General features: G+C 45.2%; 2 protein-coding genes across 3 annotated transcripts in view; one reads left to right on the top strand and one right to left on the bottom strand.

Annotated features, from left to right (window-relative positions):
• The window catches only part of CRHR2 (corticotropin releasing hormone receptor 2), a 45,090-nt gene extending 1,508 nt beyond the window's left edge, over window positions 1-43,582 (top strand). The window contains exons 2-13 of one of the 2 annotated variants that reach the window (XM_018047111.1): window positions 8,330-8,420; window positions 14,831-14,956; window positions 27,961-28,046; window positions 29,643-29,752; window positions 30,090-30,207; window positions 32,349-32,502; window positions 33,025-33,085; window positions 34,477-34,549; window positions 39,809-39,894; window positions 40,094-40,229; window positions 40,635-40,676; window positions 41,821-43,582. In XM_018047111.1, the coding sequence (XP_017902600.1) occupies window positions 8,330-8,420; window positions 14,831-14,956; window positions 27,961-28,046; window positions 29,643-29,752; window positions 30,090-30,207; window positions 32,349-32,502; window positions 33,025-33,085; window positions 34,477-34,549; window positions 39,809-39,894; window positions 40,094-40,229; window positions 40,635-40,676; window positions 41,821-41,961 (1,224 nt within the window). In that variant the 3' untranslated portion in view covers window positions 41,962-43,582. Of the gene's footprint in view, window positions 1-8,329; window positions 8,421-14,331; window positions 14,670-14,830; window positions 14,957-27,960; window positions 28,047-29,642; window positions 29,753-30,089; window positions 30,208-32,348; window positions 32,503-33,024; window positions 33,086-34,476; window positions 34,550-39,808; window positions 39,895-40,093; window positions 40,230-40,634; window positions 40,677-41,820 lie in introns of those variants that run through there. The other variant, XM_018047110.1, reaches the window with a different exon arrangement.
• Window positions 54,763-126,892, bottom strand: GARS (glycyl-tRNA synthetase). Its single transcript, XM_018047109.1, has 17 exons — window positions 126,496-126,892; window positions 112,377-112,478; window positions 111,394-111,496; window positions 110,231-110,372; window positions 108,699-108,787; window positions 108,228-108,304; window positions 101,801-101,946; window positions 99,242-99,391; window positions 74,496-74,658; window positions 72,896-73,060; window positions 66,680-66,787; window positions 65,764-65,909; window positions 61,780-61,865; window positions 60,106-60,215; window positions 57,399-57,492; window positions 56,654-56,844; window positions 54,763-55,066 (listed from the first exon to the last, which is right to left on the bottom strand). Exons 1-17 carry the CDS (start codon window positions 126,715-126,717, stop codon window positions 54,941-54,943), a joined length of 2,220 nt encoding a protein of 739 aa, XP_017902598.1. The 5' UTR covers window positions 126,718-126,892; the 3' UTR covers window positions 54,763-54,940.

Genomic DNA, 144,179 nt, shown 5'->3' with positions numbered 1-144,179 from the left:
GGAGTAGATTCACTACCACCCACAACCTCTTTCCTACTCCTGATGTCTTCTCTGAGCTCTTTTGCCCCCTAGCACTTGTTCCCTGGGTGGGTGCCTTCCAAGAGAGCTGGTGTTAGGACCAGGGTGGCCCTTTGGCCCTGCCCCTCTGGGAGCCATGATGCCAACTGCCCAAGCTGGTTAGATGGAGAGGGTTGCTGGTTGCTGCCCCAGACTCCAGCGCGGGTGGAAGAGTCTGTGGGAGGTTACCCTGGGTCCCAGGGATGTCAGGACCGGGAACCTCAGAGGCAAGAGTCTGCTCTCCCCTTAGAGTCCACCCAGGCCCTGCCCCTAGCCCCCTGGATGGCCCAAGATTAGAGACTAGTTAACCACCCAAAGGTATCATTGCATAACTGCCAAAGAGCACTGTGGTCTCTCTAGCCCCAAAGAGCAGTCTTCTTTGCTCTTGGTCTTCGTGGTAATGCTATTTATTTCTGGATCCTTTTCCAACTATTCTGAGATTTCTGTTGTCTATGAAAATAGAGTAAGTGACCTGGAGCAGGTGGTGGAGAAATAAGAGAACCCAGGAGGGACCTGGCCTCCAGCCCTCTCATTTATTCAGTAATACTTTGTTCAACCAGTATTTAAGGAGGATTATGTGTGGTAAAGACACAAGGGTGAAAACATCAGCCTTTACCCTATGAAGTTGATAGCCTAGAGCAGACATGAGCAGGAAGAAAATAATGGTGAAGAATTAATTGTGTATTTACTAGCTGGTCATGAGAACTGATGGCTCAGCGAGTAAAGAATCACCTGCAATGCAGAACGAACATGGGTTGGTTCCCTGGCTCAGGAAGATCCCCTGGAGGAGGAAATGGCAACCCACCCCAGTACTCTTGCCTGGAGAATCCCATGGACAGAGGAGCCTGCTGGGCAACAGTCCAAAGGGTCTTAAAGAGTCTGATAGGACTGAGAGACTAAGCACACACATGGGAGCTAAGAACAAGTGTGTGCAGATGTAAGAGCCTCTGCCAGAATTGGGAGGAGATCTAGTGGGAGGTGGGCAGGATGGCGGGGTGGAGATGCGGTGCTCCTGGATAGGGACTGAGAAAAGAGCAAGCTAGAGGGAAGGCTCCAGGGTTCCAACCCTGAGAAGAGATGGTATGAGGCTCCAGGGAGCATGGTGGTCCTGGTGGGACCTGATTTCTATCCCTGGGGAACTCAGGGCTCACTGACCTGGGGAGGTGCCTGATCTCACAATTGCAATTGTGAAAGTTCCAGCAGGCAGTTGAATAGTGAGGATACCCTGGGCCAGCCCCCACTGCAAGGGCCTGGAGGAGCCAAGCCTTCACTCTGGTGCTACTGGCTGCCCTCTGAGCCCTTGAGAAGCTACTTTGAAAGCAGTGTTGAAATCATACAGCCTTCTTGGGCACCAGGCGCCATGCCAAGCCCTTTGCTAAAACAGTGGGAAGGTGGGGACATTTATTTACAGACGGAAATGGAGGGCAAGTAAGGCTAAGGAATATGGCGCTGGATTCCAAAATCCTTGATTAAAATCGCCTCACCCTCTGTGACACACTGGTAAAGAATCTGCCTGCCAATGAGGGAGACACAGGTTCAATCCCTGGGTCAGGAAGAATCCCTGAAGAAGGAAATGACAACCCACTCCAGTATTCCTGCTTAGAGAATCCCATGAATAGAAGAGCCTGCCAGGCTACAATCCACGGGGTCACAAAAAGTCGGGCACGACTTAGCGACTAAACATCAACAACATCACCCTCTGTGAAGACCCCAAGAGTCCTATCTGGGTCCAGGTCCTCAGATTTCCGGGCAACAAGACACTCCCTCAGGACCTCAAAACAACTTTTCTTGCTTCCCAAGAAGGCTCAGCAAACAGGAAAAACACAGAGTCCAGAAGCCTGGACCCTCCCTAACCTGCACAGCCCCTCCCCAATACCAAGGCCAGGGCCCTGCACACCCCCGCCCGCCCCCCATACCCAGGGTCTACAGGGTGGGGGTGGGGAAACTCAGGGGCCATTTACCAGAAGCTAATTCATCTAATAACTCTTCCCCCAAATTCAAATACTCTCTGAGTGTTTTCTAACTTAATCAGCTAATTTGGTCTCTCCATTTTTGCCATTTTGTTGATGTTTTAGGATGTTTTTTAAAAAACCAATTTGTCTGAGGGCAATGCCCATTTAATTTCATATTCCTAGTCAGTCTCAGATTTGCAGCACTTTATGAATTACGGGACTATTCTGTATTCTCTTAACTGTCATTTTCTACTTTATCTAATTTTAAGCATTTTTAGGCCTCCTCAGTCAGTTTGTCTCAGGTCATTGTATCCAAAATGTTATTTTTATAAGATGTCATTTCAAATCTTCCAGAGGGAGGGGTATATTATTCCATAAGCTTATTTTGTTTATTCTCTTTAGCATCTGCACCAGGCTTACCACATGCTTGATACTGTTCTAAGCCCTGACACACATTACTGCTTTTAAGCTTCGCAACCACCCTGGGGCATAAGACCATCATTTACCCCCATTTGACAGATGAGAAAGCTGAGGCAAGTTCACGTGGTCAGTCATCTACTGGTAGTAGGGACAGGATTCAAAGAAGATAGACTGACTGCAGATTCAGTTCTGTTAATGAAAATGTAAGATATTCAGATACCAACACAATCAGAAAAAGGTGACTCTTAGGCAAACTGACATTAGATGAGTTGATCATTAAGAGATCATTTTAGGCCTCGTGACCTGTTATGAGACCTCTTCTGCAGTTTCTGCCTTCCCTCCCTCTCCCCACCCTCTTTATTCCTCCCTGCTGGTCCCTCAGACGTCTGTGTGCAGAGATCAGGGCATGACACAGGACAGGGAAGAGGGACAGAGGTGAGAGGGCACCACGGGCTTTCAGAGACGAGGGAGAGCACTTGGCAAGGGGAGGTCTGGAAGTTTCTCCAGGCAAGCTGGCAGACTGGATGGGAGAGTGGGACATCTTGGGCAGAGGGACCTGCTGGAACATGCGAGGAAGGGAGATCTGGCTGGAAGGCTGCTGTGGACTCCTGGGCTCTTCACTCAGAGATCTGGGCAGCTGATTTTTTAGAACAGAGCACCTTCCAGAAAGCCTGTCCAGATACTCCAGAAAATCATCACCTACTTCCTTTGTGTGACTGCCAGTCCCTCAGCCTCTGCCTCGGCTAGCCTCAGCTCCCGTATGGCCTCCGCTGTGTCTGCTCAGGGCCCAGGCTCAGCCTCCTCTCCCTCACCTTTCTTCCCCCTCTTCTGCCTCTCTGTCTCCCTCTAGTCTTCCTCTTCTCCTCTCCCCTTTCTTCCCTCTCTCCTCTTTCCTTCCTTCCCTGTCCTCCAGTGCCCTCATCTCCTCCTCCTTCCCCGGGACAGGGCCTGAGTTCCTCCTGCCTCTATTCCTAGCTCAGGCTCAATGAAACCAGTGAATGAAAGAGAACCCTGGGGAGGACTCCCCCCCCCCCCAAAGGAGTCCTCTCTGACCTTGGGCAGAGTGGGAGGAGGCAGGGAGCTTACCCCATTCCCCTCCAGTTACTGGCAGCCTGGCTTCAGGACCTGTGGTCCCAAATCTCCCAGGCTTAGACCAGTGGCTAATTTTAGAGGAAGCCTTGTCACCAAGCCAGGAGGGAGCACTAGGCTGGGCCAGACCCCCTGGCTCCAGGGAGATGGCACCTTTCAAGCCCGCCTGTCCCCTGGGGCACAGGTTCTGCTTGGACAGGGCCCAAGGGTGGAGAAAGAGCAGCTGGCATCTTGGCTTCAACCCACTGCCTCCTCCCCCTGTCAGGGCAACTCCCTTGCCCTCGTCTAAGGTGAGAGCTTCTGATTCCAGACACACCGAGGCTGGAACTAGGACCCCAGCCATTCTCAAAGGGAGAATTCAGAAAGAAGGCTGCCTGGCAAGCTGGAAAACCCCAGAGCCTGAGTTCCCAGAGCTGGGGGTCAGGGTGCCACTCTACCTGGTGGAGGGGGCCATGGTCTCATCCACACAGACATTTATTGAGCATCTGCTGTGTGCCAGGCTCTGGACTGGGAACTGTGACCTGGATGTGAATCAAACAGACATGGGCCCTGAGGTCCGGCAGCCTGTAGCTTCGTGGGGCAGGACTGAGGCGTAAGGACAGCTCTCTGTTGCTGTAACAGCCAAGAGCTAATCAGTACAGAAGCCCAAGGTGTCTGCCACACAAGGTAAAGGGGTCTTCAGGGGGCTCAGAGTCAGTTCCAGAAGCCAGACTTCTTGTGTCTCTTGAGCACAGCCCTGCCCAACTGACTGGGTCTGCTTCCTCTCCTGCCATGACCTAGCTCTCTGCCTGAAGCCCCCCACTCCAGTGGTGAGAGCAGCTTCTTACTCACCCTGTTTGGAGCCAGGGTCCTCCCAGCATCCATGGACCACAGGCCTTCACCTTCTTACTCAGCTCGTCCGTGTGTATCTGACCAACTCTTAACCTACTAGACTATCTGTCCAATCGTGCCTCTGCCCCTTACTCACTCATTGTGTGGCCTTGAGCGGTGACTTCACCACTCTGGGCCTCAGTTGCCTCACCTGTAAAATGGGATCATTACAGAGACCTCAGTGGCAGTTGTGAAGATTAAATGGGCTTTGCTGAAGTATTCAGAGCTTCATCTAGGACGCAGGAAATGCTGACTACACATCAAAGAAGCCTCTTTCCAACCGGTGAGCACAGGCTAGTCTCTTGTTGATCTGTGCTGGCTTCTCATCGCGGCGGCTTCTCTTGTTGCAGAGCATGGGTGTCTAGGACAGGCAGGCTTCAGTAGTTGTGGCTTGTGGGCCTAAATGCCCCGTAGCTTGTGGAATCTTCCTGGGCCAGGGATCGAACCTATGTCCCCTGCATCGGCAGGTGGATTCGTAACCGCCAGACCACCAGGGAAGTCCCACCCTCTTAATAGCATCCCTAGACCAGAAGCTCGCTGCTTCCTGTGCAGGCCCTGTGCTTCCCTGCCTCTCAGCCTTTGCTTGCCCAACTCCCGCCCCTAGAATTTCTTTCTGCTCCTCTTACCCTTCCTCCTCCCTTGGACTCAGCTTCCATGCCCAGTTTCCTCGCCCAGCATCCACTGAGCACTGCTGAGCAGTGAGCCCGGTGAGGGAGGTGCAGATGTACTTTCAGGGGCCACTGTCTGTAGAAGGGGGGCTGCTGAGGGCTGAGGGGGAGCTGCACTGGCTGGAGAGTTTGGAAGGTGGAACACAGGGTTTCCAGGAGGTTTTTCTAGAGGAGAAGGGCTTGATCCAGGCCACGGGACTCCCTCTAATGGGGTTGGAACCCTCTATCTCTGAACTCTCTAACTAGAGCCTTCCTAGAGTCCATGGCGACATGGACACATGGAACATGTGCCTTCTATGTGCCAGCTCTTGACATTCAGTAATTTGTGTGATGCACACCAAATCCCAGGGGCCTGTATTATCCTCATTTCAAAGGAGGAGGGCAGGACTCAAGGAAGTTGAATAACTTGGCCAAGGCCACAGCGCTGAGGAGCAGCAACCCCAGAGCCCTGAATGTGGGCGGGTTCGCGTCTGCCGCCTCGGAGAGCTCATCACCCAGCCCTTGGGGGTATTCATTCGTGGCTGTGTCTCTGCTCTCCCTGGCCCACCGTGTGCTTTCTGAGGGCACCAGTCTCTTCTTCCTCCTGCCTGCCCACCTACCGCTCACCACCACCCACAGCAGCGGCTGTGTCCAAAATAGGCACCTCCAGAGTATGCCGCAGGTTTGAGCGGAGTCAGATCCAGCCAGCCGGCCCCTTGAAGAGAATGAATGTCTTTAACAGCTTATTGGACCAGCGAAGAAGGAGAGGGAGCCCAGATCTGGGAGTTATTCCAAACCCTTTCTGATCTGCTCGCCATTTTGCCCACGCTTGAGCAGCACACATCGATACTGAGCACAGTGGCTGTGCCCCCTGCTTTACTCAGCCAGAAGACTCAGCTGTGGCCTCAGATCACAGCGACTGATACAAGGACAGCCCCACCATGCCTGAGTCCCACTGGAGGATGTCCTGTGTCCCTATCCGTGAGCTTAGCACACATGTTCAGACTCCCACCTAAAGCTGAACACGAGATGCCTGGTAACTGGGCCATAGTGTGGCCTCTGGGGGCTTTGAGAGAAGGGGCTTGCATCTAAGATGCAAACTCTGGTCGGTCAGAGTCCACCATCAATGCCGAGCACCTCTGCATTGAGCATTGCTCCTCCAGTGACCTCCAGAGGCTGGGGGCTTCCTAGGAACTCACCCCATCCCCCAAACAAACTGCTACCGGCTGCTTCTCAAACAAAGAGAAGGGGGCTGGAAAGGGGTAATGGGTCAGGCCTAGGACCCGCACTTTCCCCAGACCAGCTGAGGGTGGGACACCAGAATTCTTCTTGGAGGATCTTGGGACCCAGAGTGTCCCTCCCCAGCCCACCTCACCCCTGGCAGGTGGCTCTCTGGGCAGCTGGGCTTTCCTGATGCCCAAGAAGCTGACACTGGGTAGCTCCTGGCATCCCTGGGATATGTGAACAACAAGACCATGGCCCCCAGTATCTGTCCTGCAAGCCAAATGGCCAGAGCTCCTGGCTGATGGCTCAGGAAGCTCCTTATAGTGCACACACACTATATGCATATTAGCCACATACACAAGCACACACCCTACACAGACATATACATGCCCCGCACATATACCCCTTATGCACACTAACCTCACACACAGGACTTCGGCTCCCCAGAAGTTCCTTCTGCCCTTAGCCCCGTGGAGACAGTTGACAGAACCCAGGAGCAATGAGTGCTTGTGGGTTCTGGCCGTGCCGCTCTTGCTCTTCCATCTGACCAAGCGGGGTCATTAATTAGGAGCTCCAGGCCAGTGTGGTGAGGGTGAGCGTGTAGCCTCCAGCCCTGGCACAGGAAATGGACTAAGCCTGATGTGAGGAACGTGATGTTTGAGGGCTGTCCGGCTCTGGTCCTGGGAATATTGTAGGACAAACATTGACCAGCTGCCAGGGAGGGAGCATCCGGCAGGCAGGAGAAAGGGGAGGGGCTGCCCACTACAGGGGCAGTCCTTTCTAGAATCAGGAATATCAGTGTTGGGGTGGTGCAAAAGTCATCTCATATGCACACATGCAAGTGCACACACTCACACACACTGGTCATAGGATAAAAACAGTGGTGGTCTTGGAAGGAATGGGAGACGATGGCTAGAATTGTAGAGGGCATTGCTTTTGTTCAGTCTCACACCATGCATTTCCCAGCCTCTCTGTTTTTGGCACATGTGTTGTCTATCTATGACACCACCCTTACCCTTATGACACCACCTCTATCCCAGCACTACCCTATGACACCGCCTCTATCCCAGCACTACCCTATGACACCGCCTCTATCCCAGCACTACCCTATGACACCGCCTCTATCCCAGCACGTCCCTTATCAACTGGGCAAACTCCTACTCAACCTTCAAAGCCCACACCAGTCTGACTTCCTCTGTAATGCTACCCCATTCCTTCTAAGCAAATTATAGACCCTGTAACAAGTTGGTTATCCATCCATCTTTCCCACCAAAAGATGGTCCCCTCGAGGACAGACAACCACATCTACTTTATCCCTCCATATTTAGCATTCCCTCATGACTTTTTCAGATGTGATCCTGGGTGATTTCTCTTTTGGATGGGATTGCCATTGTTACAACAACCATATTTGTTCCCAGGCAAGTCTCTACATTGGCACCATGGTCCCTTCCTTTTCCCCTACTTGTTTTCTGGCTGCCCCTAACATGCCACCTCTTCCAGGAAGCCTCCCCTGTCTTCCCAAGTTCAAGTTAGGAGTCTCTTCCACATATTAACCTTTGTAATTTTCTCGTTACCTGTGTGATAGGGAAACAAACTATCCACTCTTCTCCCATCTCTTCTGAGCCTCCAAGTCTAGGGGGTCCCTACCTGACCTGGGACTACTTTGAAGATGCCACTGTGTCCCCCAGCCTGACACACAGTCGGGGTTGTACAGTGTTTGCTAGGGGATTAAAGGGCTGGTGGACACCCCCACTCCAGCTTTGCCAACTGAAGAGCACAGGGCACATCCCATCCTGGGGAGGAAACCTTTAGGGGCTGAGGGATGGACAGAGCATGTTCTTCCCTGGGGCACCAAGCCTCACTAGACCACCTCTAAGGCCTTTTCAGGGTTCCAGGCCTGGCCAGGCTGCTGGTCTGCTGTGTGGGGCCTTGAACTTTCCCTCCTCTTTTTTCCTCTGTACAATATAGAGGAGTAAGGGACAGGACAGGGCGGGGCAGGGAGCAGGGAGGGGTAGACATATGCTGTCACTGTCTAGCCAGAGCCTGACCTTCATCCCTCTCGTCCTCTAGGTGGGGTCCAGCCAGGCACCCAGAGACCAGCCCGTGTGGGCACTGCTGGAACAGTACTGCCACTCCATCAAGACCTTTGCCAACCTCTCAGGTATGCCAGCCCCTTGCCACCACCTGCAGCAGACCCTGGGAAATGAGGGCGAGCCTCTGGGCCTGGGGGAGAAGCGGGCCAAGTCAGGCTTAGCAGGTGGTAGATAGAGACTGGCTTCCAGGCCTGGGCCTTGGGTCTGTCCTTGGGCAGCCTCCTTCCCCACTGGGGGCACAGGTCACTGATGAAGAAGGGCTCGGCCGGGAGTCCTCCTCCAGCTCCCGGCTCCCTATGTCTGTGCCTAAGGAAGTGGCTGGGCTGGCATTCAGGTGCCCAAGAAGGGGGTACCACTCTGCTTCAAACTCCAGCAGAAGGTGTAAAATACATTCCCCGTTGCCGTGGCTACAGGTGTCACCTCCTGGTAAGAACCTGTGAAGTAGCAGCTCGGTCCCTGAGTTCTGACCCCTTAGAGTTTCCTGGCAGCTGATTCAGAGTCATGGGGCAGCCACTGCAGAGCTCAGAAGAGCCCTGGGTCTTCACGGGCTCTGGAAAGACGTCCCCAAGGCTCCATCCAATGTCCCAGCCTTCTCAGGGCTGCAGCCACAGAGGCAGCAAGGAAGGAGGAGGGCTGCAGTGTCCCTGGGATCTGGAGCTACTGCCAGAGCAGAAGGAGACAAGAGTGCTGGCAAGAGCTGGGACCCGGCACCAAACGCAGCTTGAGTTGCGCACCAGAGAGGAAAACCCTGCCGTCTGCCCTCCTTACAATGGGGTGGTCAAGAGCCCAGGTGCTTGGGTCAGACAGACCCGATCCCAGATCTGGATCCCAGCTCCTCCACCTGACAGCTGCATGACCCTGAACAAGTCACCCGACCCATCATATTAATTTGCTTGTTAGTCACTCAGTCGTGTTCAACATTTTGCGTCCCCACAGACTATAGCCCACCAGGCTCCTCTGTCCATGGAATTCTCCAGACAAGAATACTGGAGTGGTTGCCATTTCCTCCTGCAAGGGATCTTCCCCATCCAGGGATCAAAATCCCAGTCTCCTGCACTGCAGGCAGATTCTTTAGCGTCTGAACCACCAGGGAAGCCCATTAATTTGCTTGGGCTGCTGTAAAATACCACAGACTGGTTAGTTTAAACAACACAATCACAAGGCCTCCCCTGGTTGACTTGTAATATCATTCATCCATTTCATAAATGGAATATGTAATATATGTATATATTTAATTTGGAAAAAGATATTTTAAAAAATCGAAGAAGACTATTAATGCTCATTATCCCACAACCCAGGAATTTTTTAATGTTTCTATCTGCCAGAAGTTTATCACACCATAGAATTTCATGTTGTTTTCTTTTTTCTTTTTCCACAAAACCAGGATGATCCTGTGTCTACAGTTCTGTAACCTGCTTTTTCTTCTTGTAACTCAGAGTGAACATTTCCCTGTGTCATTAATTATTCATCCACCACATTGCTGGTGGTGCTGCCTAGCAGCCACGGTGGGGACGCATCATCCCTCATTAACCATGCCTCTGCAGTGGGCGGTACTGGCTGTTAGGATGCCCTTGAACTTCAGGAATAGTTTCTCTTGTCCCCACATGATAGGTATCTCCTTTTAGGTGTCCACCAATTGAGAAAATGCATGTTGACTAACCTAAAGCTCAGAAACAAGTAAAACAACCTATTGTTTAGATATATGTACGTGTGATAAAACTGAAAAAATTAAGAGCAAAGGAAAGATAAATGCAACATTCAAAGAATGTTCCCTCTGAGGAAGGAGTGTATAGATAAATTTGTAAGTGATTGGTAATGATCTAGTTTTGGATTGGGCAATAGATCATTATATGTGCTACTACATACAAACTTTCATAACAGAAAAGACTCAAATGAAATAAAGTTGGGCCATGTATAGGCTAATGATGACAAAGGGCCATGAATCAAAGATTATGATTCATTAAATTGCATGACCCTAAGGTCCAAATAAAGGAAGAAAAACCCCACGTAATCACAAGAGACTTCAGGCAGGCTTTAAGTGGATTGTTTCTATTTTATTCATCACAGAGGAATCTAATAGAGCATATACTGTAAGTTGTAAGGCATATTATTTTTTCAGTCCATAGGCAATGTAAGAGTCCAAATGGAACCAAGGATCCCTTGGAAATAACTCCCTAATCTAACACGCACACACACACATTCACACACACATACACACACACACACACACACACACACACACACCAGGACTGGTCATATGTGAAGAGACCCTTGGATCTCAGGAGACAGGGCTTCTGCCAAAGCATTCATTCCTCCAGTGTTGATTTGCTGAGCACAAGCGTGAAGCACTCTGATGGGTGCTGGGGACTGGTTAGTGAACATGACCAGCCCTGCCTTCCACAATAGAAAAACTAATAACCTTGCTGTGATATAGACTAGCCCCCAGCAGACTGAGGCATGGAGAAGAGCCACCCACCCTAGATGAGACACAGGAGGTGGGGGCTAAGCTGAGCATTAGAAGGGCGGATGGGAGTCAGCTGGGGTAACTGCAATAGAGTGGTAAGGGCGTTCCCGGCAGAGGGGACAGCACATGCGAAGGTGTGGAGGCAGAGAATGTTCCAAGGGAATGGTGAGTGGACCCACAGGGCATCTCAAGTTCAGCAAGAGGAGAGGATGGGGAACAGGCAGACATGAAGAGCGCTGTTTGCGATGCTGAAGAGCTGGGCTTCGTCCCAAGGGCAGTGGAGAGCTGCTCTTGCGAGAAGTCACACAATCATAGAAAAATCACTTCCTCTGCCCAGTGGAGGAGGCAAGGAGCCCAGTCTGGCTGCTGTGGAGAGGAGGATGGCCTGGGAGGGGTTGGAGGGGGAAATTCCTTTTCTTCCTCTGGGCCTCCATTTGGCTATCTGTAAATGACAGTGTGGAGTTGGACAGTTGCCAGGAGCCCTTCCTGCTCCACAGCCTGGTCCCTGGCTCCACTTGAAGACACCAGGCCATCTCCACTGTGCCACGGTGAAGTGAGATGGGATGAGGAAGGAGTGTCTGGTCTGGCCTGGGGCACCATCCCCCGTGCCACAGGGCAAGAGTGGGGCACCTTCTGGCCTCTCCCAAGCCTTCCATGCCCTCAGCAGCCCCATTGTAACCACAGTGAACCCCACAGCCTGTCCCAGTTCTGTATACTCTTCAGCCTGACTGAGCACAGCCGCTCAGACATGCAAAGGCTGTCCCCTTAAATCCTGTTTTCTAGTGGATATCCGATGGGTGGTGGGATGAGTGAGAGAAAGTGGGTACTGTGCAGACCTGCGACTATGTGAGATGCTGTGTGTGTTTCCACTATGCTCTGCACGCCTGTCCAGTGTTCAGCTGAACCCTGGAGCACCTGGACTGCCACTGCAGCTGCCATCAGAGGTGGGCCAGAGGTACCTGCCCCCACGAAGCCCAAGACACACAGGTGTCCCCCCCAGCACCTGTCACACTGCCCTACAGCTTATTTGCTACCTCTCCCACCAGCCTAGGGGCATACAGACTGTCCTGAATACCTCTGCCCCAGTGCCTGGCCTGGGAGCTCACCTCCATCCCAGGGACCTCCCACCCACCTCTGCTTCCTTAGCTAGCAAAAAGGCCCAAACTTTAAGGGTAGTTGGAGTTCATCTAGGTGAGGAAAGTTTTTGCTCTTTACAATTTCTTCCTCATTTACTTATTTGCAAACACTAAAATGAGCTGTAAAATGCATTTGTTCCAAAGCTGCTCCTTTTTCCATTTTCCTCTCTGTCACACCTAGAATAGCAGACAATCGTGCTGGTGATAATAAACTCCACGATGAAATGGCACTGCATTCTGGAGGCCAGGGGGCCTTGGGTATCTGGGCCTGTGCTCAGGTCCCGACTGTCCTGTCAGGATGCAGAATGGTCTTTAGCTCTGCCCCTGAAATGGTCACTTCCCAGAGGAACCTTTATCACATGTGCTCTCCAGTTAAGAGCAGTCCAGGTCACCCAGGCCAGCCTTCCATCCTGCATGTGAGACGTTAAGTCCTTGGCCTCTGGTCACTGGGCACTCACCTCCCCCTGAGACAGCTGCTTTTCCTGTGCGGTGGCTCTGGTGACGAACAGGTTAATAACTTTAGCTTGGGCTCTCCTTTCCCTCTGTGCTGGGAGCAGTGTGTGGAGCATGAATGAGACTACTTCCCAATGAAGAAATGGGCTGATTCTGCCAGCCACAGTCTAGCCTGTGGGGGATAAGCCCTGTGCAGCAGGGCTTGGTCTGGGACTCGGCCCGAGTCTCAGCCTGGCACTGGCGGCAGGACTCTGCCTAGGGTTGGGGTTGGGACCCAACTGATCCTCGCCTGCTCCTGGCACTGGTTATTAGGGACAGTCAGGGACCTCTGCCGCTGCAGCTGCCCAGAGCTGAGCCAAGGGCTCTGTCCATTTAAAAGGCAGAGGATAGACCTGGCTGGCTGGTCTGCACCTCGTACCTGCCAATCAGCTGGCCCCAGAGAGATTCCCGTGCTTGCTCTCTGGCTCTGCCTGGGCAATGAGAGCAGCATTAATATGGAGGCTGGTGAGACTGGAGCACACAAACACAGCCCAGTGTGCCTCTCCCCTTTCCCTGCTCAAGAAATAACGCTGGCTCAGGATGCTCTCAGCCTTCCCTTGCAGCTTTGTTCCCAGTGAAAGATGGCAAGAAGGACTAGGACTAGCCACCCTGGGGCTTCCAGCCCAGCTGGGACTGGGTCCCAGCTCTCCCTGCCCTCTAAAGATAAAAGCACACACATACACATTCACACACATGTACATCTCCCTCAGTCTTTGAGCATCTCATAACTCAGGACCAGAGTCTCAGGGCTGGGAAGGGCCTTTGAGAACGTTTCACTGATGGAGAAACTGCCGCAGAAGAGAGGGTGAGAATTGGGGTAACATGCAGGGAGAGCAGAGACAAAGGCAGGCCTGAATCCAGCCTGAGTTGAGGTGAGCCACATCCCAGGCCCTGTATCTTGAGCCCAGATCCACCCCCACCCCCCTCAGTAGACCTGAGCAGTGGATCTGTCCTCACACTCAGAATGGAGCCACAGGGAATTAAGGAGCAGGCAGTCCTGAGGGGCCTGGGCAAATTCCAGATAAAGGTTTTCAGCTCCTCCACACTTGCTGTGGGGTCTGATCTCCCCTCCACGCTTACTTAAACACACACACACACACCCGGCTGTACAAACCAGTTTCAGGTTGCCCTGCCCAAGCCAAGAGGAAAAGAGATTCTCACTTCTCCTTTTATTCCCTCTGAAACCCAGGGCAGTAAGACCTGGGTGTTTGAGGTTCTCCAGATAATTTCAGCCAGTTTCTCCCCTGGACTTCTCCATCTCAGTGAATGGCAACGCTACTCCTGCCCCCAGTCACCCAAGCGGGAGACCTGGCATTACCCCTGCCTCCTGGCTCCTGTTGGAAGCCACCCAGCCACCCCTCTCTCCAGTCCTGCCTCACCAGGGCTGGTTTTCCCGGAAATCCCTCTCCACCCTAGCGCCCATGGGCTGATACAGGTCTGCATCTATTCAAGCCTCTTGATCTCGCCAGCCTCTTTCGTGGCTCCCTTGATTCCCTCGACGCCCTTCCAATCCACTCCTTTCCCAGAGGCCACGGAGCCTTTTCTAGAGTGCAGATCTGCTCGTGGGCTCTCCACTCCCTGTCATCCCCTCCAGTGTCCTCGCTCAAGGAGAAGAAACAAATGGCGAGACACCGAAGGAGAAGAAACATGAGGCGAGCTTCTCGGGCGGGCGGGCGCGCTTTCCTGCCCCCTGCAGCCCCCAGAACTCGACCCTCGGGCAGGTCATTCCGCGACCCAAGGCGCACACTGTCCGTCCCCGCCGCCCTCCTCCGGACCTGGTGTGAGCCGGAGAAGGCGGACTCCGGGTTGGGCTGGTGGGCCGAGGGCGGGAGCCTGGGCCTGGCAGAGAGGAGCCGCCCGGCCCCGCCTCCTGGTGCAGCCATTGGCCGCGACCGAGCGGGTGGACCCGCAGCCGGGTGCGTTCTGCGGCTCCTCTCCGCTAAGGTCCAGACTTGGCGGTCCCCGACGTTCGAGCGCAGCGCCGGGAGGCTGTTGGCAGGTCGGGGCTGGACGAGAGAAGCCAAGACTGCGCTCTCTCGGCCGCTCACTCTCGAACCCAGCCCCTGGCAGCCACGCTGGGCGCGCAGTCACACTCCCTCTCCGCGCGCGGCTCCGGGGCGCAATGGACGCGGCACTGCTCCACAGCCTGCTGGAGGCCAACTGCAGCCTGGAGCTGGCCGAAGAGCTGGTTTTGGACGGCTGGGGGCTACCACTGCACTCCGAGGGTAGGCGGGAGCCGAGCAGACCCGGGCGGCGCGGACTCCTTGCCTGGCGCGTTGGGTGCGCCCAGGTCCCCGCGCTCGAGCGCCTCGCGCCCTGCGTCCTGCGGCGCCCTGCGGGCCCCAGCAGCCTCTCTGATCCCCGCTCCGCTCTCTCCCATCACCAGGTCCCTACTCCTACTGCAACACGACCTTGGACCAGATCGGGACGTGCTGGCCCCGGAGCGCGGCCGGAGCCCTGGTGGAGAGGCCGTGCCCCGAGTACTTCAACGGAGTCAAGTACAACACGACCCGTGAGTGTCCCTGGGACCCTCCGCCGCGGGCTCAACACCTGGCTCCCAGCAGGGCGGTTTAGAGGGTAGCGAGGGCTCCGAAGCCAGCGTCGAAGACCTGAGAGCCACGGCACGGTCATAGCGCCGGCATTAAAGACATAATGTTAGGGGCACTCCCTCTGCCCGTACCTCGGTAAGACAGTAATTTGCCCACGATTCCCGTGCTCCATGCGCTGAGAACCCAGAAAGAGAAGGAAATCCTTCCTTTTGAAGACAAATCTCTCTCCCACATTATATGCTCTGGTGCCTGAAGTTTCTCCGTTAGGGCTTCTCTTTGTTTAGCCTATTTCCGCCCCGCATCTCCCTGGGGCGGTGGGGAGGGATGGGGCGCCTAGGATATGTTCCCAACCCCTAGAGTGAGTGCGGTGGTCAGAATCTACTGTGGGAGACGGGGAGAGCAGGAGGCAGGAAGGATGGGGTGAGGCTTATGTTGGGGCTGGGCATGCGAAGTGTAGCTGTTTCTGGACCAGAGTGTGGGGTGTAGTCTCTTCCCTACCTGGATGTCCTGGGACTGGCTTTCTGGGCTGTGAGTCGGGGCAGTGGTCAGCATTACTCCTGCCACCCAGCGTCGTGTCTGAATCAGGCCCACCCCCACCTCCTGGGGAGAACAGCCTGTGCCCCTCTTCCTCCTGGCAAATCACTGGCTAGCTTGCCACTCTGTGGAGGACAGCAGCAGATGCTCCAGGAGTCACACAGCACCCAGGTGGGGTGGTTCCGTATGTGCTCTGGGAGGGGAAGGGGGTGCCTGAGTCTATGCCCTCTGGAAGGTCCAATGGGAGCCAAGTGGCAGTGTCTTGTGAGGCGTGGGACGCAACATCACTAGCCCACCCTGAAGGGCCACTCACATCTCCAGCCCCACCCACACCAGCAAAGAGCCTTCTGAGATGCTAGGCAGCAGTGGAGGACACCTGTTTGTCTGAAGCCCCTCATCCTGAAAACATAGCAACCTCTGTGTGTCTGAATAGTGGCATAGCTCCCCCATCAGCTCACTCATGCATGCTGTCTCGCACGCACACACACACACACACACACACACACACACACACACACACAAACATGTATGTCTGTCCACACTCATACCTTCACCCAGAGAGATGGTTAGTGGGCTAGACCGCAGTCTCTGCATCTAATGCTAAGCAGCATTGCCCTGTCTGCACCAGCGGAGGGCTCTCGTGGGCCCAGAGAGCAGCTTGCTTGGAGGAGTCCAATGGCAGTGGTGCTCCTAATGGAAGTGGGTGGGAGACCTAGTGGAGCTGCTGAGGAAGATTTCTGCGTCATCTGACCACGCTTCCTACCCATGATTAAGGTAGACCTTCCAGGGAGGAGGTGAGGTCCCCGATCCAGGAGGTGCGCAAGCAGAAGGAATGGCTTCCATGCTCCTTGCCAGTCCTGAGATTATAAAACTGTGTATTTAGGATCCTGTGTGCTCTGTGGGGTGGGGCAGTGGAGATCAGGGTCCCTGATTCAGTCTGAGCCAGAGATAAACGCTAAGTGAGGTGATGTGGCTCTTCTCCCCTCTGCCTGTGGACCTGGGGCAGCCCTGCTCTGGTTCCCACCCCTGCCTGGGCTGTCCCCTTTCTCCCCAACCCACCTGGAGCCCCCGAGGACAGGGCCTGGGTCTCTTCTCTTCAAACAGTTTATTAAACAGCTACTATGTGCCAGCCACTGCACTGGCATTGAGGCCCTCACTCACAATTGCAACAGACAAAGGGATACAGAGTTAAGAAATGCCATGATGGGGGAGTGCAAGGGGACTGTGGATGAGGAGGAAGGTGGGAGGGGAGACGGGGAAGGCTTCCCAAAGGGGGTGTTGCAGCACCTCCCACACCACTCACACCACGTCAGGTGAGAAGGCAAGAAAAGGTCAGGGCGCCACCAAGGTTGGCACATGTAGTGCCAATTAGCCCCTGGTACTAATGAACCACTGTCTTCATTTGGACCAAAGTACTGCCCACAGTCTGACTCCTGGTGAAGGGGAGAAGCATGGGGGCAGAAGGAGCATTGCTATTAATCAGTGTGACAGCTGAGGTGTGAAGAGCCGAGGCAGCTAATGTCAATGGCAATGATTGATTTCTCTCCTCCCCTGCCTCCTGGCCACTGCTTCCTTCTGCTCTGTTTGCCTTTTCAGTGGGATCTTTCCTGGACAAAGAAGGACACAGGAGGAAAACAGGTCCCATGAGAAGCCTGGGGGAAGAGGTGCAAGGGTCCTGGCTCTCTTCTTGCCCAATTTTGTTATGCTGCAGCCAGATCCCCGCTGCAGCCTCATTGTTTAGAGGGCAGGCATTGTCCAGGTGGGACAGCAGCTTAGGCATTAGTCCTGGTGAACTTTCACCCACTCAGCTGAGCACAGAGAATCGGCGACCAAACTCCCAAATGTGGACCATGGTCCAGGTGCCAGCTACCACTGAGAGAGCTTGGCATACATGACCTCCCACTTTCCCACCTCCCTAAGGCCCCCTGAGGTATGTACTGCTCTTGTGCCCATATTGCAGATGAGAAAGCTGAGGCTCAGAGATGTGAATGGGATTTTAGCAGGTGAAAAAGTCATAGGTCTAGGGGAAGAGGTAGGAGCATGCTTTGTGCCTCGGGACTGGCTGGTGTTATATGGAGTACAGATAGTAGGAGAAAGAAGCAAAGGAGAGCAGATGGATGGGTGATGGTCAAGTGATGTAGGGCATCGCATAGGACTTCACCTTTGGTGTGGCAGGGAGCCTGGGGCCGCTTGTACAGGGAGGAGTTCAGCTTCAGGGCTCAGAGTCTCTTGGCCACAAGAGGAGGGGTTAGGAGCCACTGTAACTGATCTAGGTCAAGGGGAGGCTGCGGATGCAAAGGACACATCTGTAACTGACAAGACTAGCGGGACAGGAAGGGGGCGGACTCAGGGACCACACCAGGAAATCAACGAGCACAGATGAGTGTATGTGGGCTCTGGGGAGCTGGAGGGACTTCTGAATGAAGATGGAGCGGAGAAGGCAATTGGCTGGATGGGGAAGCCCAGGCAAGCGCCTTGGGCTGGAGACAAGGTATTCGAGAGTTCTTATGTGGTTAGTGAACAGCCACAGGAGGGAGTGTGGAAGGCTTGATCAGAGCCTTGTCATTCTTACCCAGAGACTATTTCTGGATGCAGCAATGGCCAAGGGAAGAGAAGAGACTTGTTCAAGGCCACTTATGCTGGTCTGTGGCAGAGCCGAGTTAAGTGTCCGTGTGTCTGAGTCCCCTCCAGTGTTCTCCCCACCTCCACGTCACTGCTTCAGTGGTTCTGTGTGTCTGTACTGCTGTTTGACCTATGTTAACACGTTGATCTTTACAATCACCCAATGATAGAGACATAGTATTATGCTCATATTACACATGAGGAAGCTGAGGCACTGAGGGGTGACTTTGCCAAAGTCACACAACTTATAACAGGACAAGGATTCTAGCCAAGGCTCTGCTGCCTCCGAGGAAGCAACTCTGACTGACTAAGCAGAGAAGGGATTTGTTGAAAGGATATCGGGAAGTTTATGTAATTATTGGATAGGATGGAGAATCAGATATGGAGTACCCAGCCAAGCACTGAGAGCAGAGCTGGCCTAGCGAGGGAACCCCCACTCTCTCTGAGTGGGCCTTGACAATGCCGTGAGCCCTGATCACCAGATGGGCCTCAGCCCTGCCATCATCACTCCCTTAGGATCTCAAGCTTCCTGCAGTGGTCCTCAGGAAGCCTTCTCCCCATCTCCGTTTTGTGGGCTCCCAGCTCACTGATTACCTTGGTGCCAGAGCATCTGAGGAAGTGGGGGAAGGGGGGACTAGGGTTCCCCAGTCCAGCTCTGGCTACAGGGGAGCCTAGAAGGGGAGGGCCTTTCATTTCAGCTCGATGGCAGGAGGTGCTCTCTGCCCCCCACCCCGCCCCAGGTTTCCCTGTGCCCATAGGGGAAGCAGGTTCGAATTCTGGGCCACCTGAAACTAACATAATGTCCATATACAGTAGAACCTGGAGCAAGTCCCACCCGCTTCTCGGGCCCCAGTGCCCCTGTCCCAGGGAGAGGGGAAGTGGTTGAGCTCAGCGGTGGTTTGGCCGGAGGTGGGCACTGTGTTCCATTTCCTCCCACCTCTCACCTGTGTTCACTCTGGTGCCCGTCTCTGTGCGCGAGTCCCTGTGTCTCTCTCTTTGTCTCCAGGACTCTATCTCTGGTTCTGTTTCTATGTTTGGTTCTGTCTCGGTCTCTGGGAGTATTTTCTCAATGTCTCTTTCTGTGTGTATGTCTCTGTGTATTTCTCAGTCTCTCTTTTGTTTTCTATCTGTGTGGTTCTCCCACCTTAGCTCCATCTTCCCTCTTTGTACTCCCCTCCATCTCCCCAAATCCTCTGTCTCTCTCTCCTCCCATTGCTCACTCTGTCTGCCCTGCTCTGACACCTCCTCTTGGCTGTCACTGTGGTCCTCTGGGCTGCAAAGGAGGGTCCTGCAACCACACAGGCAGGGTCATTTTCCTCCTGTGGAATCTCTAAGCCCAGCCTGGCTCAGCCTCAGCTCCTTGACCTCAGGCTCCCACCAGGTCCTGTTGAGAATGGCAGGCCCATCAATACTGAAGGATCTGCCAGGGTGGTGAAGAGACATCCCACCTAATTCAACCCCATGAGGAGGACTGGGGTCCCCACCTCCCAGAACCCCGCTCTAGAGACACGCTGAAGACCTGGTTGTATTAAAATGGAAACACATTAGATGGTCTCCAGCCGCAGGGGTCTTCCCCCGGGTCTGCCTGCTTGTACTTGGGAACCAGGGATGATGAAAAAAAGGCTAAGCCCTGTCCTCAGAGAGCCCCAGGGTGCTTGAAGACCAATCTCACCCAAATCAGCCATAAGGGATTGGAAAGATAAGCTTGGTGGGCACTGGAGCATTCCTAGAAGGCTTCCAGGGGGGTTGGCAGGACTGGTTCTTGAGATCTTGAAGCAGTGGGGACATCACATTTTTTTGAGGACAGGTCTGGTGCCAGGGTGGAGCCTCAGCTCCACAGTCCCAGGAAGATGGCCCTCTGCATTGAGAAATAGAAGCTGTGACTCCAGGAACTCATGTCTGCATTCCTAGTCCCCAGTGAGACCCAGCCACACCCTGAGCCCTGAAGCCCAAGGGTCAGCAGTCACCCTTTTGAGAACTGTCCCCTGCTGGGAGAGAGGGAAAGTTGGATGCCTATCACTGAGGGTTTGGCTGAGGGAAGGAGGAGGAAAGAAAGATAGCAGAAAAGGACACCTCTCTGGCCATAAACACCTGAGAACTTCTGTGCTGAGTCTGGCATTCCCCTCCCTTGCTGCTTAAGACTGGGAGATGCTTGGTCCATAGAGTAAAAGATACTTACCCAGGGTTCCACAGAAAGCCAGGGCCCTGAACAGTCTCTGCTGGCTCTGAGAGCTCTTGGCCCACACCCCGCATCTGCATGCATGGGGCCTGGACCACTGAGAAACATTAGCAGTGGACTCCTAGCTGTCCCTTTGCCTAAGCACCCTTCATCTCAGGCAAGACCAATGCGGCCTCCCGTGACTCCCTCACCCCCTCACCAGGAATCCTCCACTTAATATCCCTTCATTGGGCTTATATGTTTCCCTTTCTCCACTAGAAACAAGCTCTTCAAAGAGGCATAAGACCCAAATCAGCCTTCCAGGGTCTCCTGTGTTAGAGAGAGAGATGTTTAAAGAGAACTGTTTGGTATTTGCTCTTCAGTGAAATAGCACAGCCAAGGCTGTAGGAATACATGGAAGAAAGTTGATTCCAAAAAAGAAAGGAAAGCAAGTTGGGAAGACTTCATGGAGCAAGTGCTATGGAGCACACCCTGGATAATTGGGCCAGTGATGTGTCAGGTGGAAGGGAGAGTGGGAACAGCGGGAGAGGGGGAACAGGGCCAGATCATGGAGGCCTTGAATGCCAGGGCATGGGCTTCAGTTCTGCTCACACTACTCAGACCCCAGATGCTCATCCACGGCATCGTGAGGCAGGACTGGAACACTCCCGAAGGGTGCTGCTTGATGTTCAGGATGTACCTTCTAAATATGAATCCAGATTGGCTGAGACCTCTGAACTTGTCCCTCTCCCTCTCCTCCCTTCCCTCCTGCTGTTAAGTCAGAACCTGCAGCGTCCTTCGCTGTCTACTCTCCCTCCACCCTGGCAACCCCAGCAGGATCGGGAACCGCCACAGCAAATTCCACCCCCGGTGCCTCTCAGGGACCACACCAAAGGACCCTAAAGGCAACCCACCCACCTCAAACCAGGTGCTCCGGAGTCTGGCTGGAATTTCCCTTTGCAGCACCTGCAGGGGTGGGGCTGGGGATGAGGAAGAGCAGGAGGGACCCAGACTCAGCTTCAGGGGAGCCCACCTAAGTCCTGGCTGTGCTGGGATTCACTGAGTGAATGGGGTAGGGGATCCACCCCATCTGAGTCTCAGTTTCCTTATCTATGTGAAGGACACAGGAAACATACTGACTTCATGGGCCCCCGTCACAGTCAAGAGACAGCAGTGCCTGGGACTCCCTGTGCACAGTAGGCTGTTTCAGCAAGGGGAGTAGAGTGTGGCTTAGGGTCTGGAGGGAGGAGCAATCGTGTCCTTGAGGGTCCCGCTCACACTAAGGATGGTTGTCCTCCTGCTGGGGTGGTGTGGCCTTCTGTTGACCTTGAGAGGCACCAAGCTGTGTGGTCTCTGGATGGTGTCTTGGGGCGCCAAGAGGGGGCAGTCTGTCTACACTAAGAGGATCTGATCCCCAAAGGTCTCCAGAGAGAAGTGACCCCCTGGCCCCCAGAGACCCCTGTGTTAACAGGAGAACAAGAGACTGCCAGCCAGAGATGCCCTGCCCCACCCCCCATCAGTTCACAGAAACGATGGTTGGGAGCCAGTTCTAATTCTACTCATCTCACCTTTGGGCAGGTTTTTCTCCTCTTTGAGCCTCACTTTCTCTGTATGAGGTGGGTGGGGAGCTGGATGCATTCTCGGGGCCCCCTTCCCCTGACATCCTCCTCTCTACAGCAGCCTCTGCCTCGAGGGTCCTTCTCCCAGCCTCCCTGTGCTGGCCGGTGTCATGGCGACAAGCCGATGGAGCGTTGCTAAGCATGACTGGAAGGAGGGAGCCTGCACAATAGTGGCCCGAACGAGGGTAGGCGCCTCCTCCCACTTGCCCCTTCCCTGGAGAGGCCAGTGATCTCACACAGTGAGCTGGATTCTACTCACACCTCTTCCCTTCATCATGGACCCAGTGGGGTCTGCACTGTGCCTTCCCGACTCAGTTTCCCCACTCTCTGCTGTAGGTGTGGACATTTACCCCTCCCATACCTACTCAAGGACAGAAGGGCAGAAATAGAGAGCTGGGGGTTTGGGGAGGTCCAGAGTGATGGTGGGGTCTGGAGAGCAGTGTCCACACAACACTGAAAAAAATGGGAAAGAAGTTCCCTTCCCCTCTGTCACAAGCAGATGGCCCTGAGGAGGCCCTTTCTAACCTGATGACTGGCTTGATGATGGCAGATTCTCAGTCTCTCAGTGCGGCAGGTGGGTTCCGAGTTTGGGTCAACATCACCAGCTGCCCCCACCTCTACCCCCCGCAACGTGCAGTAATCAAATAAGACAGGAAATGTGCAGGCTTAACTCAGGGAGACGCACATTGTTTGGGTAGCTCCAGGAAACTGCTGTTGGCACAGGGCTGAAGGTGAATGTGGGACAGGGGTGGGCTGCTTAGGGTTAGATCTTAGGAGCTCTGCAGTTCACTGAAGCTGCATCCACAGGGAGTGGTAGCATTCTGCTATCCGTGGTACTGAAAGTTTCAGTCCTGCACAATGACCTTATTCCTTCAGTAAATATTGCTTCTGGCCCTTCCCGTCTCCCTGTCAGCACCTTTCCACCCTCACTTCTTGTCATTTTCTTTCCAGACAGCCAATGACCACATTGCTGCTCCTCCACCACAGTCTCACTCATCCCCACACCCCACCTGACTCTTCACTCTGTTTCATAACTACCACTAAAAAAATGGTCCCTCATGGCCCCCGTCTCCCATACACTGTTGGTTCAACTATCAGAGATAGAAGTGCCAACCTCAGGAGTGCTTAAAAGTGACATATGGATATCTGAGGTTGTTACAAGGGCTTGAGGGTACTACTGGCCATTTAGCAGATTGAAAAGTCCCATGTAGCAAATGCTTGACCCCCCCTCCGCCCCAAAATGCTAATATAACATCACTGAGAAGCAGTTTACATTACTTTTCACGAGTGGGGAAGCTGAGGCCGAAAGGGGTAGGACTTAACCAAAATCACTTAATCAGCCAGAGACAAAACTACAGCTAGAATGTAGGCTTCCATCTTCTCCCAGCCAGGCTCCTGGACCACTCAGGTGACTGCCCAAACCAGAAACTCTCATCAAAGTGTCAGCCTCTGGAAGGGAGAGAGCGTATTGTAATGGGGGCTTTCAACTGGCCAGGGCCGCTCTGGGGGCAGAGTCCTGTCATGCTGCCAGGGTGAGAGTCTGGGCTTCCCAGACCACAGAGCCCTAGAAGAGAAAACCTTGCCTGCATCATACTGACCCTGGTGCCCCTGGAAGACTACACTGCACAGCATTGGCATTGACCTTTGGTGGGGGCACCTGTGTTGCTGTGGTAACAGGCACCCGCCTTGCCGCCTCCATCCCCACAATTCTGGCCTGACCACCTTCCCTGAGACTCTCCATGCCCGTCTTCCTCTGGCTCCCAGGAGGGACTCTTCCAGTCTTCCTTTCTTCTGTCCGAGGCTGTGCCTGAGAGCTTAGTGTCCTCATTAGCCAACTCTCCCGAAGTGCTGGGAGCATCTGTCTTCCAGCCTCCTGGTACTCAGTGTGTATAACCAGAGCCTTATTCCCAGGCATGACTGGGTCCCCAGAGGGGAAGCCCCCCTCCCACCATTGCATCCCACACCTCAGACCCTGCTTTCCCAGGTTTTGCCAGATTTGAGTTAATTTGATTCAGCCCACGTGTACTCAATGGCTCACTCCAGAGGCAGGATCTGTTGACTCCAACATGGTTTCTGCCTACTTGTCTGTCCCCAGGGAGCTTAAGTTCGGTAGCAAAGAAAAGAAGGATCAGTTCTAAAGAGATGAAGCCCATAGTGATGAGGTCAGATGCTCTAGAAGATTTTTCTTTTTCAAACTGTGTTGTTCTATAGCAGATTGTGAAGTAAATTTAGGGGGTCATGACTAGCACTTGGGTATAAAATACATATAATTCATTAGAAAAGAATAGAAAGAAACTATTATAGCTGTGGTAAGATAAAATTTGCTTTGTGAAACTGGATTCAGTCATGTGACGGATATGTGTGTGTGCGCTGGACTATGATATGAAATGGATGTGCTGCTGTAGTTCAAGGGCAGTAATTGAGTGTGAAGACCTATGTTTCAAGAAATGGGAAGACATAAAGGAGGTGTTTAGAGGGAAAAGGAAGAGATTAGTACCCTGGGTACTGGGGAAGCCTCCAGGAGGAGGTGGCATTAGAGCTGGGGGTTAAAAGAGAGATGGGAGTTTGTCAGTGAGTATTGGGTGAGAGTCTCAAGGGGTGGTGTGTGCCAGGCCTGCTGGTGCAAATATCACCAGCCACGTGGAGAGGTAGTGAAGGACCAGGCAAGTTCTACTGGGGCCTGAGTGTCAAGAGCCTTGATTAGCACACCTGGAAATTTGGACTTTATTCTCCAGAGCAGTAAAAAGCTGTTGATGGCCTTTATTGGGCTTCCCAGGTAGCTCAGTGGTAAAGAATCTGCTTGCCAATTCAGGAGATGTAGGAGATATGGGTTCGATCCCTGGGTTGGGAAGATCCCCTGGAGAAGGAAATGGCAACCCACTCCAGTATTCTTGCCTGGAGAATCCCCATGGTCTGAGGATCCTGGTGGGCTACAGTCCATGGGGTCTCAAAGAGTTGACATGACTGAGCATGCAGCAGCAGCAGCAGCAGATGGCTTTTATTTAGATGCCGACATGAAATGGGGGTAAAGGACAGAGGGTCGAGGGGGACAAACGATGAAGCAGGGAGGCAAGAGAGGAGGCTGCTGTACCAGTCCAGGCGAGATGACCAGAGAGGAGGTGGGTAGAGGGACAGGAGAGGGGTGGACTCCGGGGGGGTGGGGAATAAAGGAGGAGACAGAATTCCATAGAGCTTGGTACCCCAAGGGCATTGATGTAAGGGACCAGAAAGGTCTCAGATCTGCAGCCTCTCTAGCCTGACCCCTCCTATCCTCAAGCCCACCCATGGTCAGTACCACCACAAGATACCGTACTTGGGAGATGAGTGTTCTCAGCTCAGGGGTAGGAATTGATGCCTCGAACTGTGGTCCTGGAGAAGGTTCCTGAGAGTCCCTTGGACAGCAAGGAAATTAAACCAGTCAATCTTAAGGGAAATCAACCCTGAATATTCGTTGGAAAGACTGATGCTGAAGCTGAAACTTCAGTATTTTGGTCATCTGATGTGAACAGCCGACTCATTGGAAAAGTCCCTGATGCTAGGAAAGATTGAGAGAAGAAGAAGAAGGCATCAAAGGATAAGATGGCTGGATGGCATCACTGATGCAATGGACATGAACTTGGGCAAACTGTGGGAGATGGTGAGGGACAGGGAGGCCTGGCATGCTTCAGTCCACAGGGTCACAGAGAATCAGACATGACTGGGCAACTGAACAACAACATCCTCAGGGAGCCCCACACTGATCTGAGACACCAGACTCATGCACCCGAACAGCTCAGGTCCAGGTCATATGCAGGAGCTTAAGTGTGGGGCTCAGGCTGTCAGGACGAAGAGCATGGAGGTATTGGGAGACTCAGGAGAAAGAGACTGTTTAGATGGAAGCAATCAAAAAGGCCTTCCTGGAGGAAGTAGCTTAGCACTGAACTTCTGGAAGGCTGGATAATGTCTAATAACACAGCCATAGAAGATAAAATTTTCTGCCTTTTGGACTCTAGCCAGAATCAGAGTCTGTCTCATCTCACCCAGGCCTGTTGAGAGGGACTCTAAACCCCTATAGAGAGGGACTGTTCATTTAATAAAAGCACCCACCCTCCCAAAATGCCTTTACGTTGGCTTCACCCTTTACTCTTCCTTAGTTCAGTGACATCACTGAGCCTATGCATCACATTCTCTTCACATACAACTTTTCTGTGTATAACCTGTAGGGGAAGAGACCCCACTGGGGCTGGATGCCATGGTGAGGAGCAAGGAGCTGGTGTCTTTGCCCTGGGTCAGAGTCGGTGTCGGACCAACACTGGCCTAACTGACTCACACCCCGGCCGGGGACCTCGCTGACAGGTGACAGGCCCAGGAGTCAGCAGTGGGCCAGTAACAACCCCAAATTTGAAAAACCTATGAGCTCAAATTAAAAAACAATTAGGCTAATAGAATCTCCGCCATTGTTTCTGCTCTTCAGCAAGTATGCCTTCGTAATTTCATTGCTTTTAACTCACTGTTAGCTCAGCGGAAGTGGATTTTTAAAGTAACTTAATTATTTCAGAATGCATTGCTTCCAAAAACAATCAAAGGTTCCCCCCTCCAGCTCTGTGACTCTGTGCTCTGTGAACCATTTATTTTAATTAGCTGTGTATTGTGATTCAAACGTAAGCGCAAAAGAAAAATCCACAGACAACTGCCCATTAGCCAGAGAGCAGAACCCTGGTACAAATTACCGATAAACAATGGGTGGTTTAGAGTTTCTGAGTAAGCGGGGGAGGTAAGGTACAGAAAACAGCAAAATGCCGAGCAGAGGCCGCAGAGGGCTTTGGAGTTATCAGATATGAGAGGTTCTTCCTGGCTGGAGGGGACAGTGGGTTACCCGGAGAGGGTGGCTTGGGAGCTAGATCTTGACAGTCAAGCTAGGATTTAGAGAAAATAGGAGCATTCTTTGAACTTTGTACATCCCCCTTCAATATACCCCTCCCTTCTCTATATCAGACACAGACGTTCTGAAATGTCTTTTTTGCACATCACACTCCGACTTGAACACAGAGGCGAGTTCTCAAGCATTTAGAGAGCACGTGGTGGCCTCCGAGGCAGCTGCAGCTCAGGGTCAGCCGCACAGTCTGGTTGCCCTACGTTGCCGTCATTCCTATGCCAGTGGCTTAGCGGTTCGGAACAGAAGCCCTGACCTGGACCTTCTGGGTTGGAATCTTCTTATCTTTGTCTCCTTGGCAAGCTGCTCGATTGCCTTGTGCCTCACTTTTCTCATCTGTAAAATGGGTTAATCTTAGTGCTTCCTTCATCAGGTTGCTGTGAGGATGGAATGGGCAAGTGTAAATGAAGCAGTTAGAAGAGGAGCTGGCACGGGGCAGACACCTGCTGTGTAAATAGTGACTGGGCTGCACATGGAAGTGCTGGTGCTGATGGGAAAAGTATGGATCTCGGGAGCATAAAATGACTGTGATAAGTTTGGAAGCCATTCATCGTGCTAAAAGTAGTGAATCTTCAGCCACATCCCAGGGCTCACAATGGCGTTCAATCTTTTTTTTTTTTTAATGTTTATTTACTGCGCCGGGTCTTAGCTGCAGCACACAGGATCTTCAATCTTCACTGAAGCATGTGGGATCTCTAGTAGTGCCACGCAGAATTTTTAGCTGTGGTGTGCAAATTCTTAGTTTCCATGTGTGGGCTCTAGTTCCCCGACCAGAATCGAACCTGGGCCCACTGCACTGGGAGCGTGGAGGCTTAGTCCTTGAACCACCAGGGAAGTCCCTGGGGTTCAGTTTTGAACAAAATTAAAGGAAATGTACAAATTGCTAGTCAAAGATTGTATCAGAAATGGGTTTTAATCATGCCTTTTAGCTACCCTGGGTGGTAAGCCTTCTATGCACTTTTCACATTAATGACTTTCACGTGAATGTCAGACGTGTTGTGTTTGCAGGTCTAGAGAGACTGAAACGTAGGGACCTTAACCTGTGGGTACCAGGGAGCCAGAGAGAGTTCTTGAGGAGAGAAGTGACCCCCACCCCTGCTTGGCGCTTGGCATCTTTTGTAGGGAATGCCTACCGAGAGTGCTTGGAGAATGGGACATGGGCCTCGCGGATCAACTACTCACAGTGTGAACCCATTTTGGATGATAAGGTGAGTGTACCCACCTGCCCCACCCTCGGTCCTTGTATAAGCAGTACGACTCAGACTGAGCACAGAGGATTCCAAGGGGGGCAGAACCAGTCCTTGTGGCAACCACCCACCCCTTTTTGCACCTCTTGTCTCTGCCCTATGTCCTGTCCTGTGCTCAGTGACACTGTGGTGCGGTAGAGAAGGGGACATAAGGCCCCACCTTCGGGAGAGCTCGGCTGGTGAGCGACACAAGCAAGGTGGCACGCCACACAAGCAGGAAATGACCGTGTGACCCGTGTCCCCACATCTGACAGGCTGTGTGACTCCCGTCCTCTGGGCCTGTTTCCCCATCTGGCATTCTGACTGTGCGACTCCATGTGGAAACAGGCGCAGTGCTCAGAGGGCTATTCCCTGCAGGTAGCTGGGTCCCCTTCAGACTTCACCCCTCCCCTTGCTCTGGAACTGGATTCTGTACTGTCTGTGGTGCCAACCTCCTCCCCTTTGAAGCTACTTCTCACTCCTGACTCCAAAAGATACATCCCACCTCCATCTTCCTCCTCATTCACCCATTACAGCCCCCAGTGAGGCTGTAACTTTTCCCCAAAAGAAGTCCAAGCTCAGAGGAAAAACATTTGTCTACCCTGAGAAAGTGATTCTACAAACTGTGAGCCAAAGGAAATCTATAGTGAGGCCACAAGAGAGGCAAGCAGGACGGTCATAAAGGAGGGAAAGTGGTCCCCTCCAGCCCTCCGCCTTCACTCTCCATCTCACAGTGCTTGAGATGTGAACACTGGTAAACCAAAGTAAGGATGGGGTGTCAGGACAATCTGCCCTGACAGGAAGGACTGTCTTAATCATTGCCTCTGGTTAGAATTGCCAGCAAGTGGTGATAAATCAGACTGACTTTTATTTGGCCTTGATACTGTTCTTAAAATTTCTACAGACAAGACACCCCCTCACAGCTGTACCCAGAGCAGACCGGTCCCAAGGGAACCCCAGACTTGCCATACATAGTTCACGGCTTCAGAGACCGGAGGGCAGGTTGATTACACAGATGTCAAAACTGAGTCCCAGAGGTGGAGGTCAATGCACTCTGAGGTGCATCCCACTAGGGTGTGAGCTGAGACAAAACACTCAAAGTTTGGTGTAGCTACACTAAAAAATGGTGTAGCTACTTCCATTCCAGAATTAAAAATAAAATAGAAGGGATGGGGTGGGGAGGGAGGTGGGAGTGGGCTTCAGGATGGGGGGACACATGTATACCCGTGGCTGATTCATGTCGATATACGGCAAAAACCACCACAATATTGTAAAGTAATTAGCCTCCAATTAAGATAAATTAATTACAACAATAAAAGTCTACATCCCTGCACCTCTGGCCTAGCTCAGGATACATTGTGTTCAGATCTGCCCCAAAGTGCATGTCGGGACTCCTGACCACAGCCATTTATACCAAGAGCCACGCAGGGCCGACAGGAGAGAGCTGTGGGAGGCAGGTGTGCTGGCGACACCTGGAGCCTCTTCTGCCCCCGAGGTCAGGACGCACTGGGTGGCCATCGCTAGAGCAGCCGCATGCCCCAGGCCTCCAGCTGCCTGTGTGTCTATCTGTCTGTCCAGCAGAGGAAGTATGACCTGCACTACCGAATCGCACTCATCGTCAACTACCTGGGCCACTGCGTGTCCGTGGCAGCCCTCGTGGGTGCCTTCCTGCTTTTCCTGGCCCTGCGGTGAGCCACCCCACCCCTGCTTCTTCTCCGCCCTCCCCGCCGTGGCATCCCCTTCACCCATCCCAGACATGCTCACCTCCACTCCGGCGACCCTGGGGCCAATGGACAAAAGGGGCCTGGGGAGACACCAGAGCACTGACCACTAGCAGGTATGCAGAATGCAAAAGGGGTGCTGGCTCTGGAGGACTGCCTTGCCTTCATCCCAAGCTAAGCCTCTCCCTCACCTCTGGTCAGAGGGAGGGGCACAGGCCCAGCTGACCCCTGTCCCCTGCCCCAGCTGAGCTCTGAGCCCAGGTGCAGCCTGTCCCGGCTGACAGCTGTCCTGGGTCTTGCACAGGAGCATTCGCTGTCTGCGGAACGTGATTCACTGGAATCTCATCACCACCTTTATCCTGCGGAATGTCATGTGGTTCCTGCTGCAGCTCATCGACCACGAAGTGCACGAGAACAATGAGGTCGTGGGTGGAGGTTTGGGGCTGGGCCCGGGGGGCTCTGGGGGCTCCCACCTCTCTCACCCCATCTTCACATGAGGACCTGAACCTGAGCTCACCTCTACCACATCATTGTCCCTCCAGAGCTGGGGGTCGGGGAATGGGGCTCCAGATGGGGTCTTGAGAGCAGCTCAGACCAGACACCAGACTTTGGTTTATCCTGTTCCACTCCCCGTCTTGTGCATTCGGCACCTCCCTAAGGTCCCTTAGAGGAAAGGGGGCTGAAATTAACCTCTATTGAGCTTTAGCTCACTTGATTCCAATCAGAGAGTTGTAGGAATTTTCCTATGTGGAATTTTCCAGACATGGAAACCAAGGCTCAGAAAGGTTAGATGACATTGTTATGATGCCTCTGCAACTGGGCCATCAGGCCATTGAGCAGAACAGCACATTAGCTGCCCACCCTGGATTTGTGTCAGCCGCTGTTATACAGCATCCAGGTTGTGAAACAGAGCCATGCACAGAGCTCTTCTGTCCACTATTAGAGACTGCTCAACACATTGTCTTTGGATGGCTAGTCCTGAGCACACACCCAGCCTGGTTTGCCTTTTGACTTGGCACCTTGTCGAGCCTTGCCTTGGCATCAATGGGATTCAATCAGTTTGGGGTGTCGTGCAGCCCACTGTTGGCTTGTATTGACAAGGCATTGTTAAGCTTTGGGGGAAAAGCAGGATTTGGAGGAGAGGATCTTTGGAGTCCCTCCTCAGCAGGACTTTCTCAGAACAGGGAAAACAGACAGCCACGTGGAGCCTAAGACTGGGGCTGGGATCATGAGGGGAAGCCACAGAGGCTGAGATCAGCTCAGCTGATGCTCTGACAGCCAAGGCTATTGGGCTGAGCCGTCCACAATCCACTTCCCACACTCCCCACGCTCTCAGGTCCGAGGGTGCCCTGGGGACAAATCCCCAGGAAAGATGGCCAGGTAGGGTCCATTGAGAAGAGGTCTGGCCTGAAGCCAGACCTGGCCATGGCACACGGTGGCTCTGGGCAGGCTTGTCCTCTGAGGGAGTGGTAGTAACTCTGCTCAGAGGGACGAGGACAAATTCCCCTTGACTAAGGAGGCACGTGGCAATGGCATTCATTTCATGGTGCCTGCCTTTGCCACCTCCATCTCCTGGAACCAGCCTGTAAGATGGCATTGTCTTTTTCTCTACAATGCAGTGAGATTCAGAGAGGTATGGCCACTTGCTAGAGGCCCCAGCATTAGCGAGTCTCCCTCAGTAGACCGCTGCTGCTGCTAAGTCGCTTCAGTCATGTCCCCATAGACAGCAGCCTACGAGGCTCTCCCTCCTGGGATTCTCCAGGCAAGAAGACTGGAGTGGGTTGCTATTTCCTTCTCCATTCCAGAGACAGCTGCTATCATGCTAAGCCCAGAATTTCCTAAACCCAGGAATCTGGGAGGATCACCTCCAGAGCTGTGGCTCACCTTCACAGACCCTGTACTATTTCAGTAGCAGTTTTCTTTTAATTGACTCACTATTTTTTTTCTGCATGAAATTTCATAGTCCGTCCCTAAATGGAAACCAGGCTGATTTGCTGTGAACTGAAGGTGATCCTCGAAAAAATAGGCTTCCCAGGTGGCTCAGTCGTAAAGAATCCGCCTGCTGAGACAGGAGACATGGGTTCAATCGATCCCTGGGTCAGGAAGATCCCCCAGAGGAGGAAATGACAACCTGCTCCAGTCTCCTTGCTGGCAAAATCCCATGCAGAAAGGAGCCTGGCAGGCTACAGTCTATGGGGTCACGTTACTGGGCTACTGAGCCCAATACATGTGCTGGAGAAAATGACAGTGATACACAGCAGTGCTGTTCAGTTCTAGCCTCTCCCTGCAGAAAGCTCAGAGCCAGACTCCCACTTTCTTTTATGAAGAAGGAGATTAGAAATCACCAGGGAGAAGTCAGACACCCTGGTTCCAGGGGAGCCTGGCCCCTTAATCTGAAAAACTGAAAGAGAAATGATGAAGGGTGAAGTTTCCCCGAATGAGACTCGAGAGTGTCTAATTCTGTGTCCGTGACCTAACTCAACGACTCCCCTCTGTCAGCGCTCAAGCTGTGCACTGGGGGGCTTGGCTCCAGGCACCTGCTGACTGCCACGTGCCCGTGCAGGTCTGGTGTCGCTGCGTCACCACCGTCTTCAACTACTTCGTGGTGACCAACTTCTTCTGGATGTTCGTAGAGGGCTGCTACCTGCACACGGCCATTGTCATGACCTACTCCACCGAGCGCCTGCGCAAGTGGCTCTTCCTCTTCATTGGATGGTGTGAGGGTCCCGGGGGGCCTGCAGGGTCGAGTGGGGAGAGGATTCTGCTGACAGGGTCACCTCCTTTCATCTTGGGTCCAAGGACGGGACCACATTGCTGTCTACCATCCCCAGGACAGCCTGAGGAGGCAGGCACTCTCCTCCATATAGACGAGGGAAAAGTAAATGGTCCCTCCAAGAGCACAGTCCACAAATGGTCCTCCTCTTCTTGCTTGGAATGGCTGATCCAAAGACCTTTGTGTCTCGCCTCAAAAGAGAAGCTGGCCGGCTCCACTTCTGTATCAAAAATCTCAGGAAATCACACTGTCCTCTCATCTCTCTGACCTGCTTGGAGGGGATAGCTGAGAGTAGGGGAGGGGTGGGGCAGGGGTCTAGGAATAGGGGCCCCCAAGGTCCTAGATGGCCTGCAGTTGAATGATTGGAAACAATGTCCTAGCCCCATGTGGTCCCCCGACTCTGCTCTTCAAGAGGGTGTCCTGACCATCTCTCTGTCCACTGCAGCAGTGTCTGTCCTTCTTTCAGGTGTCCCCTGCCCCATCGTCATTGCCTGGGCCATTGGCAAGCTCTACTACGAGAATGAACAGTAAGTAGGACTGGCCAGCCGTGAGCAGGTAGGAAGTGCAGCCATGCCAGGACAGATTCACTTTTCCGTTGTTTTAAAATAGAAAAACTTTCCCCAGCACCCAGAGGTACTCATGTGATAGGTGTCAAGTCAACTTTGTGGAACTGAGTTGGCGTCCAATGCATGACCCCCTTGGCCTTTGGTAAGCCCTCCTCCTGGAGTTGGGTGTGGCGAGCCTGGCCTGGGCCGTATGGAGGAGGCCAAGGGCTCCCAGGTTTCAGGTCAGAGCACATCCAAGATTGTGGCATTGAGCCTCTCACAGATGCCCCGGGTCAGGCCAGTGGACACTTGTTTCCGTCTGCATCCCAGTCTCTGCCTGGGCTGCAGTGTTTCACACTGGGGCCCTCTGCACCAGAGACTTTGAAATAGCCTCAGCACAGATGGCGGCAACAGGTCAGCCAGGGAATGGTGGGGAAGTTGGGGGCCACCAGCTGAGAGAAGAGAGGACAAGGAACGTCAGTCTCTATGTTCAGATCTTCTAGCAGTCTCCAAGGCTGGAGAGAACAGATGAATTTAGGGGTGGGGACAGGAATGGGTAGGTTCCAGGCTCCTAGCAATAAAAGCTGCCCAAGAGTGAGAGGGCTGCCTTGAGACGTAGTGAGCTTCCCGTTGTGGGGGCATTTAAGCAAAGAAAAAAATCCCTGTGCTAGGAGGGCAGCAGTGAGCGCACACACACCTAGGCAGTGTGCACTGGTGGCCTCCAGGGTGTGGAAGACATAGAACTTCCTTAAGTCTGCAGGGCCCTTTCTGAGGTCCACTAAGAGTTGCTGACAGCCGAACTGGGTCCTGGGCTAAACCTGCCCAGACCCTGAAGCTTCTCCACTCCTGGCATCCCCAGAGAATAACCAACCAGCGTAGAAGCAGGCTTCCTCCCCCGAGTGAATGAGGCTGGGGATCCACTGGGAGAAGGCTCCTGCTTCCACACCTGCGGCTTTGTGTGGCTAAGTGCCTGGCCCAGGAGCGGCGTGTTCCAAGCAATGCGGGAACAGGTGGTACGGGCAGTTGGGCTTTGGGCCAGCGAGAGGGAACCCGGCTCTGCATTCATGAGTCTCTTGTGGGTCTAGCCCTGGGCCCAGCAGTCTGGGATGGGGGTGGGGGAGTGGGGGGAAGGAGACCCATACCCTCCCTCAGTCTACCTGAGGAGACCAGACCCTCCACATAGGACAAAAGGCAGCTCAGGAGTGAGCCAAGGAGGTCAGTGGGTCTGGAGCTGTCCATCCAGGCTTTAGGGGGAGGAGCAGCCAAGGAGATGGGGTCTCAGAAAGGATCAAGCCAGAGGACCCTGGCTCCAAGGCTGCAGTGGCCCCAGGCTCTGGTTCAGCAGGCCACTTACAGCCACCCCATCTTTGCAGGTGCTGGTTTGGCAAGGAGCCCGGAGACCTGGTGGACTACATCTACCAGGGCCCCATCATCCTCGTGCTCCTGGTAGGTCCTCAGTGGGAACTGGGATGGGGCTGGGCACCCGGAGGACTGCAGAGGACCCACCGCAGAGATGCTGGGGAAGGACGTGGCCTGGAGCAGCCCCTCCCCCCGCCCCCACACACACTCTGTACACAGTACCGCGCTGCTTGGCACTCTGTTCTCTCTTTTCCAACACTCTGATGCAGCCCCCTTCCCCTCTCTGGCCCTTGGGTTCTTTCTCTGGGCAGAGAGTGAGTCTGACTGGCAGATTTCTAGTGCCTCTGACATCTGACATCCCCTTGCCAGGTTCAGTGTCAAGACAGCCAGGCAAGGGGGAGAGGGGCCAACTGGTGACGAGAGAAGGGTCTGCAGGATTCGATTCAGCCCAGACCTACCTCTCCCTCCACCTGCAGAGACCTCCTCCAGGGCTCAGCCCACCGCCCCCAGCCTGGAGCAGTGGGACCGAATGAAGCGGAGCATAATGAGCAATTGTTCCTTACCCAGCTCCCCGCCCTTTGCCAAAAGTATTCACAGCTAAGATATAATTGCCGTCATGTCTCTAAACTACAGCGAGCTTTAATTAAGGTAGAGTTTAAGTAGAAGCTGCATTCTGCAAAAAAAAATGAACCCATTATATATCATACATTGAAAAAAAAAAAGGAACATACAAAAGAGCCCCATAAGAAACTGGCATTTACGTAAGACTTATTTCAGGCTTGGTAATTTCAGGCTCCTGTATGTACCAGCTTCCTTAAAGGGCCACTCGCTCCCTGTGGGAAGCTTGAGAGGGAACGGCCACGCCCCTCTCACACACAGCAGGTGCCTAATGGGGGTTTCTTTGGTCTACCTTGGAGACAATGACTGTTTATCTCTTTTTATCTCCTTACTCTCCACCGTTTTGTAGCTTCCTCCAGGATTCATTTGACCCCTTTCTGGAGTGTCCTTGATATATATGACTAAGAAGGTTTTTCACCCACTGCCTGAAACTCTGCCATCAGGGTTCCATTCATTTCAGAAATGGAGGCCGTTCGTTGTCAGCAGTCAGAGGGGGGGATCATTGTCCTTGGATTCCCAGCTGCAATGAGTCACGGATCCCCACCCCCTCCACAGTGTGAATGGAAACCCCATGAGACCCATTCCTTCCCCACCAGCAGCTGAGAGCCCATTCTGGAGGGAGAAGGCTTCTGATGAGCCTGAGAACCAGCCAAGGAAGGCTGACCTGGGTGGGGTGCAAGCCCCCTCTGCAAAGATGCCGGACAGCAGTGAGGAAATGCACAGAGAAGGGGGACAGGCTTGGAAGGCCGTGTGTGTGTGTGTGTGTGTGTGTGTGTGTGTGTGTGTGTGTCTGTGTGTGTGTGTCTGTCTGTCTGTCTCTGTGTGTGTGTGTGTCTGTGTGTGTGTTAGTCACTCAGTCATGTTAGACTCTGCCACACTATCGACTGTGGCCTGCCAGGCTCCTCTGCCCGTGGAATTCCCCAAGCAAGAACACTGGGATGGGTTGCTGCGCCCCTCTCCCGGGGAATCTTTCCCAGGGAAAGAACCTGGGCCTCCTGCATTAGCAGGCAGATTCTTTACCTTCTGAGCCACCAGGGAAGCCAGGAAGGCCCAATGCAAGACCCGATTCCCGCCTCCTGTCCATGCCCCCTTCTTTGGTTCCACCCTTACTAAGAGCCCTGTGCTTGTCTTTCCCCATGGACCCAGCCCACACTCTGCTATGTGCATGGACAGGGCTTCCAGGTTCTACGTTCAACCCTTCCAGAAGCTCTATCTTCATTCCCGGTCCTCACATCCTTGAAGCCTGGAGGTAGGGATAATGCTCCCGTTTCACAGATGAAGAACCTGAGAGATGAAATGACTATACAGGGTTACCACTCATAGCTAGCTGAGCTGAGACCCAAGGGGCGGGTCACCCACCACATCTCGTTGTCCTTTCCATTGGATGCGAACTCAGTGCCCCTGCCGCTGCTGCTCTCCCCTGGCAGTTCACAACTGTCCGAGAGACCCGTGCTCGTTTCTGGGTCCTGGGAAGGGAGTTGGCTTGGTTGGGTTTGCAGGAGGCTGTTGTCACTGGAGTCGGAGTGGGAAAAGCACAAGCTCAGTGCTCTCTGTGAATATTTGAACGTGACCTTCCCAGACAGGCTCGGTGGCAATCCCTGCTAGATCGGCAAGGAAGCAGAAGCTCAGAAAGGTTAATTAAGCAATTTGCCCAAGGCCACGCAGATTCTAGTTGGAATAGCTGAAATTAGAGCCAGGTGTGTTCACGTGGGAGGTGGTCCCCAGAAGTAGCATGAGAGTGAAAGCAGAAGACGAGGAAGGAAACCAACAGAGGTGAAGTGATGAGCAGGCTTCCCCGGGGCAACAAGCGGAAGAGTCTCAGAACTGACCCTCGGTTGCGAAGCCAGGTTACTTACCCACACGCTTTATGTCCCATCAGTGGAGGATGCCCTGGGGACCTGGAATCCCCACATTTCCAGGCCCCTCCCTGTTTCTGGCTGAGCTAGCTCCCCTGGCACCAGAGAAAGCCCCAGCCTGGAAACTGCCCTCTGCAGGTATAGGAGAATGGTAGATGGCACGTGAGGTCTGTCTGGTGAAAGACTCGGCTCTTTGTTCCATGGATGGTGTCTTCCCCAGCAGCATCTCAGCTTCCCCTGTCCCAGATGCAAGTTCCAGGGCCCTCATCTGCCCCTGGGAATCTCTGGGGTAGGTCCAGGGTCTGTATTGGGAGTAAGCACCTTTGATGTGCATACTCTAGTTGAAGAACTGTAATGTGTCCAGCGGCCTTGTGGTCAGGGATGTGAGTTGTCTGGGCTTTCTCCATGGCCCAGACAGGACCCTGCGTGTAGTTGGATTCAGGACCTGGGCCTCTGAGATGCTCTAGATCCAGGCAAGACTAGCAGGCTGGCTATGTTGCTTGAGCCAGTGAATGTGCATGACAAGCTGAGGCTGGGAGAGGTGTGAAGAGGGAGCAGAGATGTGATGGCAGCACCCCAATACCCAGAGCTGAAGGGATGCGGAGGACACCCCCAAGGGCTGGGGCTTCCTCTCCAGGCCTGGGTTTAAAGGACAGGAGGAATCATGTCTGAAGCCAAGAAGGAAGAGATGTCAGGCCTCCTCCCTCCCTGCCTGACTCTGCACATGCTCAGACAGGGAAGGTTTGGGAAGGTGGGGGCGGGGGTGGGGGTGGGGAGGGCGGTGTCAGCACCTCCCTGGGGCAGGGAAGAAGGTGCCTGCAGTTAAATGAGGTGGAGAAGATGTTGTAAACGAGAGGCTGGGAGCCAAACTCAAAAGGAAAGAGTGACTTTGGGGCTGCACAGACCAGGCTGAGATGGGGTGGGAACAGTGTCACCAACTCCTGCCTGGTATGAGGAGAGGGGATAAGGCCTTGTCTTCCAGACCCTCCACACCAGCCCCTGTCCTGCTCTTGCCTCACAGAAGAGGCCCTGTAACTCAGAGGTGCACAGCAACTGCTTATTGGGTAGATGGGTGGATGGGTAGGTGGTTATTGAATCTGTGTATGTTACCTGTTAAGTGAGTGAGAGGGTAGATAAATTGATGAATAGGATGTTGAATAGATATTTAGATGGATGGATGGGTGGTTGGATGGATGGGTAGATGAATATCACACTTTAAATAAGTGGGTAGTTGGGTAGAGAAGTTAATAAATGGATGGTCAAGTAATATTTGGATGGATGGATTAAAGGAATGATGGATAAAAGCGAGTGGATAATTGAATTGGTTAAAGGGTTTATGGATGAATATTGAATAAGGTTTAAAATGCAGGGAAATATGGAAGAAATGAGAATATGTTTTGATTCCTATAAGCTCTATTCTCAGAGAAGTTAGGAAGAATCAGAAAAGGTCAAGTGTTTTGTATCACTTGTATGAGAAAATTAGGATCTACCTATGTGTCAAAGTGACCTCATGATCCAGGAGAATATAACAGAAACCCAGGAGCTAGAGCTTAGATGAGCCTCAAGAGGAAGCAAGGTGCATTAGGGCATGGCAGCCCTGGCTGAAAGCTTCCACCGGCCCTCACCCTGGGTTCACTGGGCTGGGCCACTACAGTTCAAGAGCAGCAGGCTGAGACTGAGAAGGGACCCCCACCCCCACCCCAGGCCCCTGGAGCACCCTCAAGCTTAGGGGTGATCCAGAGGCCACAGGGATGTCTGTGTCCCCAAACTCCCTGTCTGGGGTCCGGAACTTAGGAGACTTCAGAAATGACAGAGTCTCAGGCCTGGGACAGGAGGGGTGTGTGTGTGTGTGCACACATCCTCAGACGTGTGTACACACATGACCCAGCAGACACCCCTCGGCTAATGTGTATCTCCCTCTTTCCTGGGAGAGATTCCTGGGGTGTCAGGCCTACAGTGCTCACTTTCTTGTCTGCTTGTACTTGGAGATGGATGAAGAGAGACACAGGCATGTCCGTGTCCCCAGATACACATTCACATGTGAGCACACTCCCAGGCAAACATCCCAGCACAGAGCACAGGCCCACATGGAACATTGAGAGGGCAGCACACGGACAGACACACAGACACACAGACGAGCCGACACTTGCGTGCCCGCAGAGACCACGCACAGCCTGAAGCTGCCCCCGGAGGCTACTTGGGCAGGTCCTGGGGAGAGGCTGGGTGTGGCAGGCTCCGATGCTAAGGGAAGGCTCAGAATGAAGATAAATGAGGCCCTTCTAGGAGCCTCGGAGTCAGCCCAGGGGCCTGTTCATCCCCATGGCCTCAGAGGTGTCTGTGAATATTTTAGCGTTTTCCTCTATAAAATGAATGGTGAGAGATTAATCAATCCTCCCAGCAACTGAGTTATTAATTGCTCCATCTGGCTGGATCTGCTCCACCAGGGCAGGGCCATGCTCTGTCCAAAGGACGTCCAGGAGCACCTCAGTTGACACGTGGGGGCCTTGCAGCAGGGGAGTGTGGGCAGAGGGCCAAGCAGGGCCCTGGGTTCCTTTGGCATCCCTGGAGAGGGCACGGATTTGGGGACTCTGAGGAATTGTGCCTCCAAGTCTGTGTTTCCTCCCCAACCTGGGGGTGGAGTAGCAGGCTTTGGAACCCTCGGGTGACGGGGGGCTGAGCAAATGGGGTACCTGCCTGCCCTTAGAAGGGAGGAGCAGAGGCCTTGGGACCCCACGCAGGTGCCGGGTTAACAGGTGGAACGGGAGTGTGCATGGGACATGGATTTTCAGGGGGCTGCAGGGGAGAAGGCTGTCTCTCAGCTCGTCCCCACCTCATAGCTCTTCCTTTTTCCTTCCTGCTCTTCTCCCTCCAGATCAACTTTATATTTCTGTTCAACATTGTCAGGATCTTAATGACAAAGTTACGAGCATCCACCACATCAGAGACAATCCAGTACAGGTAAGTGATGGGTCCCTCGACCCTCAGCAGGGAAGGAATGAGGAGGCCATCTGGGCCATCCCCCTGCCTCTGGGCAGGACCCTCCGAGTTTCACCTGGGGGCCTCACTCAGGCTCCCAGAAGAAACACCAGCCAGTGAGGACCCACCTGCAGTGTGGGCTCAGATGGGTCTTGTCACCTTTTCCCCTGCCACCCCCCAGGAAGGCGGTGAAGGCCACCCTGGTTCTCCTGCCCCTTCTGGGCATCACCTACATGCTCTTCTTTGTCAACCCCGGGGAGGACGAGCTGTCGCAGATCGTGTTCATCTATTTCAACTCCTTCCTGCAGTCATTCCAGGTGGGCCGCACGGCGGGATGGGGCTGCAGTGAGCCTCCCTGACCTGGCATGCTCAGGCACCCCTGCCCTCACAGAGCACTTCAGTGGGGCTGGCGCCCACGGGGTTCACTTCATACACACTGAAGTACAAGTGTGTGCACACCCAGGGTCAGGTGGGCCCACCCCTGACTGGATCAGGGTCACCCTCGTCTGCACCTACTGCAGGCCCCAGCCCCTGCTCCGAGGCTATGGCTCACAGTGAACCCCAGTAAGCCTGCTCCATGATGGGGGTGCCCACCCGGCTCTGAGCCTCTGGGGGCCCGAGTCAGAGTGTTCCCCCAGCCACCCCATCCCTGCTCCAACCCCCACCCCCCAGGCAGAGCGGCTTCCGAAGCAGGCCACTGACCTCTCCCTCTTCCTCTCCAGGGTTTCTTTGTGTCTGTCTTCTACTGCTTCTTCAATGGCGAGGTATGACACCCGTCCCAGGGAGGCCTGGGCTCTGAGGTCCTCAGACCCCACTCCAGGGCAATTTGAGGGGAGTCCCTGACTCTGGAAAAGGGAGGGCCAGAGAAACCACTCAACTTTTGGGGAGACAGGAATCCTGTCTCAGGGACTCCAACCAGTTTAGAAGGTCAACTCTTCAGGCAGAAACAATACACCAGCTCTCCACAATGCACCCGGAAAGCTGGGTGGGCAGCTGCCCAGGCCGCAGGGGCTCATGGAAGAGGGAAGCCAGAACATGGCTGATGACAGGAGAGTGCATCCTGAGATGTGCTCAGGATGTGAGCTGTGCATCCAGGCTTTTATGGTCCAGGGAGCAGAAAGACACCAGTGCACCCTTCCATCTCCCTACTGCTTGAGGGACAACAGGCCTCCAGGTGGTTTCAGAGAGCCAGGCTCCAATGAAACCTGGTGAGCTTTACAAAGCCCAGAATCCTAGCAGAGCACATTTGCAGGAGAGAGGTTCACTCAGGCCTGTGATGGGTGAGGACCCATCGTAGGTGCTGGGGCAGGAAGCAGATACCCTCCCAGGGCTCGAGAGTTTCCACACACCCCAGAGGAATTCCAGTGACGGCCTGAGGCCCCTTCACCTGCCCATGCACAGGGTGATAGTGGGGTCTGCATGTTGGGGTCTCTGTCAGTTAAAGTAGACCCCAGGTATGAGAGTCCACAGTGGAGACCAGGATGGGCTGCTAAAGGGTAGAGAGAGGAGGAGCCACAAAAGCAAGCAAACAGTGAATGCTTGCGGAGCATTTATTCTGTTTAGCCATGTGGCAGGCCAGCATGTGGGGGACATGATCCATTTTGCAGAAAATTCTTCCGTTGCAATGCAGGTGAGAATAGAGTGGCACCAGTGACAGTCAGGTCTTGAAATGAGTAGTGCTCCATCTCAGCTGCATGCTGGGGTAAGCAGGGCGTATCTTGCAGGGGCATAGAGATCAGGGCTACAGAGGAAGTGAGAAGGACCCTGCTTTTGGAACCAGCCTGTCCCTGGGTGTGAGGGTGGCAGTCAGGTGGGCCACCTCAGCCTCCCGTGATGGCCCAGCAAGAGGCAGGGGGCAGGGGAGAGGACTGGCTGGGACCTCAGGATCGTCCTCCCCCTCCCCCGCAGGTACGCTCAGCTGTTAGGAAGAGGTGGCACCGCTGGCAGGACCATCACTCCCTCCGAGTCCCTGTGGCCCGGGCCATGTCCATCCCCACATCGCCCACGAGGATCAGCTTCCACAGCGTCAAGCAGACAGCTGCTGTATGACCTCTGAGTGCCCCCTTCTCGCCCATCACTTGACCACCAGGACAGCATCCCCATTTTCCTTAGCACCTTTCTCTGGGTTCTTCCAGCCATGCAGGCCCTGGTGGGGGCAGAGAGAAGGGAAGCACAAGGGGGTCTCAGGAACCAGGGCCGGCGGGGCCCCAAGGCTCAGTGCAAGAGGGAGCCGAGCTGAGAAGTCACAGGAACCCCCAGAGAAGAGCAGGTCACAGATCTTCAGGCATTGCCCACACGGGTCTCTGGCTGGATCCTTACTGTCACCCTGTTATAAGATGAAGAACTGAGGCCCAGAGCCAGGAAGGGCTTTCATGACAGACCAGGGGCTCCTCTGCCCCCACTCACAGCTAAGGGTCTTCCCACCAGCAGCAGAGTGATGGCTGGCCCCTCCAAGCCTTCTGCCTCTGTGTTCAGTGGCGCCCCCTGCAGTTGGAGGGAGGCATAGCAGCTGAAGAGATGACTTCCACCGGCTTCATCCCGGAACTCTCAACCTAGAAAAGCCTCACCTAGCCCCGACCCCTGACCCCATCCTCCTGCCCCTCGGGCTCTTAGAAGGATATGCTGCCTCCTTTACTGAGGGGCCTCTTCTCATCCTGGTCCACAGATTCAGAGCCTGGGGAGGGGCAGGTGAGGAGGAAGATGCTGCCAGGACGGCACATACTCCTAGACCAACCAGATACATAGTACAGGACAAAACGGGGAGGAGAAGAAGCCTGGAGGGTGCGTTGGGAGAAGGAGTAGGGTAGAAAGAGCAGAAACCAAAGTTTGACTTTGGTGACTGGAACTAATCCCTCAGCCCCGACCTGAGGCTGGGCTTCAGTCTCCCCTTCAGAAACATCTGTGCTATCTGAGAAATAAACCATGCCTTTGTGGAAACGCAGCCTCCCCTCAGGGGAAGGGGTGCTGTGGGCCAAGGATGGTGGGCCAGGTCCACCCTCGTTTGCAGAGACTCTCGCCCTGGCCTGGGGCCGGTTCCCCCTCTCCACCAATGCCTACGGGTCTGTCCCTTATGTTCACCAGGCCAGTGTCTGCCCTTCCTGCTAATGCAAAGGCAGTTTAATTCAGCATGAAGGAGAGGCGCACCCCAGCAGGCTGCGGTCTGTTCCTGTTTCCTGTTCTGGAGTCTCGAGGGAGGTATAGAGCTGGCCCCTGCAGTCTCCATGGGTGATAACCGGGGCTGGCTCCATCTTGGCCTCCATCTGCCCTTCCCTCCAGGAGAGGGTGGGAGTCAAAGGGCAGGGAGAGCCATCAGGCCAGGGTTTGAAAGAGCTTTTGCTCTTGTTATACTGCCCCCACCCCATTTTTTAAAAATTATGTATCTCATCTTGCACATTTTTAAGTTGGCATCTAATATTTTTCACATAAATTTTAAAACTTGTGAAAAATGTGATTTCTGGCATTTGGTATTTACATTTTAAAAATAAAACTGCCACAGTGCTTTACAATACATCATATAAAATCCAAACAGTGGTGATTTAACTCTCATCTATTTAAAACAAAAATGCAACCTGCTCTTCCTTAACAGCTGGAAATTTTAGGATGTTCCTTTTCTCTTGGGACTTGTACTTCCATTCCATTCCCCCTACAGAATTTCTTAGTAATGCAGCATTTTTTAAGGTTAAAAGTTTATTTCTTACCTTATCATACTTCTCTGCCACAAATAAACATTTAGAAATTAGAACTGAAATAACTTCCTATGACAAAACATTCTAAGGGTTTTTTTTTTTTTTTAGTCTTCTGGATTGAGTTATTACAACTGATTTTTTGACATAAAATATAATGTACAAGTGATTAAAACAATATAGATGTCTAAAATTTTTTATAAGTAATTGCTGAACCTAGAAAGGAAAATATTGAAAACACATCTTAGTGAAACAAATAAGAAATTATTTGTGAATCTGTGGATGCATCAGGACCCAGCCTCTTCATTTCCTTCCATTTTTATAGCTCTACATGCTGAGAAGCCTTTCACACAAATAAGTATAATAGATGTCACCCAATTCTCTGAACTCTTTTTGACATGTGTGCCAAAAATTGCGCAGTGATTTATCATCAAAGATGATCTGTCAACTGGCCACATGATTAAGTCCTCTGTAAATGAGGCTGCAAATTTTCATTTTTCGAACAACCTCAGACTTGTCAAGGACTTTGCTGTGTGGAGAATATGCTTTTTGGGTGGTCCCAGAGCACCAGAGCACCTGGACTTCCTCCAGCGCTGGGGCTGGGAGGGGTGGGGTTAAGCCCTGGGAGGTGCTTGAATGAGGTGCAGGAGGGGGATGCTCTGCTTCACACCTGTGCAGCAGAGAGAGGTGGGGCCCCTGACTCCCAGGTGCAGAGCCCTTGCAGGTCTTGGAAAGTCTCCCTGCGCCCTCAGAGGCGTCACAATGGCTGCTTCCATTAGCATCATCGTGGGCCGTTGTAGAGCAAGGGGCAGCAAATGACTCAGGCCCAAGAGGCCGCTGGAGAGCCCCGCTGCTGGACGAGCTGAGTGTTGGTCAGAGCAGCGTGGAGAACTCGGGCAGCTGCAGAGGCTCAGTGCCATGTCCCAGCCACTCCTTATCCCACCAGCCTGCTCCCTGGAGGGCCTGCCCTGGAGCACCCCTGAAGTCGCTATCACTTGCGCAGCAAAGTTAGCCAGAGGGACCGTTTGACTCAGCTCCCTCTGCAGTTTGGAGAGGCCCCTCCTCGGTCCTGTGCTGACCCTGCAGCCCCTCATTACTGGGGCTCCTGGTCATGGCTCCAGTGAGCTCTGGCTTGAAATGCCACCAGAGCCATTAGGCCCTGTCTCTGGGTCCTCCGTTCATTAACCTCGTTCAGCCCCTGTTCGTCACAGCCAAGCCCATCCTTGTTAGCATCTGCTTTAGTGTAGACAGCCCCTTGTCTGCTGGCCTTCCTGGAAAGGGGCTTCATTAGCAGACTCACATTTTGAGCAGGCAAGTTCCCAGACCCCTGTGCCCTTAGGCTCTCCTGTTTAACCCTTTCACCTCCCCTGATTTATAAAGCTAGGAAAGACTTGAGACTACAATGGTAGTCCTCACACCAGGCTTCTGGCTTCCCTGCCTGTCAGAGACCACAAACAGAGCCCTGTCCCCAGCACGTCTGCTACCTCCTGGCTCATCATCACAGTGAGGTCACAAAGTGCCTGCTGGGGTATGAGCCAGTAATGACACATGTCAGCAATTGTGGCAGGTGATGGTGGTAAGTGAAAGGCAGGTCTGACATTTCCCTCCTGGGAGGGTCTGTTTAGAAGCCTCCAGACCCCTGGTTTCCAGTGGAGGACAGTAACTAGCAGGACAACAGAAAAGGGACTTAAGATGCAGAAAGTGAGTGCCAGCAGGTGGACTTACATAGAGCTGGAACACACACAGAAGCTCACAGACGTGGAAGCAGACACCACTGAGGCCACAAAGGGAGGCCTGGATGGACAGAGAAACACCTAGGGATGTGCAGGGGAGGACCCAGACACTAGACACACGTGTCCATCAGTCAGTCATTCCCCATTTACTACCCAGTATGGAAGTAACAATAAATTAGACAAGGTTCCCATTTCAAACAGCTCCCGAACAGTACAGAGAGTAAAATCAGGAAAAAGGATTGGTGCTCTGCATCATGTTTGTCTGAGTATATGGTAGGAGCCACAGGGCTGCTTGGATAAATGAGTAAGAGCCAGATGTACAGAAACTTCCAAGTGTTAACCACTGCACTTTGAAAAAAGAGCCCGAGGAGGAGGAACCTCTGAGGCTGCATCCAAGTCTAGTTTGGGTATCTGCTTGTTGGACAGACCCATGAGCGGGGCAAGGAGGGAGGTGCTGATCTAACTCCAGAAGATAATCAGCATTCAGCCTCTGCAGTGAATAAAACAAAGTAATTAATTGTGATTCTTAATTAGCTCTGCAGGGCACTGAGTAAGGCCCCCTCTGGTTCCTGGAGGCCTGACAGCGATTAACAGTCTGGATCATGGATCCCCATGGAGGCTCCTTTGCCCACGCAGGCAGAGAAATTCAAAGACCTGTCACTTCTCCCTGCCTCCTCCGGTTCCGGCCTCTTGTTCTCTGGGGAAGATTAGTGGCAGGCCCACAAGCAACCCTGCAGCTGCCTCCTCGCTTTCTTATTCTTTCAGCTCAGCCCAAGTACCTCGTCCTTCCAGGGTTTCCAAAGGGTGCACTATGGGGTCTGTGTCACTAGTTCCTGAGCAAATGAACTTCTCCAGCCCTGGGTCTCCAGACCCATCTCATTCCTCCATATGACAGATTCTGGGCTCTCCTCGTACCATCAACATGCAGAGTTGAATGTTAAAGTCTGCACCTGAAGGAATGAGGAGAAAGTCCTCCTTGGAAATGTGATGGATTCTTTTCCCTAGAAAAAACACAAATGTATAACACACAAACATGTAGTGTATTCAATAGCGCATGTCTATACAAATGCTCACAGGAACCATGGATCCAAGTTTAAAAGCCCCTGACCTCAGGATAAAATTACAGTGCTCTAATTTAGCTAGTGGGCTTCCCAGGTGGTTCAGTGGTAAATAATCTGCCTGCCAATATAAGAGACTCAGGAGACGTAGGTTCAATCCCTGGATGGGGAAGATTCCCCTGGAAGGGGAAATGGCAACCCATTCCAGGGTTCTTGCCTGGAGAATCCCATGGACAGAGAAGCCTAGTGGGCTACAGTCCATAGGGTCACAAAGTCGGACATGACTGACCACACACACACAGCGGCATGCACAATTAAGCTAAAAAAGAAGTCCCTGCGTTGATGGTGTGGGTCAGAAGCACAAGGGCATTTAAAGTCACACAGGTTTCTGAGCCCACTCCAGAACTCCCAAAATATGGAGAGTGGAAATTCACACTTTATAACAACCACCCTCACATAGGAGAACCCTGGGAGCCACGAGCATACAAAGCCATTCTTGGCTGTATCTCCCACTGTGCCGGCCTCTTCAGGCAGCGGGCAACTCCTCACTCACAGGTCCCTCCTTGGTGTCAGGTTGGGTCATGAGGGGTGTGAGGGCAGGGCCTTGTCTGTCCCAGCCCTGGATTGTCATTACCCAAGGAAATGTCAGGGTTTCAAGAGAGATTTCATTTGAACTAAGGACTCCAAAAGGATGAATCTGAAAACCACTGAATTTGCAAAATTTTAGCAATGGCAACCCACTCCAGTACTCTTGCCTAGAAAATCCCATGGACAGAGGAACCTGGTAGGCTTCAGTCCATGGAGTCGCAAAGAGTCGGACACGACTGAGCGACTTCACTTTCACTTTTCACTTTCATGCATTGGAGAAGGAAATGGCAACCCACTCCAGTGTTCTTGCCTGGAGAATCCCAGGGACGGGGGAGCCTGGTGGGCTGCCGTCTATGGGGTCACACAGAGTCGGACACGACTGAAGTGACTTAGCAGCAGCAGCAATGTTATGGTAGTAATGTAATTTAAGCCTAGACTTAAGTTATATATGTATCTCTGGGCTAGTCATTTCAAAGGAAGACAGTTTTTACACCAAAATACTGAATGTGGCAGCTTCCCTGGAGAAGATGCTTTCAGAAGTCATTCAAATATTTCTTGAGCACCTACTGAGGGCTAGGCACTTCTCTGGGCACAACAGAGGATATAGACTTAAATGAGGCCGACTCAAATTCTTGTCCTCATGGAATTGTTGGCTTAAAAAAATGCACACTGTGACAGTTGTGAGTCAAGTTTTACTTAGGGCAAAATGGACTATAGCCCAGGAGATAGCTCTGAGAAACTGCTTCGAAGAGGAAGGTCAGTATATACATGTAATTCTGGTGAAGGGGGAGCACATGCAATCAGGCACATATTTTTTGCAGAAGTTTCTGCTAGTCATGTGAAGGTTACTGCTAATCACAAGGAACACACATCACCATAAGTGATTTTAATAGTTTTCTAGATATGAGGAGATACAAGAATTGGGCTCATAAAACTGGCTCCTGAAGACATCTAACTATCTGAAGCCTTGTCCTGCCAGTTCTCCCCGGAGCACAGTGTGCCTCATTTCTGCTCTCTCCCCTGAATTCCTTCAGGGGGTGTTGAAAACCAGCAGCTGCAGCAGCACATGATCTACTCCTTGTAGAAGCAGGTGCCAATTTGTAGTTGATAAAAGTTTATATTCCAGTGGGGACCCTGAAAATTAAACAGACAAAGAAGCAAAATATATTATCAAGTGTTAACCACTAAAGAGAAAAAGAGAACAAGGAAGAGAGTATGAAATGCGTATGGATCTGAATGTTCTGAGTAGGGAAGCAGGGTGTTGCTCAGTGTTGAAACTGTAGGTGAAATGGCTGGGGGAGGGCTCATGGGGGTGACGGCTGAACAAGGTCTTGAAGGAGGTGAGGGAGAAGATGTGAGGACTGAGATGAAAAGCACTGCAGGCAGTTGAACAGCAAGGGCCAAGGGACCGCTTCTAGGTGTGCTGGGGCAGCAGGACAGCGGGGTGTGTATGTATGTGTGCCCGGTGGGGAGGGGGCAGAGGGGCTTCACACGGGTGTTATTTAGTGAGAAGAAAAGCCACTGAGTTTTTAGAACGAATGGGATCACTTTGACTGCTGCTGCTGCTCTGTGCGACCGCATAGACGGCAGCCCACCAGGCTCCCCCATCCCTGGGATTCTCCAGGCAAGAACACTGGAGCGGGTTGCCATTGCCTTCTCCAATGCATGAAAGTGAAAAGTGAAAGTGAAGTCGCTCAGTCATGTCCGACTCTTAGCAACCCCATGGACTGCAGCCCACCAGGCTCCTCTTTGACTACTGGGTGTAAATAGATCGTGATGGGGTACAGGTACAGCAAAGAGTTCATGGAAGAGTCCAGTAGACCAGGTGGGAGATGGCTTGGTGCCTTGGACCAGGGTGGTGGCCCGATTCTAATATCTACTGAAGGTGGACTTGATGGCCTCGATGTGTCATGGATGAGAAAGAGAAGTCAAGACTGGCATCCATTGTTACTAATCCAGAGGACAGGTTAATGGAGTGGACCAGTTTGCAAGCCTGCTTCAGAATTCTTTTCAGCAAGATAGAAGGGCCTCAATTTTAAAATGAATGTTCATAAAGATTTTTAAAAGCTTGTTAGTGCTTTTTTTTTTTCCTGTAACCTCGTGCTTAATCTCACTATCAATTAACTCACCCTCAGATGCAGAACAGTGGGTTTTGATGAGCCAAAAAAGGTTTCAATTAGTCTAAATGGTTTCAGTTAGCATAACTGCTTCTGCACTAATTGTTGGTGATTGAGTTTTAAGATCCAGCAAATGTAGACACTGCCTGGAAAAATGCTCCTGGGGCTCATGTCTGCTCCAAGTCCTCAAAGTTGAAAGAGGAGGGCAGAAAGCTTTGGCTCCCAAAGAGGAAGGGCTCTCTCTTCCCAGCCCCAAGGTCCAGAAACTTCCATGAGGTTCAGGTTCAGGCTGTGGCCTGGGATGGAGGTATGACAGTTAGAGCAAGGCTGGCATTGCTAGATTCTCAGAGTCAGGACCAGAGTCCACTTTACTTGGCTTCCAGCACAAAACTCACAGCTGCAGCCACCCTCATTCAGCAAGATCACGGCTCCTGAATTAAGGTCACCTGGGAAAACTGAAGTCCATTCATTGCTCATTTCCCCACCCCACACCTGCTTGTCTGATTGTCTTACTGGATACAAGGTTCTTCTAAACACATACTCTGAAAGGGAAGCCCTTTTCAGGAGAGCAAGCAGTCCAGCATTTCATATGGCTGAGAAAGTGCACAGTGGTGCAAAAGTAGGGAAACACTACAAGGAACAAAAGCAATGACAGCGCCTTTGAGGGATCCCCCAGGGCTCACCTTGACTACATTGTCCCTGACCCCCAACACACACAATCCACAGAGTCTGGGCCCCCACGGGGCAGAGAGCCAGTGCCCATTTGCTCTTGCAAACCGGCCCCCTTCTCTGCAAACCCAACAGCACGTGACCCAGGACTAGATTTCTCCATCCAGCATTCACAACAGTAGTTCTGCCTTCTTCTTTCTAGCCAAGCTGGAGTGGATTTAGATTTTGAAAATAAAAAAATCAAGCTTTTTTCATTTAACACAGAGCCACACCATACCCTACCCCCAACCCCCCAGGCCCAGCACAGATTCATCTGCCTAAAGTTCTACTGATGGAGGATTTTTTTCTTATTTGTTTTCAGATGAGGACATAGCTTCTTTAGTAGTAAAGGACTGTCAGCTCTGGGTTAGACATGTTGCCCACCACAACACTGCCTGTGTGTCTGAGTCCATTTCCTGTGCACATGTCTGCCTCCAGAGTCAATGCTTTACTATGATAATATCTCACCTGCAGGAAATGACATTGAACAGGTAAACGAGAATGGTCGCAGATTCTGAACCCAAGTATCAACCAGCACAGAGAAGTCAGGCCAAGGACAGACGCCTCCCACTCAACCACCTCTGCTGGTGACTCCGAGGAGTAAAGGAGAAAGCTTTTACTTAGTCATTTACGGACCAACCTACTAAAATCTGAATCATTCTGTTCAACCAGGTTTCAGAAAAGGAAATGAACTCTCAAGGAGAGCAGAAAAAGAACTGATTCAGGTGACAGCTCTCCCCTCTCTAAGCTAGAGCCTCTTATGTTTCCTGCGTAATAACTCTCTTAGCCCTCCTCACAGCCCCAGACAGCAAACAGCTATGCGTACTTCGTGCTCTAGCTGCTGGACCGATAGCCCAGTTCTGATCCACGTCCTAACCTGAGCAAAGAATCTTAAATGGCTACACAGATGATGTCCAAAGGGTTTTGGTAAATCTACATATTGAGGTACACAGGAATGCTGTGAATCTCCCGATGCTAAGTAAGAATTGTGTTTTGTGGTAAATACCCCAAATGGGAAAATGTTGAACAGTGGACAAGAGATTAAAGTAGAAAGATGAGCAAGGGAAAGAGAAACAGAATGGGAAGGGGGAGTGGAGGAAAATTTGAGCTTGATAGGGTATTAAGCAAAATTGGTGGTTGAGGACAGAAATGGGTTTGTGGAGACAGACAAAAATCAGTGCTGTAGTCTACCAGAGCCTGGGAGCAGTTTTCATGCCTCTTCCTCCCCTCGTTGTCATCTCTAGTGCTGGCAACACCCTCCTCAAACACAGGTCTGCAGGCACAGCTTCTCATGAAGCTAAGTCATGGCTGAGAAGCCTAGACTTCCTAACCTGGCTGAGAATCTGCATTCACAAACTCCAAAGTGTGGGACAAGAAGGAAAGGTCCTGAGCTGTAGGGCGAGGGTTATGTACAAGCAAGCATTTCCTGACAGCAACAGACTGTTTGGAACTGTGTTAATAAGTAACCGAGTGCTCAGATGGTAAAGAATCCGCCTGCAATGCAGGAGACCTGGGTTCGATCCCTGGGTCGGGAAATCCCCTGGAGAAGAAAATGGGAACCCACTCCAGTATTCTTGCCTGGAGAATCCCATGGACTAAGGACCCTGGCGGGCTACAGTCTGTGGGGTTCCAAAGGGTCGGACGTGACTGAGCAACTAACACTTTCACTTTTTCTTCTTTTTTAAAGGACAGTAATATTTAAATTACCTTAAGGGTGAAAAGAGAGAACACAAAGGACCTCTCTTAGAATAGAGCCTGGCACGTGATAGGCACCCAGCAAACGTGCTATTTTCCCTGGAAACACTGAGCTCCAACCACTGAAATCCTGAAGGGCAGGTGGGCAGAGGAGAGGCCTGAACCCCCTACACTGGACAAGGGAGGCAGGCTATGAGCTGTGGAGGGTTCACGAGAGCACGTTTACGGACACTTCACCAGAGCAACATAAAACAATGCCTGCTAAATTCATCTTTTCTGAAACTTTGGTATTTTTAATGACAACTTTTAACCTGTTGTCAGTAAAAATTTTGTTCAGAAGATGCTTCCCCACTCGAGTGGGGCGGGAGTGGGGAGGGCTCAGCCTTTTTATGGCTTGAGCCAAAATATCTGTTTCAGCAAAGACTTTCCTAAGGGGGCTTTCAAAACTTTGCTGTTTGAACATCAAATCTCAGTAAACTGGCTTGAAGGGTGCACATACATAAGCATTTTTCAAAGTTCCAGTGATTCAGTGTGCAGGCAGGGTTGAGAACTACTGTCCTAACTCTCACTGCTGCAAAGGTTTAAAAAGATGTATCCTTAATCATGCAAGAAAGGTCTACCCTCACAGCTGGGAGAACAGAAGTCACCAGCACCAGAAAAGCTCCTGGCAAGAGGTCAGGGCCATAGGCTCCAGCTCTCAGGTATTTCCTGGTGATGCTCCCAAATAATAACCAATTTCCAGGAGAGCCATTAATCCCTTCCACATGATCCTAACACAATTACTGCTTAGACGCAACCCAATAACCGAGATTTATTGAAGAGACAGGCGAATTCTGAGGCACAATAAAATTATTCATCCATTCATATGCTGAATCTTCAACTAAACTTCTTTGGGGTGCACAAATGCCAAGCAAACAAAACCTGCCTTACACATAGTCAGACTATCAGCAAAGATGCTGGTGCAAGGCTCTTTAACGTGATTGATGCTATCCAAACCTCTTCATCCTAGCCCCTCCCAAGAGATACAGATTAATAGTTATTCCTGGTGATAGGAGGTTAAGTGCAGCTGCATCCAGAGATAATTTGGATTTATTTCTGGTTTATTTGGTTCTCTTGTGAATAGACTCCACTAGACAAGACAGTCACTATTATTAGCCTACGTTTATATTGGTTAAGGGATTAATAAATAAGAGTCTAGAATCAAGGGATTTGACAAAATGATTTTCAAATTGTTATCACAAAGACCTTTGAACATCTGACATCTCTAGTACTATCTCACCTGACTAGTAGGATCATTTACTTATATGACTTCACAATGAATTCTGGAGCACTCTGTATTCAGTATTTTATTATGAGCCATTAAGCAGTATTAAGGTTCTGGACTCCTGCAGAACTCAGGCACCAACCACCTCTCTAGACACAGCTCCTACTTGTCTGAATGTCCTGAATTCAACCTGTTTTCAAGAAACTACTGTTTTCTTAATGTACATTGCATGGGAATCAGATTGTCACCCTTCTTCCTATTTTTGAGAATAATGGAGAACAGCTGTGACAGTGCTACTGTCTGGGACAGTGCTACTTAGCCAGCTCCCAAGATAGCCCAGTTTGATACAAATGCATAAATGATGGGCTGCATAGCACATCAAGCCAGAAAGTCCCTGGCTCACACACTGGACTTGAACAGAAGAGAGGAGTTGTACACACAACTCTTTAGTGCGTAGAGCCTCTTTAGAAAACAGCTCTTCCCCTGCTTGCTTAGAAGCAAGCATATGACAGACAGAACCATTGGCTATTGACCCAGCTTCCCCATGCAGGTAATCAATCACTTGATAGGCAGTAGGGGCTCTTTGGGGAGAAATCGTGCATTGCACCTAGAGGAAAGACCAGAGAAAGCAGGGCTTATAGAATTCATATCCACCATCTAACACATGACAAATGTGTTTGCCAATGAAAAGTGAAGAGAGGTTTGGTTCCAATCCTTTTATGATCCAAAGTAGATAAATCTACGTGTTTAATATATTTTTCCTATTAAGCAGCTCTTAACAATGCCTGAGGTTGGGGTGATTGACTAGGGAGGTGCTCACTGTGAAAAGTTAAATAAATGTTAAGTAGTAAAGACAACTGCCCCCTTATACTCTGTCCCAGCCCCAATGTGAGAATACTAGAATATACACCAAGTGAAGAGCTATATTATAAGGGGTGAAAAAATTACCTAGAAAATAAAAACTCAAGTTTATTTAAAAGCTAGTTTCTTCTAATTTAATAATGAATACTTTAAAAAGCATAGGTCAGAGGAGAAATAAGCATCAGTGAAATGATTTATACCCCAGGGATTTGTTCAAAATCAAGACTCATGCAAAGTCTATTTACTGACTACATACTGTGTACAGCACTGTGGTAGGCACTATTGCAGAAGAGATAAAGATGAGAGAATGCGCTTCATTCTCAAGACAAGGAAAACATTCTAGATATGGCACCCCACCCCCCCTACTGTCTGAGAGGACGATGGGATGCTAGACAGTCTTAACACAGCTGGTCAAACTCACACATCCTGAATTTCTTCCTAACAAATGAACACATGTGTTCTGACTCTACACAAAAACATCATAGCAGTGAAGTCCCTCAAAAGCGGAGCCAAAAACTACTAGGCTAAAATCAAAGACACTGTGACAGTTGAGAAGCGCTACGTCAAGACACGGCAGATGGGGCTCCTCTAGCATCAGGAGTTCAGCGATTTCCAGGGCCATCTGGGAAGCCAAGCACACCTTAGAATTAAAATAGACGGTTTCTGTTGATGCACCCACCTGGACACTCTGAAGAGCAGAGTGTCATCAGGATACTGGGGTGAGCAGCCCTGACCCCCACCCCAGCAAGTCTTTTCCTTCTCCACTGCTTCTGCAGCCTCCTCCACACCGCAGCACCTCCCAGACGCCAGTCCCCCTACTCAGAGACTGCTGCCTCTTCAGCACAATGCATTAGCTCAGAAAAGGAGAACAGAAAAGGCAAATCCATAGAGACAGAAAACAGTAAGTGGGTGCTTGGGCCTGGAACGCGCATGAGATTTCTTTTAGGAGCGACGGAAATGTTCTAAAATTGGATGGTGGTGGCAGTTGCACAACTCTGTAAATACACTACATGTCATCAGCTTGTTCAGGTGAGTTTTATGGTCTTATGACTAAAGTTAAGTTTAAGGTGTATTCACTGTTTCACATTAAGTCGTGAGTGTCTACCCAAGGTCGGAAAAATAGCAGAAACAAGAGCATGTAGGTTACAAGTCTGTTCAGAATTCCTTCCACTTTAATTGTGGGAGTAAGATCAGGCAGCCACTGAGGATAAAATGTAGTCCTGGGGAGGAACTGAGATGCTGTTTTGTTTTTTTGTAAAGTAGACATGATAAGAGTTATTCTTTTATTAAAGCAAATGGTCAGAAGTTGCCAAAACTGTTCTCATTCTTCAACTGCCTCTTTTTTCCCAGTTTCTTGACCTTCGAAGACAGGATATCTGGCCTCCACATCTGCCCACATGATGCTGCCATTGGCCAGATCGCGGACAACACCGGGCAGTTCAGAAACCTGGGGTAAAAGAAAAGAGAAGTCCCAGAATCAACCAACTGGATCAGGCTGTCAGAACAAGAGGATTCACCCTGAACTCAGGAAACGACATAGTCAAGTCTGTGTCTACACAGTGACAGGATCCCTCCAAAAACTGGTCCCTACGGTGTGTTTCTAAGTGACTCACACCGAAGCCTCTTTACCTAGTTATGCTTACCTCCCTCCCAGGCTGGGATCCTGCTCTTCCTCCAGCCCAGAAGCCCTGCCAGCTCCCTTGGGTACCCCAATTCCCCACAGAGCCTTTCCTAGTCATTCCAAGCCTCCAGGCTACCTGAAGTCACTTCATCCATATTAATTCAACTCTTAGAACCACAGTCAGTCAAGTAACAGGAGTGAAGGGAGTCAGGAAACTGAAAAGGCCCTAAGGAAGGGGCCAGCTGTTCATCAGCCAGAACCAATGGTGGCCACCACACAGCAGGGGTTCTCAAACCTGAGTGACCAACCATAGGAATCATCTGGGAGGCTTGTTTCTTTTTTTAAAGTTTTTTTTTTTTTGGATGTGGACCACTTTTGATGTTTTTATTGAATTTGTTATAATGTCATTTCTGTTTTCTGTTTTTGGCATTTTGGCCGTGAGGCATGTGGGATCTTAGCTTTCTGACCAGGGATCAAACCTGCACCTCTGCATTGGAAGCACAGGGTTTTCACCACTGGGCTGCCAGGCAAGTCCCTGGGGGGCTTGTTGGAACAGTTCTGCCCACCCTCTCTCCCTCTCCAAACCCCAGCTCCATCCCAGTTTCTGACTTAGCCGGTCTGGGGTGGAGATTTCTCTTCTCTAACAAGTTCCCAGGTGATGCAGATGCTACTGGTCCAGGGACCACACTCTGAGAACCCCTGCCTGACAGGAATACAGGTTCAGAGTAGCCAGATCTGGTATTGTAAAAAGATGAGCCAGAAATCTGTGACCTCTAAGGTAGACTGAAAATTCCTTTGGGAAAAAAGCAGCCTTTCACTCCTGTTTTCCCTATTACAAACTCTTAGTAATAAGCAAAGCAAATGAAAGGTATTCAAAATACAAACTTGCTCAACATAAACTGGTCAGGCAGCTGTCAAAGTGGCCACTCTTTTCTTTCCCTCCTGTACTTTTCCCATCTCCATGGTTCCCTTCCGATCAAGTACAATTACTGAAATATTATTCACTGTTTTGAAATTGATTAGCATGGAGAAGTTTATACATACTCGTGTGTATACTTATATGGAAATATGAAGATAAAACTGTCTAAGCCCCCCAAAGCCTGCCAATAAAACTATGGCAACAACCACTTGCGATCATATTTCTCTTGCTCAGATAAACAATCATAAATGCAAACTGTCAGAGAATGAGCCCAGAGTGATACAAACGGCTGTAAAATATTAGAGAAGTGTTAATGAATATTTTCATAATTAAGCCTAGGGGATTTGGGAAATCTGTGTTCTGTCTGATCCAAACTTACGATTAAAATGAAAAAGACAAAAACAAGAAGGGAAGCATAAACACAACAAAATCCATCTCAGCTTGGAAGCAACCAGCATTTTTGAGACTACAAATGCCAAAGCGAAGGCAGCCACCTCTGCTCTGATCTGCCGCATGGAGTCTCGGTCCCGCAATGTGGCCGTGTGAGGGGTCTTGTTCACTGTATCGAAGTCAATGGTTATGCCGAAAGCCACACCAATCTCATCAGTCCTGGCGTAGCGTCTTCCGATGGATCCCGAGGAATCATCTACTTTGTGAGAGATGCCGTGCCTGGTCAAGGCCTCCGCTATCCAAAATAAATTCAGTAAATTAAAAATGTCATATGAGCTCAGGAAACTTATAACAGGAGCTAACACAAAAGAGCAAGAAGTTGCAGCTGCAAGAGACAGAAACATTCCCAAAGTTTAAGCCCTTGCTGGAGCCCAAACCCTTACTCATCCGTGCACCTCATTCGGCTATAGGGGCATGAGCAGCCAAGGTAAGGAGACTGGTGTGGCCCCAAGCAGCTCAGTGGATGCCTCCCATCTCCCAACTCTGAAATGTGTGGCCACACCAGACGGCCGCAAAGATCCCTTTCAGTGCTATGAGTCCAGCGGCTGCAGATCTGCAGGGTTGTCACCCTCCATTCGGTGTCCCCTGATGAAGTGACCGGCAGGGTCAGCAGGAGAAGCAATATACAATCTGACTCTTCGGGTCTATCCCAACTCATTCAAACGCTAGGAGAGAACATCCCGAGCAAGCATACTCTTTATTCAATACTTTTTTTTTTAAGAGACATTTCCTAAAATTCAGTCTGCCTGACAGTATTCCCATGGAGATTAACCAACTGGATTTACTTACATAATTCTTTGACGAATGGCATGAACTCTTGGTTCTGGCTCAATGGAAGGACGGAACATTTGAATGGAGCTACTACAGCAGGGAAACTGAAGAACTAGACGATTTAAAAAGACATCCAAATGCGTTAGTGTATAAAGATCTAAACATTAACGTCCAAATTTCACTATCAAAATACCGGAAACTAGGACGTTAAAAAGCAGTGTGATAAAACAGACAGTGCGAACCAGAGTTAGAATCACAAAGATCTGGTTTTCAGTTCAGAATCTGGACCAACTCAGTGGACTCTACCTCTCTGGATCTTAGCTTCTCTGTCTAAAACGTAGGTCTCTGCTATCTGCTCTGCCTACTTTGCAGGTCAATCATGAAAATATTAAATGATGTAAAGTATTTTGAAAACTGACATCTAAGATGGTAATTATTTGGTACTACTTAAAAGCCTTACTTCTTTCTGTGGAGATCCCTAAGAACCTCCCCCCAAATCATCAAAAAAGTAGTGTCAACAGACAAAATTCCATTCTGTCCTTTAAGAGATTCAACAGAGTTGAAGGATGAATGAGTCTTAGTGACTAAGTAAAACAGAACAGTTTAATTAGCTTACAAATGCATGTCCCAAATAAACAGTAGGAAGAAAACAAACAAAAAGCCCAAAATGAGGTTCTGTATACCCAGAGAGAAATACAGCCCTCCTAAACTGCTCCTGAAACAGATTTCAGAGTTACTCAGAAATAAAAGAAAGCAAAAATATTTGGCAGAAGGCGAACAATTCTACCATTTTGGGTTGGAAATGAGAGCTGAAGATAGTTCTTAAATAGGATCTGTACAAAAGGTTCACTTGAAGACAAGAATATGGGACTCAGAATGAATAGGTCCCATAAAAATAATGAATGGCATGGGGTCCAGTTTGGCCCCCCAAAAGCCTAATTAATCTTAAAATGTCAAGCAATGGTGAATATTCCACTGTAAGTAAACCCTAGACTGCACCAATATGGCACATGAATTGTGGAACACTCCTAATTCCACTCCTCTCCTCCTCTTATGATAATTCCATTTAATGTGAGAGAAAAGTGGGGAACTGACTTTATAGAAAAATGGTGTGGTTTTTTTTTTTGTTATCTAACCAGCAATGCTTTTATACCAAATTTATAGGAAAATGGATCGAGGGACTATGTGCTAGTAATTTAGAAACATTTTTCGCTTCTTACAGCCTAATCAAATTTCTTTTCATGGTGAAATCTCTATGTAATTCATAAAACACTATAACTTATTCTTGCCTAGCCTTTAAGAAATTTCTATTACAACTTCAGTTGTATCATGATAGAGTCAAAGGAATAGCTGAAAGCTTTTTAAAAAAAAACTCTTAATTAGAAAAATAACCAGGAAAAGTTTGAAGCAAACTTGGTCTCTAAAAAAGGGCACATTCAGTAAAGTATGGTGTCATTCCTCAGGAAGAACCATCCCTTATGTCTTATCTCTGGGGTCCAGGCTCAGGTTCCTGCTATCTGTTAATGAATGAAAAGCCACTCCTTAAACGTCAGGAAATGAAGATGTGACTTTAGGGCACAGAATAAAAGAGTAGCTTTATTAGCTGTACATTATCAATAGTTATGTCAAACTTTTAAAAATATTGGTGCCAAGAACTCATCAGTTCAGTTCAGTTCAACTGCTTAGTCATGTCCGACTCTTTGCAACCCCATGGACTGCAGCACGCCAGGCTTCCCTGTCCATCACCAACAGCGGGAGCTTTCTCAAAAGTCATGTCCCTCAAATCAGTGATGCCATCCAACCAAGAACTAATCAGTTCATCTTTAAGGCTAAACGGCCTAGGATAAACTACAGAGCTGATGTCCAGCATTGTGTACACACTCAGCTTTAGCTGGTCACACAGGTAAGAATGCTTCTTTCAGTTACTTTGACCTGTACAACCTTTCCTCTCTAGCATTCTTCTTCTGAGTGATCTTCCTGGAAACCTGTAGTTATACATCAAAGGAGTATAATTTCCACAACCGGAGGTTAGGTGACGAAGGTGAAATAAGCCATAATGAAGAGCTATGTGGAAGACATGGAGCAGCAATTCAAAAGCACTGGAGCCGAAAGAAAGCTTGGTGGATGAAGACTTCTTAAAAACATGCAGCGTTAGCTAGGTTTGAATGCTGGGAAAGCCTACATGTCACATACTTCTGCTCAATTTATAATATGTCAATCTCCCACAATGGAATCATCTGGGTTTCTTATAAACACACATACACACACAAACCTGGATCCTGGGGTCTCAGACCTAGTGAATCTGTATCTCTGGACTAAAACCTAGGAATTTACATCTTTACCCTCAAAATACCTCAGACAATTACATGCAGTTTGAAAAGGTTCCTTTTAATGCTTTACCAAAGTATAAACACAGTTTTTAAGTTTGTCCAAATTCTATAAATCATCACCTTCTTCCCTTGATGCAATACAGACAGCTCTCCCAAATATGTTGTCTCGGAACTCAGAAGCCAACTAAACCAATGGTATCTGGAATAACCTACACATTTGAAAGCACAAATGAGATAAGGAAGTGCTTTGCTTCGTAAACAGTTAAGCAAAGGTGTTAATATTCCAGTAAATAATAACTGATTGTTTCAGAGTTGTCTTAACATCACTCAGGAGATGTCATTCTCTGACACTGTAAGACAACAAACAGTACACTTTGCATGGCATGGCAACTCACCGTCCTCTGTTCATCTCCCTCGCGAACCTGGAATGTATGTTCAAATACTGTATACATGATCCTGCCCAGGCCAAAAGAGGGTTCGATTACACTTGGAATAACTTCTTCCACTGCATGAGAGACAGAAATTCAGTAAGACTCTCTTAAACCCCACATGATGCACTTCGGGTCCTCTCGAAACAATTCTAACTGGCCCTAAAAATCTCTATTCTAGATGGATTGTGATTGATCCTGTACAGCAGGACAAAAAAAAAAAAAAATCAGAACATTCCTAAAAACCATTTCCTGGTAGAAAGCATGATGCCTTTAAAGAGAAAACAGGAGAGAAAAACTTTTTTTTCCACCAAATTTAATTGTTTACATACCATAAAAAATAAAACAAGATACCAGTGTATTCCTTCACCAAGTTGGTAAGCTATGAGCAATGCCTTCTGCCTCACCTATGCAGAAAGCATTGAAACTCTAGAGCTTCTGTAAGACTTTGCTAGAATTAAAAATCCACTACCGCAGCTGGCAAATTTAATGAAAACAACTCCTACATACAAGTATCATGTGATTTGTGCTTTACTCTTTATCTTACTATCTGGATGAGAACTCCTTAAGACAGTCAGGTTACTGCTATTGTATTTCCAAGATTCTGGGGTCAGGAGTCCGTTAGAGAAGAGCTTGCTCAGGTACCAGAAGTCAATCAAAGACCAGGAAACCCACAGCTCTTCCCATGGGTGCAGTTATACTTGTGGTATACATAGGAATTGCCTTCATTATCACTTATTATTCAGAAAGGAACCATGGCTAAGCACCATCCACATCTAACTAAACTGACCCTCACCTTGAGAGCTTGTTTCAAGAGAAATGAGATAGCTGGAACCCAAAGCTCGCACATGCGAGTAACATTTGAGAAATGACCAAGGCATTTTCTGCCCATAAGGTGGCATCTTGAAGGACAGCTCTAAGCCAGCTGCCAGGTTGCGGCTAAAAGGCCTCAGAGCATGAAGAAGGGCTCCCCTGCTCTCTCCTATCACTGCTCTGACTGCTTTAACAGCTCCATGCGGCCTAGCAACAACGAGGCAAGCCAAAAACAAATAGAAACGGAGGCCAGCTCACTCCATGGGCAGTAGTGTCTCAAATACCCACTACTCGCAGTTTCCAGGAGCATCAATTCAACCAAGAATCCTTCATACCTTCTCCAAAATATTCACTTACCAACTCACAGAATTTGTCCTACAAAACGATCATCATCTCCTTAGCTTTTAAAAAGCACGAACGACCACTAGCCTAAATGACTTTTAATAAGTTAATCTGCCAGAAAAGACACTGTGGATAAGTTCTCTCTTTTGCTTAAAAAATAAAAGAATTTTTCCTTAAAGTGAGGGAAAAAAGAAAAGATGCTTTTAATCAAAGAGATACTCTTCATATGTGCCTTGGTCACAGAACATATAAAGATGGCATTATAAGTTATTTTTAAGTATGAGTACAATTATGTTTTTTTTCTTTTTTAAAAAACAAGGTAATGTCTTGAACATATTCATCAAATTTAGGGCTATAACATTAAGGATTCATTTTCTTCTTCAAATTTTCCATAAAATAGTTATGCCATGAAACTTAAAAAAAAAAAAAAATGCCGTTAAGGAGTAATGATTTTTGTCTGCTTGTTCCTTATTTTTACAAATTTACCATGTAGTGTTTTCTGGAATCTCTTCACATTGACCATATCTTTTGTCAACTGAAATGTTTTCCCTTCAGTTTCAACAGTAAATTCCCTACAATGAAACAAAGCACATATTAGTGAAAACGTATATGCCCATGCCTTAATTTAAAGGAGTTTTACAGACTGCTAAACCTCTTTTCATTTTAAGTGTAATACAACTTGGTCAACAATCCAGATATAACAACTGAAGTCAAATTTAAATTTTTCATAAGGAGTACCAAATTAAGTATTATTCTAACAACAGCACCAAACAGTATTTTGGAAGGCACCCAAATATGTGGCTAGTCTTATAAAATTCCACAAGTGACTTAGTGACCAACTCCTTGATTCTGAGATCAAGATAAAACTAAAGAAAAAAATTTTTTAAACTCAGTTATAGAATAATTACATTGTCAGAAACAGGTCTGCTGGCAAAAAGACCACTGTTCTCATTACTATCCCAACAAATGTAAAAATGACCAACTTGTCATCTTACAGAAAGAATTTTTAAAATTCCCACACTTTTTCCAAACTAAAGTTTTATACTTATGCTGATGAAGATCAGCTTAAAAGAAGTTTAAAGATTCTGCTTGATATGTCAATATAAAATACTATCCCCCCCCAAATCACTGACTGCTTCATGTTTATATCCTGAGATATGCCCATTCCATTTCAGGTTATAAGAATTCACCTTTATAAAGCACTTCATGTAATACCTGTATTTTAGCTTATGAGGCATTCCATTACATTATGATCAGTTTAGATGTGTCTGGTCTCACGAGCAGCTTGGTGCTGGGAAGAGAGCCCTCAGGTGGTTGTCCTTGGAGCTGTATGGCTGCTACATGGTGCACTGCGTTCTGCTAGTTTCTAGCACTGATAATCTCGTGCAGCATATGAATGATTTTCATTGATTTCTTCCAATTTTACTATTCTGGAGTTTGTGCATGCATGTATTAAAGACTCCACATAGACAGTATCATATATATTTTCTCTGTGAGCACAGTCTAAGTGTACCGGTATGCAACAATTATAAAAAAGCTGAAATTAGCAAGGAGACAGTTACTATTTGAGAATAATTTTTAAACAGCTGTCTTGTTTGTATATAAATCTGTTAGTAACCTATGTTAACTTTAATGGGATATGAGGTTATTCTAGCATAAACAGACATTAATTCTAGGAGACCAGAAATGTTTTAAAATTTTCCTATTGAAATAGATAATTTTATTTTCAACTTCGAAGTGTTCATCTTGCAATAGCTGACAAATACATATACATACGCACCCACTATGGCCCCGAAAGTTCCCCTGGGTCCCTTCTCTTTTGATCCCCTCCGTTCTCACTCAACCATTGATGTGCTTTCTATTACTCTAAACTAGGTTTGTCTTTCCTAGAGTCTGGCATATAATCTTTTGTGTAAAGCTTCTTTCACTTAGCCTCATGTCTATGACAAGGTTTGGCAAACTTTCTGTATAGGGCTAATCATGAAATATTCAGTTATAAAATTTGCTGGGTTTGGAGACCATAAGCAGACTCCCATACTGCGTTTTTTAAAAAACAACCCTTGGAAAATGCCAAGTCATTCTTTGCATTGTGATACAAAAAATATGAAAGATGTTCCAAATGTACTTAAAAGTATATACTCCAGTTATTAGGTATTCTACAAACAACAAGTAGGTTGATAAATAGTGTTTATACCTTCAAACTCCTACCAATTCTTTTCTGTCTACCAACCACTGAGAGGGGTATAAAAATCTCTAACTGTAACTGTGAATTTGTCTAATTTCCTGTTCAGTTCTGTCAAGTTTGCTTTACATATCTTGAGGTGATTTTTGGTGGCACACATGGCTAGAAGTGATGTATGTTCTCGATGAATTGATGATCCCTTTATCATTATGAAATACAACCTGATAATTTTTCTTGTTCTTAAGTTTCCTTTGATGTTAATAAGGCACTCCACCTTCTTGATTAATGTTTTTATGGGAAATCTTTTTAAAATTCTTTTCCCTTTAAACCTGAAATTTGAGTAGAGGCATACCTTGCTTTCTTGTGCTTCACAAGAAGCACGAGCGTTGCATTTTTTCGGCAAATTGGAAGGCTTGTGGCCACCCAGCGTTTGCACGTCTATCAGCGCTGCTTCTCCAACAGCATTTGCTCACTTCATGTCTCTGAGTCACATTTTGGTAACTTTCACAATATTTCAAACTTTTTCATTATTATTATACTTGTTATAGTGATCTATAATCAGTGAAAGACTTTGATGTTACTAAAGATTTCCACTTGCTGAAGGCTCAGATAGTGGTTAGCATTTTTCTGCAATGAAATATTTCTAAACTAAGGTACATACACTGTTGTTAAAAATATAATGCTATTGCACACTTAACAGAGTACATTATAGTGTAAACATAACTTTTACATGCACTGTGAAACCAAAAAAACTTGTGTCACTCACTTTATTGCGACAAATTTATTACAGTGGTCTGGAACCAAACCCACAATATCTCCAAAGTATGTCTATATTAAAATTACAGTTGGTTTCCTGTAAGCAATATTTAACTGGGTCTCGAATTTTTTAACCAGTCTGACATGGCTATTAATTTGAGTGTTTTGATCATTATATTTAAAATAACTATCAATACTGTTGAGTTGAAGTCTACCACTTCCTGAGTTGTTTTCTATTTGTCTCATCTGTTCTTTGTTCATTTTTCTTCTCCTATCTTTTTCTAGAGCATTTTTTATTATTCCATTTTAGCGCCCTTATCGGTTTATTAGTTACATCCCTTTGGTTTCTCCGTGTATTATCCAGGCAATTATCTAAAGTTGACTACATGTCCCTTTTTATTAAACTTAGCATATGTAACATGTGCACCTTACAGAAGTATACATATTCTTACATATTCCCAATACTTGGCTCCCATCCTTTGGGCTGATGACACAAATGCTATTTCTACACATTACAAATTTCACAATACACTTAATATTTTTCTCTAAACAACCCGTTATCTTTTAAAGAAATTTAGAGATGTCATTTTAAATCAATGAAAGAAAATGTCACTCATATCACCCACACAGCCATCATTTCTAGAGCTCTTAGTTTCTTTGGGTAGATCTAAGTTTCCACACTTCTGCCTGAAGAACTCCTTTAACATTTCCTGTAGTGTAACTCTGGCTGACAATGTATCCTCCAAGTTTTCTGTCTGAAAATATTATCTCTTCTTTTTCCTCAAGTATTTTTTTTGAAAAGACATTTTCAGAGGGTATAGGCTTTTGTCTGTAAGAACCTGAGAAGATTTCATTAGACTGTATTGTGGCTACATACACACAATTACATTTGTGATATCACCTCTATTGAGATGTTCCATTTGGTTTCTTAAAATATGTACTTTTCCGTTTTCCACCTCATATGTTCATGGTTTCTCTTATGACCCTGAGCACATGAACACGGTTTTAACATCCTTCTGTATTATTTCCATGATGCTTGTCACTTCTGGGCATTTCTTTTGATTGATTTTTCTCCTTATTTTGGGTCTTTTCATGCTTTTTCATATGGCTAGAGATTTTTTTATTATTTGCCAGACATGGTAAATTCTACATTGTTTAATGAATTTTGCTGAATTCCTTTAAAGATTCTTCTCTATGGTTTTTCATTTATACTTACAACAATTATGCTCAGGACTCCAAAACTCAGAAAAAGGGTATTGACTTGAGAGATAGATGGAGTTTCTAATTACCGTGGGTAAGTCTCCTCCTTTAAGAAGGTTATTGGGAGGAAGAAAGGTCTTTGTAGTCCATTTCAAGCCTACTTCCAGGCCTCAATGCCAAAATCTCAACAAACAGTCCCTCAAAAGTAGCCAAGAGATGGTACTCACTTGTAAAAATTTCTAAAGAAACTAATGTCCCCTTAATTTTCAAAACATGGCAAAGAGAACATGGCTGACTGGAGCCCATGTTAAAGTACACATCTTAAAACTTACCCTTTTTCATTCAGCAGTTTCTCCATTTCTGTAATGTAACACTCATCACAAATGGCAAGGTATTCCATCACCAGCTTTGCATCCTTCTTATACGCCTTACCAATTGCTCCCTTATTGGGTTCAAACTGAACAACACTGACTGTTTTGTATGAAGGGGTCAAGGAATAAAAGCTACAGAACTGCCCCAGTACTTCCAGAAATGATCCTGAGGACCAGCCTTCATTGACTTAAAACAACTACCAGTTCCCAAGATCCTCTTTATGCTGATTTCAAGTACAAGACAAAACAACTACTCATAAAATCATTCAGATAAACCCCACTCAAAATAAGTGAACATCATCAAAAAAGACTTTTCCAAAGTTACAATGAGATAAAGGGACATTATCTAATCATCAATAAACCCAATATATAGCATAATGAACTCTGATAACAATTCATTTGTTTCTTTATGTCAGCACAATAGGATCTACTTCCTGTCACCACTCTAGCCCTTAGATAAACTTACAATCTCATTGTCTGGTAAAGGAAGGAAATTTCTCCTTTGCTGATCTACAGATCAAATGAGATATATTATTTCATCATAAAAGGGCATTCATCTTTTAACAGAGAAAACATTCACCAAGCACCCTTTATCTAAAGAGCATGTACGCAGACACAGGTGTTTGAAACGGCTGAGAAAAACTGGTCAGCATCCTGAGAAATACAGAGCATTTTTCTCTCAAGGACCAAACACTGAGTGGGCACATGTTAGACTATAGGTAAAGAGAACAAGAAAGGAACAGTGAGATGCATAAAATGACTGGTTTAAATAAAGTGCCAAAACATCTCAGTTTATCCACAGATCAAGGTACAGTCTTGAACTTATCCATTTTCAAGATGTTTACTCCTGACTTGCAGAAGTGACCAGAAAGGATATGGGCTCTTTCAAAGGTTTCTCAGCTACGAGTGGGACTTTGGTTGCCCTCGCATGACAAGACAGGTCATAACAGGAACGGTCAGCACATCCAACAATCTCGATCCAGCCCTAAGAAGACATAATAAACATCTGTAACTCACACAAGGTTCATTCACAAATGCATGCAGATTATACGTACTCATGAATAATTCAATTACAGAATTTCCACTCAACTTTTACAAATGTTTGAAATGGGTACAGTTTTATACACCAAGCAGTAGCAATCTTATAAAATATAATCCACACATGTACACAAAATAGTCTTTTTATTTTCTGGACAGAATTATTTTGCCATATTGTGAATGTGGGGTAAACTAGTATTTGCTGGGATTTAGCTACGGAAATAAAATGTGAACCTAAACAAAACTTGTATATCTCTATCAAATTTTTGACCAGAAGTCAAAATGAATCTGGTAGAAACCACTAGCACAACACTCTGTTCCATAAAACACTTTAGCATAGATGGATTTTGGCATCCACAAGAAGTCACTGATAACTGGACATGAACTTGGGCAAACTGGGAGATGGTGAGGGACAAGGAGGACTGGCATGCTGCAGTCCACAACTGGGAAACCAAACAAGAGCAACAACAACAAGGGGTCTTAGAACCAATGCCCCATGGATTTCAAAGGACGACTGCAATGGTTCCCTCCTGCCCGTTCAACTGTATTGTTAAAACTTTGGCTCAAATCAAAGAATTTCCACCTACAAAGTCATTACTCTCTGTGCACTTTAAAGAACTGCCAAAGAGAAGGGCATGGCTAGTTCAGAAGAGCTCTACACCAGCAAGTAAATCACAGTCCTGGCCAGAAGTCGACCTCCCGAATTCCACAGGACACACACAACAGCACACTCCCAGATACTTCCTGTTGCCGCTCACGTGGAGGACCCAGGGGTCAACCAAGCTCCCTTTTGTGAGTCAGCGCAGAACATATGCATCCACAAATCTAAATGTGGTGCTCACCTCAAAAAAAAGTTTGTGGAGAAGGAAAACAACTTTCATAATCTTTTAAAAGCATGGAAGACAGTCAAGAGGAGGAACGGTTTTACCAGTCTTTACCACGGAAAACAACAGTCAAGGGTGAGTGACCCAATTAGCCCCTTGAAAATCTCTTGTGGGTTCAGAGACCAACACAGGTGATGAAAAATAAGGTCAATAATAGCTCTGCAGGCAGGAAGGCAGGGATTCACCAAAGGCATTGGTAAGCTGGGAGGAGGAGACACTACCACAGACATCATGGCATTACAGCAGAAGAGCAGCAGAAAGAACATGCTGTTAGGGTGCTGTGGCGATGGCCACTCTGAACGCAAGTGACAAAGATACGACAGTAACACCTGTGGGGGGAAATCCACTGGGAGTTAAGTTATATCACAGCATCCCCTGCACCTACAGTCTCGCTTGTAACTCTTCACTGGAAGATATTTATGAGAAATTATAAGGAAAATAATACAGCATGTATACATTTATCTGAATCATTCAAAAAGAAAGAAAAAGAAAAATAACGAGACTACACTGGAGGAGGAAATGAACAGAGTGCTAATGCATCACATCAGCCTTGATGGCCACACAGAATGGACATATGCCAAAACCAGGACTCAGAGATCAAGGGAAAACCTAAGAACTAAGAGGAATGTCAAAATGCTGGCCTAACAATGATGGTGATACCAAAGTCACACTCGATTTTTGTATACTGGAAAGACGTTATTAAACTGGAACACAAATATATGAAATGTCATCTATTTCCTCTTCTTTTTAATCTGTTAATTTAAGTGGGTAAACTCTGTGTAAGTACTCACCACACGGAAAGGTCAAAGAAGAAACCATACAAATGTAAACTTAGCTCAGAGAGGACAGATGGACAAAGAGGACAAAGGAACTTTATCCATGTTGTTACTTCATTGTTTTATTGGCCTTTTCCCTCTAAAAAGGTTTTGAAAAACTGTAAGTAGATTCTGAAGGGTATATTTAAGTGTTAACACCCAGCAATACAGCCAGTCCTCTGTATCTGTGGCTTCTACATCTGCAGATTCAACTGTGAATCGAAAGTATTTAAAAAAAAATGTTCAGAAAGTTACAAAAACTTAAACTTTGCTGCAAACCTGGCAACTATTTGCAAAGCATTTACAGTATGTTTGGTATCATAAGTAACCTAGCTAATTTAAAGTGTATGGGAGGATGTGCATAGGGTCTGCATAGATACTAAGCCTTTTTACGTAAGAGACTGGAGCATCCCAGGATTTTGGTGTCGGTGGGGGTCCTGGAACAACACCCCAGCAGCCACTGAGGGATGACTGCATTCTCTTTGTACGAAGTGTCTACTGCCCTCAAAACTTGGCATCAGATGACTGTACTAACACACATCTCAGCTGGCCACAAATGTGGGCGTCTGTACTCAATCCAGTTTCCTACCCAACAAAAGAAAACTCAGTAAAGAACAGGTACTGTTTAGATCACAGAATAAAACTTAATAACAGCATTACTATCACAGCAGTGGCAGGTTCCATTTCTTGTTATTGCCCAAGTCACTTTTCAAAAGCACAATCTAAAGTGTTTTCAAAGACTCTTAAGAACCTGTTATTTGAGTAAGAACCAAAGAGGCAAAAGGCTTATTAGTTCAGCAGATGTCTAGTTAGTCCTTCTCATAAATACTTATTTTTGCCTTTGATCCAGAGTTTGGGAAAATTCAACCATAACACCTAATAAGCTTTCCAAGCACATATTACCACATGGGGTGTTTCAAACAAAGAGGCAAAAATAAAACTAATATAAGCACAGAAACCCCAGCACATAAAAACAACAAAACAGGAATTAAGGGGGACAAAAAAAAGCTAAAAACATGTAACTTGATCATCTGAGTCACTAAAGATGCCAACTAGTATATCTATGTTCTTAAACATATACTTACTCATTATCATTTACTAAAGATATTGATGAAGATATTTATGTACTAAACGGTGAAACTACAAAAATATGCCTGAGAATGGTAGACAACAATTTTGAAATCATGGTGACCCCTTAGGAGGGAGAAGAAAAGGTTAGAGCATTAACTGTATCAGTAACTTTTTTATTAAAAAAAATACAATATGAAGCACACAAAAGAAAATATTCAAGTCTCTAACAGCATTTCCCCTCTCCTTAAATGTTTATTACTTCAGAGCTTTTGGTTAGGTGTTGGAGAAGACTCTTGAGAGTCCCTTGGACTGCAAGGAGATCCAACCAGTCCATCCTAAAGGAGATCAGTCCTGGGTGTTCATTGGAAGGACTGATGCTAAAGCTGAAACTCCAGTCCTTTGGCCACCTCATGTGAAGAGCTGACTCATTTGAAAAGACCCTGAATCTGGTAAAGATTGAGGGCGGGAGGAGAAGGGGACGACAGAGGATGAGATGGTTGGATGGCATCACTGACTTGATGGACATGAGTCTGAGTGAACTCTGGGAGTTGGTGATGGTCAGGGAGGCCTGGCGTGCTGCAATTCATGGGGTCGCAAAGAGTCAGACACAACCGAGCGACTGAACTGAGTCCAGTCTTCTTATGATCTTACACAAAATGTGAGGCCTAATCTCAAAGCTAGGCCCACATTTTCTTTTTAATTTTTTCTTTAATTCTTTTAAATTTAGATATAATTGACATACACAATGATATTAGTTTCAGGTGTATAATGTAACAATTTGTTATTTGTATATATTGCTAAATGATCACCACAATAAGTCTAGGTTACATCCATCACCACACACAGTTATAATCACGTGTCTGTGTGTGTGATGGGATCTTTTACAATCTACTGTCTAAGCAATTTTCAAATACACAATACAGTACTATTAACTATAGTCACCATGCTGTATATTCCATCCTCAGGACTTCTCAGACCCACATGTTCTAACTTCCCATCCTTGAGGGTTTGGCCACAGCTCACAGTGACACTCAGAAAGGATGAGCAGGAGTGCAGTAGGGTTTATGAAATCAGTGTAGCACCATGGTTAAGGGCAGGGGCCTGGAGTCAGACAGCCCTGGTTCACATCCCCACTCCACCACTCCCTTGCTGAGACTTGGGCAAATCAACTAACTTCTCAGCGCTTCAGTCTCCTGAGAAATAGAACCAATGAATGGAATTACTGTGAGGATTACATAGGCTGATACACTTAGAATGGTATATAGCCCTTAGCAATTACAAATACCGAATGATCAAGCAAATGAAATGCCATTCAGGCAGGATTCAGAATCTAAATTGGAAACAGCAAGAATCTGGGTCTGGTTTAGCTTGAAATCTTCTCACACAAAACACTTTATTGGTTTAACTTGAAAATAAAGAGAGATTTCAGAATATCTAGTACATATAAAGAAACTAATGATCACCTATAATCCAAAACTAATTACCACTATCATTTAAGCAAACATATGTCAAGTAAGTTTGTGAATGAAGTTAACATAACAAGAAAAACCTAACAGATTCTTTCCTAACTCAATAAAGTTAAGGGTATATGCTAAAAACAATATCAATAATAGTCACTACAGATATATGCATATATCATTATGCATATACACATGCATATTTTCAAAACATTTTATTTTTTAATTAGTGAGAAATTGCTTTATAATTTTGTGTTGGTTTCTACCATACCTCATAGTTTTGATTTGCATTTCTCTAATAATGAGCGATGTTGAGCATCTTTTCAAGTGTTTATTGGCTATCTGTCACTTATATATATGTTTTTAAAGCATATAAAATTACTTTGAATAGGGGTTGACAAATCAAGGGTCATGGAACTAAGAATAGTTTTTATGTTTTTAAAGGGTTGTTAAAAAAAGAAAAAAACAAAAAACAGAAGAGAGCCACAGAGATCCACAAAGCCTAAAACACTTACTGTGTTTACTACGGAAAATGTTTGTTGAGCCCTGACTGAGAAAACAGACATGGAATACTCTTGGGGAGCACAGTTGGAAGTTTCACTTTTTATATAACACACTTGAATTATTTTTCACTTTCCGTTTTACAAAAAAAGGTTGCCATTTTTTAAATGACTTTTTTTTTTTTTAACTGGAGGATAACTACTTTACAACGCTGTGTTAGCTCCTACTGTACAACAATGTGAATCAGCCCTCAGTATATACATATCCCCTCCCTTGTGAGCCCCCCTCCCACTGCCCTCGCCCCAGCCCTCTAGGACATCACAGAGCACCCAGCTGAGCTCCTTGTGCTCTGCAGCAGCTTCCCACTAGCTGTCTATTTCACACACGGTGGTGTAGATGCGTTAACGCTCCTCTCTCCTTCCTACCCTGTGCCCACATGTCTGTCCTCTGCATGTGCAGCTCTATTCCTGCTCTGCAAAGAGATGTTTCAGTACCATTAAAAAAAATTTTTTTTAATTAAAATAAAAAGAACCTATTTTCTCAAAGAAAGGCACTTTTAAATTTTTACTTTTTAAGAGAAACCAAGGGCATGTGAGAATCAAGGACCCTGAGTTAAGTCTCTGTATGGGTGACAAGTCTCTCCAATACCAAATAAAGGAAATGCAGAAGACTCTGGGGCCCGCTTCTCGTGGCTGCTGCCCTGTTCCCACTGCTACCAATGCTAAAGCACCTCCTATATCTAAATGCCTTTTAATCCTAGACTTTAGTACTAATGTTCACGTCTGGGGGGTGGAGGGGGGGAAGGAACAGTGAAGAGGTAACCTGGAGGTCTTCTCTGAATTATTATTAAATACACAGAATTTGAGAAAAGGTAGTTCGTAAATAAGAGATCAGAATCTCCTAGTCTATCCCCCAAATTTACCAAACAGCTCTCCAAACGAAGAGCACTATGGGCTTCTTTACTCAGCCTGGCCACCACTTCCAGTAGCTGCGGGGGTCAGGAAGGTGGCCACTCCATCTTAGTTGCGTTCAGGCATGTTACCAATCACACTGCCCACACCAGCAAAGGACATGCCAGGAACACACTGTCACCAGCCTTCTCTCTCTCTGTAAAAGCCATCCATATCTACAAAGGGATCCTGGGACATAAGGGTAGCCCCCTCTTATGAGAGCACACAGGGGCAACTACTTTTTCCATTTTGCTCAGGAAGAGATCTCTTTCCTTTTTGTTCCACTCTGACAAGAAGCACATAAAAGGCAGCTTTGACATCTATGCATCTAAGTTAACGTGAAAATCGCATGGTTAGAGCCACTGCATTCTACTCACATAGGATGTTTTGGACTCAGCGTCCCAACAGTCACAGGCATAATGGGCCATCTCATTCTCCATGTGCTGCCGGAAGCGGAGCTTCTCCGGAGAGACTCCAACCTTCACGAGGTAGAGGTAGATGCGGCCAATGAAATAGCCCAACACCGAGTTGTTAATCACACCCTAAAATAAATGAATAAACAAACTCATAGATAAGTAGGCAAGCAACATGCAAACAAGCACAGAGGAATTTTAAAAAATCACAAACATTAAGGCTTCTGAAGGCCAAGGTGCCATTTTCCATTGAGTCATTTATCATCTACTGAAAAATCTTTGAAACACAAAGCAAGCTAATGTATACAGCTTTCAGAATGATCTGAAACACCCAAAAATGTGATTAGGGCTATTTTCAAAAGTTTACCTGTCAAGATTAACAAGCAGATAATAATGAATGATGTCATTCAAAATCTTTCCACCATACTCGCTGGGTCAGCAAAAATTCAGCCTATTACCTCATACCTTCTAAATCTACAGTACTAAAAATGACATTCACAGTAATGACCCTAAGGAATGGCATATATTCCTTCTGAATTAACAAAAGTCATAAGACATGCTGAGAGGACTTTAATGTATTCTTATCCACTAAAATTTGTGAACCCCATATAGTATAAATCCCCTTACAACTTTAGTACAGAAGGGTTTTAGAAATCGTCTAGCCCCATCTCCTCCCACCTGCAGGGTTCTTCTCTGCAAAATGGCTGACAAATTATCACTCAGCCTCCACCTGAATTTTTCAGACAGGAAGCTCACTGTTCCCAGGGCAATTCATTCCATTATTAGGCAGCAACTACTGTTACCAAGTTTTTACTCACTCATTTCTCTAGGCAAATAATCATAGAGAAATTCTATTATATGCAAGCCCTTATCCCAATTGTTACGGGTAATACAAAGGAGTTTAAAATAAAGGGCTTGCTTCCTGTGAGTCAAAATGTCTCCCCCAAAGCAGTCCATATTGTTAAAAGTCAGATTGATGGGGGACTTCCCTGGTAGTCCAGTGGTTAGAATCTGCCTGCCAATGCAGGGGACACGCATTCGATCCTTAGGCTGGGAAGACTCCAGCTATTGTGGGGCAACTAAGCTGGTGTGCCACAACTACTGAGTCTGAGCCCTACAGTCTGCAAGCTGCAACTACTGAGCCCACACACCACAACTACACAAGCCTAAGAGCCTAGAGCTCGTGCTCCACAGCTCGAGAAGCCACCACAATGAGAAGCCCACACCGCAACTAGAGAAAGTCTGCATGTAGCAATGAAGACGAGTGTGGCCAAAAAAAAAAAAAAAACTGATGCGGTACAACTCAAACCAACAAAGTTTTTCCACATGCCCTACTAAATTTTTTTCATGTTAGTCCCAATGGCCCACACATTGGCATATTCAGGTAATTCCCTCCCACTATAAAAACAGTGTGTAATAAATACTGTAAAAAAAAAAAAAAACCACATACTACATCAAAATAAAGTGACTGTCAAAACATTTTATCATCCAGTACACAGAATCTGCTAAGTGCTGAACTCCAGGAAGAAGTATGCTCTAAATTAAGTTATCTATGGAATCTTACCTGCTCAACAGCATCTCCCAGGCGCATTTTCCGAGCAGACTGTCCGCTGACCTGGGCTTTCGCTGAATACAAATAAAGGTAAATGTCTGCCACATTCTGGAACTTGGGATGGTCTTTCTCACTGGGATCTACAAAATGCTCAATTTCTGCCATTGTGAATTCTCTGAAAGCAAAAATACAAAGGATAAAAGTGGCACACTTAAAAAAAATGAACAAAGCCCTTATTTTAAACTTCATTTTACAATAACACAGAATGATATGGAAAATAGTTGTTAAAGAACAGATTGATAACAGTTTTTTCTAAATTAGGAAAACCCAGGAACTTCCCTGGTGATCCCATGGTTAAGACTTTGCTTTTCAATGCAGGGATGTGGGTTCACTCCCTGGTTGGGAGTGATCTTGATCTTGATCCCACATGCCTCCTGGCCGAAAAACCAGAACATAAAACTGAAACAATAATATAACAAATTCAATAAAGGCTTTAAAAATGGTCCACATCAAAAAACAATCTTTAAAAAATAAAATTTAAGAGAATCTGAGCAAATGTCAGACACACACAAAAAATGAGTTACTGAATAGTGCTTTCCAAATAAAACCATTTTCCTTAAAGCACTGTCAAGTCTTTACTAATGCACACTAAATGAAGTGCCTGATATTTACTTCTCAAAGAATGGCAATTAAAAGTGAATTTAGCTTTTATAACAGTCTGATTTCTTCCTTTTTATTGCTCTGAACAAGTAAATGACTGATGATGGCACCATACAGTTGGTGTCTTTAGAGTAACAGCTTCCTAAATGATGTGTTATTCAAGGCAGAGGACGTAAAGCATGAATTGAACAAGCTAACATCAAACGAACTGCATAATGATGAGATAAATATGCACATAGTAATGGTTTCCCAAAAAGATTTCCCTGAATGGCAATTTAGTAGCTATTGGGGGGGGGGGGAATGTTTTAAGTTAATTTTATGAGTCAAAATCAAATCTCTCTTCTTTTAAAACACACATACATAATTTACTAGGGCACTTCCATGATTATCTCAGATGTTTTAGAAGTAACGAAAAATTGCTTAAATGGGTCCTAAAAATACATGAAATGCACTGCAAAAGAGCTTTGATTTTTTTTTTTTACTTTTACTTTTTAATGTCATCTCTTGTTCAGTCCAGCAGCACCTATATCTTAATTGCCTTTCAAAAGCTATCAAACATCTTCTGCAAGCATAGCAATGAGAGACAGACAAGAGAAGCTTGATGTCTGTCCTCACAAAGCTTCCAACCAGGACGACAGCAAGAGAACACCTAAAATGAAGGGCAGATCAAAATAAAGACCCTGCCCAGAATCCCCAGATAATCAGCTGCCAAAGTCCTGTCAATTAATCCAAGCTCACAGACAGGAGACGGAGATCATCACAAGCACTGACTGTATCAGCTGTCTCTCGTCTTTGAGTTCAGAGACTCTACCTGAACTGTGGAGACAAAATAGTCATCAGACTAGAAGACAGAGCCAGACAATCAAAATGAAATTTAATTTTAAAAAATTTCATATGGACAACTGATACTCCCCACCTAAACGAAAGGGATCACAGCTATACAAAGACTTACCACCTGCCAACTCTAAGTCAAGAAGAAGCTGAAACATTAAACAAGTCCTAGCCCTGCTGCTGTGGCTGCTGCTAAGTCACTTCAGTTGTGTCCAACTCTTGTGCGACCCCATAGACGGCAGCCCACCAGGCTCCCCCATCCCTGGGATTCTCCAGGCAAGAATACTGGAGCGGGGTGCCATTGCCTTCTCCGTCCTAGCCCTACCATGGAATAAAAACCATGGAGATACTGACTTGTGAAGGATGAATGGATTTCCACCAGGATTCTGCAGAGGCACATGACAAAATCAACCAAAATCCAGAAGACCAGGAAATAAAATGGCAGGAAGCCCCAGTGGACTTTCCCCCATAAACTCCTGGGACCGTTTCTCTGTTCTAAACTGCTTTCCCTGCTTATCACTTTTTATTCCACAGGCCCCAAGTTTTGCCTTAATTCATGGTCCTTTATAATCACTCAATGGTTACTCTCTTTGATGTAAACCCTCTCCAAAACACTGGCTTTAGACAAGCTCAGTCTCAGACAGCTATTCTGAAAGCACGCTTGCAGACATTTTCTTTTCCAAAAGCAAAAGGAAAAAAGACATGGAGAAACCCAGAGACTGAGAAATAAGACAAATTCAAGTCTGACAAGTTTGTCAATGTTATAATACCCAGTTAAAATTTAGCACTATTTTTCATTTTGCAGCAAGGCTCAGCAGGTCCTCCCCATTCCACTTCTCTAAGTTGTACAAGCTCCTTCCTCGTGAACTCTCCCTTTCCTAGACCATTCAGCTGAAGGGACTACAGGCCTGAAGATAAAGTCTGGTGAGAACATAGGAGCATCTCCTCAGAGGGTGTCACCAGGACTCATAAGATTAGGCAGGGGCTTTGCATGCTCTGATAGTTATAGGAGGGATATGCGATGCCTGATGCTTGTAATTTCAGCAAGTAAGATCCATAGTTCAGTTGGTAAAGAATCTGCTTGCGATGCAGGAGATCCCAGTTCGATTCCTGGGTTAGGAAGATCCCTTAGAGGAGGGCATGGCAACCCACTCCAGTATTCTTGCCTGGAGAATCCCCACGGACAGAGGAGCCTGGCGGGCTACACTCCATGGGGTCACAAAGAGTCGGACACGACTGGGAGACTAAGCACAGCATGACAAGAAGAGAACAAAGGAAGTGGGTGGGCTGCTGGGGCTGTGGAAAATACTCTGGAGTCTAAGAAAAAGAAAGTGAAGTTTACCAACACAGCCCATTTTATATGAAATTTATTACCTTAAAATATCACTAAGAAAATGTACAGAAATTGCAAAAAACCTAAGTCATAAATAGCTAACTCATAATGAGAAAAACATAACTCAGCAGGGCCAAGACGCCTTCCTGCACATTCCTGGATACATCTGACAAAGGGAGGTTATTAGAATAGGGACAAGAGACTGTCTGAACTAGAGCAGACAGAAGCAGGCTTGCTAGCTGGACTTTCTGTCATAAAGGTGCCCCAAATATGTGGAGGAATACCAGCTGGCTACTGAAACACCCTCACCCCAACACCGGCAACACTGTCTGCCCTGGATGCCTAGGATGGCCCTCCTGCCATAACCCTCACCTCCTTCTAAATCACCCTACTCTCATCTCCACCACCACTTCCAGGAAATGCCTACGTTGACAATCAAGATCTTGCCATCCTCAAAACAGAACATGAACAAGGGGAAAAGATCATTTTGGAGCAGATGTGAAACGTCAGCTATTCACCCCTTCCCTTCAAACCACACAGTCACTCCAAACCGCCCATCATCCCAGAGACTACAACTGAAGGTAACAAACATGAAACAAACTTTTTTGGAGGATAAAAATAAAGATATGATCATGTAAGAAAGGACTTCCCTGGTGGTACAGTGGATAAGAATCTGCCTGCCAATGCAGTGGACACAGGTTTGAGCCCTGGTCAGGGAAGATGCCAAGCGGCGGGCAACAACTAAGCCTGGGCACTACAACTACTGAGCATGCGCCCTAGAGCCAGCGCTCTGCCACAGGAGAAGCCGCCCCAGTGAGAAGTCTGTGCACCGCAACAAAGAGCAGTCCATGCTTGCGGCAACTAGAGAAAGCCCGTGAGCAGCAACGAAGACCCAGTGCAACCAAAAAGAAATAAGTTTAAAAATGAGGGTAAGCAAGAAGAAAGCTGTTTCAAATCAGCAAGCCTTTGTTTCCACTTCAATGCAAAAGTCACTCACTAATTTCACCAGCAGAACACCATGGGTGGTACCTGACTCTGATCAGTCCAGATCGAGGGGAGATCTCATTTCTGAAAGAATTTCCAATCTGGGCAGCAGCAAAAGGCAACTTTCCTTGGTTGAATTCCAAAAGCCGTTTGAAATTCAGGAAAATCCCCTGTGCAGTTTCTGGTCTCAAATATCTATAAATTTAAACAAACCAGTCTGTTACAAAGGAAGAAATCATGTTTTCCAATAAATCTGAAATTCTAAATACATATCCTAAAAGTCCTAAATATACTATTCACACAAAGCTGTATGGGCCCTAAAAATGTTTTAGAAATAGATATTTTCCTCAGTAGCAAACATTCTCACACAGGTAACAGAGAAGGTATCAGGTGATTGGTATGGAAATACCAGTTAGAAATGTCATTTTATTTCATCACTCCAGTGAATCAAAGATGACTTCTCTCATGATGTCTCTAAAACTTCAGATATTCTCCTGATTAATCACTTACTTTGGAGGCAGATGACAGTTTTAGATCCTTTTAAAAATAAAGTTAAGCATCCCTCTGCTGTTAACCCACATCAAAGCATAACCGTGGAACTATTAATAAAAAGAAGCCAGTACAGGCTGACAATTAACATCAGAACTCACTCAACAAAACCATTACATCACAGCAGGCAATTTTCAAGGCTTTCCATATAATTTTCTTCTTTGTACCCAGAGACACAAAGAAATAGGGAAATCCAGAATGATCAAATCTTTGTGGTATTTTGTATTTTCAGCCCAAGGCTGCTTCTGATTTTCTCCACATTTTAAAAAGACATAGTCACTCAAATATACCATTATAGCCATTGTTTTCTTTTCAATTTCACAGAAAATATTCTGTGCAAAATATCACACAAGAAAGCACTCTCAAGAACTTACTTCAAAAGAAACGTTTTATGGAAAAAAATTTTTAAACAAAAAATAAAATTTTACCGTCTTCTCACTCTAATATATCAATTCTTTTTATTTTTTGGTTTTTATCCAAATATAAGCATAGTTACAGTTACTATGCATATTTATTAAGTAGAATGTACTAAATTATTAATTCTTTCTTTTATGCTTTTCCATTTTATAAAAAAACAGTAAAATTTTCTTATTAACAGTTGCAGAGTATTCTACTAAAATAAACTACTATCATTTATTTAGCAGTCCTCAAATTACTGGATGAATAGGTTATTTTTACTTTCAATTTATATACTCTATTTTTTTTTTTTTTTGGCAAAGTAGTCACATTTGTTTTCACATCCATAATAAAATCCCATTATGTTACTGCTTAAAGACATAGAGCAAGAATTAGATGTTATAAACCACTTTCAGAGCACAGGTTATCTTGAATTATCTTTTAAAATCCTCTTTTAAAGTAGGAATAGTTAAAGACATATTAAAATTAGCTGTTTTTCATTTTTTCCCCAAGAACTTTACTGAACAACATTTTTGCTGTTTTGTTCCACTATCTTCTATCATTAATTAATATACTCTTGATAAGTATACCTTCCTTTCCTTTTGAATTCTTTCCTTAGATAAATTCACAGCAGTGGGAAGGCAGGTCACAGGTCATGGCCCATTTTATGACTCTCTGTATTAACAAAATGAAAGGCTCATCCTTTGCCTCTTTCCACAAAATATCCTAAACCAGCCCACTGTCTTACTCCAATAATACACGGTCACAATTCGTGTTTGTTATTCTTCACTCGCTACTCCAGGAAGCATGATCTAGTTTTATCTAGCAAAACCTATCCTGTCTTACCCTAAAATGAGACCATGAGAAAAATATCTGAGGCTATGAAATGGAATACTTTGACTAACTTTGCTAACAATGAACAAAGAATCTGAACATATAAATTCTGGATCATACTGCAAACTGTTACAGGTTTTCTACTCTATCTGCAAAAACCACCTTTTAATGAATCAACAAGCTAAATGTATCCGGTCCAACAGGGTAGGCCACTAGTCACATGTCTAGCGATTAAGATCTGTTTCCAGCACAGGGGCCACAGGTTCCATTGCTGGTCGGGGAACTAAGATCCCACATGCCATGTGGCATGGCCAAAAAATAAATAAATAAGTTTAGAAATTCCGTTCCCCAGAAGCACTAGCCCCATTTCAAATGCTCAACAGCCACATGGCAGTGGCTAGTGGCTACCATATTGGACAGCAACAGCTTATAGACTATTTCCAACACTGCAGAAAGTTCCAGTGGGCAGTGTGATCTACACTAAATGGTTTCTAAAGTCTCCCGCAACAATGGGTTCAATATCCTTCAAAATCATTCTTCAACTCTCTCTCCTGCCCTATGCAGGAATAACTATAAGAAGTGATGATTACAGACTTCTGTATTTATGCCCTCCCCCAAATGACAATATATAATAAAAAAAATTATACTCAGAAAGAATTAGAAGAAATAAAATTTTAGAATATATCTATCATTATTTCTCCTTAATATATTTGTGTGTACTTCGTACAAATCATTTTTCAAACATTTTCCTTCATGGTTGCTACTAATGTTTACCTTTTATTACAAGTAGTTATAACAAACTACATAAACAATAAGTGATACATACCCAGGCATGTTTCCTCCAGGCCCAATGAAGGTCTTAAACATTAAGTTAAAAGGCACTGGAGGGGAAAGATCATTTCCAGTAGTGGGAGATTTTACATTATAGTTTACAAAAAGATCTGCAAGTTCTTGCTGTCCATAGTTATCGAGCTGAAGAATACATCAAGAAAATGATTAGTGTAAGAGACTGAGAAAAAACAAGGCATACCAATAAAATATTATATATAAAACCCCACCCACCATTAAAATTCACCCAAAATAAAAAATATCACATTAACCTAATCTTCAAGATGTCTATATTAAAACCATAGCCAATTTACATAGCTTACATTCACCAACAGAGACATGGAGTGTCTTTGTAGGACCGACCTAAAATTCACACGTGTACCATTTCACAATGAAAGATAGGGCAAAATATCTCTTGTTCAATTATAATAGCTACTGGTTGGCAAGAATCATGCAGATAAGTCTACACAATGAATTTTACTATTCTGTATACTTAAGAGTCAGGTGCGCTTCCCTGTCTATTAATTAAATGTGCATGTAACTTTCCTCTCCCATTAGATACCATGGGAGAAGCTTGAAGGCAGAAGCTGTGTCTTATCCACTTCCGCATTTCCCAGTGCACTGCACATCCTATACACTGATGATCAATGCCAAACCCTCTAAAATGATATAGGATCTCCCATTCAAGAACCTCGAATGACGATGACAAACCATCTAATAGTAAAGAATATTTAAACTTAAAAAATGTCTAATAAAAAAATAATTTAAAAAAATGTCTAATAAAAATAATTAGATAAATCAACTAATGATTTATGGCCATTCGGGATCAGAAAATCCTGGGTAAATTGCCCAACTCCACCACAGATGGGTTGTGTGATTCAGGATCAAGTTCCTTCCTAACCTCTCTGAGCCTGTTTGCTTATCTGCAAAATGGGGAGAACAGATTCTGGCCTCGTTTCTTAGCCACAGAGGGTGAATCAATGCCTTTTAGATAAACTATTAATATCATGCTTCATCAAGCTGAGAAGGAATCACAAGCATTAACAGATGCAAAAAATGCTATTATATGCTGAAGCAACAGATGGGCCTCTGCCCAGGAAATCCTTTGGAGCCATTTCAGCATCAGGCCACTTCCATGGGTTTCTAACACTTCACTGAAGATTAAATTGACAAGAATACAGAACCGACCCTTGAACAATACGTGTAACCTACAGCCAGCCCTGTCTATCCACAGTTATTCTGTATCTGCAGATTCAACCACCTAAAAACTGTGTAGTACTATAGAGTTTACTACTGAAACTCATCACAGTGTAAGTGGACTCGCAAAGTTCAAACCATGTTGTTCAAGGGTCGACTGTGTGTGTGTGTGTATGAGATATCACAGATATATATGATATGGCAATCAAAATCAAAATCCAAAACTGTTCTCCTGGAACATATACCTGATGAAACAGAAAGTCAGTGCTCAAACTATAAATTAGGACTTAACGAAACAACTAACTACTTCCTGTTTCTGACAATTTATTTGGAAATGAACGAAGCTGTTAAGATCAAAGACACATACATACAAAATCCCTAATAAATCTACAATTCTGAATGTGAAAGAGAATAATTTAGGTGTAATCTGGGGTTCTTTTCATGTCTTCTTTCTACTAAGGGTCATGTCTTTCAGAAAGGAAAGAAATGAGAAATGAGGGTGTGGCCCTAACAGTATTAAAGTATAAGAATTCATTTTCTAAGCCATAAGCAACAACGTGGAAGAAATGAGTTTCAAAAAGGGAACAGAATATACTTCATATGGCCCAAAATAAATTGGCAGATGAGTCAACAGCCAGATTAAGAACTTTTTCAATTTAAATGACAAAGGAGAAAATTTCTCAGCTAATGTTGGGAAAGCCAGACATTGCAGAGGAAAATCAGCAGGTTTAAAAAAATCAAGGCAACAGTGGAGAAGTGTCCAGTAATTTCCATCAGAGGAAAGCAGTGTCAGGGAGTCCTCAGTTTAGTTGCTCAGTCATGTCCGACTCTTTGCAACCCCATGGACTGCAGCACACCAGGCTTCCCTGTAAATCACCAACTCCGGGAGCTTACTCAAACTCATGTCCATCAAGTCAATGTTGCCATCCAGCCATCTCATCCTCTGTCATGCCCTTCTCCTCCCGCCTTCAATCTTTCCCAGAGTCAGGGTCTTTTCTAGTGAGTCAGTTCTTTGCATCAGGTGGCCAAAGTATTGGGAGTTTCAGCTTCACCATGAGTCCTTCCAATGAATATTCATGACTGGATTCCAACATTCCACTGAATATTCATGACTATGATTGACTGGCTGGATTTCCTTGCAGTCCAAGGGACTCTCAAGAGTCTTCTCCAACAATACAGTTCAAAAGCATCAATTCTTTGGCACTCAGCTTTCTTTATAGTCCAACTCCCACATCCATACATGACTACTGGAAAAACCATAGCTTTGACTAGATGGATCTTTGTTGGCCAAAGTAATGTCTCTGCCTTTTAATATGCTGCCTAGGTTGATCATAGCTTTTCTTCCAAGGAACAAGCATCTTTTAATTTCATAGCTGCAATCACCATCTGCAGTGATTTTGGAGCCCAAGAAAACAAAGTCTGTCACTGTTTCCACTCTTTCCCCATCTATTTGCCATAAAGTGATGGGACCAGGTGCCATGATTTTTTTTTCTGAATGTTGAGTTTTAAGCCAACTTTTTCACTCTCCTCTTTCACTTTCATCAAGAGGCTCTTTAGTTCTTCTTCACTTTCTGCCATAAGGGTCGTGTCATCTGCATGTCTGAGGTTATTGATATTTCTCTTGGCAATCCTGATTCCAGTTTGTGCTTCATCCAGCCCAGCATTTGGCATGATGTACTCTGCATATAAGTTAAATAAGCAGGGGTGACAATATATAGCCTTCATGTACTCCTTTCCTGATTTGCAACCAGTCTGTTGTTCCATGTTCAGTTGTAACTGTGCTTCTTGACCTGCATACAGATTTCTCAGGAGGCAGGTCAGGTGGTCAGGTATTCCCACCTCTTGTAATTTTCCAGAGTTTGTTGTGGTCCACACAATCAAAGGCTTTGGCATAATCAATAAAGCAGATGTTTTCCTGGAACTCGCTTGCTTTTTCGATGATCCAACAGATGTTGGATATTTGATCTCTGGTTCCTCTGCCTTTTCTAAATCCAGCTTGAACATCTGGAAGTTCATGGTTCACATATTGTTGAAGCCTGGCTTGAAGAATTTTAAGCATTACTTTACTAGTGTGTGAGATGAGTGCAGTTGTGCAGTAGTTTGAGCATTCTTTGGTATTGCCTTTCTTTGAGATTAGGAATGAAAACTGACCTTTTCCAGTCCTATGGCCACTGCTGAGTTTTCCAAATTTGCTGCAGCACTTTCACAGCATCATCTTTTAGGATATGAAATACTTCAACTGAAATTCCATCACCTCCACTAGCTCTGTTCGTAGTGATGCCTCCTAAGACCCACTTGACTTCGCATTCCAGGACGTCTGGCTCTAGCTGAGGCGGTCACACCTTCGTGGTTATCTGGGTCATGAAGATCTTTTGTGTACAGTTCTTCCGTGCATTCTTGCCACCTCTTCTTAATATCTTCTGCTTTCTGTTAGGTTCATACCATTTCTGTCCTTTATTGTGCCCATCTTTGCATGAAATGTTTCCTCGGTATCTTTAATTTCTTGAAGAGATCTCTGCTGCTGCTGCTAAGTCGCTTCAGTAGTGTCCGACTCTGTGCAAAACCTATGGACAGCAGCCCACCAGGCTCCTCTGTACATGGGATTCTCTCGGCAAGAATATTGCAGTGGGTTGCCATTTCCCTTCTCCAGAAGAGATCTCTAGTCTTTCCCATTCTATTGTTTTCCTCTATTTCTTTGCACTGATCACTGGGGAAGGTTTTCTTATCTTTCCTTGCTATTCTTTGGAATTCTGCATTCAAATGGGTCTATCTTTCCTTTTCTCCTTTGCCTTTTACTTCTCTTCTTTTCTCAGCTATCTGTAAGGCCTCCTCATACAACCATTTTGCCTTTTTGCATTGCTTTTCCCTGGGTATGGTCTTGATCCCTGTCTCCTAATACAGTGTCACAAACCTCCATCCATAGTTCATCAGGCACTCTGTCTATCAGATCTAATCCCTTGATATCTATTTGTCACTTCCACTGTATAATCATTAAGGGATTTGATTTAGGTCATACCACTGGTTCCAAATAGGAAAAGGAGTACGTCAAGGCTATATATTGTCACCCTGATTATTTAACTTATATGCAGAGTACATCAAGAGAAACGCTGGGCTGGAAGAAGCACAAGCTGGAATCAAGATTGCCGGGAGAAATATCAATAACCTCAGATATGCAGATGACACCACCCCTTATGGCAGAAAGTGAAGAGGAACTAAAAGCCTCTTGATGAAAGTGAAAGAGGAGAGTGAAAAAGTTGGCTTAAAGCTCAACATTCAGAAAACGAAGATCATGGCATCTGGTCCCATCACTTCATGGGAAATAGATGGGGAAACAGTGGAAACAGTGTCAGACTTTATTTTTGGGGCTCCAAAATCACTGCAGATGGTGATTGCAGCCATGAAATTAAAAGACGCTTACTCCTCCAACCTAGACATATTCTGAAACCAACCTTATGCAGAGACATTACTTTGCCAAGGTCCATCTAGTCAAGGCTATGGTTTTTTCCAGTGTCATGTATGGATGTGAGAGTTGGACTGTGAAGAAAGCTGAGCACCAAAAGAATTGATGCTTTTGAACTGTGGTGTTGGAGAAGACTCTTGAGAGTCCCTTGGACTGCAAGGAGATCCAACCAGTCCATTCTAAGGAGATCAGTCCTGGGTGTTCTTTGGAAGGAATGATGCTGAAGCTGAAACTCCAGTACTTTGGCCACCTCATGTGAAGAGTGACTCATTGGAAAAGACTCTGATGCTGGGAGGGATTGAGGGCAGGAGGAGAAGGGGATGACAGAGGATGAGATGGCTGGATGGGCTCCAGCAGCACCCTAATATCTTAATTGCCTTCTCAAAAGCTATCAAACATCTTCTGCAAGCATAGCCAATGAAGAGACAAAGACAAGAAGAAGCTGGATGTCTGTCCTCACAAAGCTGTCACCAGGACGACAAGCAAGAGAACACCTAAAATGAAGGGGCAAGATCAAAATAAAGACGCCTGCCCAGAATCCCCAGATAATCAGCTGCAAAAGCTCCTGTCAATTAATACCCAAGCTCAGCGACAGGCAGACGGCAATGCATCACAAGCACTGACTGTATTCAGCTGTCTCTCGTCTTTGAGTTCAGAGACTCTACCTGAACTGTGGAGACAAAATAGTCATCAGACTAGAAGACTAGAGCAAGACAATCAAAATGAAATTGAATTTTAAAAAATTTCATATCGGACAACTGAACTCCCCACCTAAACGAAAAAGGGATCACACAGCTATACAAAGACTTACCACACTGCCAAATCTAATCAAGAATAGCTTGAAACATTAAACAAGTCCTAGCCCTGCTGCTTGTCGCTTGCCTTGCCCTAAGTCACTTCAGTTGTGTCCAACTCTTGTGCGACTCCCGATAGACGCAGGCAGCCCACCAGGCTCCCCCATGCCCTGGGCTTCTCGCACGCGCAAGAATACTGGAGCGGGGTGCCACTTGCCTTCTCCGTCCTAGCCCTACCATGGAATAAAAACCATTGGAGATACTGGACTTGTGAAGATGAATGGATTTTCCACCAGAGATTCTGCAGAGGGCACATGACAAAATCAAGCCAAAATGCCAGAAAGACCAGCGTAAATAAAATGGCGCAGAAGCCCCGCAGTTGGACTTTCCCCCCATATAACCCTGACACGTTTCTCTGTTCTAAAACTGCTTTTCCCTGCTTTTATCAAAACTTCTTTTTTTATTCGCACAGCCCCCAAGTTTGCTTAATTCATGGTCCTTTATAATCACTCAATGCGTTACTCTCTTTGATGTAAACCCTCATCCAAAAACACCTGGCTTTAGACAAGCTCAGTCTCAGACAGCTATTCTGAAAGCACGCTTGCAGACATTTTCTTTTCAAAAGCAAAACGAAAAAAAGACATACGGAGAAAACCTCAGAGACTGAGAAATAAGACAAATTCAAGTCTGACAAGTTGTCACATGTTATAATACCCAGCTTAAAATTAGTAAGCCAGCTATTTTCATGTTTGCAGGCAAGGCTCAAGCCAGGTCCTCCCCATTCCACTTCTACTAAGTTGTACAAGCTCCTTCCTCCGTGAACTCTCCCTTTCCTAGACCCATCAGCTGAAGGACTACATGCCTGAAGATAAAAGTCTCCTGAGAACATAGGAGGCATCTCCTCAGAGGGTGTCACCAGAACCATAAGATTAGGCAGCAGGGCTTTGCATGTCTCTGATAGTTATAGGAGGGATATGCGATGCCTGATGCTTGTAATTTCAAGCAAGTAAGATCCATAGTTCAGGTTCGGTAAAGAACTGCTTGCGATGCAGGAGATCCAGTTCGATTCGGGTAGGAAGATCCCTTAGAGGAGGGCATGGCAACCCACTTCCAGTATCTCTTGGCTAGCGAGAATCCCACGGACAGACGAGCCTGGCAGGGCTACACTCCAATGGGGTCACAAAGAGTCGGACACGACTGGGTAGACTAAGCATCGCCCATGACAAGAAGAGAACAAAGGAAGTGGTGGGCCTGCTGGGGCTGTGGAAATACTCTGGATCTAAGAAAAAGAATAGTGAAGTTACCAACACAGCCCATTTTATATGAATTTATTACCTTAAAAATATCACTAAGAAAAATGTACAGAAAGTTGCTAAAAAACCTAAGTCATAAATAGCTAACTCATAATGAGAAAAAACATAACTCAGCACGGCCAAGACGCCTTCCTGCACATTCCTGCGAACATCTGACAAAGGGAGGTTATTAGAATAGGGACAAGAGACTGTCTGAACCTAAGACAACAGAAGCAGGCCTTGCTAGTCTGGTACTTGCTGTCATAAAGCGTGCCCCCAAATATGTGCGAGGAATAAACCAGCTGGCTACTGAAACACCCTCACCCCCACCGGCAACACTTGTCTCCCCTGCGATGACTAGGATGGCCCTCCTGCCCATAACCCTCTACCTCCTTCTAAATCACCCTACTCTCATCTCCCACCACCGACTTCCAGGAAAATGCCTACGTTGACAATCAAGATCGTTGCCATCCTCAAAACAGAACATGAAACAAGGGAAAGAGATAATTTGGGAGCAGATGGTGAAACGTCAGCTATTCACCCCTCTCCTTTCAAACCACACTAGTTCACTCCAAAACCCGCCATCATGTCCACAGACTACAACTGAAAGGTAACAAACATGAAACAAAACTTTGTTGGAAGGATAAAATAAAGATATGATTTCATTGTAAAGAAAGGAACTCCGCCTTGGTGGTAACATGTGGATTAAGAATCTGCCCTGTCCAATGCAGTGGACAACAGGTCTTTGAGGCCCTGCGTCAGGGAAGATGCCAAGCGGCCGGGCAATCAACTAAGCTCGGGCACTACAACTACTGGAGACATTGGCGCCCTAGAGCCAGCGCTCTCCCAACAGCGAGAACCGCCCCAGTGAGAAGTCGTTGCACCCAACAAAGAGCAGTCCATGTGCTTGCCTGGCCAACTAGCAGAAAGCCCTCGTGAGCGGTAGCAACGAAGACGGCCAGGCTCCAAAAAAAGAAATAAGTTTAAAATAGGCGTAAGCAAAGAAAGAAAGCTGTTTCAAAATCAGCAAGCCTTTTGTTTCCACTTCAATGGCAAAAGTCACTCACTAATTTCACTCAGCAGACACCATGGCGTGTACCGTGACTCTGATCAGTCTAGATCGAGGGGAATCTCTATTGCTGAAAGAAATTTCTCAATCTGGGCAGCCAGCAAAAAGCGCCAACTTCCTTGGTTGAATGCCAAAAGCCGTTTGAAATTCCAGGAAAAATCCCCTGCGGCAGTTCTGGTCCTCAAATATCTAATAAATTTAAACAAACCAGTCTGTTTAACAAAGGAAGACAATCATGTTTTCCAATAAAATCTGAAATTCATAAATACATATCCGTAAAAGTCCAAATATACTATTCACCCAAAGCTGTATGGCCCTAAAAATGTTTTAGAAATAGATATTTTCCTCAGTAGGCAAAAACATTCTCAACACAGGTAAACATGAGAAGGTATCAGCGTGATTGGTAATGGGAAATACCATTAGAAATGTCATTTTATGTTCATACGCACTCCAGTGAATCAAAGATGACTTCTCTCTCATGATGTCTCTAAACTTTCAGAATATTCTCCTGATTAATCACTTACTTTGAGGCAGAATGACAGTTTTAGATCCTTTTAAAAATTAATAAAGTTAAGCGCATCCCCTCTGCTGTTAACCCACATTCAAAGCATAACCGTTGGAACTAATTTAATAAAACAGAAACCATACAGGCTTGACAATTAACATCAGAACTCAACTCAACTAAAACGCATTACATCACAGCAGGCAATTTTCAAGCTTTCCATATAATTTCTCTTGGTACCCAGAGACACAAGAAAATAGCGGTAAATCCAAATGATCAATCTTTGTGGTATTTTGTCTATTTTCAGGCCCAAGGCTGCTTCTGATTTCTCCACAGTTTAAAAAGACATAGTCACTCTCAAATATTACCATTATCAGCCATTGTTTCTTTTCAATTTCACAGAAAATATTCTGTGCAAATAATCACAGTCAAGAAAGCACTCTCAAGAACTTCTTCAAAAGAAACGTTTTAGGGTAAAAAAATTTTTAAACAGAAAAACTAAAATTTTAACCGTCTTCTCAACTCTAAATATCAATCTTTTTATTTTTTGGTTTTTATCCATAATATAAGCATAGTCTACAGTTACTATGCGATATTATTCAAAGTAGAATGTACTAAATTACTTAATTCTTTCTTTTATGCTTTTCCATTTATAAAAAAAAAATCAGCTAAAATTTTCTTAATTTAACACAGTTGCAGGCAGTATTCTACCTAAGAAAAACTACTATCATTATTTAGCCGCAGTCGCTCAAATTAACTGGATTGAATAGGTCCTATTTTTACTTTCAAATTTATATACTCTATTTTTTTTTTTTGAAAGGTAGGTCCATTTGTTTTCACACCATCCATAATAAAATCCTCATTATGTATACTGGCTTAAAGAAACATAGAGCAAGAATTACGATAGTTATAAACCACTTTCACGAGCAGCAGGTTATCTTGAATTATCTTTTAAAATCTCTTTTAAGTAGGATAGTAAAGACATATTAAAATTAGCTGTTTTTCATTTTTTCCCCAAAACTTACTGAACAACATTTTTGCTGTTTGTTCCAGCTATCTTCTATCATTAATTAATAACTCTTGATAAGTTATACCTTCCTTTCCTTTGAATTCTTTCCTAGATAAATTCACAGCCAAGTGGGAAGGCAGTCACGAGGCTCATGTGCCCATTTTATGGACCTCTCTGTTATTAACAAAATGAAAGGCTCATCCTTTGCCTCTTTCTCCACAAAAATATCCTAAAACCAGCCGCACTGTCTAACTCCAAATAATACAACGGTCACAATTCGTGTTTTATTCTTCACTCGCTACTCCAGGAAGCAGCATCTAGTTATGTATCTAGCCAAAACCTAATCCGTCTTACCCCTAAATAGACCATGAGAAAAATTATCTGAGGCCTATAGAAATGGAATACTATTGACTAACGTTGCTACACAATGAACAAAGAATCTGAAAGCATATAAATTCTGGAGTCATACTGCAAACTGTTAACAGGTTTTCCTTACTCTATCTGCAAAAACACCTTTTAAATGAATAAACAAGCTAAATGGTATCCCGTCCGAACAGGGTAGGCCACTAGTTACATGTCTAGCGATTAAGATCGTGTTTTCCAGCACAGGTGCACAGGTTCTCATTGCTTGTCGGGAACAAGCATCCACCATGCCATGTGCATGGCCAAAAATAAATAAATAAGTTAGAAATTCCAGTTCCGCCAGAAGCACTAGCCCATGTTCAAATGCTCAACAGCCACATGCAAGTGCGCTAGTGAGCTCATACCATATTGGAACAGCAACAGCTTATAGACTATTTCCAACACTGCCCAGAAATTCCAGCATGCTGATCTACACTAAATGGTTTCTAAAGTTCTCCCGCAACAATTGGTTCCAATATCCTTCAAAATCATTCTTCAAACTCTCTCTCCCTGCCCTATGCAGGAATAACTATAAGAAGTGGATGATTACAAGACTTCTGTATTTATGCCCTCCCCAAATGACAATATTAATAAAAAAAATTATACTCAGAAAGAATTAGAGAGAAAAAATTTAGAATATATCTTATCATTTATTTCTCCTATAATATATTTGTGTGTACTTTCGCTACACAATCATTTTCAAAAACATTTTCCGTTCAATGGTTGCTACTAATGTTTACCTTTTATTACAATGTAGTATTAAACAAACTACATAATACCAATAAGCGATACCATTTAACCCAGGCATGTTTCTCTCCAGGCCCAATGAAGCGTCTTTAAACATTAAGTTAAAAGGCACTGGTGAAGCGGAAAGATCATTTCCAGAGTGCGGGAGATTTTAGCATTATAAGTTTACAAAAAAGCACTGCCCAAGTTCTTGCTGTCCATAGCTTTATGACTGAAGAATACATCAAGAAAATGATTTAGTGCTAGAGAGACTGAAGAAAAAAACAAGCATACCAATAAATATTATTATAGTAAAACCCCACCTCACCATTTAAAAATTCACCCCAAAATAAAAATATCACATTAACCTAATCTTCAAGATGCTATAGTAAAACGATTAAGCCAATTTTACATAGCTTACATTCACCAACAGAGACATGGAGTGTCTTTTAGGAGCTAGGACCGACCTAAAATTCACACGTGCTAGCCATTTCACAATGAAGATAGGGCAAAATACTCTTGCTTCAATTATAAATAGCTTACTGCGTTTGGCAAGAATCCATGCAGATAAGTCTACACAATGAATTTTACTATTTCTGTTACTTAAGATCAGGTGCGTCTTCCCTGTCTAATTAACTAAATCGTGCATGTAACTCCCTCACCATTAGATACCATGGGAGAACTTGAAGGCAGAGTGTGTCTTATCCACTTCCGCATTTCCCAGCTGCCACTGGCACATCCGTATATCACTGAATCGATCAAATGCCCAAACCCTCTAAAATGATATACGGATCATCTCCATTCAAGAACCTCGAATGACGATATGACAAACCATCTAATAGTAAAAAGAATATTTAAACTTTAAAAAAATGTCCTAATAAAAAAATAATTTAAAAAAATGGCTCTAATAAAAATAATTAGATAAAATCAACTAATGATTATGGCATATCCGGATCAGAAATCCTGGTAAATTCCCCAACTACCAACCACAGATGCGGTTGTGCTGATTCAGGAAATCCAATTCCTCCTAACCTCGTCTTGAGCGCTGTTTGCTTATCTGCAAAATGCGGAGAGAACAGATTTCTGCCCTCGTTTCTATAGGCCACAGAGGGTGAATCAATGCCTTTTAGATAAACTATTAATATCATGCTCATCAAGCTGAGAAGGAATCACACCGATTAACAGATGCAAATAAATTGCTATTATATGGCTGAAGCAACACCAGATGGCCTTCTGCCCAGCGAAATCCTTTGGAGCCATTCAGCATCAGCCACTTCCATGGGTTTCTCAACAACTGTCACTAAGCATTTAAATTGACAAGAATACACAACCGACCCTTGAACAATACGTGTAACGCTACAGCCAGCCGCTGTCTATCACAGTTATTTTGTATCTGCGAAGATTTCAACCACCCAAAACTGTTAGTACTATAGGAGTTTACTACTGAAACTCACTCAACAGGTGTAAGTGGACTCGCAAAGTCAAACATGTTGTTCAAGGCGTCGACTTGTGTGTGTGTGTATGAAGAATCACAGATATATTATGATAAGGCAATCAAAATCAAAATCCAAAAGCTGTTCTCCTCCTGGAACATATTACCGATGAAACAGATAATCAGTGCGCAAACTAATAAATTAGGACTTAACTGTAAACAACTAACTAGCTGTCCTGTTTCTGACAATGTTATTTGGAAATGAACGAAGCTGTTAAGATCAAAGACACATTACATTACAAAAAATCCCTAATAAATCTTACAAGTTCGAATGTCTGAAAGAGAATAATTTAGGTGTAATCTGGGGTTCTTTTCATGTCTATTTCTACTTAAGCGGTCATGTCTTTCAGCAAAGGAAAAGAAAATGGAGAATGACAGGGTGTGGCCCTAACCAGCTATTAAGTATAAAGAATGCATTTCTAAGAACATAAGCAACAACGTGGAAGAAATGAGTTCAAAAAAACGGGAAGCAGAATATACTTCATATGGCCCAAAAATAAATTGCAGTGAGTCCACACAGCCCAGATAAGAACTTTTTCATTAAATGACAAAGGAGAAAAGTTTCTGCAGTCTAATGTTGGGAAAGCCAGACATTGCAGAGAAAAATCAGCAGCTGTTTAAAAAAAATCAAGCAACAGCTGAGAAGTCTGTCCGAGTAATTTCACATAGAGGAAAGCAGTGTCAGGGAAGTTCCTCAGTTTTAGTTGGCTCAGTTCCATTCCGACTCTTTGCCAGAACCCCATGGACTGCAGCACACCCAGGCTTGCGCTGTAAATCACGCAACTCCGGCGAGCGCTTACTCAAACTCATGTCCCATCAATCAATGTTGCCAATCCAGGCCATCTCATCTCTGTCTCATGCCCTTCGCCTCCTCCCCCCCTTCGAATCTTTCCCAGAAGTCCAGCGTCCTTTTCTAGCTGTCAGTTCTTTGCATCAGGTGCCAAATATTGGGAGTTTCAGCTTACACATGAGTCCTTCCAATGAATATTCCATGACGTGGATTTCCAACATTCCACTGAATATTCATGGACTATGATTGACTGCTGGATTTCCTTGCAGTCAAGGGACTCTCAATGAGTCTTCTCGCAACAATACATTCAAAAGCATCAATTCTTTGGCACGCAGCTTTCTTTATAGTCCAACTCCCACACCATACATGACTACTGGCAAACCAATAACTTTGACTAGATGACTCCTTGTTGCAAAAGTAATGTCTCGCCTTTTAATATGCTGCCGTAGAGTTGATTTCATTTATCATCTACTGAAAAATCTTTGAAAACACAAAGCAAGCTAATGTATACAGCTTCAGAATGATCTGAAACACCAAAAATGTGATTAGGGCTATTTTCAAAAAGTTTACCTGTCAAGATTAACAAGCAGATAATAATGAATGATGTCATTCAAAAATCTTTCCACCATACTCGCTGGGTCAGCAAAAATTCAGCCTATTACCTCATACCTTCTAAATCTACAGTACTAAAAATGACATTCACAGTAATGACCCTAAGGAATGGCATATATTCCTTCTGAATTAACAAAAGTCATAAGACATGCTGAGAGGACTTTAATGTATTCTTATCCACTAAAATTTGTGAACGCCCATATAGTATAAATCCCCTTACAACTTTAGTACAGAAGGGTTTTAGAAATCGTCTAGCCCCATCTCCCTCCCACCTGCAGGGTTCTTCTCTGCAAAATGGCTGACAAATTATCACTCAGCCTCCACCTGAATTTTTCAGACAGGAAGCTCACTGTTCCCAGGGCAATTCATTCCATTATTAGCAGCAACTACTGTTACCAAGTTTTTACTCACTCATTTCTCTAGGCAAATAATCATAGAGAAATTCTATTATATGCAAGCCCTTATCCCAATTGTTACGGGTAATACAAAGGAGTTTAAAATAAAGGGCTTGCTTCCTGTGAGTCAAAATGTCTCCCCCAAAGCAGTCCATATTGTTAAAAGTCAGATTGATGGGGACTTCCCTGGTAGTCCAGTGGTTAGAATCTGCCTGCCAATGCAGGGACACGCATTCGATCCTTAGGCTGGGAAGACTCCAGCTATTGTGGGCAACTAAGCTGGTGTGCCACAACTACTGAGTCTGAGCCCTACAGTCTGCAAGCTGCAACTACTGAGCCCACACACCACAACTACACAAGCCTAAGAGCCTAGAGCTCGCTGCTCCACAGCTCGAGAAGCCACCACAATGAGAAGCCCACACCGCAACTAGAGAAAGTCTGCATGTAGCAATGAAGACGAGTGTGGCCAAAAAAAAAAAAAAAAACTGATGCGGTACAACTCAAACCAACAAAGTTTTTCCACATGCCCTACTAAATTTTTTTCATGTTAGTCCCAATGGCCCACACATTGGCATATTCAGGTAATTCCCTCCCACTAATAAAAACAGTGTGTAATAAATACTGTAAAAAAAAAAAAAAAACCACATACTACATCAAAATAAAGTGACTGTCAAAACATTTTATCATCCAGTACACAGAATCTGCTAAGTGCTGAACTCCAGGAAGAAGTATGCTCTAAATTAAGTTATCTATGGAATCTTACCTGCTCAACAGCATCTCCCAGGCGCATTTTCCGAGCAGACTGTCCGCTGACCTGGGCTTTCGCTGAATACAAATAAAGGTAAATGTCTGCCACATTCTGGAACTTGGGATGGTCTTTCTCACTGGATCTACAAAATGCTCAATTTCTGCCATTGTGAATTCTCTGAAAGCAAAAATACAAAGGATAAAAGTGCACACTTAAAAAAAATGAACAAAGCCCTTATTTTAAACTTCATTTTACAATAACACAGAATGATATGGAAAATAGTTGTTAAAGAACAGATTGATAACAGTTTTTCTAAATTAGGAAAACCCAGGAACTTCCCTGGTGATCCATGGTTAAGACTTTGCTTTTCAATGCAGGGATGTGGGTTCACTCCCTGGTTGGAGTGATCTTGATCTTGATCCCACATGCCTACCTGGCCGAAAAACCAGAACATAAAACTGAAACAATAATATAACAAATTCAATAAAGGCTTTAAAAATGGTCCACATCAAAAAAACAATCTTTAAAAAATAAATTTAAGAGAATCTGAGCAAATGTCAGACACACACAAAAAATGAGTTACTGAATAGTGCTTTCCAAATAAAACCATTTTCCTTAAAGCACTGTCAAGTCTTTACTAATGCACACTAAATGAAGTGCCTGATATTTACTTCTCAAAGAATGGCAATTAAAAGTGAATTTAGCTTTTATAACAGTCTGATTTCTTCCTTTTTATTGCTCTGAACAAGTAAATGACTGATGATGGCACCATACAGTTGGTGTCTTTAGAGTAACAGCTTCCTAAATGATGTGTTATTCAAGGCAGAGGACGTAAAGCATGAATTGAACAAGCTAACATCAAAACGAACTGCATAATGATGAGATAAATATGCACATAGTAATGGTTTCCCAAAAAGATTTCCCTGAATGGCAATTTAGTAGCTATTGGGGGGGGGGGGGAATGTTTTAAGTTAATTTTATGAGTCAAAATCAAATCTCTCTTCTTTTAAAACACACATACATAATTTACTAGGGCACTTCCATGATTATCTCAGATGTTTTAGAAGTAACGAAAAATTGCTTAAATGGGTCCTAAAAATACATGAAATGCACTGCAAAAGAGCTTTGGATTTTTTTTTTTTACTTTTACTTTTTAATGTCATCTCTTGTTCAGTCCAGCAGCACCTATATCTTAATTGCCTTTCAAAAGCTATCAAAACATCTTCTGCAAGCATAGCAATGAGAGACAGACAAGAGAAGCTTGATGTCTGTCCTCACAAAGCTTCCAACCAGGACGACAGCAAGAGAACACCTAAATGAAGGGCAGATCAAAATAAAGACCCTGCCCAGAATCCCCAGATAATCAGCTGCCAAAGTCCTGTCAATTAATCCAAGCTCACAGACAGGAGACGGAGATCATCACAAGCACTGACTGTATCAGCTGTCTCTCGTCTTTGAGTTCAGAGACTCTACCTGAACTGTGGAGACAAAATAGTCATCAGACTAGAAGACAGAGCCAGACAATCAAAATGAAATTTAATTTTAAAAAATTTCATATGGACAACTGATACTCCCCACCTAAACGAAAGGGATCACAGCTATACAAAGACTTACCACCTGCCAACTCTAAGTCAAGAAGAAGCTGAAACATTAAACAAGTCCTAGCCCTGCTGCTGTGGCTGCTGCTAAGTCACTTCAGTTGTGTCCAACTCTTGTGCGACCCCATAGACGGCAGCCCACCAGGCTCCCCCATCCCTGGGATTCTCCAGGCAAGAATACTGGAGCGGGGTGCCATTGCCTTCTCCGTCCTAGCCCTACCATGGAATAAAAACCATGGAGATACTGACTTGTGAAGGATGAATGGATTTCCACCAGGATTCTGCAGAGGCACATGACAAAATCAACCAAAATCCAGAAGACCAGGAAATAAAATGGCAGGAAGCCCCAGTGGACTTTCCCCCATAAACTCCTGGGACCGTTTCTCTGTTCTAAACTGCTTTCCCTGCTTATCACTTTTTATTCCACAGGCCCCAAGTTTTGCCTTAATTCATGGTCCTTTATAATCACTCAATGGTTACTCTCTTTGATGTAAACCCTCTCCAAAACACTGGCTTTAGACAAGCTCAGTCTCAGACAGCTATTCTGAAAGCACGCTTGCAGACATTTTCTTTTCCAAAAGCAAAAGGAAAAAAGACATGGAGAAACCCAGAGACTGAGAAATAAGACAAATTCAAGTCTGACAAGTTTGTCAATGTTATAATACCCAGTTAAAATTTAGCACTATTTTTCATTTTGCAGCAAGGCTCAGCAGGTCCTCCCCATTCCACTTCTCTAAGTTGTACAAGCTCCTTCCTCGTGAACTCTCCCTTTCCTAGACCATTCAGCTGAAGGGACTACAGGCCTGAAGATAAAGTCTGGTGAGAACATAGGAGCATCTCCTCAGAGGGTGTCACCAGGACTCATAAGATTAGGCAGGGGCTTTGCATGCTCTGATAGTTATAGGAGGGATATGCGATGCCTGATGCTTGTAATTTCAGCAAGTAAGATCCATAGTTCAGTTGGTAAAGAATCTGCTTGCGATGCAGGAGATCCCAGTTCGATTCCTGGGTTAGGAAGATCCCTTAGAGGAGGGCATGGCAACCCACTCCAGTATTCTTGCCTGGAGAATCCCCACGGACAGAGGAGCCTGGCGGGCTACACTCCATGGGGTCACAAAGAGTCGGACACGACTGGGAGACTAAGCACAGCATGACAAGAAGAGAACAAAGGAAGTGGGTGGGCTGCTGGGGCTGTGGAAAATACTCTGGAGTCTAAGAAAAAGAAAGTGAAGTTTACCAAACACAGCCCATTTTATATGAAATTTATTACCTTAAAATATCACTAAGAAAATGTACAGAAATTGCAAAAAACCTAAGTCATAAATAGCTAACTCATAATGAGAAAAACATAACTCAGCAGGGCCAAGACGCCTTCCTGCACATTCCTGGATACATCTGACAAAGGGAGGTTATTAGAATAGGGACAAGAGACTGTCTGAACTAGAGCAGACAGAAGCAGGCTTGCTAGCTGGACTTTCTGTCATAAAGGTGCCCCAAATATGTGGAGGAATACCAGCTGGCTACTGAAACACCCTCACCCCAACACCGGCAACACTGTCTGCCCTGGATGCCTAGGATGGCCCTCCTGCCATAACCCTCACCTCCTTCTAAATCACCCTACTCTCATCTCCACCACCACTTCCAGGAAATGCCTACGTTGACAATCAAGATCTTGCCATCCTCAAAACAGAACATGAACAAGGGGAAAAGATCATTTTGGAGCAGATGTGAAACGTCAGCTATTCACCCCTTCCCTTCAAACCACACAGTCACTCCAAACCGCCCATCATCCCAGAGACTACAACTGAAGGTAACAAACATGAAACAAACTTTTTTGGAGGATAAAAATAAAGATATGATCATGTAAGAAAGGACTTCCCTGGTGGTACAGTGGATAAGAATCTGCCTGCCAATGCAGTGGACACAGGTTTGAGCCCTGGTCAGGGAAGATGCCAAGCGGCGGGCAACAACTAAGCCTGGGCACTACAACTACTGAGCATGCGCCCTAGAGCCAGCGCTCTGCCACAGGAGAAGCCGCCCCAGTGAGAAGTCTGTGCACCGCAACAAAGAGCAGTCCATGCTTGCGGCAACTAGAGAAAGCCCGTGAGCAGCAACGAAGACCCAGTGCAACCAAAAAGAAATAAGTTTAAAAATGAGGTAAGCAAGAAGAAAGCTGTTTCAAATCAGCAAGCCTTTGTTTCCACTTCAATGCAAAAGTCACTCACTAATTTCACCAGCAGAACACCATGGGTGGTACCTGACTCTGATCAGTCCAGATCGAGGGGAGATCTCATTTCTGAAAGAATTTCCAATCTGGGCAGCAGCAAAAGGCAACTTTCCTTGGTTGAATTCCAAAAGCCGTTTGAAATTCAGGAAAATCCCCTGTGCAGTTTCTGGTCTCAAATATCTATAAATTTAAACAAACCAGTCTGTTACAAAGGAAGAAATCATGTTTTCCAATAAATCTGAAATTCTAAATACATATCCTAAAAGTCCTAAATATACTATTCACACAAAGCTGTATGGGCCCTAAAAATGTTTTAGAAATAGATATTTTCCTCAGTAGCAAACATTCTCACACAGGTAACAGAGAAGGTATCAGGTGATTGGTATGGAAATACCAGTTAGAAATGTCATTTTATTTCATCACTCCAGTGAATCAAAGATGACTTCTCTCATGATGTCTCTAAAACTTCAGATATTCTCCTGATTAATCACTTACTTTGGAGGCAGATGACAGTTTTAGATCCTTTTAAAAATAAAGTTAAGCATCCCTCTGCTGTTAACCCACATCAAAGCATAACCGTGGAACTATTAATAAAAAGAAGCCAGTACAGGCTGACAATTAACATCAGAACTCACTCAACAAAACCATTACATCACAGCAGGCAATTTTCAAGGCTTTCCATATAATTTTCTTCTTTGTACCCAGAGACACAAAGAAATAGGGAAATCCAGAATGATCAAATCTTTGTGGTATTTTGTATTTTCAGCCCAAGGCTGCTTCTGATTTTCTCCACATTTTAAAAAGACATAGTCACTCAAATATACCATTATAGCCATTGTTTTCTTTTCAATTTCACAGAAAATATTCTGTGCAAAATATCACACAAGAAAGCACTCTCAAGAACTTACTTCAAAAGAAACGTTTTATGGAAAAAAATTTTTAAACAAAAAATAAAATTTTACCGTCTTCTCACTCTAATATATCAATTCTTTTTATTTTTTGGTTTTTATCCAAATATAAGCATAGTTACAGTTACTATGCATATTTATTAAGTAGAATGTACTAAATTATTAATTCTTTCTTTTATGCTTTTCCATTTTATAAAAAAACAGTAAAATTTTCTTATTAACAGTTGCAGAGTATTCTACTAAAATAAACTACTATCATTTATTTAGCAGTCCTCAAATTACTGGATGAATAGGTTATTTTTACTTTCAATTTATATACTCTATTTTTTTTTTTTTTGGCAAAGTAGTCACATTTGTTTTCACATCCATAATAAAATCCCATTATGTTACTGCTTAAAGACATAGAGCAAGAATTAGATGTTATAAACCACTTTCAGAGCACAGGTTATCTTGAATTATCTTTTAAAATCCTCTTTTAAAGTAGGAATAGTTAAAGACATATTAAAATTAGCTGTTTTTCATTTTTTCCCCAAGAACTTTACTGAACAACATTTTTGCTGTTTTGTTCCACTATCTTCTATCATTAATTAATATACTCTTGATAAGTATACCTTCCTTTCCTTTTGAATTCTTTCCTTAGATAAATTCACAGCAGTGGGAAGGCAGGTCACAGGTCATGGCCCATTTTATGACTCTCTGTATTAACAAAATGAAAGGCTCATCCTTTGCCTCTTTCCACAAAATATCCTAAACCAGCCCACTGTCTTACTCCAATAATACACGGTCACAATTCGTGTTTGTTATTCTTCACTCGCTACTCCAGGAAGCATGATCTAGTTTTATCTAGCAAAACCTATCCTGTCTTACCCTAAAATGAGACCATGAGAAAAATATCTGAGGCTATGAAATGGAATACTTTGACTAACTTTGCTAACAATGAACAAAGAATCTGAACATATAAATTCTGGATCATACTGCAAACTGTTACAGGTTTTCTACTCTATCTGCAAAAACCACCTTTTAATGAATCAACAAGCTAAATGTATCCGGTCCAACAGGGTAGGCCACTAGTCACATGTCTAGCGATTAAGATCTGTTTCCAGCACAGGGGCCACAGGTTCCATTGCTGGTCGGGGAACTAAGATCCCACATGCCATGTGGCATGGCCAAAAAATAAATAAATAAGTTTAGAAATTCCGTTCCCCAGAAGCACTAGCCCCATTTCAAATGCTCAACAGCCACATGGCAGTGGCTAGTGGCTACCATATTGGACAGCAACAGCTTATAGACTATTTCCAACACTGCAGAAAGTTCCAGTGGGCAGTGTGATCTACACTAAATGGTTTCTAAAGTCTCCCGCAACAATGGGTTCAATATCCTTCAAAATCATTCTTCAACTCTCTCTCCTGCCCTATGCAGGAATAACTATAAGAAGTGATGATTACAGACTTCTGTATTTATGCCCTCCCCCAAATGACAATATATAATAAAAAAAATTATACTCAGAAAGAATTAGAAGAAATAAAATTTTAGAATATATCTATCATTATTTCTCCTTAATATATTTGTGTGTACTTCGTACAAATCATTTTTCAAACATTTTCCTTCATGGTTGCTACTAATGTTTACCTTTTATTACAAGTAGTTATAACAAACTACATAAACAATAAGTGATACATACCCAGGCATGTTTCCTCCAGGCCCAATGAAGGTCTTAAACATTAAGTTAAAAGGCACTGGAGGGGAAAGATCATTTCCAGTAGTGGGAGATTTTACATTATAGTTTACAAAAAGATCTGCAAGTTCTTGCTGTCCATAGTTATCGAGCTGAAGAATACATCAAGAAAATGATTAGTGTAAGAGACTGAGAAAAAACAAGGCATACCAATAAAATATTATATATAAAACCCCACCCACCATTAAAATTCACCCAAAATAAAAATATCACATTAACCTAATCTTCAAGATGTCTATATTAAAACCATAGCCAATTTACATAGCTTACATTCACCAACAGAGACATGGAGTGTCTTTGTAGGACCGACCTAAAATTCACACGTGTACCATTTCACAATGAAAGATAGGGCAAAATATCTCTTGTTCAATTATAATAGCTACTGGTTGGCAAGAATCATGCAGATAAGTCTACACAATGAATTTTACTATTCTGTATACTTAAGAGTCAGGTGCGCTTCCCTGTCTATTAATTAAATGTGCATGTAACTTTCCTCTCCCATTAGATACCATGGGAGAAGCTTGAAGGCAGAAGCTGTGTCTTATCCACTTCCGCATTTCCCAGTGCACTGCACATCCTATACACTGATGATCAATGCCAAACCCTCTAAAATGATATAGGATCTCCCATTCAAGAACCTCGAATGACGATGACAAACCATCTAATAGTAAAGAATATTTAAACTTAAAAAATGTCTAATAAAAAAATAATTTAAAAAAATGTCTAATAAAAATAATTAGATAAATCAACTAATGATTTATGGCCATTCGGGATCAGAAAATCCTGGGTAAATTGCCCAACTCCACCACAGATGGGTTGTGTGATTCAGGATCAAGTTCCTTCCTAACCTCTCTGAGCCTGTTTGCTTATCTGCAAAATGGGGAGAACAGATTCTGCCTCGTTTCTTAGCCACAGAGGGTGAATCAATGCCTTTTAGATAAACTATTAATATCATGCTTCATCAAGCTGAGAAGGAATCACAAGCATTAACAGATGCAAAAAATGCTATTATATGCTGAAGCAACAGATGGGCCTCTGCCCAGGAAATCCTTTGGAGCCATTTCAGCATCAGGCCACTTCCATGGGTTTCTAACACTTCACTGAAGATTAAATTGACAAGAATACAGAACCGACCCTTGAACAATACGTGTAACCTACAGCCAGCCCTGTCTATCCACAGTTATTCTGTATCTGCAGATTCAACCACCTAAAAACTGTGTAGTACTATAGAGTTTACTACTGAAACTCATCACAGTGTAAGTGGACTCGCAAAGTTCAAACCATGTTGTTCAAGGGTCGACTGTGTGTGTGTGTGTATGAGATATCACAGATATATATGATATGGCAATCAAAATCAAAATCCAAACTGTTCTCCTGGAACATATACCTGATGAAACAGAAAGTCAGTGCTCAAACTATAAATTAGGACTTAACGAAACAACTAACTACTTCCTGTTTCTGACAATTTATTTGGAAATGAACGAAGCTGTTAAGATCAAAGACACATACATACAAAATCCCTAATAAATCTACAATTCTGAATGTGAAAGAGAATAATTTAGGTGTAATCTGGGGTTCTTTTCATGTCTTCTTTCTACTAAGGGTCATGTCTTTCAGAAAGGAAAGAAATGAGAAATGAGGGTGTGGCCCTAACAGTATTAAAGTATAAGAATTCATTTTCTAAGCCATAAGCAACAACGTGGAAGAAATGAGTTTCAAAAAGGGAACAGAATATACTTCATATGGCCCAAAATAAATTGGCAGATGAGTCAACAGCCAGATTAAGAACTTTTTCAATTTAAATGACAAAGGAGAAAATTTCTCAGCTAATGTTGGGAAAGCCAGACATTGCAGAGGAAAATCAGCAGGTTTAAAAAAATCAAGGCAACAGTGGAGAAGTGTCCAGTAATTTCCATCAGAGGAAAGCAGTGTCAGGGAGTCCTCAGTTTAGTTGCTCAGTCATGTCCGACTCTTTGCAACCCCATGGACTGCAGCACACCAGGCTTCCCTGTAAATCACCAACTCCGGGAGCTTACTCAAACTCATGTCCATCAAGTCAATGTTGCCATCCAGCCATCTCATCCTCTGTCATGCCCTTCTCCTCCCGCCTTCAATCTTTCCCAGAGTCAGGGTCTTTTCTAGTGAGTCAGTTCTTTGCATCAGGTGGCCAAAGTATTGGGAGTTTCAGCTTCACCATGAGTCCTTCCAATGAATATTCATGACTGGATTCCAACATTCCACTGAATATTCATGACTATGATTGACTGGCTGGATTTCCTTGCAGTCCAAGGGACTCTCAAGAGTCTTCTCCAACAATACAGTTCAAAAGCATCAATTCTTTGGCACTCAGCTTTCTTTATAGTCCAACTCCCACATCCATACATGACTACTGGAAAAACCATAGCTTTGACTAGATGGATCTTTGTTGGCAAAGTAATGTCTCTGCCTTTTAATATGCTGCCTAGGTTGATCATAGCTTTTCTTCCAAGGAACAAGCATCTTTTAATTTCATAGCTGCAATCACCATCTGCAGTGATTTTGGAGCCCAAGAAAACAAAGTCTGTCACTGTTTCCACTCTTTCCCCATCTATTTGCCATAAAGTGATGGGACCAGGTGCCATGATTTTTTTTTCTGAATGTTGAGTTTTAAGCCAACTTTTTCACTCTCCTCTTTCACTTTCATCAAGAGGCTCTTTAGTTCTTCTTCACTTTCTGCCATAAGGGTCGTGTCATCTGCATGTCTGAGGTTATTGATATTTCTCTTGGCAATCCTGATTCCAGTTTGTGCTTCATCCAGCCCAGCATTTGGCATGATGTACTCTGCATATAAGTTAAATAAGCAGGGTGACAATATATAGCCTTCATGTACTCCTTTCCTGATTTGCAACCAGTCTGTTGTTCCATGTTCAGTTGTAACTGTGCTTCTTGACCTGCATACAGATTTCTCAGGAGGCAGGTCAGGTGGTCAGGTATTCCCACCTCTTGTAATTTTCCAGAGTTTGTTGTGGTCCACACAATCAAAGGCTTTGGCATAATCAATAAAGCAGATGTTTTCCTGGAACTCGCTTGCTTTTTCGATGATCCAACAGATGTTGGATATTTGATCTCTGGTTCCTCTGCCTTTTCTAAATCCAGCTTGAACATCTGGAAGTTCATGGTTCACATATTGTTGAAGCCTGGCTTGAAGAATTTTAAGCATTACTTTACTAGTGTGTGAGATGAGTGCAGTTGTGCAGTAGTTTGAGCATTCTTTGGTATTGCCTTTCTTTGAGATTGGAATGAAAACTGACCTTTTCCAGTCCTATGGCCACTGCTGAGTTTTCCAAATTTGCTGCAGCACTTTCACAGCATCATCTTTTAGGATATGAAATACTTCAACTGAAATTCCATCACCTCCACTAGCTCTGTTCGTAGTGATGCCTCCTAAGACCCACTTGACTTCGCATTCCAGGACGTCTGGCTCTAGCTGAGCGGTCACACCTTCGTGGTTATCTGGGTCATGAAGATCTTTTGTGTACAGTTCTTCCGTGCATTCTTGCCACCTCTTCTTAATATCTTCTGCTTCTGTTAGGTTCATACCATTTCTGTCCTTTATTGTGCCCATCTTTGCATGAAATGTTTCCTCGGTATCTTTAATTTTCTTGAAGAGATCTCTGCTGCTGCTGCTAAGTCGCTTCAGTAGTGTCCGACTCTGTGCAAACCTATGGACAGCAGCCCACCAGGCTCCTCTGTACATGGGATTCTCTCGGCAAGAATATTGCAGTGGGTTGCCATTTCCTTCTCCAGAAGAGATCTCTAGTCTTTCCCATTCTATTGTTTTCCTCTATTTCTTTGCACTGATCACTGGGGAAGGTTTTCTTATCTTTCCTTGCTATTCTTTGGAATTCTGCATTCAAATGGGTCTATCTTTCCTTTTCTCCTTTGCCTTTTACTTCTCTTCTTTTCTCAGCTATCTGTAAGGCCTCCTCATACAACCATTTTGCCTTTTTGCATTGCTTTTCCCTGGGTATGGTCTTGATCCCTGTCTCCTATACAGTGTCACAAACCTCCATCCATAGTTCATCAGGCACTCTGTCTATCAGATCTAATCCCTTGATATCTATTTGTCACTTCCACTGTATAATCATTAAGGGATTTGATTTAGGTCATACCACTGGTTCCAAATAGGAAAAGGAGTACGTCAAGGCTATATATTGCCACCCTGATTATTTAACTTATATGCAGAGTACATCAAGAGAAACGCTGGGCTGTAAGAAGCACAAGCTGGAATCAAGATTGCTGGGAGAAATATCAATAACCTCAGATATGCATATGACACCACCCTTATGGCAGAAAGTGAAGAGGAACTCAAAAGCCTCTTGATGAAAGTGAAAGAGGAGAGTGAAAAAGTTGGCTTAAAGCTCAACATTCAGAAAACGAAGATCATGGCATCTGGTCCCATCACTTCATGGGAAATAGATGGGGAAACAGTGGAAACAGTGTCAGACTTAATTTTTAGGGGCTCCAAAATTACTGCAGATGGTGATTGCAGCCATGAAATTAAAAGACGCTTACTCCTGGGAAGGAAAGTTATGACCAACCTAGAGAGCATATTCAAAAGCAGAAACATTACTTTGCTTACTCCTGGGAAGGAAAGTTATGACCAACCTAGAGAGCATATTCAAAAGCAGAGACATTACTTTGCCAAGGTCCATCTAGTCAAGGCTATGTTTTTTCCAGTAGTCATGTACGGATGTGAGAGTTGGACTGTGAAGAAAGCTGAGCACCAAAGAATTGATGCTTTTGAACTGTGGTGTTGGAGAAGACTCTTGAGAGCTCCTTGGACTGCAAGGAGATCCAACCAGTCCATTCTAAAGGAGAACACAGTCCTGGGTGTTCTTTGGAAGGAATCATGCTGAAGCTGAAACTCTAGTACTTTGGCCACCTCATGTGAAGAACTGACTCATTGGAAAAGACTCTGATGCTGGGAGGGATTGAGGGCAGGAGGAGAAGGGGATGACAGAGGATGAGATAGCTGGATGGCATCACCGACTCAATGGACATGAGTCTGAGTGAACTCCAGGAGTTGGTGATGGACAGGGAGGCCTGGAGTGCTGCAATTCACAGGGTTGCAAAGAGTCAGACACAATTGAGCAACTAAACTGAACTGAACTGAATGGTCTAGTGGTTTTCCCTACTTTCTTCAATTTAAGTTTGAATTTGGCAATAAGGAGTTCATGATCTGAGCCAGTCAGCTCCCAATCTTGTTTTTGCTGACTGTATAGAGCTCCTCCATCTTTGGCACAAAGAATATAACCAATCTGATTTCAGTATTGGCCATCTGGTGATGTCCACATGTAGAGTCTTCTCTTATGTTGTTGGAAGAGGGTGTTTGCTATGATCAGTGTGTTCTCTTGGCAAAACTCTGTTAGCCTTTGCTCTGCTTCATTTTGCACTCCAAGGCCAAATTTGCTTGTTACTACAGGTATCTTTTGACTTCCTACTTTTGCATTTCAGTCTCCTATAATGAAAAGGACATCTTTTGGGGGTGTTAGTTCTACACTCAGCCTTACTTATTCATACACAAGATAGAGAAAATCTTACTTCTTGGATGAAAAAAAAAAAGCACTGGTTGTTTTTTTTTCATCCAAGGAAGTAAATAAAATTTAAGAGATGAGCTGTGGTGGATTTCATGATCAAATATGGTGCTGGAGAAATACTTTGCTTAAAAAGATAGATGAGGTGAGAAATCAGCAACATTCACATATAGGCATGTGATCCTCCTGGGGCAAAGGTGTGCAGTATTCATCAATTTTTAAAGCAGTTTGTGGCCCCCCAAAAAGAGTAAGAACTACTTCTGATAGAGAAGGTATTTCTGCATTTGGCTAAAAGTTAGAATAGATGATCTCAATGCCTTCCCTAAAACTTGTCAACTTAAATACAAAACTAAAGGTCTACAGGAAAAGCAGGGGCCTGCTCCATCAGGTTCTAAGAACAGCACATAGTCAGGGACAGTCCAATCAGAAATAGATCAAGTGGCTGATGAGAAAGTCTCACACAGATGTCTGCCCCAGATCTCCACACTGAACACTACCCATCCTTAGACACTGTCCTGGTTTTTGCTATTAAATCCAGAAAACTGGTTTCTAAGGAGAGAAAACTAGTTTCATTCCTATTTACACTGACTTGCTAGTTTGACATAAATAAAGGGTTAACCATAAAATGCTGACAGAGAAAATAAAAATGCAAAAACAGATGATACGAAGGAGAGAAGGTAAGCTCTCCTTCTATACTATTGTGACCAGGTCAGCACAATATGGAATTCAAGTCATCAAATGCTGAAGAAAGACAGCACCTACCTGGGTTATCATGATAACATCTCTCAAGTACTTACCTGGGCCAAGACACTTTCCATCTCTGATTTCTTCTCAGCAGAACACTTCTTATCAGACATCAATTTCTGTAAATGAGCTGCAAGAATAGTGTTGTACATGTCAATTTCAATCAGTGGGAAAAAAGGACAATGTACTTTTGAGTTTCAACACTGGACAGGTGAAAAACTGAACCCAAGGATAATATTCTTAATTTATATGAATCCTATGGCTGATTTTACAGAGACAGTCATGATACTCTCTTGATTCTTTCGGTGACTTAGAATTTCTAATTATCTGTATATATGTGTGTATATATTTCTTTTTTTTTCAATAAAGGACTTGTTCTATATACTAAGATCTGTGCACTTTATTCTTTGTATATTATGTCCCAAGAAAAAAAATGTAAAAACTTGAGAGAAAAGTTTAATCCAAACCCTTTGCTTTGATCTATCCTACTTGAAAAGGTGTTTACTTGAGATGAAAAGCCATACCTTTCAACAGATGGTCAGCACGGAAACACTCTCCATTTTTTAAATCTTTCACCATGAAGTCAGCAAATTTGTCTACATGGCCAGAAGTCCTAAGTTAATACCAAGTCAATTAGTCATTTTCATACAGCTTAACACATAAATTTTACCTTTTAAGACAATCTGCCATCTATATATTTATCCATAGCTTACATCTGTGTATCTGACAGATGAAAACTCCCATATCCATTATGGAATATCCCATGGTAGATAAAAATGTATGCCAAAGAAAATTCTTCCTTAAATCTATTCCTACCTGCTTCCCAAGTTCTCCCTTCCCTTAGGAAAAAAAATATTAGCTAGATTATACTTTTTCACAAATTGTCAAGGTCTGTGCTACTTTTCAGGATCAGTTACTCCATGCCTATTCCATTATTATTAGTGATCCAAGCAAAAGCCAAAACCATGGGGAATTTGACTAGCCAAGAATCTGCGAGAACTCAGTATAGACACTGAACCTTAAAGAAAGAGTTTTCTGCCGCTGAAACCTGTAGGGACACTGGTATTATCGCTACGTGGCTCCTATTAGTGGAGCAAGCAGCTAAGAATAGGTTGTCCTGATCTTTTAGATCTATCATCAAGAATTTCAACTTACTTTAATTGCCTGAAATTATTGAGAGAGAGCTTAAAGTATGCAAAAGGCTCCTCTGGTGACTCAGATGGTAAAGAATCTGCCTGCAATGCTGGAGACCTGGGTTCGATCATTGGGCTGGGAAGATGCCATGGAGAAGGGAATGGCTAACCACTCCAGTATTCTTACCTGGAGAATTCCATGGACAGAGGAGCCTAGCAAACTACAGTCCATGGGGTTGCAAAGAGTCAGACACGACTGAGAGACTAACACTTTCACTTTAAAGTATACAAAAAGTGAAAATTAGCTCTTTAACAAGCAATATTAAATGAAATGATGAAAAATAGTAACAATTCCTCTTTCAGTTTCATATCTGAGAAATGCTGACCTGCTTTCAACAATGTTGGTAGGAACAATCTAAATTTCGGCATTGAAACGTCAATACACATAGTAGTATTTAATTTAAAATATGTACATAGTTTTGCCCAGAACTTCTATGAATTTATACTAAAGAAATCACCAGGATATACAAAAAATTCATCTATTAGGATGTTCAACACAATCAAAACTCAGAAACTAAAACTTAAACGCCTATACTAATGCACCAGCTAAGTAAATTATGCCACATCTGTAACACAGAATAGTATTCTGTCATTAAAAATACTCTTGAAGCTTATTGATATAATGTTCACCTATATTAGGTGAAAGAAAGCATTGTGCTACTACTAAACGCCACACTATGCTACTTCTAAACTTAAAAAGAAAGGATAAATACAACATTTTAAACTGGCTATCTGTTGGCAATGAGTATATATTTTGTTTTTATTTTTCAGATTTTCACAATGAACATGGGAATTTTTTTTAATAAAAAAGTTACTTAGGTATATAAATTAAAGAATTTCAGCCTTCAAAGTAGAAATCTTACTTTAAAACTGGCTCAGGGGTAAGCATGGTACAATCAATCTCCAGGATCTGTTCCTCTTGGATAAAATGCTGCCTCCAGGTCTGAATAATATTGTTTTTTAAAGCACATCCAACTGGGCCAAAATCATAAAGACCACTCACACCTGCAAAATGAGAGGAAAACGTACTCTGCCTTATCACTCTGAACAAATCAAAGCAAGAAGACATCAGAAAGCCAAAAGACTCACATATTCCCAAAACAGGTATTCAAGCCAACATTTCAAATCCCCCAATACTAAAGAGTCTTATTTCCAACTAGCCAACAGATGTTTAAACTGAAAACGTCTTACTCTATTTACTATTTCTGTATGTGAAAGCTGAAATTTCAAGTAGGATTAGAAAAACCTAAAAACAAAAAGAAGTTCCTCCTTATGCAAGAAACAAAATGAAAAAGCAGATTATAGTTTTCTGCCATAGAAATGAGAAAATAACTTGCTGCATCAGTGGAATAACAATGATGCCCAATACCCCATTCTCCAATTTATTCTTGGTATTTGAGCCACTATTTAAACCTCAAGAAATAAAACATTTAGAGATCTGCTGGGACTAAAAATCAAATCAAGTTTCGGTGGCAAAGTATTGAAAGTTTAATACTGCTGCAATGATCTCCATTACTTATGAAAATATCAGTGAATTATATTTGTCTATATAAATTCATGTAGTGTTCAGAGGGATGTAGAAATTTATCTGCATAGCTAAGAAGAATGTTTTCACCTGGCAGTTGCCATAATGAGTAACATAGGAACTAGGGTTTATCACTGCCCTGTGGGGAACAGCACAGTGCAGCTGGCCAGTGCTACAGATGGCCGTCTACTACTCCCAAGTATCCACTGGGATTTTAAGAAGAGTCTGATATGTACATGGACATACCAAACACTTAATATCTGCCTACCCCTCCAATTCCCCAGGTCCTAATGGGAAAAAAGCCGTCTTCAGGAATGAGGGTAGAAGGAAATAAGAACTGGTATCATACCAAATGAATGACTAAACAAATAAATGCAAGATATCTATCCTCTGCTTTGCATGACCTGATACAACGAGATATCCATTGGCAAGTTGTGCTTTTCATTTAGGAACCATATTAAAGCCACTAACAACACATTTTTTCATTCATTAATCCCCTACCTCCATAAATAGCAAAAGCTTGATCATAGAAAAACCTCCTCTTCAGAGTATCTTCCATTTTTGCTCTGTCTACAACATCATCTTTGGGCTGTAATGCTAGCTCCTGTAAGAGATTTTTAAAGAGAAAATATGTGACTGAAGGAGTGAGTGGGAATTTCAGTTTACACACCTAAATTTACTTTATTCCTCAGAATTCAATATAAAATTTATCAGACAAGATTTTCATACCCTTAAAACAATAGAAACCTTGGGGGTTTTTCCCTCTGAGTTACAGAAAAGATACCTTTATTTAACTATTTAGGAAAATGTATGACTATTTCCAAGATTATAAAACTAAGCTTACTTAGATGTAGATACTAATAAGCAGTATTTTAGAGTATTTTTTAGAGGATCACTGTAGCGAAATAGTGACTTAAAACTCCAAATGAGGGATTCTCTGGCTTCCCAGTGGTTAGGACTGGACACTTTCACTGCTGGGGCTGAGTTCAACCCCTGGCTGGGGAACTAAGATGCCACAAGCTGTGCAGCTTGGCCAAAAAAAGAAAAAACTCCAAACGATTTCAGTTTAGTGTTGTGAGATAATATGAAAGGTTTGTGAGCAGGTATCAGATGAATAAAACTTTTCCTTAAAAGAAGAGATTTTAAAACAGCATAACCATTATTTGTAAATATAAAAGAATTCCTCAAGAAGAACACAATTGCCTTCTAGGGAAATTAATGGAACACAACCAGTCTAGGGTTTTTGTCTGGTGGGAGAAGGAGTAGGTTAGGGTGAGGAAAAGTTTTGTAGAAAAGCTGACATTTTGAATTACACATTGAAAGGAAGGAGTCCACCAAGTAGAGGAGGAGGAGAAGGCATTCTGGATAAACAGAGATAGAGCAACTTTTAGATTTTTTTCTAGGTCTCTCCCACCCACAGAGACTAAGTAAAGATGAGCAATTCTATATCTACTTACGTTCCTTTCCAAGGATCCAAGACTCACCTTTGCTTCCAGAATCCTCTTTCGGGCTTTGAGCTCACTTACAGCCTTGTCTATATCTACTTGGGGTGCTTTATCTTCTTTGAGTTTTCGTACGAGATCTCCCTAGCCAACAAAGAGAATCTGTAGTCATGATTGGTTTCAGAAGTAGTTAGAAATGTGCTTTTCAGCAGGTCTTTTAAACAATATCTGTGTGAGAATGAGGAAATTCAAAGGTTTATTATGTAAAAGGTCATTATGAATACTGTAGGTCTCTGCTCTCAGCATGTATAATCTAAACATATAGACAGGTACATAAATAACTACTCTTGCACTGTGATTATTACTGGTTTGTTTTCTTTGTAGGGAGGAGATGCACAGAGGGGAGAAAAGCACTGATCAAAAAGTAAAAACCCTGCTGGTATCTACCGGGTAAGAATCTGCCTTGCAGTTCAGGGGGATGAGGGCTTGATTCCTGGTCGGAAAACTAAGATCCCACATGCCGCAGGGCAACTAAGACCACATGCTACAATTAGGCAGTATGCACTCTGCAGCTAGAGAAAGCCTGCTCCCTGCAACAGAGATCCAGCACAGTAAAAAAAAAAAAAGTAAAGAGCAATATAAGCGCTGAGAACTCAGAAGAACCAATGAGACTACCATCTCCTTGAATCTCTTTTCTTCTTGCATACAAAAAAAAAGAGACTGTTTTAGTTTTCTGCTTACTTCTCTGCCCATTTGTTCTCAGTCACTTACCTTCCTCTGCCCTTTACTGTTGCATTTTTTTCCTTGCTAATTTCTTTAGACTACTTTATTCACCTCCAACAACCTACCAGCCGTACACTAATTTTCTTACAGTAACGTGGTAGAATAAGTAATCTGAGAGAACAAACAAAACATTACCACATGGTCTAGGAAATTTCAAGATGAGAAATTAAAAGGTATCAAATTAATAGAGCCCTGGGGGGCCCAACAGAAGCAACTGCTCTCTAAAGTAGACCTTCCACAGGCCTTTCAGGATTTCCAGTTTAAGGTTACCAAAGTAAGAACTCAGCTCAAAATTTTAAAATCCATGAGGAAGAAAGACACCATGAATGAGACTTGGCAAAAACAACAAATAATGAAATTAGATCCTTTAAAAGTATTAGAATGACCAAACATACTTTTTAAATGCTTAAGATGTTTAAAGTAAGATAAAAAGAGGAATCAAAAACATGAATAAAGAATAAGAGACTATCAAAAACAATCAGGGGACTTGAAAAAGAAACACATAGAACATTAGGAAATAAATCACTGAAATTAAAAACTCACTGGACAGTTTAAACAGCAGATCAGAGAGCTGAAGAGAGAATTAGTGACTTAGAAAAGAAATTACCCCTGGATAATTTTCATTCCATGGGATGGAACAGGAAGACAAAGTTGAAAATACAGATAATCAAACACAGAAAAGAGATTGGAAATGGGATACATGTGCTCCTTATTCCCCTCCTGTCAGGAAGCATTTAACAGGCGGCTTCCTGCGTGCTGTTTAGCATCTGTCAAGAATCCTCAAAAAAAAAAAAAAAAGAATCCTCTGTCCCTTATTAATTCCTGAATATTCAGGAATTAAGTGGAGTAGCAAACTATCCCAGGGGCTTAGGAATGCATGCATTGCCTTCCTTAGTTTTTCCATACGGTGATGAGTAACTATTTACTAACCCCTTCCGTTTTACGAGCCACATGGTTAAAGTGATTATTTACAACCCTCTCTCTTTCATATGGATGACCTTCTGTTTCCTTGATAACTTCTAAGTTTTGATTTTATCTCTGCTGAAAATAGCTACCTTGTAAGACAGTATAAATACCCACACAATGTTGAATAAAACACCTTTGCTCCATCAGAGCTTGGGTCCCCATGTCTTTCCTTCTTTCCTCCTCTCTCTTTCAGGCTAATTCTCTGGAGCACAGGGACCCGTTGTGCTCATTCTCCTGCCCAGGCTTCTAAGACCCTCTTGAGAAGGCGCACTGTGCCTTCACCCCCTCGAGAGGGCGCCAGGTGCCTTCATGAGCGACGCAAGCCCTGTATCAAGGACTTTATTGGTTTTCTGTGTAAACCAAGGAATATCAGCCTCTTTCTCTCTCTCTTTTACTTTCTTATCGTCGACTCCGGACCACCAGGTTCTGGTCCATTAAAGGACCTCAACAAGTGGCGTCCAAACAGGAGCCTGGTGCACTTGGCAAATTCGGACAAACTGACCCCAAGGGCCTACTGAGACTGGTAAGTACTAAGAGATGGGTAATATGGCTGGAAAGCCCCATCACTTTTCTACTTTACTTCAGCACTTATTTAAAGTTCAGGGACTTTCAGTTTCACATCAGTGAACAGAGGCTTGCCTTCAGACAGTGGATGAATGTAACCCTTGGTTCCCTGATGAAGGTAGTTTTGAATTAGAACAACATAAAATATTTCAGAATTTTCCTACAAGCCCTGCCCCAGTTGCTCCAAGCGCTCCTCCCCTGCCAGCAGGCACGAATCCCAAAGTCTCTCCTTTGCTAGAACCTAATGATTCTGGCAACGACTCCCCTAAGACACCTTTTGACATTCAAACCGACAGCACCTTTCTGAATAACAATAATCGACCTACTCACTCTCCTTCACGATAGAGGCTCTCTGAATTGCTGGCTTTACAATCACAGGTCTCTGAAGCTGATGGTTTCTCTGCCTTTCCAGTTTTTAGAAATCCTGATGCTCAAGGGCAAATAATACCTCATTATGAGGGTATTAACCTTTTTCACATGCAACAAATAAAAAAAGCTATAACTATGTATGGCCCACATTCATCTTTTACTAAAGCACTTCTAAATTCTATAACATCCTCTATTGGAGATTTTACTCCCCATGATTGGCGAACTTTCATAACAGCTTTCCTTAAACCAGGAGAAATTCAAATTATGATGTCATCTCAGATTTTATGACAATTTAAAAAGGGGGATAAAATTGCTCAATTACTTCTTTTACCTTACTTTTCTATTAATTCCTCTAATGATGTATGGACAGGTGGATTCGGCAGTACAGATCAAAAACAGTCCTTTTGGGCATCATTAGTATCTGAATTTGCCCAACCGACTATAAATGTCAAAATTAATGGTAAAAGATTTTCTGGTCTCCTCGACACTGGGTCTGATAGTACTATTATTTCCAAACATTTATGGCCCAAATTGTGGCCTGTACAAAAAATTTCTTGCCAAATTGCAGAGATTTCTCAAACCGAAGTACAAGAGGTTCATCAGAGTACTCAGATTTATCCCTGTGAGAGACCAGAAGGCCAACCTGCAGCACTAAGACCTAATGTGATAGACACACCCCTTTAACCTGATAGGAAGGGACTTCCTTATGCGACGGCAAACTCAGATGTGCATTCCACATTCTTCCTAGGGGCCACTGCTCATTTAACAAACAATACAATTATTAGAATAACTTGGAAGAATGACGAGCCTATTTGGACAGGGCAGTGGCCCCTCACCAAAGAGAAATTACAGGCAGCTAAGGAACTTAGATACACAACTAGAATTACAGCACATTGAGGAATCTTGTTCTCCTTGGAACTCTCCTATTTTTGTTATTAAAAAAAAAAAAAATCTAACAAATGGTGTCTCCTAACAGACCTTAAAAAAGTTAATGCATCTATGAAACCTATGGGTGCATTACAACCAGGAATCCCATCACCTACCACTATTCCTCAAAAGTGGCATATTATTATTGCTGATTTACAACTGCTTTTTTAATATACCTTTACACCCTTTAGACAGAGAGAGATTTGCTTTTTCTCCCTTATCCTAATCATACTGGACCCCATAAACGGTACCAATGGACTGTACTGCCACAGGGATGATGAATTCTCCCACCACATGTCAGTACTACGTAGCCAACGCCCTTGAGCCTGTGAGAAAGCAATTTCCTAACTTTCTTGTTATTCACTATATGGACGATATATTGTTTTCGGCTCCATCTATCTTAGAAACTCAACACATGTTTGATATAGCTCAACTATGCTTAAAAACCTCTGGATTAATCATTGTCCCTGAAAAAATTCAAACCTCTACACCTTACCATTACTTGGGGTTTGTTCTTAATAGACAACATATTACTCCCCAACTAACTCAGATCCGTACTGATAAATGATCAACCTTAAATGATTTTCAAAAGCTCTTAGGTGATATAAATTGGATTAGACCTTCTTTAGACATTGCTAATTATCAACTGAATAACCTATTTAATACTTTAAAAGGAGATCCTGATTTAAATAGCCCTCGTTCACTTTCTCAAGAGGCATGAAAGGAACTCTATTTGGTGCAAAATAAATTACAAAAACAATTTCTTACTCGCATCAAACTAGATTTACCACTAGAATTATTTGTACTCCCCTCTCCTCATTCTCCCACAGGACTTCTTGCCCAACAAGAACACCCAGTAGAAAGGATCTATACCCGTTTTAGGGGAATAAAGTCACGTACACCCTACCTTAATTTAATTGCTCTAATCATTATCAATGGAAGAAATAGGACTAAAACTCTAATTGGCTCTGATCCTCATAAAGTTGTAATATCTATCAATAAATCTCAATTTGAGAACACATTAAAAACTTCTACCGATTTCCAAATAGCTTTTCTGGAATATTTTGGAGAAATTTCATTTCATTATCCTTCTGGTAAGCTGTGGAATTTCTTCAAAAATACTGAATTTATTATTTCTCGCATTATCAGCTCACAGCCTATACCATAGGCTAAGGTTTTTTATATAGATGGGACTAAAAACGCCAAAGCTTCGTTCTGGTCTCTTAAGGAATATAAAGTCTTTTATACTAAATTTCATTCTGCTCAACAAAATAAATTATACACTCTTATTCAACTTATTTGCCTACATCCCTACCCCATTAATATAGTCTCTGGCTCTATATATTCAGTTTTTGTATTAAAAAACATAGAAACCTCCACCATAAACTCCAATCAACCTATTATTCAACATGTCTTTTTTGAACTACAATCTGTTGTTAGAAACCGCAATTCTCCCATTTATATTACACATACTTGAGCACATTCTTTCCCTCCCGGTCCCATGACTTATAGTAATGAGCAAGCTGGTAAACTGGTTTCCTTTGGTACTCCAGAAGAACAGCATGCTCTGTTGCATAACAATGCTGGTTCCCTACACCAGCTATGGAAAATCGCATACTGCCAGGCTAAAGAAATTATTAGTAATTGCTCTACTTGCAGACCCCTACATCTTCAACTCAACCCGTCGCACAAGGTATTAATCCTCGCAGTTTGCAACCTAATGAACTATGGCAAATGGATGCAACTCATTGCCCTGAACTTTCTCCATCTTCTTTCTTGCATGTCTGTATCGACACTAATTTTCCTTTTATTTGGGCCACACCTCGTGGCAGTGAGGCTACAAAACATGTTATAACTCACTTATTAACTTGTTTTGCTGTAATGGGAACTCCTAGTTCTACAAAAACAGACAATGGCCCTGCCTATATTTCTAGACACTTTAAACAATTTTTACAATCTTTTTCTATCAAACATATTACAGGTATTCATTATAATCCACAGGCACAAGGCATAGTCGAAAGAGCACATCACACACTAAAGTTACAAATAAAAAAATTAAAAAGGGGGAATACACAGGAACACCACTGTCTTCCTTATCTAAAGCAGACTTTACTAGATTCCAACATAAGATATTTTCTAAACCTATAACTATTGTTAATACAGCTTTGTTTTAAATTTTTTAAACTTACCACAGGGAGACATTTTAACGAGGGCAGAAAAGCATTTCAAGGAATTGAAGAACACTTCTCTTCCTCTGTCCATCTGGTACCAAGACGGGTTAACGAAACAATGGAAATCTGGGAAATTAATCTTACAGGGAAAGGGGTATGCTTGTATTTCCCCAGATGGATCTAACAAACTCACATGGCTTCCTCTTTGGAAGATTCGACCCAAGGGGGACCCTGGCCTTCAAAATGGAGACGGGACAACCCCAGGAGGAAGAAATTCCAATATGGGCCACGGTGGCTCTAAAGATCTCTAGGAAGTACCGCCCTCAGTGGCATCACCCTTATGATCTCCCCACTTGGGGACAAATAAAACCCTTACTAATCAAGCTAAAAATCTGGTTTCTCAACAGAGAATGAACCTGAGTCCTGAATACGTTCTCCTGAGAATTCTCAGTCTCCTGACCTGTGCCTCCCCTGCTTGAACCAGATTAACTAATCAGACTTAACTGGGCTTACTTACTCAACCCCCCTTTATTGCAGGTCATAAAATGGACGGAGAAGACCGATCCTGTCAGACTCCACCCATATGCCTCCTCCCTGGAACGTGAAAGGGCCCTCACACCTTGGGGAGGAGGGAAAACTAATTAACATTTCTTTAAGCTATGAAGTCCTTCCCCTGTGACCTGGGCCCAGGAAAATTATGCATAAACGTCAGCCAACAAACTTGGGCTTTCGTCCTGCCTCCAAAAGAAGACTTTCAGACGTTGCCTGGATCATTTACTGCCCTTTCTTTGTCTGTGAACCATGTTTATACTACTGAGACTTTAGGGAAAGAGTCAGGGAAAGAACAAAGAACATTATGCAAAGGGTTTACATATAAGAACTTTACATATACTCCTGTTCATTGGGACAAACGTCAAGCCAAATCAGGAAAATTAATGTTTGTGGCTAATCATACAACTGTTGCTTGGTGACCCCATGGTATGTGGTTATCTAACTGCTCAGAAGAGGTTAACAGCATGGTGTATGACTGTTACACAAGTGACATGGAAGGTCACCGATACTACGATGGAACATTACCACGACAAAGGACTTCTTGGGTGGCTTGACGGTGGATCAGCCCCACCTCGTCCTAGGATCGTCCTCGATAAACAGAGCGGGCCTGAACATGGGACATGTGGAAACTTGCTGTGAGCACCGAAGAACTTGGAACTTAGACCGCACATTTCACAGGCACCAGTCGTGGTCATAGTAACTATTTCTTTCTCTAGAATCAGTCATATTTTACACAGGCCTGTGTCTCACTTCCTTTTGTTATAGCCATAGGAAATTTACAATAAGACTTTAGTTCTGTAACTTATATTAATTGCAAACTATATACTTGTCTTAACTCCTCTATCCCTTTAAGAAATGGTTCCCTTTTGATTCTTCGATCTCGACCTAATTTGTGGTTACCAGTAAATCTCCAGCGACCCTGGGAAGAAGGTCCCGTGGCTGGACTTGCTTCCAGATTACTTCAATTTTGTGTTACTCCTGTTCATTTTAATCACAGTGCCTACAACTGAGAACAAATCAAATTTCATTTACAAAACATACATGATAATGCCTCTCTGAATGTACAATCACTGCAAAAGGAAATCTTTGAAACTTTTTCTAAACGTCTCCCCTCCTCCACTAATTTGGAAACGTTAGCTGAACAACTAGCCGATCAATTATCTGGGCTAGACCCACGAAAATGGTTTCAAAGTATTACCCACAGCATTGGGTCTGGAACTGTAACTTTGGTGACTGTCTTGATAATTATATTTGTTGTTTATTATAGCCTTTCTATAAGGTTGGTTAATACTAAACAACGGAGAAGGCAATGGCACCCCACTCCAGTACTCTTGCCTGGAAAGTCCCATGGACGGAGGAGCCTGGTGGACTGCAGTCCATGGGGTCGCTAAGAGTGACTGAGCGACTTCACTTTCACTCTTCACTTTCATGCACGGAGAAGGAAATGGCAACCCACTCCAGTGTTCTTGTCTTGAGAATCCCATGGACGGGGGAGCCTGGTGGGCTACTGTCTATGGGGTCACACAGAGTCGGACACAACTGAAGTGACTTAGCAGCAGCAGCAGCCATACTAAACAAACTCAATTGGTCAGGACCTTTTTTACAAATATAATAAAATAGGGGGAACTGTCAGGAAGCATTTAACAGGAGGCTTCCTGCGTGCTGCTTTGCATCTGTCAAGAATCCTCCGTCCCTTATTAATTCCTGAATATTCAGGAATTAAGTGGAGTAGCAAACTATCCCAGGGGCTTAGGAATGCATGCATTGCCTTCCTTAGTTTCTCCATACGGTGATGAGTAACTATTTACTAACCCCTTCCGTTTTACGAGCCACATGGTTAAAGTGATTATTTACAACCCTCTCTCTTTCATATGGATGACCTCATGTTTCCTTGATAACTTCTAAGTTTCGATTTTATCTCTGCTGAAAATAGCTACCTTGTAAGACAGTATAAATACCCACACAATGTTGAATAAAACACCTTTGCTCCATCAGAGCTTGGGTCCCCATGTCTTTCCTTCTTTCCTCCTCTCTCTCTCTTTCAGGCTAATTCTCTGGAGCACAGGGACCCGTTGTGCTCATTCTCCTGCCCAGGCTTCTAAGACCCTCTTGAGAAGGCACACTGTGCCTTCACCCCCTCGAGAGGGCGCCAGGTGCCTTCATGAGCGACGCAAGCCCTGTATCAAGGACTTTATTGGTTTTCTGTGTAAACCAAGGAATATCAGCCTCTTTCTATTTTACTTTCTTATCGTTGACTCCGGACCACCAGGTTCTGGTCCATTAAAGGACCTCAACACCCTCTGTACTTTCAAACTGATTCCTCCTTTCTCTTTCTAAAACCCCAAGTCCTTTGAGGGGCCTACCATCATCCTTTCCCCATTGTGGATCTTTTCCCGAGCTCCTGCCTACTTCCCCCATTCAGTGAACAGAACCCACTCTCCTGTAATTCATGCTATTTCACAATGTCCCAGTTAAGAGGCGAAAAAGCTGTTTAAAATTATCTGAACTAAGAATCTAACTCTGCTTATAAATGAGAAGTATTTCCCCAGTTTTAACATACATTGAATTTTCCAGGGATGCACCCAGGAAAATGTAATTTAAAGGAAGACTAAAATCAACTATGCGTGAGTGCTCGGTTGCTCAGCTTTGTGGTACTCTTTGCGACTCCATGGGCCGTAGCCCACCATGCCGTGTGTCCGTGGAACTTTCCAGGCAACAATAATGGAGCAGGTTGCCATGCCCTCCTCCAGGGAATCTTCCCAATCCAGGGATCAAACCTGTGTCTCTTGCATCGTCTGCACTGGCGGGCTGATTCTTTACCACTGTGCCACCTGGGAAGCCCCTAAATAAACTACACCTCAACTAAAAATATAAAAAAGGAAGACTATACCTTGCTTTGTTCAGAATTTTAGAAAGTTGCTATTGTTTGGAACAAAAAACAAAGAAGACATGTGACTGCCGGCTATACTGCTGCCCTGAGTAAACAATGCAATATATCTTTATCAATGTGCATTAGTAGCAACCACATACACAGTTAATCTGTATGGGGTATAAGCATCTGCTTCGGAGAAGGCAGTGGCACCCCACTCCAGTACTCTTGCCTGGAAAATCCCATGGACGGAGGAGCCTGGTAGGCTGCGGTCCATGGGGTCACTAACAGTCGAACACGACTGAGCGACTTCACTTTCACTTTTCACTTTCATGCATTGGAGAAGGAAATGGCAACCCACTCCAGTGTTCTTGCCTGGAGAATCCCAGGGACAGGGGAGCCTTGTGGGCTGCCATCTATGGGGTCGCACAGAGTCGGACACGACTGAAGCTTCTTAGCAGCAGCAACAGCAGCATCTGCTTACTTCAGTATAACTTCCAGTGGAGTCATACCCCCAAACTTATGTACTGAAATACATATTATTTATTGTAAATTACTTTTTATTTGTATTACATTTAGAGCACTATGTGTACATATATTTTTCTTATGAAATATGATATTTCTGAGGCATGAATTTCATTACAGGGTAGTAAAGAATTTCAAAATATGTGGTATAAAAGGGGACACTGAGTCTGATATGGTTGAGAGTCACTGAGTTGGTTCTTCTTTTCATTCTCTTATTACATACAAATAGGTCTGGTCTGTTATTACACTAACAACTTTTATTATCTTGACCCCTCTAGCTAAAGCAACATCCTCAGTCACCTTTTAACTTCTTTATTATACACACAATACTTGAAATCATCCCATCAATGGATCGGCTTATTTATTTACATGCATTTTATTTGTCCCTGCCATTATACAGCAGGCTCTTTTAAGACAGGAACCCTAGAATGTCAGTGCTGGCACTCAAATATTTCTTGCCTGCTATCACAACCTGAACCTAGCACAATCCCAAGCACTTAATACTTGGTAAATATCTACTGGCTTAGCGTTTACACATTCAGTGGTTCTTTCCCCTTCCTCTACCTGTCAGAACACTTATCTCTTCAAGGTTCACTAACAGTCCTTTTTGATGGGGATAAGAACCTATGAGTCTGTGTTCTGAAAAGAGGGCGGCAAGCAGTTCTTTTTGAATGTCTAAAAGAAGCAAGCAGTTCTTTTGAATACCTACCTTTGTGTGTCAAGTACTGGCACTCCCGTGTTTTCTTTTGGAGCTTTTCAAAGGACACTGGGCAAGCAAGGCCACAACTCGGCAAAGGTAAGAAGAACTTAAAATTAATTTTCCTGAATCATTTTTTTTCTGTTTTTTAAAGTTCAGGCATAGAATGAGGCACACACACATTCCAGGAGAGGCTCACTATCAACAGAAGCAGTGGAACAGTCAGGAATCCTACACTGAGTTAATCATCTCTAAAAACCTCAGTCAATTAAGAAAATACTTGACCTACAGGGGTGGGATGAGGCGGGAGATGGGAGGGAGATTCAAAAGGGAAGGGATATATGTATACTTATGGCTGATTCATGTTGAGGTTTGACAGAAAACAACAAAATTCTGTAAAGCAATTATCTTTCAATTAAAAAATAAACAAATTTTTTTTAAAAAGAAAATAATTGAGTTCATTCTGATTAATGGAACAATTAAAACCATGATTTATAATGATCTAATTCTGAAAACAAAAGGTGCAGTTGATCTAAACATGGGAAGAAAGTACTTATGGATTCCTAATTTCTAATTATTTTCTCTCCTCTTTCTTCACCACTGACTATTGTGTGTGTGTGTGTATGTGTGTGTTGAATGAAATCAATGTGAAATATCAATATTTCTAAATTACCTTTAAGATACATCAACTAGAAGCTTAATTTCTATATAAATTCTTACCATAAAGACATAGATTAGAACTAAAAGTCTGTGTTTATAAAATGAAATAATTACAGGTGAGAAATCATTCCAACAGACCTTTTTCTTCATCCTTCATACATCATGGTGTATATTCAGTCAGCCAAGAAAAACAAGAAAACATTACCTTTTAACAATGTTTAACTTTCTACCTATGGACCTGGACAGTTCTTGTGAAGATTAATAAACTAATTTCAGATTCCCAATTGTTTTACAACTATTGACAAAAACTTCATAAATGTATCATTTGTCCTTTGTGGATTAAGCAAGAGCTCTAATGTGCCCATTAGTAAAGCAGGCCAGCAGTTTTATTCACCACGGTTTGCACCATCAGTGCAAATGTGCAGAGCGAAAGATGCCAATAACATCTTAGTTTTATCATGAAAATGGTTTTGACCCTGGGTTTGCAGACCATACTTTGAGAAACGCTGCCCTAGAGCCACTTCCCAAACAAGACACTCCAGGATATGTTCATCAGCATGGTGGTGGTTGTGGTGGTGGGGTGCCAATATATCAGAACATTTTTCAAATATAAGACTGTTCTTTATTCCGAGTTATGGCCTGTCCTTTCTTAGGTATTAAAATAGATTTTCTTTTATGAAATAAAAGGGGAAACCAGATGGTAGTTTCTTGATTGCACTGCTTTGTTTTTTTTTAACGCCCTTATTTGGCAAACTGGGGCTTCCCTGGTAGCTCGGTGGTAAAGAGTCCGCCTGCAATGCAGGAGACCCGAGCTTGATCCCTAGGTCAGGAAGATCTCCTAGAGAAGGAAATGGCAACCCACTCCAGTATTGTGGCCTGGTAAATCCTATGGACAGAGGAGCCTGGTGGTGGGCTACCGTTCACGGGGTCACAAAAGAGTGTGACGCGACTTGACAACTAAACAACAACAAATCTGGCGAAATAAAGTCTGGCCACTGTATGCTAATTTTTTTTTAGCTCAATGCCCTAGGGTGTCCTTCATCAAACAATTAACAGTTTTCTAGGTGCTCTGAGGCCCTTTTACAAGCTCCAAAACTAAAATCTTCAGGAAACAACCAAGACTGTGCCACGGTGAAACACATTTCAGCCAATCAACAAACCAAATCTGTAAAAACACAGCAGCATTCACATGGCATAGCAGATTGGCAAATTTATAGGAACTAGCCATCTATCTGAAACACGTGCCACTAACGAAACCCGTTACTAAGCACCTTACAAATCCCACTCCAAGGATGTCTTCAACTGCACAAACTTCACAGTGGAAATTGCATCTCCTTTCTTCGAAAGCAAAAAAAAAAGGTTAACCAGATGATCTTTAAATTCCCTTCCAGTTGACCCTGAAATCAGTGCGATTCAAAGTCCCAGGTAGTTAACTGATTTATGTGTGGTCCTGAAAAATTAGGAAAAGAAAACACAAACTGACTGACATAGACTAACTTACATATTCGGAAAATAGCTTGAAGCACCAAATATCTAGCAATCAAGCCAACATAAACAATACACAAGACAGTAATAACAGGGGAAGGCTATTCCCCCATCAAAGTGTACTTCAGTTAACTAGTTCCAAAGTCTTACTGCAGATGGATAATGTGCACTGCAGTTCCAGGGTAACGTGGCAGAGGGAGGGGTTTGGGTGTGCGTTTTTCCAAATTAGATGTATTCTCCCTTCTGAAGTGACGGATATGAAGAAGGGGGGGGGGGGGAAGTTGAGAGAGAAAACACAAAAGGAACCACACTTAATTTTATTTAAGGAGGGTGTGTGGAGGAAGATGGAGAACAAGCATGCATAAAGCTCTGATACCAAGAAAAAAGAATAAATTAAGCCCACAGTAAAACTTCAAAATTAAACAGGATAGAATCAATCAGGCTCAAACTAGAGAGAAGTAGATAAAGGGGAAGAATTTGCCGAATTTTCTGCAGCGCTTCCCCAATGAATTATTTCCGAGAGAGGGACCCACCCTCCGTAGCCAAGGCAAGTTATTGCATCAGGCGCCGGTGCTGGAGAAACCCGTTCGGTGCTTCCTACTAGGTCATCTACTCTTGGGGTTCTATTCCGAGCTTCTGGTTCTACCTGACTGGATGTGAAAATACCCTGTCCTCTCTAAATTCTGATGTCCATGCAATGCCCTAGGAAAAGGAGGCCTGGATTAAACCACCAAGCTCTCCACTCCATGAAACCTCCCTCCATTCCACAAAATCAAATTTCAAAATGTTCCATACGAAGGATGGCTGCCTTCACCAAGTAACTCAGGAACATTTACAGCTTCCCACGTTTACGATCTGAAAGCTCACTCGTTTCAAGTGGTCTTTTCGGAACCCAGAAAATGACAGGAGCGAAGGATGATGAACTCACATTATTAGACGAGAGGGAGGAAGTTCAAAACCTCTCCTTATCAAGGTTTCAACTATTTTACTTTTTCAGCGGACCATTCGGCTCACTAAGCACCGAATGAAGATGTCAAGGAAGAAACACTATTTAAAGCATCTTGAAGATTAAAAAAAAAGAGTCAGGCGGTAAGAAGAGAGAACCGGCAGCTTCTTCGGCTCGTAACTGACCAGGGAGGAATTAGGAATCTCGCCACCCAGGAAGCACAAAGAACATAGCAGGGACAGGAAATCTAAAATTGAGGTTATTGAGCTAGAACAGGGTGGAGAAGCTAGGGCTACAGATCCCAGCGTCATCGGAGAGGGAAGAGGCAAGGCAGTAACAAGGACTGGGAAAGGAGAACAGATGGCGAGAGAAGGGACGCAGGATGTCGAGGGATCCGCGGGAGTCACCCAAGGAGAGGGGAGGAGAGGGGTCCACGGGAGGGAAGGTGGCCAGCGCACGCGGGGACTTGAGTTCAAAGTGAAAGAGGCGAGGAAGATGCCTGGAAACCAAGGGCTTTCAGAGAATGAAAGAGACGGGTAATCGATGAGGTGGACCGGTGCCCGGGAAAAAGAGAGAGAGAAGATGAGAAGGAGGGGACCAGGAGGGAGGAGAGCCGGGGCTGAGTGCAAAGCGCAGAATGCCGGTACCTGCTGGCGCACGGCTAGTCTGAGAGGTGCCAGCACCTCCTCAGCCCCGGCGCCGTCCATGCTGCTCCGGGAGGCGGCGGCGGGGAACCAGGTCGGGGCGCGGGCGGGCTTGCTGATGGGCCGGCAGGGCAGGAGCGGAGGCCGGGCCGGGAGACCGGCTGGCAGCGACTGCAGCAGAGCGGCGCGGGCAGCTCTAAGCAGCGCCGGACGCAGAGAGGGCATGAGCCGGCGGCGCTGGGAGGTCGGGAGCGGGCGGCGGCGGAAGCGGCGCGCGCGGCCGGGCCGGGAGCATGATGAAATCGCCGCGTAAACGCCGCGGCGCGCGCAGCCGCACACTCCCCACCCCGCGACGCGGCGCCGGGTCGCCACCGGCCGATTCGACACAAAACCCCGGAAGGACCCGCAATCAATCAGAGCCCCGAAAGGGCTTGAGCCGCCTCGGGCGTACAAGAGGGCTGTGGGGCCCCAGGTAGACCCCCGGCGAACAGATTTGCACAGTGCGTTAGTGGACATTTAAGGACTCAGCCCTGTCCGAGACACGCGGACTGAAACTCACGAGGACCTTCAGAGCACAGGCGTGTACAGGGACACTGACGTTCTGGCCGACCCACGGGAGTACACACTTCTGTTTCTGTTCTTTCGCCCCCAGGTTCTTAAAGGGTCATGTCGACTCTGCGACCCCATGGACTGTAGCCCGCCAGGCTCCTCTGCCCATGGGATTATTCAGGCAAGAATACTTGAGTGCGTTGCCATTTCCCCCTCCAGGAGATCTTCCCCACTCAGGCATGGAACCCAAGTCTCCTGCATTGGCAGGCGGATTCTCTACCACTGAGCTACCTGGGTAGACGTCAAAACAGATAGAGACTTAGACTTAGTGTTGCCCAAGCTCAGATGATCCTCAGATAAGGAAACAGATCAAGAGAAGTGAATGATCTGTTCATCTTCACCCATCCATGCCCTTCCCAATGTCAAGACAAAAGCTGAAGAAAGGGAGAATGATGGACTTATTTGGAGAAAATCAGTGCTGACCATGCTTTGCTGGACGAACAAGATTTCAATCAGCAAAGATGAGGAAAGGCAAGAGGCAAAGACATGAGAAAGACTGGAAAGCGATTCTGTGCCAGGCAGTGGAGAGGAGCATCCAAGTGCCCCGGCTTCCCTCTGCTTGGCCCTGCCTCAGCTGACCTGACTCATGGTTAGGCCCCAGATGATGGACCCTCTGGAAGTGGCTTCTTCTCTCCCTCCTGCGGCAAGGGCAGGTTGGCTGAAAAAGCTGGGTTCTGTTTCTCTCTGCGGAAAATAAGGAATGTGTCAATTTTAGAAATAGCATTACACACACCCACTAGAATGCCTAAAATGGAAATGATGGAAAATGCTAGGAGATGCTCAGGGACCCTCCCACACAGCTGAGGGAAATGTGGATTGGTACAGACTTTGGAGGACAGTTTTGGCAGTATCTCCTGAAACCAACAGTACACACCTTAGTCCAAAGTGGAGGAGGTGAGGAAGATGCCTGGAAATCAAGTCTTCCAGGGAATGAAAGGGGTCATGGGCAAAGAGGACCCGTGCCCAGGAGTGTACAAGAGTATACAGGCTCAACAGACTGAAGTCACCTTTCCCAGAACTGTGAAAACTTCATAGTACTTCTCCTCCTCTTTCAGTTTGTGGTTCTAGAGAAGTATGCACAACTTAGCATAAGCAGAGCAGGTACAGAATGTTAAATAATTTGTATTCTTAAAACTTTTATTTCCAGATTTAATTTGGGGGATAGAATATGTACTTTTATTGAAGTATAATTTACAATGTTGCATTTCAAGTGTATAGCAAAGTGATTCAGTTATACGTTCATACATATATATTTTTTTCAGATTCTTTTCTATTACTGGTTATTACAATATACTGAGTATAGTTCCCTGGGCTATACAGTAAGTCTTTGTAGTATGACTGTTTTGTACACAGAGAATATATTTAAGTTTGTTAACCTGACGTGAAACTTAAATATTAGGCACCTGCTAGAAGAGACTTCATTTAGTATAAGCTTTGATATTTATTAATTATAATTGTTATTTGGCTTTATTTTAATAGGTAATTTTATATTTGTAATTGAAGTATAGCTGATATACAATACATTATAAGTTTCAGGTGTACAAGATAGTGATTCACAGTTTTTAAGGGACTGAGAGAGGGTGAGCTGGTTGGATGGCATCATTGCCTCAGTGGATGTGAGTTTGAGCAAACTCCAGGAAATAGTGAAGGACAGGGAAGCCTGGCATGCTGCAGTCCATGGAGTTGCAAAGAGTCGGACACAACTGAGCAACTGAACAACAGCAACAGCACTCCACTTACAGCTTTTTATAAAATATTGGTTATATTCTCTGTGTTGTACAGCATATCCTTGTAGCTTTTTTTATACATAATAGTTCATACTCTTAATCCCTTGCCCTTATGTTGCCTCTTTATCCTTCTCTCTCCCTACAGGTAACCACTAGTTTGTATTTTATTTGTTGTTGTTCCTTCCCTAAGTCTTGTCCAATTCATTGTGGCTTCCCTGTCCTTCACTATCTCCCAGACTTTGTTCAAATTCATGTTCATTGAGTTGGTGATGCTGTCTAACCATCTCATCCTCTGCCACCCCCTTCTCCTTTTGCCTTCAATCTTTCCCAACATCTGGGTCTTTGCCAATGGGTCAACTTTTTGCATCAGGTGGGCCAAGTATTGGAGCTTCAGCTTTTGCCCATCAGTCCTTGCAATGAACATTCAGTGTCAATTTCCTTTAGGATTGACTGGTTTGATCTCCTTGCAACCCAAGGGACTCTCAAGAGTCCTCCAGCACTACAATTCAAAAGCATCAATTCTTTGGCACTGAGCTTTCTTTATGGTCCAACTCTTACATCCGTACATGAGCCTGTTTCTTTTTTGTTATAGTCACTAGTTTGTTTTATTTTTTAGATACCACATATAAGTAGTATCATACAGTATTTCTCTTTGACTTATTTCACTTAGCATAATATCCTCCAAGTCCATCCATGTTGCTGCAAATGCAAAGATTCATTCCTTTTTATGGCTCAGTAGTATTCCAATGTACCACATCTTCTTTTTATCCATTCATCTGTTGATGGACACTTGGGTTGCTTCAGTATTTTGGCAATTATAGATAATGCTTCAGTGAACATTGGGATGCAGGTATTTTTTTCCAGTTTGTCTTTTTGGTTTTTCTTCAAGTATATATGCAGGAGTGGAATGATATTGTAGTTCTAGTCTTAGTTTTTTGAGAAAACTCCATACTGTTTTTCACAGTGGCTGCATCAATTTACATTCCTGCCAACAATGTGTGAGGGTTCTGTTTTCTCCACATCCTAGCCAGCATTTGTTATTTGTATTCTTTTTGATGATAGCCGTTTTGACAGGTGTGAGGTGATATCTCACGGATAGGTTTTGATTTGCCTTTCTCTGATGATTAGCAGTGTTGAGCATCTTTTCATGTGCCTGCTGACCATCTGCATTTCCCCTTTGAAAACATTTCTGTTCAGTTATTCTGCCCATTTTTTAATCAGTTGTTTTTTTTTTTGATATTGACTTGTATGAGCTGTTTAGATATTTTGTATATGCACCCTTTGTCAGTCATATCATTTGCAAATATTTTCTCCCATTCAGTAAGTTGCCTTTTTTTGGTCAGTGGTTTCATTTGTTATGCAATAGCTTTTAAGTTTACTTATGTTTATTTTTGCTTTTACATTTTACATTTGTTTATTTTTGCTTTTATTAGGAAACAGATCCAAAAACAAAAAACATTGCAATGAATTGTGTCAGAGTGTTCTGCCTGTATTTTCCTCTAGGAGTTTTGTGGTTTCTGGTCTTCAAAACATTTTAATTTAAGTTTGTATAGGGTGTGGGAGAATGTTCTAATTTCATTCTTTTATTAATACATGTAGCTGTCTACTTTTCCCAAAACCACTTACTGAAGAGATTGTCTTTTTCCTGTTGTATATGCTTGCTTCCCTTGGCATGGATTCATTGACCACAGCATGTGAGTTTATATCTGTGCTCTCTATTCTGTTGCATTGAGCTGTCTGTCTGTTTTTGTGGCAGTACCATGCTGTTTTAATTAGCTTTATAGTATAGTCTAGAGTAAGGGAGGGTGATTCCTCCAGCTCTGTTCATTTCTCTCAAAATCATTTTGGTTATTTGGGCTCTTTTGTGTTTCTGTATAAATTTTAGAATTATTTGTATTTTTAAATTTTTTATTTCAAATTTTGATATTTGTTAAGCTTAGTTTTTGGCTTTATTTTAATAGGTAATTTTGAATTTATCTTAAAAATTTTTAATATGAAAAGCAATTAAAAATTTTAGATAGACTCTTATTTAGATTTTTATTAAACCATGTTTAAACTCTCTACACTTTGGATACAATTATACATTTTTAAAATTCTTTCAATCAATCATGTTGCCTCCATGTTCATGCGAGGATAGTCTTATCGCTGTTCTCCAGGTCTGTCCTTTCCTCCCTCCAGTGCATCCTCCCTACTTCTGCCTCAGTGATTGTTTCTAAAAGGCAAAGCTGTGCTTCATGCACCGCTGCTCAGGATACTTCAGGAACCTTAGCAGAATTTCCCAGGTGGTTTCCCGTAGGCATCTTAACCACTGGACCACCAGGGAAGTCTCCTCTCCAACTTTTCGATGACTAGTACCAATGGCCAACAAAGAGATGAATCCTACTACCATAAGCCAAGTAAGTGAGCCACCTACGAAGCAAGCCCTCCGGCCCCACTCCAGCCTTCAGCTGACTGCAGCCCCAACCAATGTCTTGACTCCAACCTAATGGAAGACCCTAATCCAGAACCACCCAGCTAAATAGCTCCCAAATTTCTCACCTACAGAAACTGTGAGGTAATAAATGTTATTTTTTAAGGTGATAGATTTTAGGGTCATTTGTTATACAAAAACAGATAACTAATACAGGGTTCTTCCCTGAATCGACCATAAATCTGTTGTCTTGAGAAGTGAGTAGCCAATCTTTTGACTTTTAAAGGACCTTTGTGAAGCTTTGACAATGAGAGTGTCACAACAGTGACTGTAGTGTCCTCCCTGAATCTCCTTACTATGGAAGAGCCAGGCACTTATCAAATAGTAAACAAAAAACATTTAACCCCTGAGAAGCAGAGGACCCCAAGGCTTGATTGTTATGGGTCTTCTGCACTTAGGTGCCAGGAGCAACAGTGGGAACTAAAGCAGGGAGGTGCCCTGAAAAAGATTCCAAATGTAGGAGGAGTGAACACAGGCCACGATCCAGCTCGGCTGGCTTCCTTAATTCTCTCTCACTGCCTCTTTTCTGGCTCCCGTGTGCATGTGTGTGTGCTAAGTCTCTTCAGCTGTGTCCGACTCTTTGTGTCCCCATGGACTGTAGCCCACCAGGCTCCTCTGTCCATGGGATTCTCCAGGCAAGAATACTGGAGTGGATCGGGTCGCCTTACCCTCTTGCAGAGGATCTTCCTGACCCAGGGATCAAACCCACATCTCCTGCATCCCTTATATTGCAGGCGAATTCTTTACCGCTAGCACCACCTGGGAAGCCCTTTCTGCCTTCTGAGTCATTAATAAAGTTCTGTCTCAACCTCCAGCCTGCCCAAGCAGAGATTTGTTTCAGCCTCTGTCCTCCAAAAACTAGGAGGCAAGGTCCTGACTGATAATATCTTTGGCTGCTTCAGAGTCATTTATCACCAGAATAATTTCTGTTTTGAGTTTACTGGTGTGGAAGCATCAGGAGGAAAGAGAACCGCTGCCCTTTCCTTCCCTCCTTGAGTCCTTGGCATAGTTAAGGGAAGATTTTATCTTCCAACACTGTTAACATGGGGAGATGGGGGAAGATGCCTACCCAGGGGCTTGGAACATGAGCAGAAGTGGCTAGAGCGGCAGAATTTTCTCTGAGACTGGGAACCAAGGTCTGTGAGTCTCAAGAAATGGAGACCAGCAACTGTTCCCAAACACCATCCTGGTCACAGTGCCAGGATCTTGGTGAGACATGCTTATGCAGCACCCCTAGGGAGGCTGGATGCAAGCCCTGGGACTCCTAGTCTTTGAAACGATTCCTGTGTTCCAGCTTGGCACACAAGTGACCAAACTACTGGCCTTCAAGGGACTTCTGAAGACTTGCTCGGTGAATGTCACAGCAGAAAGAGGTCACCCCCCACCCCCAAATCTTGCATTCTGCTTAAAAGCCCTGGCACCTGCCACATAGTCAGTCAGTGACATTTACAAAGTGCCTACTAGGTGCCAGACATTGTTCCTAGACACTGGATGGACAGCAGTGAACAGACAGACTTCCTGTTTACAAGGAGCTTATGTTCTTTGGGACTAGACTGGCAAGATAAAAATGAGCTGACTAGTAAATAGTTTCAGACAGTGATAAAGACTCTAAAAATAATAAAGGGGACAAATTATATGAAATATGACTTGGGGTAAGGGTGGTGTTTAGATAGGTGGTCGGGCCCCTCTGAGGAGGTGACATTGCAGATGACACCACCCTTATGGCAGAAAGTGAAGAGGAGCTAAAGAGCCTCTTGATGAAAGGGAAAGAGGAGAGTGCAAAGTTTGGCTTAAAGCTCAACATTCAGAAAACAAAGATCATGGCATCCAGTCCCATCACTTCATGGGAAATAGATGGGGAAACAGTGGAAACAGTGTCACACTTTATATTTTTGGGCTCCAAAATTACTGCAGATGGTGACTGCAGCCATGAAATTAAAAGACGCTTACTCCTTGGAAGAAAAGTTATGACCAATCTAGATAGTATATTCAAAAGCAGAGATATTAGTTTGCCGACTAAGGAAGGTCCGTCTAGTCAAGGCTATGGTTTTTCCTGTGGTCATGTATGGATGTGAGAGTTGGACTGTGAAGAAGGCTGAGCGCCGAAGAATTGATGCTTTTGAACTGTGGTGTTGGAGAAGACTCTTGAGAGTCCCTTGGACTGCAAGGAGATCCAACCAGTCCATTCTGAAGGAGATCAACCCTGGGATTTCTTTGGAAGGAATGATGCTAAAGCTGAAGCTCCAGTACTTTGGCCACCTCATGCGAAGAGTTGACTCATTGGAAAAGACTCTGATGGTGGGAGGGATTGGGGGCAGGAGGAGAAGGGGACAACAGAGGATGAGATGGCTGGATGGCATCACAGACTCAACGGACGTGAGTCTGAGTGAACCCCGGGAGATGGTGATGGACAGGGAGGCCTGGCGTGCTGCGATTCATGGGGTCACAAAGAGTCTGACACGACTGAGCGACTGAACTGAACTGAACTGAACTGAATGATGACAAAGAATTAGCCATGAGAAGACCTGGGGTAATAGCATGTGCAGAGGCCCTGAGGTAGGAACCTACTTGGCCTGTGTAAAGAACAGTAAGAAAACCCATGTATCTGGAATGTGAGTGAAGAGAGAAGTAAGAAATAATATCAGAGAGGTAAACAGAGACCAGATCATGTAGATCTTGTCGGCCATGTAAAAATAAATCATTTATTTTAAGTGCAATGGGAAGTCACTGAAACATTTGAAGCAGAGGAGTCAATGGTCCAATGTGTCTTTTACTATGTCTGGCTGTGTGTGGAGATTGAGCTAGAATGAGACAAGAGTAGAGGTGGAGACACCAGTTAGAGATAATTACCTGTAGTTACCTGTTGGATTGCCTGGATCAGAATATTAATAGTGGTGATACTGAAAGAGGATGGGGCTTTTCAAGTTTCTATTGGAGTATAATTGATTTACAGTGTGGTGTTAGTTTCAGGTGTACAGCAAAATGGATCAGTTATATATAAACCTATATCCTCTTTTTTAGAGAAAAGGGGATTGGATTTAGGAAATATTCTAAAGGCAGAGCAAATCAGACATGCTATAGAGAGTTGTGTTGGAGGACAAAGGAGAATCAGGAAAAGCAAATAATAAAAATGGACTTGTAAGCCAGTGGGTATATTTCCTGGTGTGGAAAGAAAAATGGGAGAGGTGCAGGGTTCCTGCATCAGAGGACAGGGATCCAAAACAGAGGCCATAGATTAGACCTAAGGTTGAATATGGTGATTAAGGACAGGAGAAGGAGGTGGAGAAAGTGAGAGGCAGACAAAGCTTAGGGGTAAGGGACTCCCCTTGTGTTGGTTTTTCTGTGAAGAAGTAGGTAAAGTCATTTGCTGATTGTGAAGAGGAGGGTTGCAGGGCTGTAACGAGGAGGGTGGAGAAGGTTTATAAAAGCCCTTGTGAAGAAAAGTAGAGTAACCCTGTTGGGGCGGCAGGGCCTTCCCAGTGGCTCCGCGGTAAAGAATCCACCCGCAATGCAGCCGGCGCAGAAGGCACAGGTTCGATCTCTGGGTCAGGGAGATTTCCTGCAGGAGGGCAGAGCAACCCACTCCAGTATTCTTGCCTGGGAAATCCCTTGGACAGAGAAGCCTGATGGGCTACAGTCCATGGGGTGGCAAAGAGTCAGACTTAACTAGAGCGACTTAGCGTGCACGCACACACCACCCCCCGCTAAAATATGTTGAAATCCTAACCCCTGATACCTCTATATGAAATCTGCAGGTTCTGAGATTACCCAGAGCGTCTTTTGTTCAGACAAGTCTTGTCTGTCTTCACCACCTGGGTTAAATGACTCCAAAGAGAGCTGGAGTCAGGATACGAGGGAGTAGTCCCCCGTGCTACACGGAGTCCTCCAGGATGCAGACGTCAAGACAGGATGAAGCGCATGAGGATTTTATTGGGGGGAGCTCCTATGTGAAAGGAAAGAGGAAGGAAGCGAGGGAAGCCGGGAGAACCACCAGGCCACAGGGAAGTCTGACCCCACGGGTAGGAGAGAGGGAGAGACAGCCGAGTGAAGCATCCTAGCCTGCCCTGTAGTCTAAGGAAGGTTCAGCAAAGCCCCTGGGAGTTCGGGAACAAAGTTGATAGTAGAGGAGTCCCCTGTACTCAAAGGAACCAGCTGCCTTAGTGCGTCAGCTCCGCTGTCAGTGGCAGGGAGCAGCCTGTAGGGGGCGAGCTTTGGCACAGACTCAAGGATTTCAAAGAGCCGCAGCTGTGGTAGGAAGTCTGCCAGGTGTATTCTTGTATCGCCACGCCTCCCATCAGATCACCATCTAATCCTGGTCTGGACTGTTTTTTTTTTTTTTTTTTTTTTCTCATCCTTTCCAGGTCCTTTGAGTTCCAGCTAATGGAACATGACTGAAATTTGTTGTACATCACTTCCCAGCCTATGTACCATCCTCTATGCCTTTCCCTTTTCTGCTGGTTGGGCCTCAATGTCCATGTGTTAAGGATGGCAGAGGCTGGTGCCTTTGCGGCTATGGGGAACAGAGCCCCTCCCTGACTCCTTTCTGATAAGCTCTATGGTCTGTTGACACCAGCAAAAAGTGAGTTTCCATTGCATTTGAACTATGATACGTTCTGGTATTTACCAGAGGAGTAGACTTGGGCAAACTTCAGGAGATGGTGAGGGACAGGGAGGCCTGGCATGCTGCAGTCCATGGGGTCAGAAAGAGTCAGACATGACTGGATGACTGAACAACAAACTTGCTCTAACTACCATCCTACCACTGGGTCACAAGTGGGAAAGATGGTCAGGTTATCTGGGACACAGGAGGAGGGGGAGGGTAGGAAGAGCATTTGATTTACAAAAGTTCTGTCTGTCCATGACTTCTTAGGAGTGTGGAGTTAGACTACACACAGGCTGGTGGGGAATCATCCCGAGTGAATGGCCTGACTGGTGGTCCTGGCTGTCTTCCCTGGGTCAGGGTCTGTCTAGCTTTCTGATGCCTCTACTTCTTTACCTTCCCCTTCTCTGGCCATTTGTTGTCCAAGCTCAGCCGTGTGCAGACTTCCCAGGGGCCCCACCCTGGCTTTCTTCCAGCTCACAGCCCCAGGATCCTAAGAGATGCTTCCCAGACCTTAGTGTAGGAGGAAGGCAGCGCACGTCTGGTCTCTGTGGGACCTGAGACAAGGCCTTTCCCCTCTCTGGCCTCAGTCTCCCCACTGAATAATGGGGAAACTGGCCCTGCTAACATCTAGCCCCTGACTGTTTTTACTATGGGTTTGTGAACCTGCAACTTAGGGAAACACATGCTGAGAAATGGAAGGAGAGCAGACTTCCCTCTGTCCAGCAGAGGGGAGCATCTCCCCACAAACCAACAGCTCCGCAGAGCCAGGGCTGTGACATGTGTGTGGAGGCCGGGCCTTTTGGGGCGTTCGTGCAGGAAGTAGCCTCTGAGCAGGTTTCTGAGCACCAGGGACCCTGCCCCCAGAACATGACCATAGGGAAGCCCTCAAGCCCCTTCTCAGCTCTTCCCTAAGGCAGTCAGACCCTCCATACCTGTCCTGTAGAGAGTTGGTCAGTCTGTACATATCAGTGGAGCTCTGGCTTTGCCAGTTAGGTGGAGAGGAGGAAGCTTATGCAAGCTGGGAAGATAGGACAACAAAACCAGACAGATAAGCATGAGGCTCACCCAAGCTAGCTGTACGCCTAGGCCAACACGGCTCCAGCTGGACGGGACCTCAGACTCCCAGTTATGGTTTGAGTTGTGTCTCTCAAAAAAGATAAGGCCACCTTCCACTGTGACCTCATCTGGAAATAGAGTCAGTGAAGATATAACTAAGTTATCATTATGACTTGTAAATTGAATTTGTCCTGGTGTATGGCGGCCCTTAATCCAATGTGACTGGTGTCCTTGTAAGTAGAGGGCAATACGGGGGAAACGTGGCCACGGAGACAGAGGCAGAGATCAGAGTTGTGCTGCCAAAAGCCAAGGGGCACCTGAGGCTGCTAGAAGCTGGAAGGATCCTTTCTCGGAAGCTTCAGAGGGAGCACGGCCCTGCCGGTATTTTGATCTTGGACTTCCAACCTCCAGAATTGTGAGATGATGAATTTCTGTGAAGCCACCTAGTTTGGGGTACTTTATTATGACAGTCCCAGCAAGCTAATACCTCCAGCAGCCCACCACCACCACCTCCCTGGGCAGAAGCGCTGCATCCACTCAGTCACACCTCTGCAGCAGGCTCTGTTCTGTACGCCTAGTGCTTGCTGTTGCTGCCATTGGTTTTAACTTTGATTTTGTGTGCCATTGGCTGGACTGCTCTTACACGTGACTCACCTGGCACCTGTGGGCATTTGAGCTGTGGTCCCTGTTCCACACATCCCTGGTGCCTAGGAGGAGGAACCCATTAGGTGCCCCCAAAACTCCTCTCAGCAGGGACTGTTCTTTCCCTCCTCAGGCTTCCAGTCCACACGGGGCAACTCTGACCCAGATAATGTTTTTATGTTGCAGAAGTCTGCCTACCTACAGCTTCTGCCCACCTGTCCTTGCTCTGTATTAGGGCCACCAAGAACCCTCTGCCCTTAGACATTTATGCACAGGACCTTATCCCCTTAAGAGCTATCTGGTCCCAAGTTCCTCAGAACATCCTCATTGCTGTGTTTTCCTGACGGTCACCTTACCTGGACTAGCTCCAGTTCTCTTTGTGGTTAGGGGTCAAGACTAGACACGATATAGCTGGAGTATGTTCTAACAGAGTCAAGAGGGCAGGAGCATCACCTCCCTTGTTCTGAACTCAGTATCTTTGATGATGCAGCCTGAGACCACCTGAATGGCTATGACCATGGCAACTCCAGGGGAGAGATGAGAGATGGTGAGCTCCTTGGTCACTGAGAACACTTCCACAGGTACCAGAGTTTGGTATGAGGATGATAAGCTGCCTGCTGGAGGAAAAAACGTGGTATCCATCTGGGTGCTCAAGACAGAATTCTTTTTTTAATTGAAGTATAGTTGATTTACAATACTATTAATATGTTAGATTCGGGTATACAGCAAAGTGATTCAGTTATATTCTCTTTTCAGATTCTTCCATCTCCCCCATCATGCCCCTCATCTCCTTAGTCCTTCCCACATGGCTTATGCCTTATACCAGGAGGGTTCATGGATACAGGCAAGATCCCATTCAGGCTAACCCAAATGACTGGGCATCTAACTTGAGGTACAACAGGGAGTCAGTGGGAGCCTGGGAACCAGGGTGTGCAGACTTGAGAGAGGTCTGCATGGCCAAGAAGCAGAGAATATTAGCTAGAAATTGCTTCTGGCTGCAAGTAACAGAGACATGGACAACAGGCGTAATAACACAGTGCTCTGTTTTCCTCTCATCTGAAAAGAAGCCCAAGGGTAAGAAGTCCAGGGTGGGTGCGAGGCTTAAGGATGTTGCAGCTAGGTTCTTTGAGCTTCTGTTGGCTTTTCCAGGGCTGGCTCAAGATGGCTAGTGGAATGCCAGTTAGTAGGCTCACCTCTTGGACAGGAAGGGCGAAGAAGAAGTACCATGACCCGGGCCAGCATAGCTGTCTCCCTCTTCAGGAAGCCCTGAGTACTCAATCACTTTTGCTAGCATCCCGTTGACCAGCACTGGGTCATACAGTGTGATGTTTAACTTTATGCGTCACCTGGCTAGGCCACACTGTCCAGATATCTGGGCAAACACAAGTGTTCCTAGAAGGAATTTTTAGATGAGATTAACATTTAAATTAGTAGACTTTGAGTAGAGTAAATCTCCATCATATGGGTGGGCCTCATCCAAACAGAAGAAAGCCCTTAGGAAAAGACTGAGGTCCTCCAAGGATCCAGCCCACAGGCTAGAGTCTGGAACCCCTGTCTTAGGGTAGCAGCAGGCAAGGAGGTAGAAAGGACATTGAAGGGGGAGAGAAAAAACTGGCATGAGAACTAAGGGAACACTGGCAAGAGGTGAGCCCTTTAAAGCTGCCAAGGATAGAAAGAAGGCAACTCTTCAATGTTCCTCAACAGTTTGCCTGCCTGAGAGGAAAGGGCAGAAAGGTTTCTGTGTAGCTGGAAGTGTGTCTCGGCCATCCCAGGGTTAGCACAGCATCCACGCTCCCAGAGTCCGCAGACCCTGCTGGCCGGATTCCCGAATGTAGTCAACTCACTGTGGTTTGTTCCCTTTGCAAACAGCAGATGGACAAGTGGCTCTCTCAGCTCCAAGGCTAGCAGATCACATTCTCCTCTCACAGGGGGATCATGAGCACACCCCTGCAGTCACAGATCCATTGGTGTGCCCTGAGCTCCTTTCAAGGCCAGACCCTGGGCTTGGAACACAAAAATGGATAAACCCAAGTCCCTGTTTCCAAGGAGTCCACAGGCTGGAGAAGGAGACAAACCCGAGGGGTCAACAGAGTGACGGTAAGTGGTTGACCAAGGAAAGAACACACCAAGTACCTCCTCTTTGGGAACAAGAAGCTGACTTGCTGGGCTTCTCTAAAGAGCCTTGCTTGGGCTGAATTGGAGAGAATCAGTCAGACTTGGTCAAAAGGATGAGCTGGTGAAGCTTGAGAGCCACAGCACCTTTGAGGAACAGCAAGCATGGCCCGGGCACTTCGCTGGCAGCTCCGTCAGTAAAGAATCCGCTTGCAATGCGGGAGACCTGGGTTCGATCCCTGGTTTGGGAAGATCCCCTGAAGGAGGGCATAGCAACCCACTCCAGTATTCTTGCCTGGAGAATCCCCATGGACAGAGGAGCCTGGCAGGCTACAGTCTATGGAGTTGCAAAGAATCGGACGTGACTGAGCAACTAAGCACACAAGTGTGGCCTGAGCCCAGGGCCCTCGAGGGTCTTGGAGATGGACAGGGAGAGACCCACGGTATTAGTCCAGAGCTCTGTACCCACCCTGTTCTCACCGGGGTCCACCACCCACCAGTGCTCCATCCAGGGGCCTTTCTCCAGCCCATTTTTGAGCCCTTCCCTTCCCTCTCTTTTAAAAAATGTATTTAATTATTCTTTGGCCATGCCACTTGGCTTGCAATATCTTAGTTCCCCAACCAAGGATTGAACCTGGGCCCACGGCAGTGAAAGCCCTGAGTGCTAACCACTGGACTGCCAAGGAAGTCCCACCCTGCCCCCCACCCCGGACCCCCGTGCCCCCACCTGAAAAGACCCTGTCTTGATATCATGATGATCACAACAGCAGGATGCCACCAGCTCCTGAGGTTTCCTCCCCTGTCTGGCTGCCCTAACTCACTGTTCTTATTGACTTCCTCATTTCCTTAAATTCTAACTTCCTTTTCCAGCTGTCCCACCTCTAAGTGAATCAGAAACCTCTTCCTGTCTCATTTCCATCTCTAGTTCTCTTTGCATATTGGTCTCAGTTCCTCCTACCACAAGATAAGCCCCCTGTAGTGTCTGGAAATGTGGCTGCAAGAACTCTAGAGAAGCAATCCATGGGGATTCCCACGTTCACCCATCCATCCTCCAGAAGGACTCTGACTGGCAGTGGCTGGGACATGTTATTGCCCTGGAGCTCATCACTGTTACTAGCACAATGAGGGTAATATGATTTATGATGGGAGAAATGAGGGGCCATGAGTGGCCCCATCCAAGTCATACTGAGAGAAAGGCAGTTCCCAAAGGCAGGTGTGTTGGTCAGGGTTGCAGTCAGGAGATAGGAACTACATAATATGAACAAGGATAATATAATTATTAACTGATAAGAGAGAGTTAACCACTAAAGGGTAAGGATTTCTAAAGAATATAGAAGGAGATAAATGGATAAACACAATGTGATATATACATACAATGGAGTATGACTCTGCCAAAGAAAGGGAGGACATTCTGATACAGGCTGGAGGTCTTAAACTGCAAACATTTACTTTCTCACAGTTCTGCAGGCAGGAGATTAATGATCGAGGTAACACAAATGTGGTCTCACGTGAGAGTCCTCCTCCTGGCTTGTAGCCAGCTTCCTCCTCACTGCATACTAACCTGGCACCCCTGCCTGCATCTCCGTCTTCTTATAAAGTCACCAGTCCTGTTGGATCAGGGGCCCACCCTTAGGACTTCATTTACCTTTAATTCCCTCCCTAAGGGCCATATTTTCAGAGACAGTCCCATTGGGGAGGTTATGGTTAGGTCAGCCCAACAGTGACCAAGGCATGGAGAAGACACGGGTAAAGTTAGAAATTTTGGGAAAATTCATTTTGAGGAGGCTTTGCTGGGTACCACCAGATGCCTGCCAATAGGAGGGAGCAGGAGTAGTCCATGGAATACCTTGACTCCGCACCTTCTTTGGGTGACTGTATGGCTGTTAGCATATCAGACCCCATCTTGGGACCTTACCATTTCTCCTGTCCCTCTGCTGACCCTACCTAGGGCTTTGCTGTGCAGTAAATCACTTCTCTGTTATCAAGGGCTTTGTAGTTCATAGATATTATTTAATAATCATTGGGATCAGGTGGCCTTTAAACTGTTGGTTCCCAAACAATGATGAAAACTTCACTGACGTATTACCAGCACCCATGAGCCCAGTTAGCGTTCAGAAATCTTGACTTAGGAATGCATGTCCTGTTTCCAGGCTCATACCTCTCGATCTTAGGCTAGCTATAAAATTGTCCCTGTGGCCCCTCAGTGGCGTGGAATTCAGCTGCAAATGCTCCTGGATTGCTGACCACCTGATCTGGATCCCACCCTGTGAGTAAGTAACTCTGTAATAAACTGATCCATTGACCATATAGAGCCGCCTGTCTCATTATTTTGTCTCAAGATGCTTCTCAGTTCAATGGATACTTTTCATTCCCTTGGTCCTTCGACAGTGGTCTTTGCATTTTCGACTTTAGATGGTCTGGAAAGCTGAATATGAGACAGGACTTTGTTTTGGGCCCAACCAGTGTCAGCTTTGCAGCTGCTGTATTTCTAGAGTTGGGGAGGAAGAAATGGTCCTCTGCCATCCTAGGTTCTTCTGGCTAGTGTAGGAGTTAAATTGACATGAGACTGATCATCAGGAGAAAATCAAACAAAATTTTAATAACATGCATAAGTGGGAGAGGGCTTCCCAGGTGGCGCTAGTGGTAAAGAACCCACCTGCCAATGCAGGAGACATAAGAGACGAGGGTTCAATCCCTGGGGTGGGAAGATTCCCTGGAGGAGGCCATGGGAACCCACTTCAGTATTCTTGCATGGAGAATCCCCATGGAGAGAGGAGCCTGGCGGGCTACAGTTCATAGGGTCGCAAAGAATTGAACACAAACAACCAGTCCATTCTGAAGGAGATCAGCCCTGGGATTTCTTTGGAAGGAATGATGCTAAAGCTGAAACTCCAGTACTTTGGCCACCTCATGCGAAGAGCTGACTCATTGGAAAAGACTCTGATGCTGGGAGGGATTGAGGGCAGGAGGAGAAGGGGACGACAGAGGATGAGATGGCTGGATGGCATCACTGACTCGATGGATGTGAGTCTGAGTGAACTCCGGGAGTTAGTGATGGACAGGGAAGCCTGGCGTGCTGCGATTCATGGGGTCGCAAAGAGTCGGAGGCGACTGAGCGACTGAACTGAACTGAACTGAAGCAACTAAGCACGCATGCACGCATACATGGGAGAGGCCCAGGAAAACTATCTGTCCAAAGTGAATAAAACCCTCACCTTAAATATCATTTTTAGCTGAAGACAAAAGATGATGTTGGGGGTGTTGGTTTGGGACCTCAAAGGGAAGGAAGGCAATTCACATGGAGATGAAAAAGCAGCTATTTGGCAAAGGAGTGTTTGCTGGACTGACAGCGAGACAATGGGACGCAGCGTGGACTCTGCTCTCTGCTGAGTTCCTCCAGCAAAACTGGCTCACATTCTTTGCAGATGTCACTGCTGAAGGTTCTATTCCAGGAACAGAGCCTCTATCTAAATTCTTTCAGGCAGTTAAGCAGAAGATCAGTCTCTTCCGGAGTTTTTGGGCCTTGATTGTTTTCAGCTCAAAATGATCCGTGTGCCCAAGAAATATTTTGGGGAGGCAAGTTTGCTGCCCTACACCGGTGCCTAGAACAGTGCCTAGTACATCATAGGTGCTTAATAAATTAATTAACAAACATCAGGTGTCTTTGCCCATCTAATTCTCTTAAACTCATTTATTTCCATTTCATTTTGCTGACATTTTTTGTTATTCCTGCCCTCCGTGTCCTTAACGATATTTTCAGCAGTGTTTTTTTCTTCCTTGGGCTAATTTCTGTTTTCTTTTTCCACTTTTTTTCTGAGCTCTTGTTTCACCTCCAGATGCTGTACCATCCTTCCCCCGTACTCTGTCTCCTTGGAGGGGACCATCTCACTGTTGTTTAAAATGCCTGGCACTTGCTTGGTTCCAGCCCTTGTCTGCTCTAAGGCGGTGTTTCTGTTGAGCCTGCATTTGCTACTTGCTTTTCCTCTCCCTTTCCTCTGCCCGGAGAGACTCTTTGCAGCTTCCTTTCTGATGACTCATCTTTGAACGAGTGGAGCTTTTCCTAGCTCTTTACTAAATCATTGGAGGGGAAGGGTCAGGGCAGTGTTTCCTGTTAGCTAGAACAGGAAACCTGTAGGACCCAGGGTTTTAGATGTGAGCTTGATCGGCCTTTACTTCTCAGCTCAGACATGTCAGGGCAAGTTTGGCAATCCAGAGATGCTTGGCCTCTGCCAAGGAGACCTGCATGATTTGACTTTCTTTCACTTATTTATTCTTTTGTTGTCCTCATGCCAATTTACTTAGTTCAGTCGCTCAGTCATGTCCAACTCTGCCACCCCATGGACTGCAGCACGGCAGGCCTCCCTGTCCATCGCCAACTCCCGGAGTTTACTCAAACTCATGCCCAGTGAGTCGGTGATGCCATCCAGCCATCTCATTCTCTGTCATCGTCCCCTTCTCCTCCTGCCTT

The sequence above is a fragment of the Capra hircus genome, chromosome 4 (assembly GCF_001704415.2).
Source record: "Capra hircus breed San Clemente chromosome 4, ASM170441v1, whole genome shotgun sequence".
NCBI lineage: Eukaryota > Metazoa > Chordata > Mammalia > Artiodactyla > Bovidae > Capra > Capra hircus.
Note: the sequence above shows the minus strand (reverse complement) of the source record. Positions and strands in the feature narration are given on the sequence as shown.

Coding starts and splice junctions, on each gene's coding strand:
- GARS (XM_018047109.1), bottom strand. CDS start 126,717: ATGCCCTCTCTGCGTCCGGCGCTGCTTAGAGCTGCCCGCGCCGCTCTG. Junction 112,479..126,495: donor GACTAGCCGTGCGCCAGCAG/GTACCGGCATTC, acceptor TTTGTTGGCTAG/GGAGATCTCGTACGAAAACT. Junction 111,497..112,376: donor AGAGGATTCTGGAAGCAAAG/GTGAGTCTTGGA, acceptor AATCTCTTACAG/GAGCTAGCATTACAGCCCAA.